General features: G+C 43.3%; 1 protein-coding gene and 2 long non-coding RNA genes across 4 annotated transcripts; 1 reads left to right on the forward strand and 2 right to left on the reverse strand.

Moving 5' to 3' along the window:
* Positions 1-10967: 10967 nt before the first annotated feature.
* Positions 10968-21173, reverse strand: LOC125631557 (uncharacterized). 2 transcript variants are annotated; one of them, XR_007354986.2, is made up of 4 exons: positions 21085-21173; positions 17383-17473; positions 16220-16315; positions 10968-15605 (listed from the first exon to the last, which is right to left on the reverse strand). It is a non-coding gene; the product is annotated as an uncharacterized LOC125631557 (long non-coding RNA). The 2 variants fall into 2 exon arrangements; XR_007354985.2 differs by having other exon boundaries at positions 17383-17415; positions 21085-21149.
* On the forward strand, positions 21144-30269 carry LOC125631556 (uncharacterized). Its single transcript, XR_007354984.2, has 2 exons — positions 21144-21263; positions 27192-30269. It is a non-coding gene; the product is annotated as an uncharacterized LOC125631556 (long non-coding RNA).
* On the reverse strand, positions 23235-86324 carry SNX10 (sorting nexin 10). Its single transcript, XM_048838438.2, has 7 exons — positions 86188-86324; positions 58659-58708; positions 42596-42682; positions 38981-39081; positions 37981-38079; positions 27134-27349; positions 23235-26707 (listed from the first exon to the last, which is right to left on the reverse strand). The coding sequence occupies exons 2-7, from the start codon at positions 58680-58682 to the stop codon at positions 26626-26628; spliced, it is 609 nt and encodes a 202-aa protein (XP_048694395.1). The 5' UTR covers positions 58683-58708; positions 86188-86324; the 3' UTR covers positions 23235-26625.
* Between the last annotated feature and the right edge of the window lie 45090 nt (positions 86325-131414).

Consider the following 131414-nt stretch of genomic DNA (forward strand, 5'->3'; position numbering starts at 1 on the left):
ATCAGAGTCAAAGAGGTTCTCTCTTTTTCAATTAAATGAATTCAAATTATTATGAGCTCTGTGGAGGTTGGTAAGCCTCAGATTGTATTTCTACATTTAAAATGTTACATTTCCTTTCCTGTTGACCTTCTGAAGCCTGCAATATAGTTTTTTTATTCAAAATAACTGAGCACTTTAGTGCATTTTTGAACTCAGAAGAACAATTCCAGCACTTCTGAGTGACCCTACAAAATTCAAAACATCCCGTGGTTCACTAAATGTGTATTAGTATGACAGAGGTATGCCCATGCTCATGCCACTTATTCTTAAGGGTCTGACTGCTCCACTCTTAGCAGTCACCAGTACACTCAAACTGTCCGAGGCCCCTCCTACTCTCACAAAAACAAAGTCATCAGGCACAGGGAGCTGAGCAAGCGTGTGTCAACATCTACAGTCCAAAACACAATGGGTGACTCACACTTTTGACCTACCAGCTTTGATAGCAGGCATTTAGGGCCCAATTTTAGAGATGCTGAACAGTAGGAGCTCCCATTGACTTCAGATGGCGTTGTGGCCAGGACTTCTAACATGTGAATGGCTTAATCTAAAAGCTGCATTCAGAAATGGATGGGAATCCAGTGAATGTTTGTTTGAAGATCAAATGAATTTTCATTACTCAGGAGAAACAAGATGCATTTTTCATAACAGGTTTCAGAGGAACAGCCATGTTAGTCTGTATTCGCAAAAAGAAAAGGAGTACTTGTGGCACCTTAGAGACTAACCAATTTATTTGAGCATGAGCTTTCGTGAGCTACAGCTCACTTCATCAGATGCATACCGTGGAAACTGCAGCAGACTTTATATATACACAGAGACTATGAAACAATACCTCCTCCCACCCCACTGTCCTGCTGGTAATAGCTTATCTAAAGTGATCACTCTCCTTACAATGTGTATGATATTCAAGAATACTTCAATCTCTCTGGTCACGCGATTACAGACATGAAAGTTGCGATATTACAACAAAAAAACTTCAAAACCAGACTCCAGCGAGAGACTGTTGAATTGGAATTCATTTGCAAATTGGATACAATTAATTTAGGCTTGAATAGAGACTGGGAGTGGCTAAGTCATTATACAAGGTAACCTATTTCCCCTTGTTTTTTCCTTACCCCCCCTCAGACGTTCTTGTTAAACCCTGGATTTGTGCTGGAAATGGCCCACCTTGATTATCACACACATTGTAAGGAGAGTGATCACTTTAGATAAGCTATTACCAACAGGAGAGTGGGTTTGTATGGGGGGGGAGGGTAGAAAACCTGGATTTGTGCTGGAATGGCCCAACTTGATTATCATACACATTCTAAGGAGAGTGATCATTTTAGATAAGCTATTACCAGCAGGAGAGTGGGGTGGGGGGAGGTATTTTTTCATGCTTTGTGTGTATAAAAGATCTTCTGTACTTTCCACAGTATGCATCCGATGAAGTGAGCTGTAGCTCATGAAAGCTTATGCTCAAATAAATTGGTTAGTCTCTAAGGTGCCACAAGTACTCCTTTTCTTTTTGCAAATAGGGACTAACATGGCTGTTACTCTGAAACCTATCATTCTACCCTGTGCCAACTTAATTCCATGCACTTTTGTACTGTATCCCGCACATCACTCTGCTATATAAATCAGCTCAGGTTTCACATACTGGAGTCTAGAGTCAGAGACAGAGAGATGATGGTACAAACCAGAGCACTAGGACTGCAGAAGCTGCTTTTTTAGTGGGAAAACCCAGGTTCTCTCCGCAATCACCAGTGAAGGTAAAGGTGACTACAGTGTCTGTGTCAGCTCTTGATTTCCAGCCCTTGCTTCCTGCCCATTTCTACCCTTCCCCTCAACACATACACTTTTTCTTCCATCCCTGTCTTTAATGAACAATGTGAGCAGTTTGCTACTTTCTTTCTTTTGAAGAAGAAAAATGTATACAACTGAAAGTCTGCTTTCAACACAGGAATCTCATTTTCCTCGTAACCTTCTAATTGAGCAGCACCAAAAGACAGACTCCGAACACAGAGGCTGGTTTAAAAATGGGGTCACCAAAATCTTCAGGAGTCCCGATGCTTGGAAGAAACCTTAGGGCTCTGGACACCAATCCTATCAGGCTAATAGATAATCTGACCCTAAACTTCCTTATCTCTACTTCCAGAACATTGTTAGAAATCATCCTCACTTTGACTCTGCCTCTGCTGAAATCCTATTTATACCTTTATCTCTTCTGATCCACCCTGACTACTAAATTTCTTTATTTTCTGGGCTTTTAAATCCCTATTGACTAAACTTCAGGAGGTATCTAGATCCTGACAACAGCAGACTACTTTCTTGCTGGAGGAAGAACACTATTGACCATTGACTTCTTTTCCATCTCCAAATCCAGTTCCGTGTTGTCCTGCTAGTTTTCAAAACGCTCTATGCACATGTCAACCTTGGCTCATATAATCTACTTCCCAGCCTGTTTAAGCCTGGTCTAGAGGTGAAGGCCAGTAATTTCTGCATTCAAGCTTCGGATGTGCCACTGGCCTTGACAAGCCATTTAACCTCTCTACATTTTAGTTTCCCCATCGGTAAAATGGGAATATAATTTACTTAGCACCTTCTTAGGGTGTTGTAAGGATTAGTTAGTTATTGTTGAGGAAGCAGTTTGAAGATGAACAGCACTGTATAACTGTAAAATATTATTGTTATTTATCTTAACTCATTCACCTTCCCATTATTCTCTGCACCAGGGATGGAGGGGAGTTTTCTCTGACGCTAGTGCTACTCATCTGCTTGACATTCACTTTGAATGTCACTTCCTCACTAAATTTTCCCTAAAAACCCAACTCTCCTCTTTAAATTACGATAGACTTTCTGTATAAAAACATTGATATTCTGTGGTAATCTAGCTGAAGAAAGCTATATGCATCTCAGTAGCATTACTCTAAACATATACCCAAGCGTAGAAGGCAGGCAGTGCAGTAACAGTGTTGTATACGCACCTTGGATGTGTTATGAAGTATGGGAACATACACCAAGCTTCTAGGGCACCCAAGAAGGGCAATATGACTAGAGTTGAACAATTTTGTTTCTTCCATAACCACTCCAGTCTCAATGGATATGCACAAGACACTGTCATTATCCCTGGATAATTGATACGATAGACTGGAGTTGTTTTGGTCTATCATGTCAGTGTGTACTTAGGGAGTCCTCAGTCCATGGATCATTGGCATGCTATACTGTAAAATCTCAGTAGGAGCTGCTATGGTGTAGCAAGTCAATGCACACTTAGGGACTCCACCATTTGTGGATCATTTACAGTGCATCATGTCAAAGTATATTTGGGGAGCCTTTAACCGACAGGTCCGTGCATACAGAGTAACTCTGTATCCTAAAAATACAGATGGAATAGTTGTTTTAGTGTATAAGCTCACTTCATCGGATGCATCCGATGAAGTGAACTGTAGCTCACGAAAGCTTATGCGCTAATAAATTTGTTAGTCTCTAAGGTGCTATAAGTCCTCCTTTTCTTTTTACGGATACAGACTAACACGGCTGCTACTCTGAAACTTGTTTTAGTGTATATACATTTCCAAATTAATTTCAAGTTGTGAAAAAAGAAAATCCTAAAGGCATAAACACTGCTAGTTTCACTACTATGTACCATGCACTGTAAATCCATGGACCTCCCAAATTTCTAGGGATCTGCAAAATCTCATTGTAAAAACAAAGGCAGAACAAAACAGCAGCTAACTGAATTTTTTTTAGCCTTCTGTACCTTTTAAAATGCTTGAAACCACTGTTTTAAAAATACTGCTTACAAAATAAATTACTCCCATGAGTCTTCTGTGCTAAAGGATCATTGATCATTTTCATAAGGGCACAGAAAATACTCTTTCCTGAAAATAATGAATAAATTGGTGATCCAAAAATGAGAATATGATGGCAGATAAATACTTATCAGTGGGTTCAATTTTTATTAGCCCCTAATTTTGCACCCTCTATCAATTACAGGCCCAAAGTAAAGAATGTAGATTTCTAACACCCTGACTGAATCTGCAAACCAATCAGTTTGTTGTCTAAATGTGATCATTTACACCTGCAATTTTGTAATCACAACAGATGCCAACTACAAAACTGGAAGACAGACTGAGCTCCCTTTAAAACTGTGTCCCTCAGTGGCCTCAAAATCAAGCACCTGATCCTCATCTGGTGTCAATCAGCGTCATTCCATTGACTTCAAGGGAGCTATGCCACCGACACCAGCTGAAGATCTGGCTTCAGATTTGGAGTAACGGGTTTCCAATGCTAGCAGGGCTGCCACCCCCTTCATGCGGATGTCAATATATAGAATTCCAGGGCCATCTGATCAGGAGGGAGTTTTTCCAACTATGATCTTAAAAAACAAAACCCCACCAGCGCCCAGTCTGATCTGCCTTGGCAACACGTCTCAGCCCTCACATGGCACTGGCTGCGCGTAGGGGAGCAGCCAAAACACCCACCCTTTTACCACCCTCAACACAACAGCCGGCTGCCCCCGCCGGGCGTCACGTGGCTGCTGCCTTCCCGCGGCCGGCGGTTTGTGGGAGCCGGCCAAACCACCCGGAGAGCGCGGCTGCGCCCAGCCCCGGCTCCGGCGGGAAGCCGACGGCTCCTCCCACTGCCCCGAGTAAAACCGCCCCGCCCCGGGCCCGTCATAAAACACCGCCCAGTTTCTGCCCGGCGCTCACGGGTTGCCCCACTGACACCCGCTGCCCCGCTCCCACCGAGCCCGGCGCACTCAGCGGGCTCCCCAACGACAGCCCCGGCCCGGCCGGCAGCAGCGCCCGCCGCCAAACAGAGCCGCCCGCGGCCCCCTGCCCGAGCGGGGCGGGGGCGCGAGTGCGCGCGCAGCAGGAGCCCGGGCGGCGGGGCGCGGTGGCGGTGGCGGGAGGGGAGAGGACGGCGGGAGGGGAGAGGACGCCGGCAGGGTCGACTTGACTCGCGTGGAAAACGGACTGCAGGGGACGCAAATGGCTTTTGCGCCGCGCCCTCGCCTGCTTGCCCGGGGCGCGCGGGCTGCGGCAGGGACCCCGAGGCAGCCGAGCTTTTGTCCCGTGTAATGAGCTCATACGCCTCCGCCTCCACTCTCCCCGGGGCCCGGCTCTTCCGGCCCGGCTCGGGGGGGAGACCTGGCTCGGGCTTGACCTCATCTGTCAATCAAAGCCGAAAGACAGGGGAGGAAAGCGGGGAGATGCCTATCTCTCGCTGTAAGAAATTCCTAATGAATGTTAAGCAAATTCCCTCCAGCCTGACAAGGTGGATCTAATTAATATCCTAGAAATGTCAGCAGCATATCATTCTGCAGCTAGGATTTATCACCTTGAACCGCTGCATAAGGGATGGGCACCCCCATCAATAGGTTACTTATTGCAGACAGAAATGTCAGGCTATGGCTCCTCGGTTGGCTCTCAGGCTCCCACTTCTGCCTGTCTGATAACACAGGGGAAGGGTAGTGACAACAGGACACTGGGGGGAGGGGTAAAACAAAAATCCAGCCCAAGGCGGCAGAGGGGGCACAGAACAAACTAGGGAGGGTTTAGCTTAGGCATTCTGGTTCTGCCGCTCCTGCTGAAAGTTTAAAACAACTAAGGAGAACTTAAAGAGCTTTGCCAATTAATGCTGCAAGGGATTAGGGTAACTGTCATTACATTTTGGAATGGTGAAACTACCAAGGAAAAAGGGGAGTTTAAGGTTGTCCAAGAAGGTGTAACTAGGAGTGACGGGATGAAAGAGCACAGGAAAGTGTTGGCAGAATAACAGGAAAGATTTCCTACCAGTGAGACCTGAGACTGTAATAGTTCCCCCAAGGGAGGTGATAGAAGCCCTTGCACTTGAGTAATTTAAAATTAGATTGCGTAAAGCACTAGGGAATATTCTGTTGGGAGCAGTCCTGGACTGGTAGTGGAATAGAGACAGGATAATCTAATTGGTCTTTTTCAGGCAGAACTGGGAGTCTGATATGAGTGATCTGCCCCTCAGGTATTAGGTCTTAGCACGACCATTTTGTATCACTAAATGCCTGTTCCTGATTTTATGGATGGACAAGTCAATGAACTTCTAGGTTTGGTTAGCGGACATCAATATTGTAGTATCTGATGTGAGACAAAGAAACATTAGTCCTGGAAGTAGCCCTGATGACAGATAACAGGATTTGTGATTCTGAAGCATAAAGTTGGAGTTGCAAACTAACTTTTTGCTACAGAGTTGAATGTGTGGCTACCAGTTTTCTTTTGGTGGTCTTGATATTTTGATGCCTTGAAAAAGAAAGCGTATGCTCTTAGCTAGGGTCATTTAGATAGGCTGAAATATTTATCTCTTATGGCCATCCTGAGATGATTTTCATTCGAGGTTCATATGATATATTGTGTATTAAAATACAACAGAATGCCACTGATGTGTTAGCATCTCATGTGTAGATAATTGTCTTATTATTTGCCTGTGCTAATTATGTGCTTCAGACATCATATTGAAAGACGTTTTAAACATAAATTTAGCAGTTAAGCTCAGAATATCATTTGGGGATTGACAAATGTTCATTCTGAGTCCCACAATTACAGGTGTTTGTCTCCAAAAGGTATTTCTCTCACTTTTTGTGGTACCCCAATATACATGAACTCATAGCTTTTTTTTGTTATTGTTAAATAGAACCATTTTTTGTTTTCCCACACAAAAGGTATAGGCAGCTAGACATCAAGTTGAAAGCATGCTAATAAAGTGATACATTAAATTTTTTGATTATGTGGACACAACTACCCAATGGCCTAATACTTATATCCAGATGCTCCAGTCTTCATTCAGCTAAACATAGCTTGTGGAGTCAGGTTATAACTGGCTACAGACTCGGACTGTGAGCTAAAGGAGGATTTTCATTGCTCCACAATTAAGAGGTATTTTAAATGAACTACACACGTCACACAGACACACACTCCTATGTGTGACGTATTCTGTCTAGTGCACAGAACACAATGCAAGCAAGTACATAACATGGCAAGCATCACTCCACTCATGAGTCTGTGTGCAGTATTGTTCCTGTTGTTGTTTTTGAAATATGAGAATTTATTGCACATTTCTGATCCTAACATTCTAACACCCAAATGTTGGTTTGCTTTATTTTAGTGTTTATTGGAACTTCAGTCTCGTAAGAAATAAAACATGCAGTAGTCTATTGAATTTTAAGTGCTGGGTGGATGCAGAAAATCTCTACCTATACATTACTATAGTCAGATAGCAGTACATTTATTTGCAAAGTGAAATTAAAATATGCATTCTCAACACCCTTCTTAGAGGATGCTCCTGTTACAAGTTCAAAGCAGGGAAAAGCAAAATGGACAGCAGTTTACCAACGTTTTTAAACTATGAACTGCAGCTAAAGAGGATCAATGGTCACTTTCTTTTTCAGCAACTTCTCAAACCTACGCTAATGAGTAGACTTAGAGATTTTCTTCATTTAGCATTTCTCATTATTAATAAATTTTGCACTGACAACTACAAAGTGAACACTTTGGATTTATGCACCTAACCTAATTACATATGCTGCATGTACGCATTTCATTATTTACTTGACAGATTCATTCCTTGGCATCATAAATAATTAAAGAAGGATCAAATATTAACAATCAGACACATGTTAATTCTCCTCAAATCTGTGGAAACAAACACATTTTATTTTCTGTTCAACAAATACTGAATAAAATGTTTGCATTTTGAAGGGTTGATGCTTTTTGTTACTAAATAAAATTCTTGATTTTCATTTTTATTTTACTTACAATGAAAAATTAAAATGTACAACTGTTCCATGGTTCCTGGAAAACTTGTAACTATTTTTAATAATCATAAAATGTTAGTAATTCCTTCCTGACAGCTAATAAATTAAACATTTTGGTTTGGTATTTGTCAGGCAATTTCAAAGTTAGGGAATTTAAAAGATAAGGTCTGACCCTACTCCCATTAAAGTCGATGGCAAACTCCTCAGCTGGCACAGGATTGGTCCCATAGTTTTCATTATTAGCCAATAGCAATAATTTGTGCCTCTCTCAAAAATGAATAAATAAATGTGTAGGCAAATGATCTGGTGTTTTCTTTCATCAGAACAAAGACCTGATTCTGTGCTGAATGCCCACAACTCGCAGTGAAGTCAATAGGAGTCACAGGTGCTTAGCACCTCTCAGGTTCAGACCCCAGTATTAATAAAGGGCCAGATTCTCCCTCCGTCCCCTTATTCACTCTGATTAGTATCTTACTCTGCAAGGAGTTCCACTGAAACCAGTGGGGCTTTCCGTGAAGTAAGGTACTACATAGTGGGAGTCAGGGTAGCACCGTCTGGCCCAACAGCCTATATGGTACAGCCTTCCTCCTGTGAATTGCTAGCGCCCTTAACTCCCAGTCATGGGAGGCACTCAACACCTTACAGGATTTAGTTTGTTACCTTTTACTGCTTTAGCTTTACATTATAATTAAATATTCAAGTGAATTATTTGTGACCAGAACTTCTTCCTAGTAACAAACCTGTCTGAACTCTCTTGCTTGCTGTGTGAGCTAAATTGATGTTTAAATATTTTTCTACACATTATTCAATCTCTCCATTTGATCAGAAATATTCTCGGATTTGATCAAATTTACTTTTGGATATCACCTCCCACAATTTCATCATTTTAAAGGTGTTAAAAATTCATAAATTGCCACATTATTCATCATGCAAGATTAATGCCAACCTGACAGGTTTTGTAAAGATACGATTTTTTTTTCTGAGTGCACATAACCATATCTGTGTGAGATATACCTCGGTTGTTGAATATTGATTATTCCTATCTCCTTTCTTATTTCTGATGCGAAAGAGAGAATCTTAGGGTGTGATTGTCAGGGTTAGTGTCTCTCTGACCTACACTTGTATGATTAATAATTTATGAGTTGATTTGAAATAGATCTCTGTGAAATGAGCAGGCAATAAGCAGAGCTGTCTGAGATGACAAAGATTCAGAACAGGGCAACTCATATACATCAGCTTCTCAGGTTCAATTTAAAAGCAAAATGAAACAAAAACTCAATGTGCCTAATTTAGTAGTTAGGAGTTTGTTATCTGAATGCACAAAAAATATCACTGTTCCCTATTAAAAGTTAAATCTGGAAAACAGTTGATTTATCAGCTTTTGGTCAAACTTTCTAAAGCATTCAGTTTCTTACAATATATATTTTAGTGGAGAATGAATGAGCACTGCAATGTGAGAAAGAAGAGAATTTGTTGGTTAACCCTATAGCTGCTGACTATAATTGAGGTGTGAAGCAATATTAGTTCAGGAACACAAACCCACTCTGCAAACCCATATTCACATGCGCAGTTCTTATGTGAGTAATCTCCTTGACTTCAAAAGATAACTCGGAGGCAAGTAAGGATCAGGCCCCAAAAATGAGACCCTACTCTGTTGTGCACATTTGGTACAAGCCAAAGAGGTGCTGAAGCACACCTGCTAACTGTCTACACTACCATTTATGTCAATATAACTTATGTCACTCAGGGGTGTGCACCAGTTCTAAGTCAGCTGCTAGGCACCAGCCAAGGCAGAACGCCATCCCCCACTCCATCTCCGTGGAGGGGGAGAGGGTACTTTCATCTCAACGAAGCCACTCCTTGCAGCATTCGGCCCTTTAATTTTAAAAGCTCATTGCATTTGTTTTGCAAACAAGGTTCATCACTTAGGGTAGGATCAGATCCTGCAAACATGTACTCACAACAGTCTCTCTGAATTAAACAGAGCCAGGTCCTGATACCTTTATTCATGTCCAATACTTTACTCCACATATAGACCCCTTGATGTCAATAGGATTATTTGTGAAATCATGTGCTATTGAGCAAGTAAAGGTATCAGACTAGGACCCATAAGGACCACCCACATGCATGTTTATAGGAGGGGCCTCAATGGGATTGCTTCTCTGAGTAAGGTCCAGGTTATTGATTACCAACTCTCAGAATGATCCACTTCTCCTGTAACAGTGTTAAGTCCAAAACAAAACAAACAACATTTAGAATGATACAAACATGATGTACTCACCGTATACACAGGCAAAAATAAGAGAAACACTTGGATGAGCTGCCCATTGCTTTTCAAAGGATATTCTCAGTAATTTTGCACTAAGAAATGGACTAGCTGGTGGTTTACCAATGAGAGAGAATAATATTACTGTAGAACTCTGATGGCCTAAATGTATAGTATTTGGCGTCACTGCATGGACAATGTTCTTTTACCAGTTATTTGTAACTCATTGAAATAGTGTTGTCTAGTTTGCCCGTCAAACACATTTATGTGATCCTAAAATGCTTAATCTGGATGGAGACATCACAGAGCTTTTCCTTCTGTGATGTGCTACAAAAAATGTGGATCAAGGAAATGAGCGGTTTACCTTATATGAAGGAGAAAGGAGAATGTTATTCAAAGCAACATACAGCCAACATGCGGAAACCTAGAAACTAGTTAATGCCTTGTAACAAGTCTGAAATGAAGATGTTCAACCAAGAAAATGACATTAAGCAGCACTAGCTAAGGCAGAAAAGAACAGCTTGTCAGAATCATGTTAGTGTTGTAGTGACATATAGACAATAAAATGGGATGACACAGGCTCTTCTCAGTGGGAGTGTTTTCTCCTGCTGTCTCTTGGGAACTTCAGTGCACTTTCTTTGTAGGAAACCTTTCCACTAAAAAATGGCAGCAAGCCCCTTGGAGGTCTTATTAAAATTCTTCTTCTGTGCTGTAAAATATGTTGTATATGGCAGATGACAGTACCCCAACAGTTAATGCTGTATAGTGTAAAAGAAAGTAGCAGAGGCCGTCATACCAGCTACTGACATATTCCAGGAAAACCGCACAGTTGGCATCTTGGAAAGGGAAATTAATCAGGAGGGAGAATCAGTTCATAATCCCATGTGCAGCAGGTGTCTAAAGTCATTATTTATTATTTACCATACATAGCATCAAATGAGTGTTTCACAGACAAGGGCAAGGGCAAGGTCCGTGCCCAGAAGAACTTACAATGTATACACCTAATCCTGAAAGATGCTGAGGGCCTCCTGGAAGGAAATGAGTACCTTCACCTCTAACAGAAGATAATTTTTGCACATCTCAGGACGTCCTGCTTGCCTTTCTCACTTGAACAGTCATACTGACCCCTAGGGTTTTCTAAATCTTGTAAGTAAAGGGAGGATTTGTCTCTTGCCATGTGATCTTAGGTAAGTCAAACCCTTGAACTCTCTGTACTTCAAGTTTCTACATTCATATACTATTGGTACCTTCCTACATGACAGGAGAGCTCTGAGACTTCAGCCTGGGAGAGACTGTGAAACATCATGGACTCACAGGCCAGAAACATGCAGACAACACCCAGATCTTAGACATCGCTCCCATCAGGGATCCCAAAATTAGCATGCGGTTGAAGAACAGCCAGTGAAAACTACACCAAAGCAACACAGACATGAGTTTAGTGAAACAGGGAAAGAGTTCAGAGAACTGGCCAAAATGATAATAACTGAGGGTGTTGCTCCTCCAATCATTCAGAGAATGAACAGTCTCTGGGTCATTCTAAACCAGGAACATCTTCCTCCTGCTAGCCAGAAGGCTAAACCTCATCTAAACAGACATAGACCAAGCCACAATGATCCACACATTTGTGACCTCCTGCCTGTTACTGCACTGCACTGTAGCTGGGAATTAATCCAATGTCTTTGAGGAAACTTCAGCTGGTGCACAATATGACAACTACCCTGTTAAGTAACACAGGTGAATGCAAACACAGCCCCTCAATGCTTTCTGCATACTGCACCGACTTCCCAAAGAATTTTGGATAGAACTCCAAGTTTTGGCCTTGATCTTTATGGTTTCAATCCTGCAAATGTTGAACTCTCTGACCCTGAGCCAGCAAAGCACTTAAGCAAGTGAATCTTCAGAAGGAAATGTAAGACCCATATCTTTCCCACCAGAACCAACCCCACCCAGGGAGATGGGAAACAAAGAGGGGAAGACTAATATGAAAATCATACTAAGCGAATGGATGTTACTCAAGGGAAAGAAGAGAAAGAGCCTCTTACTACAGGCTCATGGAATAGAGGGAGAGAACAAGAGTCCAATTATTTAAGATTCCGGCCTTTATTAAATTTATTGTAATGCATTCAGAGGCCACTGTGATTAGATAGGGAGACAGACAGACATATGGCAAAGCATCTGAAGTCCTCAGATGCAGCCCCTGACACCAATGGGCACAGCAGAGGGTGGGCGGGAGTAAAGGAGTCAATTGTGGTTCCTTCAGTCTCAGGCTGTCTTTATGCCAGCCCCGGCATAGTTTAATGCTAATGAAAAGAAGCTGTATTGTTTTATGTGAAGAATACAAAATCAGGGCCAATCCTGTAAAATCCTATTCAAGGGTGTCTTAGTCATAGGCATAAGGACTCTTTCTGTCAGTCAAAGTTGCAGAAATGTGTCTTAAGTATGAACAAGAAAATATGTTTCTCTGTAATTGCTTGATGGCCTCTCTGTTAGCAATGGAAGACAAAAATCTTACTCTGTAAGTGCATGTGATTTCTGGTAACATGCAACACATACCTGTGAAATAAGAAACAAGATTTTGTTTTGTTTTTATATACAAGCTGTTTGCATAATTCTTCCTGGCCAGAAACCTGTACAAATGGCATTAAGGGGAAAAGACCTTTTCAGAAAAGAAAATATATATCTCAATACATTTTCAATATATTTGGTTAAATTGATTGTCATATGCTACCAAGTTTTATATCTCTAAAATGATAAGTTGTAAAATAAGATCAATTTTCAAGAACTAATTTTATTATAACATGAGGAAATAATAATGGAGGGCCATATGATAGCATAATTTGAACAACAGAACTCCCACTTATGGGGAGTTCTGCTTGAAATTAACAGCCCAGTGTGGCCCAGATTTATTATAAGATATATTTAAGACACTTACTCAATGAGTAGTCCTTACTTATGCTAGTAGTCCCAATAACGTTATTAGGGGCTACTAATGACTGCAGGATTGGCCCAAAATCAATATCTTTCCTGCAATTTCTAATCAACACCAATCCTGCTTTCTCAGGCACCAATTCCAATTGATATTAACAAGACTACAACATTGCTACTAGTTTCCCTAAATGGAAATTCTGTTGATGCTGCCCATTTAACCAATATGTAGAAGCATACACTAATTACCTCCGTCTTCTCTCCCCTTCTCTGACTCTGTAATCAGCAAGGTGCGTACGCTGCTTCTCGCTTCCCCAAAATAAACACAGAACTCTACTATGGGTGCTGTAGCCTGAAAAATACTTTGGCCAATGTTATCAAATGTGACTAGTGATTTTGGATGCCCTGGTGTTTGAGTACCCAACCTGAAATGCACCAAAAGGGACCTGATTTTGAGTGGATGGGTGCTCATTGCCCTCTGAAAATTAGGTGTTTTTGAGATGTCTTGAGTTGGGCATTCAAAAATTGAGGCCCCAGAAATCATATTTTTAAAAGTACTCTGCATCCACAATTGTGGCCAGATTCTCAAAAGAGCTTGTTACCTAGCATCTCCCATTGGGAAGTCCTTTATAACACAGAAATAGGCAACGGACAATTGCTATTCCTTTCCAAGATCGCAACAGACTTTCTGTGCAACCATGGGCAAGTCACTTAACTGCTCTATGGCTCAGTTTTCCCATCTGTAAAACAATAGTACCTACCTCCTGAGGTGTTTTGAGACTTGATTAATTGTTTGCAAAGTGCTTTGAGATCTTTGGATGGAAAGCATTAGAGGAAATATAAAGTATTTTTATTAATTGCCCTGTATCCCTCCTTCAGCATCACATGTCAGTGATGTGAAGATACTCAAACAAAAAGGTGTTTTAGATCTGCCGTCAAAACTCAATCACCAAGATCAACTGATAGTATACAGTGGTCAAGGTTTTTTTAACAACAGTTCTGTATTTTATGGGCCAAGAATGATTTTCCTGTTCTGGATAGATGAAGTCATATTCTGCTTCTTTCCCCATTTCCTTAGCCTTTACAAAGCAGCAATAACAAAGGACACTGAAGTGCGATCTTTTATATCACCAAGAAGTAGCAATTATTGGGAAGCTTAACATGAACAGCGTGTCTAATGCATTTTCCAGCCCTATACTATGAAACTATCCAACCAGCTGCTATACATAAGGTACACGGTATGGATGAAGCTGTATCTTGATGCTTGGTGAAATGAATGTAGCAAAATTCCCATTGTCTTCCATGGAGTTAGGATTTCACTCTGAGAGTGCGGGCGAAAGTACCGCTGTGTTACTTTACAACCCATCTAGACTTATACTAAATTCCCCAGGGAGAAGAAATGGGTCCCAAATATTGCTAAATACCACAAAAAGCAAAATATAGTCCTGTGTCTACAAAAAACACTGAGGGCTTGTCTACATGGGGAATTCACAGGTTAGTTAGTGTGAAACAGCTAGCGTATGCATTAAAACTGCAATAGCCATTCCATACTATCCCCTGGGCGGGGGGGGGGGAGGAAACACTCTGATTCCACATTAGGGCTCCATCTACACTGCACACTACTGGCATAGTGTGTAGTGTATGGGGTGCAATCCAAACCAGTGAGGGGTTGAGTCACAACCTGCCCTGTAACCCTGGGTCCATGAAATGCCCCACTACTGTAGCTCACAGCCTAGACACTAGCAGCCAGCAGAAAAACATGCAGGTCACACCCAAGTGTCTGTGTGCTGTACATCCCTGGATCAGCAACTCCGGCTCCAGCATCCTGTCTATAGCACAACAGCCCCACCCTGGCCACCACCAGCCTTAGTTACTTCTTACAGGGTGACCTCAACACACTTCCAGTCCCAAGTTTTCCCAAACCGTGTGCTCTGCAAGTGACAAAAGCACATTACAGCTTATTAACTTGACTGAGGTAAATAAACTTTTCCCTTCAAACAACACAGAGTTGGTTTATAGTAAAAATAAAACAGATTTGTTAACAATAGGACATGGTTAAGTGATGCCAAGTGAAAGAAATAAAAATAGAGATAGTTACAAGCAAATAAAAGTGAAAACGCATAGTCTAAAACTTAAAATCTAGCACAGAACAGGCTTTCTTCAAGATGGTTCCTCCTGACAGTCATTCTTCTTCCCAGCCATGGCTGACTTTCCTTCAATCAGGACCTTCCACAGAAGCACAAGGTGCTGGGTTCCCTTGTCTTCCAAGGTGAAAAATCTTTGCCAATGCAGGTTTTTCACCTATATTCAGTTCTCAGAGACTGCAATCCCTCCTTAGTTGAAGGACCCATCTTTCTCAGCTTGCAAGAGCTCTGGCCTCTTGTGTCTGTCCAGTGATGGATGACAAAATGGCTTTCTATCTCTGCTTAAATCTCTCACAGTTTAGTGACCTTGTTTCAAGAGGCAGGTTGACCTCATGCTGGTCTTCCCTTCCTGTGGGCTTCCCATTCCTTTGCTGATTTAATGTAAATGAAGCTTCCATTGTTGTTGTCACACCTTACTTAATTTCATTGGTGACATATAGATTGCTGTGATGGTCCCTTCTGTCTGGGAGAGACATGTTTGTTTGGTCACAGAGTGTAAAGCATAACAGAAAGAAGTATTCATAATTCTTTATGTAGTATTAATACATAGAATTAACAATTATATGAATCATCAGTGGGTTTTAAACTTTCAGAAAACACTTCACTCGTTAAACTTTTATTGTACAGTAATATGTACATAATCAGTTGAGTCAGTTGCTTGTCACTTGAGGTTCAGACCCCTCTCTTGATAGCTCAGATAAAATTTCTCTCTACTGCTGGTGTGTAGACATCTTGCCAAGCCGACTCCTTCCCCTCTTGTTAGCTTTGTTTACCTTTTATGTAAATGGTGTCTGCCTGAAGACCAGACTGGTCAGAGAAGCAAACACTTTCCTTTGTCTAAAATAGACCTGTTTACCAACTCCCCATGACATGCCTGGTTTAAACACACTTTAGTCATAATTTCAGCATATGTCCATAACTCTTAATACACACCACAACATACACTACACAAGAATATTAATGATCAGTGAGTTATTAGATTTCCAATGACATATTACATTATACCTTTTAGATATAGTTTATAACCATAATGAGTTGGGGTACACTGAACTGGTCAGGCCAGCTGAAACTCATTACCTGATACCAGTGAGGTCCTTGCCCTCTGGCACTGGATTGATCTTAGGGTAACAATGGGTAGCTATACGCTGCAGTGAAGAGCATAGATAGATGTAACTTGAGAGGAGAAATATGAGAAACAGAAATGAGAATGGTGTTTACAGCCTTACTCATCATCATTACTATTTATTATTCAACATTCAAGAACCAGGACCAAGAGAAAAAGTAGACATCTAAAAACGTTTACTGCATGAAATCAATTGCATTACAATACAGATTAGAAAACAAAATAATCAAAAGTTTGTCTACCATGTTTTGCATAAATAAAAATACATCCTGATAGTATTTGAAAATATACCTAAACTCGAATCAGACTTTCATCGGTTTTACAGGCAAAAATTAACTACATTCAAAAAGGCCACCTGTTGGTTCAAAGAGGACATAATTTTAACCTAAGCTGCATGTAGGAAAGGGCACTTTTTCAATTTGAGCATAAGCAGCAAACAAGGTGGTACTAAAATAATGGTAAAAATCCACCATTTGAATGAAATCCTGGCCCCACAGAAATCAATGGAAGTTTGGCCATTGACTTCAATGGGGCCACCATTTCATCCTTCATTGGGTCTAGGTAGAAATTTGTATTTACCCTCTATAAATAAACTAAACTTTTAATGAGCCATATATGTTTGTATTCTTCAGGTACGAAATATCTGAAGCAAAAACGAATTAGTCTGGAAGGTTTGACTATACTGAATTATAATATACATAGTTTTTGCCTTGCATTGTATGTTAATCATCTCAAAACAAAATAAAAATCTGATCTCAAAGTTTCTATGACATGATGTTTGTTTTTTTTAATCAACATATATCTTGCAAAAACCTTCACTATTACTAATAATAACCACTAACTTTCATTTTGCAAGCATCCAAAATATAAGGTAATATTAAGAAAAGAATGTAAATGATTCATACTTTGAATTTGGTCACCTGAAAGAATCAAAGAGGATGAAAATACTTAAAAATACAGGACCTACAAATAAACAAAACCTTAAACATGCTTTGTTTCGTTGTTTTTAAATAACGTTAAGCTTCACCATATGCTAGCGCATTTAATTTAACAAGGAAATTAGTTACGCTTGATCAACACTTAATGAGAGTAAAAATTTGGTAAAATGTATACTTACAGTGTAAACTGAGCCGTTTGCTGTTCTTGATCACTTAAGAAAAGCAAGTACAGAATCGATTAAGCAACTATTAGGACAGATTCATGTAAATCTGTAAAAGATAAATGTTATCTTACCTGTGGATAAATAAAAATCTCCATGGCATATGTTAAGATTAATTTATCAGGAAGCAATAAAAAGATACACTTTAAAGGGGCATGATCAACTTGCAATCTGGTCTTTTTTAAATAAAATGAGTTAAACCTATGATCACTATTATTTTCTAACATTTATATGGGCAGGCTAAAGGCCACCATTGTGCTAAGCACTATCCAAATGCATAATAAATGATAGGTCTGCTTAAAGAGCACAAATCTAACTGTATTTTTGGCACCACATTTGCCCCCTGTCAAATGTTGTGGTTTCACAGCCATATTTGCCTATTTTTAATGCTGTTCTCTCTCTTTTGCTATTGTGCAGAAGACCCACACAAATAAAAGAGAGACCTAGTGCACTGACTATGCTGGGGAAACACTGAAAGTGACTAGATACAAAACTTGCTGTCAAATGCACAAAGTAGAGAAATCAGAAAAAAGGGAGAAATGTTTTTTCTTTAACGTCTTTCAGTAAATTGTATTAGTAACAATAGTAGGTAAAAACTTTATAGACAGAAATGTGATTTTTAAGTAGATGGGATCTGGTTCAGTGCATTTAGTGTTCCTTCTAAGAACTTTATTGGTTTTCTGCGCAATAATTTATGACTTGCCACTGAAAGATAAAAGGTTTAAGACTGTTTTCTTCCAGATATAAGCCGGAGTCTGGATACCTTATTATTACATTAGTGCCCAGAGACCACAATGGAGATTGGGGCCTCTTTATGCTAGACACTGCGCAAACACATAGTCAGAGACAGTCCCTAAATAGGGAAAACAGACAAAGGGTGGGAAAGGCAGTATTATTATCCTCCGTTTTACAAATAGGAAACTGAGGCACAGACGAATTAAAAGCTTTGCTAAGGTCACACCAGTAGTCTGTGGACACGCCAGAAATTTAACCTCGATCTCTTGATCCAATCCCTTAACCATTAAACTACCTTTTCACACTGCTTAAGAGATGACTCATAAATTCTGCACAGAGGGACTAAGGCACATATTAAAGTACAGAAACCTCAACAGATTCATTATTTTTGCACAAGACTGTGTGTAGCCCACTGTCTAGGAGACAGTAAGTGTGCTCCAGGGAAGGCCAGCCTGCATTTATGAGTTGCCCTGGTGTGCTCACTTACAATTAAAGCATTGCACCAACTCCCTTTTGGCCTAAACCTAGAATCTCCTGGCTTCTGCAGCCTTTGACTCTCAGGCTCTGCGCTACAGGCAGAGAATGTTTTGCAGAAACGCCTGCCTCCTCACATTTTAAACCTTAAACTTCCCCCAGAACATCTTCAGCCTGTGGCCTTGTCCTCTCCTTTTAGCTCCGGGTAGCTGCACTCTCGTTGTGATGGGTATTAAGGTTTTCATTCAGCTGCAAATGCTTGGGACCTATATAAATATTAGCAGAGTGAGCAAAAGGGCCACTCTTCCCTACACCACCAGGGTAATATCTTCTCTCCCTCCCCACACACGCACACACACACTTTTTTTGTCTCCCCTATCACCCATTATCCCTTTAACGCAGAGCAGGGCTGCTGATTACAAAAGAGGCAGTTTGACTCCAGCAATAGGTCTTCTTCACTAATCCTCACTGTCATGGAAATTCCAGCTGCTGCAAGAATAAGAGGTTCAATCCATATTTGCCAGCTCTAATATGAAATCTGTCAGCGCCCAAATTAATGAGTTCCAAATTCCTTACATCACGATAACAGGTTAAGACTGGTCAATTAATTACATAAATCCTTCCCGATTCATTGTGCCTTTGCAGGCAAGATTGTGTCTTACATTACTCCACGACACAGGGCCTTTTGGCTCTTGTTGTTCCGCAGAAAGGCCCCCATTTAAAGGCAGCCTGCCTGCCACAGCGAAGTGTTAAATGTCACGCGTTAGATTTTCACTTTTCTGTAATTGCTTTTGTTAAAAAAAATAAATTAATTAAAGGGCTTAGAGCTGCTGTGTGTGTATGGGGGGGAGGATTAAGGAGTGGGCCCCTCAGAAAGCCATTGTCTCTGCTCACACACAATCTAACACCCCAGCACACTGCCACTGCACATGGGGAAGGTGGATCTATATGTATTTTGTAGCAATGGATCTTTTTCCTTGGCTAAAGAGATGCCCAGGTTTGGGAACTGGCTGGGTTGTGTGTGTGTGCCTGTGTGTTTTAAATGCAATGAACTCATTAAGCTCTCTGTGTCTGGTGCATACTCGTAATCTCCACCTCTTGGGAGGGTCCCATACAAACCAGAAGGGCCCTGTCACCCACCACAGAGATTTAATGCATTGTTAAGAGGGGCTGGGGAACAGATTGCTGGAGTGGAATGTCCCAGGGAAGGGCAGGTGGCGGCGGCTCAGCTCTGGGCTCTGCTCCCAGCCCCTTCAATCTCCCCGCGGGGGCTCTCCGCCTGGCAGCGCCTCCCTCCGGCCGGTAGGTGCATTACACACAGAGGTACCAAGAGGTCCCTCGGCCCAATGGGGTCAGGCAAACTTGGTGGTGGGAAGCAGTGCCTGCCTCGTGCCCAGGCAGGATAGAGTCTCCCCATCATCATGCACAGAGGCGACGCTCTCTTCGCAGCAGAGTCTCTGCACTCCCATTGCAGGCACTAGGTTTTCTAATCTAATGTAAAGGAAGGACTGACCAAATTGCATTGGCTTGTGGTCATGTGAGCAATGCACAGAGGTTATTTTGCTAGTCTTTTACTTAAAAATAAAAAACCCACCTCACAAAGCATCAGTTCCTTCCAGTCCCGGGGGGAAAGAATTCGTGGGGGCACAAGTGTCGCTGCAACTAGATAAAGCCGTAAAGATTTGATGGAAGGTGGGGATATTGAGGGCAGCAAACAGGAAAGTGTTGGCCACGCTCTGGTAATTGCGTTGATTGGGATTTGAAATGTAACTGCAGAGAGGAGCGGGCTACCCCAAAACGAAGGGACCGGCACACTCCTTTCGGATCCCGCACTCCTGTACACACACACACACACACCCCAAAAAAAAACAACACCAACACGGTTTCCTCTGGCTCGGAGCCTCCTCCAGCCTGCCCCGAGGAGCCCAGCCCCCTGGGCTTCTGCCTAACAAAGAATCCCACCGGCCCAGGGACTGGCACTAGAGGCAGCCTCCCATTCTCCCAGCCTGGCTCGCACGCACGCGCCCCCCTCCCAGCCTTTTGTTTTACATTCGGGGCGGGGGGAGGAAGATACATTTAAGAATAAATCAGCAGCGCCCTGAAAATGTTCGATCCCTGCAGAGCTCCCCAGGCACCCCCCCCCCCACGCTCCTCCAAACTCTGCTTCCTTGGGTGTTGAGGGGGATGCTGCTGGCTCCCCCCTCTCCCCCCCCCCCCCCCAGGCGGCAGCATCTCCTGGTGCTTTTGTATTTTTCAAGTGGGGGCGGGTGGGTGTGGAGACCCAGATCTCACGCACGAGACTCCGGGGTTCTGGCTCTGGGGGCGGAGGAGCGGCAACTTGCTGCGTCTCCCTCCCCTCCCTTTTCCATCCCGCCCCCCCTCCTTCCCCCACTGTTGCTATGGGTTGCGGTTGCTACGAGTTACCGGATCAAGGCCGGCGAGCTTCTTTACCTGACAAACAGCCCCCGGCAGAGGCCGGGCGCATGGAGGCGCCTGGAACACACACTCACGGGCGGGGAGGGAGCGAGCTGCCGCGCGAGCCCCCTGCACACACAGTCAGTCTGGGCTTGCAGCTGCAGGAAAAGCGACAGCAAGTGGGGTGGGGGGGAAGAGAGGATGAAGGCCCTGAGGTAAGAAACTAGCAAAACTCAACTGAAAGGGCTGCCAATGCTGCCTCCAGGAGGAAAGGCAGGAGGCGATTGGGGGGCGGGGGGGAGGCTGCTGATGACTCGGCACTTGTTGGAGGAACTGTTTGCCTCTTAGCATGGAGCCAGATGGCTAGTGAGGGGAATTTATAAAGTTAGGAATTCATGGCAGGAAAAGGTAGCTTGAAAGCTTCACGGCGGCCTTGCGGGAGAGCACAGGCAAGGAGAGGAAAGGAGCAGGCGCTGGAAGAGTTTGTGCTGCTAGATCAATTGGTGGCAAATGTAAAAAAAAAACTGGGGGAACTGTGTTCCTAACAATTAGGAAAAGGTTTAGTTACAGGATCAGTTAGTGAAAGGTTTGCCATTCTGTAGGCAAGGGGAACTGCTTACTAACATACAGCTACCAAGAGAGAGCAAGGTTTTGGAAAGTATATTTGGGTTGGGAAAGTTTCTGATTTGCAGGTTTTTAAATACGATTTCCAGTAGATGTGCTCAGCTTTGCCTTAGTACTTGCAGAGATTTCCTCATGGAACTGGAACAGTTTTGTATTTGCCAAACTGTAGATGATGATTTTAAGTAGTATATATTGTAATTGCAAACTTAGATTGTAGAGTTATCATATCAACCAGGTATTATTATTTAACTTTCCACCAGCAATCCTACAATAAAATAGCAAAACTGCAAAACATAATATTGTATAATTGCTCATGGAAAATTGATAGGATTAGGAATACTTAGAAATATATACATATACGTTATGGGTATCTCACAATTCAAGAACTCTAAATGTTCCAAACCAAAAGGAGTATTTTTGGTTCCTGTTATAAAAGATAATTCAGTTATCTTCTAAATATGGTTTATTCAAATAGGCAAAAAAGCAGTTTAACCTACAATGGAATATTTTTAATTTTAAGAGGGAAAGTCTATCTTTAAGTATTGAAGGCCTTTCATGCGCAGAATCAGTCTTGACAGTGGAAGTACTGAATTACATTTTTGTGTTTAAAAGAAAGAGTGCAGCATTGTAAAAGTAGTTTAACAACAACAAAAACCCCACCTTTTTGGGATAAACATTGATCATCATTATTGATCCTACTACTGTTGTTATAACTACTTAGAAACGTATGGTTTTATTTTACCCAGCCCTTAAAAGGGTTGCTAACTTTACACGCTTCTTGTATTACAAACAGATAATGTCACAAATATAATTGGATACTTTTTAATATAGTTCTGAAAACCTATCTTCAACAAATCACAAAAATATTTCTAGAAACAAAAATGCACAGAATTTGGAAAAGGGGGGTACAGAATTTAGAAATGTGTGTTGAGAAAATAACTGTCAAGTTTCTTACTCTTAATGTTTATAAAAACTGAGCTGTCTGTTATTGAATGAATTGTTTTCTTTTAAAAGAGGATTTTTGTTACCTTGTTTATAGAAACGTTTCAGTTGCATTATGAGTAACAGGTTGTTGGAATGCTGATTTAGAATATCCTTAAGTTAAATATGCATTACAATTCAAAAATGTAAATGACTGGAGCTATTTATGTTTGTTTAACAACATAGCAAACACAAAAATATGTGAGAAACAGAAAACTGTGGAGAGTTACTAAAAGTCATGACAAAAATAAATTAGGAAATGGATTTTAAAACTAAAATAAATCTCATTTACAAGTTAAAACAGAGCAATTTATTTTTGTCATTTAATTACTTAAAGTTCTGTTTCTACTAAACTTTCTTATAAAAGTGTAAGTGTAGCAAAGCAGCAAAAGAGGAACAATTAAAGTGATGTAAGGTTTTGGATGCAGGAGTGGCACATTAAAAACCCTGACTGAAAAACTAGACAGAAATGTCACTTATAGTCAAAAACAACAAAAACCAAGAATCAAAACCTCAAAAAGATGTTTCTTGTAGAAAAACAATATTTGATGTAGTGCTAAAATCACAACACACACGAATCAAAAATTTTAAGAAGTTTTATATTTAAATTTCACAAAATAAACATATCCTAAAACATTTACAATGTTTACAATTTTTTCTTGCTACATAACAAACCCTAGAACAGAATATTCTTCATTATCATTTAACATGAACGTTTCCACTAATAATAGGTATACAGAGAACTCAAAAGAGTAACATTTTAAATTAATTTCCATGCAGGATAGGAAGAAGGTAATGCAATAGATTTTAGAGCACAGATATAACTTGTGAAGAGTGTGATAAAGTTAATAACAATACAATTATTATGAATCCCAAGTATTTATCACTGAAACAGGCTGCTTTGCAAAATCTCTTTAATACACAAAAGACAAGATCCCTGAATTATAGAAAGTAGTCACAAAGATTCTCCAACTCTTACATTTGTTTTACTTTCAAACAGACAGTCAGAATGTGTGTTAGCAGGCCACAAAGCGTAAAGTGCATTCAATGATCTAGCTCAACATTAAAAAAAAAAAAAAAACCCAACCCCCAATAGTATGGTAAACAAAGTGATAATTAGTTTCCTTCTCTAAAAATTATTCCAGTTCTCAGTTTTTGTTCATTTCAAGATTTTTTCACTGATGTTTTGGGCATCTTTGCTAAATAATAAGTCTATCAATGAGGCAACATATTCCAAAAAAAGTCCGCACTTTGCAATAGCAGCTATCTTGCCATGATAACTTGTTGCTTTAATTAATGCTAGTGCTGTGATATGAAAATATTTTGTTGACTCTTCTACACACAAGCAGAGATGGCAACTAGATATATTTGTGCAATTCAACAAAACTGAGCAAAAGAAACAGATATTTATCTTATGAAAGTGCTACCATGAAGAGAAAACTGGGTCAGAGTAACTACCTAAGAGATGAGATGTTATCCTCAAGATCTTAAGATACACCTTTCTAAAACTATACAGATTCCCAGCTGGATGATTTAAAAACACATCCACACTAACTTTTATTAGCTGGCCAATTAATTATATATTGTTTCTGTAATTTACAGGTTAAAAGATACTAACTACCGCATCTTTGTCAGAGACAAAATCCATACTGAACCTGAACTTGCAGCACTGAAATCCAGGGGAGTTTTGCCATTATTTCAATGGGAACAGGATCAGACCCACTGCGTTGTTTTTAATAACAGTTAAACATCAAATATAAACAAACATTGAAACATCTTTAATTTTTTTTTAGCAGTTCTTTTAATGGGTTTCAGAGTAGCAGCCGTGTTAGTCTGTATCCGCAAAAAGAACAGGACTACTTGCGGCACCTTAGAGACTAACAAATTTAGTGGGTGACACACAGGAGACCATTCTATTCTTGCATCTTTTCAATGGTTTCTTCCTTGTATTGACAGGCTCTGAGACAAGCCAACTCATAGTTGCTGCTATAAAGAGCAAAGTAGATTATAACAAATGTTTGTGGTTAAAAAGTTGTGTCATAGAATCATAGAATATAAGGGTTGGAAGGGACCCCAGAAGGTCATCTAGTCCAACCCCCTGCTCGAAGCAGGACCAAATCCCAGTTAAATCATCCCAGCCAGGGCTTTGTCAAGCCTGACCTTAAAAACCTCTAAGGAAGGAGATTCTTCCACCTCCCTAGGTAACGCATTCCAGTGTTTCACCACCCTCTTAGTGAAAAAGTTTTTCCTAATATCCAATCTAAACCTCCCTCACTGCAACTTGAGACCATTACTCCTCGTTCTGTCATCTGCTACCATTGAGAACAGTCTAGAGCCATCCTCTTTGGAACCCCCTTTCAGGTAGTTGAAAGCAGCTATCAAATCCCCCCTCATTCTTCTCTTCTGCAGGCTAAACAATCCCAGCTCCCTCAGCCTCTCCTCATAACTCATGTGTTCCAGACCCCTAATCATTTTTGTTGCCCTTCGCTGGACTCTCTCCAATTTATCCACATCCTTCTTGAAGTGTGGGGCCCAAAACTGGACACAGTACTCCAGATGAGGCCTCACCAATGTCGAATAGAGGGGAACGATCACGTCCCTCGATCTGCTCGCTATGCCCCTACTTATACATCCCAAAATGCCATTGGCCTTCTTGGCAACAAGGGCACACTGCTGACTCATATCCAGCTTCTCGTCCACTGTCACCCCTAGGTCCTTTTCCGCAGAACTGCTGCCTAGCCATGACGTGTCCAGGCCTGCCATTTGTGAAAAAGTCAATATTTCAATGTGTTGACTACAGTAAAAGTGAAATAAAAAACTCCAGTTATTTCAGTTTGTACCCAACAGCTTAGCGTTCTATATTTGAACAATGTGTTATAGCTATGTGACTATCAGCCTTTTGGAACAGGGCCATCCAGAGGATTCAGGGGGCCTGGGGTCTTCGGGGCACTTCGCCAAAGACATGGAACGGCAGGACCATTGCCGCCGAAGACCCAGAGCGGAAGAAGCAGCGGCAGGTCTGCGGCAGCGGGTCCTTCACTCCGCGTGTGTTCGGCGGCACTGAAGGACCCGCCGCCAAAGTGCCGCTGAAAACTCTCTTGGGGGCCCCTCTGGGGCCCAGGGCAAATTGCCCCACTTGCCGCCCTCCCCCCGCCGGGCAGCCCTGTTTTGGAAAGACAGTTTCACTTCCTTTAAAATGTTAATCTAGAACAACTTAGCTAACATTTTCAGACATAGGTCCCTCTGTTTGATACCGAGAGTGAAATGTTGGCTCCGTTGAAGTCAGTGCAAAATGCCCCATTGACTTCAGTGGGGCCAGATTTTCACAGGGAGGGAGCAATCATAACTCCTGCTACCTTCCATGAGAGCTGAAGGTTTTCAGCACCCCTGGAAATCATTTCACATTTATGTGCCTAACTTTAGGCATCTATGTTTGAAAATGTTGGCCTCTGGCTCTTGTGCATGATAAGAGCAAGTTTTCCATAAATATTGGAGAAAGTCTATATCTTCAATGGTCAGCAACAAATACAGTACAGATTCTGTTTTCCTTAAGTCACCATGCTGTTTTAAAAAGTTAATACTGTGGTCTATATAACTTCATTACCAATGTTACACAACTGTTTAGAATGAAACTTCTCTGGTATAAAGTACACAAAGTTGCTTTGAGTATATTTTAATTTAATACACAACTTTTAAACTAATGTAAAATACCTTTACTTTTTTAAGATCTAAAATACAGCGTCACCCAGGGAAATATTTTATCAGCCATACTTGGCAATAAAGCAACAATAGCCCAATATTTGTCAAGATTTTAATGGCTGCATAAACCTAAATACAGTAGGCGACATGTAAATATAAATCAGTGCAATTTAATAAAAGCAACAAACAAAGAAACAGTTTCAAAGCTGTTTGAAAATTGAGAGAGAACACATTATTTTGCTGGTCTTAAGATGGCAATATACAAATGATTTTTCAGGATTCTTCGGGGACTGTGCTTGCTTTACATCTATGTGAAATGCTGTCATCACTGGTGTGTCCAAGCCCGGAGGATGAACTACAGAGAAGGGGACAAAAAAAATAAAAAATAAAGAAAGGAAATTGGTTTTCACAACACACTCGAAGCCTGAGTAACAGAGGAGAACTTTAATTATCTCCAGTCACAAAGAGAGACAGGAAATTTGGACTTTTAATTAGCCATTTGGAGTGCAGTTGGATATTTTTTTTAGCAAGATAATTTAAACGCGAATAATTCAAGTCTGACTAAATGAAATTCACATAATCAGAATGCAGATAATTGAATTTCTACTGCATTCATTAATTCAGTGTGGAGGTGTGTGTGAAGACTTCTATGATGAGCTGTCACAGCTCAATAAAATCTCAGTCAATTAATTTTTTCATTATCTTAGTATTACATCAACAAAAAAGTGAAGTCTGTGTATGTATATATGTATGTATATCGGAATGTAAGGAAGAAAATAACCTCTCTGAATCAGAATCTGCATCATTTTTTCCTCTTTTTCTCTCTTCCTCTTCAATAGGAAAACGTCGTTTCAAAGAGGCAAACTTATGAATCGCATCAGCAACGGAATATTTTGTCTGTCCAGATACACAAGCCTCAATATCTTCTGGACTTAGCTGAGTCTGTAAGAAGAGGTGAAGTCTACTGTCCGAAAGCAATAATGCATTTTGTAGGATCCTTTAAAAAAAGAAAAACACACAATGACTAGAACAATTTCTCAAAGGTGTCCTGCTTTTAAATGAATCCCAAATTAGCTTCAGAATGCACTGCACATAATAAAATGATTAGGCATGTGTTACCTTTTTATTACATTATCTGGAATTTTAGGCGAGTAAAAACATGAAGTTAATAGTTAAGAACATCTGTTTTAAGAATAACTTCAAGGGCATTTCTTCCATTTAACCATCTGTTATTACCATGTGGATCAATTAATGATTGTAAGGGGGGGCAAAGGCACATGCACTTATGGAAATTTGGTCTACATTCAAGAATTGTCTATATTTAAAAATACTAAACTACTTTAAAATTTCAATTGCCTGATTTCTCTTGGGGGAGTGGAAGAAGGTAAAGGAGGTTAGAAGCATGAAAAGTCAGGACTTTGACATACTTGTGAAATAGAATGCATGTGCACCAACAAAAACTAGAAGTACATATTTACACTTTTACAAATTTATATATATTTAAGGGATAGTAAAAATGCCATTGATGTACATTGATGTAAATCTGCTTATAAAATGTTTTCAGTAAGTTCTGACAATACTCTTCATTTTAGCTGTTTTTTGAAAAAGTCTGTCTTCAACTGCAGTTTATGTTTGTGAAAATAAGCCTTCAAATGCATTTAGCATAACCTGTTTAATCATGTGAACTGTGTAATCCAAGTACAATGCATTCAAAAAAAACTGGAAAATTAAGAGTTTCTCTACAAGGACTGAAATCTGAGTATTAGCATTGCTACTCTGAAAATGCAACGCTCCTGCAATATTTGTATAAGGAACGAATTACACAATAGATCTATTCTAACATGATCAGCAGACGACAATAAGGGTCTATATCTACAAAATGCTGATGTGCATGCATAACTTTACTCATGGGAGTAGTCTTTTTGAGCTCAATGGGAATACTCAGCATTTGCAATATAAGGCCTATGACACTAACAACTAACATTGCGTGCAAATTTACTGCAGTATATTTAAGCAAGCCAGAACCGTTCAGAATTAATGTTCGCCTACTTACAAATATTTAAGTTAGTTTTTAGTTATCAATATCTTTTCCATTTATTTGGCAACATTACTGAATATAATCGGATACAAGACAATAACATAAGAACTGGTGAAAGCAAAAATAAATAAAAATCAACTGTATTATAAATACCCTAATTAACATGAAGGGTATAACAGACTGGTTCTTCCAATTTTAACCATGTGTTTGGACTGTAATATTTTAAACATAAATGAACTCTGAAAATTGTTCTCTATTGTGACCAATATACTAATAATTTTTAATTATGGTAATATACTTAAGGATTTCTGTCTTTCTGTTAAAGGAAAGCAAAATGAAAATAGACCTATAATATTAAACTTTAATTTTTGGGGTATTGTGTGTGTTTGCACACACACTTGAAATTGATAAGTTTGCAGTAATGAAAAATATTTGCAGTGGCCCATAATGATCTATCACATTCCATGTGAAATTATATATATCTGAGAGAGTGGGGCTGCAACAGAGATCACTTTTGGCTACTGTCCAAGATAAGGACATTTTTAAACATTGATAAAACTCAGCTTTTATTCTGATAATTTTCTTAAAAATAGACATCGCAAATATAGTCTTTCTTAAAATCCATGCCTACAAAGTATTAATGCACAGTACATTTAAAAATATCTTCTCAGTAACCCAAAAGAAACCACCTAATAGTGTACAAAAATGAATCAAGCCACAGAACCTACAAACCCACACACCTCCCTCCTCGACAGCAACAACTTCATGAATACAGTTTGAAAAGCCATCATTCATTGGCCACTCCTGGTCAACGTGAAATCCCAAACAAGAAATGACACAAACATCATGAAACAAAAAGGAAAAAAAAAAAACCCCAACCATACCACACAATTAATACAGATTCATAGCGTAAGCACTGGAGGCGTAAACTCATTCCTTTTGTTTCCTTAAAGTAAATCTTACTGGGCTTTATGTTCCAGGTTTAAAAACAGATAACAGTGAGGAGATTCACATTTTTGCAATACTAATGTCTGCATTTCTAATTCAGAGTAATATAGTAAAAAGCCAGCCCATTAAATTCAACGTGCATAAGCTTTAGTCTCCCTAAAGATTTTCCTGTATTGTACCTTTAGTAGCTTCCTGCCACCCAGGCTAAAGCGCAAGTAACTAACTGTTCATGAGATTACGCTATACTTGCAGCTTTGTTGCTGCTTGAAATGTATTTTCTTTTCTTTATAAAATAATGGATAATCTTTAAAATTGATTTTAGATGGTTTGAGGCTTTACACCACAGAAGTAATGAGCACTAATGTCAATGATATTGGACACAAATTCATTTTAGCTTTATTTCATGTCCACAGCAATTCTACTAAGCCTTGAACTGCTGAAGCACTATTATTAACTTGCTGGTAACCTAACACATGGCAACAGCAAACAAAACTGATAAGGGTACAGGTTGATCAGAACCTCAAGGCTACTGTCCTTTTTCAGCAGCTATAATTCAATTTCCAATTTTACTGTACATTGGACTCATTATTTCACAGTTATTTTCTCTTCTGCTTAATAGTGCCATCTGGAGGTTAAATGAGTGAAGACACACAGAGAGGAAGAATTAGAGAAAAATGTTCATTGAACCAATCACACACACCACATCTGTAAGGGAAAACATTTAGAGTTCTTTACCAACCACTGTAAGCCAACATGTGAGCAGTCATATACGCACTCTTCACCTAGGTATGCCCTTGGAATGCCTGGTCTACTCTTTAATTGAGAAATGACAACTTCTGCTTTTTTTCCTTCTGCACCAGCCGTTTATATTGCTTGAAGGATGTAATTAAAAAGCAATCAAAATGAAAAATAAAGTGTCTGCACTATCCAAGTTCTAACTTTTTGTTTTTATGTTCAAAATATTCATACCTCCAAACAAGGACATGCAAGCTTCGTCACCTGTTGTTGTTAGTATTGGTGAATATTATTACAGTAGCCCTCAGGGGCCCCAACTAGGTTGGGGCCCCATTGTGCTAGGTCCTGTACAAGCACATAAAAAATGACAGTCCCTGCCCCAAAGAGCGTCCAGTCTAAACGACAAGACATGACATGTAGATGAGACAAACAACTAGGCAGGAAGAAGTGGAGGAGGCAGGGGGAGGTAACATACAATTAGGATGCGGCAGCACTGACTAACCATGTGTGCAATTTTTAGCCAATCAGCAATTATCACAATGTTCAATGAACATCAGCCTGTTCATTATTTCAAGTACCAATACAGGAACAGATTCTGACCTCGGCAGCTCTGGTATAAATCTACAGTAATGAGATCAAAATCTGGCCCACACAGTTAGTCTATTTTAAAAAAAAAAAAAAAATCACAGCTCACACTGATGATTCTAGTATCACCCGAAAAAAACTGAGTAGGCAGATTTAAAGGAAAGTCAAACTTTTCCTATGCCTACCTAGGATAGAAATTAATGTCCTAATCCTGCAAACCTTTCCCCATGTGAGTAGTCATTACTCTCACATAAGAACTCCCTTACATGAGTAAGGGTTTGTGGAACCAGGCCCTATGTTTGAATTAGAGATAATAAAATCTTTTTTATTTGTTGTCACAAGGATCTTGGTTTGTAAGCAGTCTTGGTAAAAATTTATAATATCTCGACCTTTACAGAAAGAGGGCATAAAATACGGAGTCTTGCAACCCGACCGAAACCCAATGGGACCTAACTATAGGTGTTGGGTTCAGGTCAGTTTGAAGACGAAAATGAGTTGACATGCTTAGATTGGGTTCGGGTCAGGCTTTAAAATTAGGCCAGAGCAGACTGGGGGCAGGCGCAGGGTCACAGGCAGCCGTAGGGATGGCTTGGTTGGGTGGTGGTAAACAGTCCTTTGTCTACATGGGTCAGTGACTGGTGGAGGTGCTGCCACCAGGAGAGGTGGTGCTGTATTCACATCAGCTGCCTTAAGACACACATGGGTGCGGTTCAGGTGTGAACAGAGAGAAACAACAGGCTGGCTGGGACCCCACACCAGGCACTGCCTGCCCTGCACCTCACCCCTCCTGCACAGCAGGAGGCTTTCATTGGGGTCTGCAGATGGGTACCCTCCCTGCATCACCCCTGGGCCCATGCCCCCACCCACCCTGCAATAGGGCCAGGCAGGAGGTGGCAGTGGAGGAGAGAAGGGGAGCTGCCCTGTGCCTGGCAATGGGTCTGTCCTGCCGTGTGGCTGCCCTGGCTGGGAGTTTGGGGGACTGAGGCTCCACTGAGGTATGGGCAACCCTGGGCTTCTTGGCACAGCTGCAGGGGAGAGAAGGGGTGTGGGCCAGGTTTCTGAATGGCAGAAACACCTGGGTCTCTTTGCAGCATCCTGGACATGCTGCTATGCTAGCTCTGGTTCCTGCCACTCCATCCCTGACCTTGCAACCTGACATGGCCTGACTATAAGGGTCAGGTCAATTATGAAAATGACTTGAGACTCTCAGATTCGGAGTGGATTCAGGTCAGCTGTGGTCTAGATGGCCTTTAAAATTAGACCCGAGCAGACCGCTAATAAAATTCCAATTGATACACAAAAGAAAGCACATAGCTTTTGAGGAGATGCTGTATGCTACATGGGGACTGTTCCCTCGCCCAAGCTAAAGAGAGAACATTTACAAAAGGCAAAACATGTGGTATGTCTTATTTGGACAAAGGCCAAAATCTGGTTTTCTTCAATGTGATTTTATTAGGTATATTATACATTGTTCTGCTGGAGGAGAACAGCATATGGCTGAACAGTACAACTTAATCCTAACTAAAGATTTCCTGTATCTACTGTAACCTAATACAATGACAGATGCCCACTTGAATGTGTGTGGAAGGTTAACACTCTGATTTCGTTTTCAGCAAATTTACTCTGCCCACTTACATCAGATCACGAGAGGGGGAAAAATAAAACTTACCAGAAACAACTGATCACAGCCTGTGTTCTGGTGCCCTCTATTGAACACACACACATATTCAAACACAGAGAATGGGGAAATACAGGCCACAGTCAAAAAAGCTCTGTTTCCTCATTTGCAAAATGTCCTATATTTCTTCATACTTTTTATAAAAGAGGAAACAGTACTGAAAATAGGCCAGTGTGAAAGGCAGCAGGTGCTAGTTGGGAATATGAAAGAGAATTTAACTAAATAGAGCAGCTACGAGGGGCTGCTGGATCCCATACTAAGTGTTACTCATTTCAGCACAACTCATCAAATTTGAAATATTTGGAGCATTCTATTAAGAATAATGCTAATAGAAAGATGGGGCCCAATTCTGCACCCCTTATTAGCCTGCGTAAACCTTACAGGTAGTCAATGGACCTGGTTCACTATTTTCCTGTACCTTGTGTAGTCATTTATACAGTGCAAAGTGAGAGTAAAGTACAACCAGATCAGAATATTAGTGTTTAATATCCACTTTGCAGTGATGCAAATGACTACACAAGGTACAGGGCAAAAGTGAACCAGGCCCATTGGGACTACACACATAATATTTACGCATGCAAGGTAGGGAGGCAGGATTAGGAACTGGTTTGGCGAATCAGAAGTGGACTTTTAAAAACATTATTTAAATCTATTTCCATATTAATCTCTTGTCAGGAGATGTAATATTAAAGCATGTTTCCCAGTTGTAATTTCCAGGAATAGCCACTCTCAAGAGATTACTAATAGATATTTACCTTTTTTTCTAAACCACACATTGGTATGAGCAAATAACTCCAGTTTCATTCAATTAAAGCAAAATAATGGAATGCAACTTAAATACAATAAATTGCTTTTAGTAAATACATATTGGAGTTATTATAAACAGGAATGCAAATAATCATTTTAGGTAATTTTAGGCCCCAAAATTAAGTTTTGTGCAGAACAAATGGGTGAAAAGGAAGAGGGTCTAACAAAACTTAGTATTAGTAAAGATAATTTTTGATTTTTTTTCAATTCAGTAATAAGCTTTCTTGTTTGAATTTAAAGGAGAATTCATCAGCATCACAATATGTCTTCAGGAATATTTCCAATGGGAAATGTGTAGTTTTCCTCATTCCCAAAAAGCAATTGATGCCTGAAAATTAGCAATCTGACGTCTAGCTAATGGAGGCAGAGTTCTCAAACACTGAACTTGACAGTAACAAGGACTGAGTTATACAGTTCTTTTGTCAATCAAAATGATAATCCCCTATAAAACAAATGGGATCAGTGCTGGAAATATATGATAAAGCCAGATTCATCCAACCTCATCTTCCAACATGAATTATAATGCTTTACTTCTGTTTCAAACTAAGGGTCAAATCCTGGCCCTGATTTATGCATCAGGAAGAGCTGCAGAAACCCTGTATGTCTAAGTAACTAGCTGTTCAGAGCTAACTAATCCAGAGGATGGTGTGTGGAGGTGGGGAACAACAAAGATCCACATCCACTCTCCAGCTGGGTAGTACAGAGTGCTTCAACGGTGCAGGGTAGGAACCTCATGCAAATGAGCCTCCTCTCCCCACCAGCCCTCCATAAATTCTCGCCCCTCTGTCTTCCGTGGGTGCCCTGGGAGCTGCTGCAGTAACCTTCCCACACAGAGAGGTGGATGGAGGAGAGGAAAAAAAAGAAAAGAGCTAGGGATGGTGCATTACATTTTCAAAAGCAAATAAGTGATTTAGGAGCATAGGTCACATTTTCAGAAGAGACTTAGAAGCCTAAGATTCAAGGAGGGTTTTTGAAAATTTTACCATGGCCCCATCTTCCTCAAGCTGGTTAGCACGTGTGGCTTGTGATCCCTGTTCTGCTCGCTCCCAGAAAAAATTGCCAGGCCCGGGGGGGAGGCGCGCTTTGTGTCATTCTGCCTGACAGGCACCTGTCTCCTTGCCCTGGCTAATAGCTCACTTTTGCTGTTTTGGCCTGTAGGGTCCCATTCAGTTTCTCCATGACTGATTTCCCCTATTGCTCCCCCTGGAACACTGGAGGCACCAAACTGCTGTGTGGGGGTGTATAAAAGCGCAGAGCATCTGTATAAGTGCTACCTTGCTGTCTCAAAGGATGTTCCGTCTCCCACAGGAAGTGGTTGTTTACAGATGCACAGCCTGGCGGCCCTAGGGAGCTGCTGAGGGCTCTGTGCTATAGGCACTGTGGGGCACAGAATTTAGACCTAAAGTACTAAGCAATGTCAAAAAAAAAAAAAAAAGTCCATAAATGTACATAAAATCAAGACAGAGGAATCTGAAAGGCCCCAGACTAACCATATGTCAGTGCCACTATTTTAAATTGTTGGAGCATGTGTCATACAAAAAAAAAATCTGCAGTGATCCAGTGCTGGAATTATGCAGATCTCATGCTTGTCAACGAGTCACATAAATACAGCTTCAGGGAAAGAATTCATGACATTATGTTCCAAAAAAAGAAAAAACTCACAATCTCCAAAATAGAGGCGTCCGGAGCAGCATTCTAGTTCAGCTAATGGAGAGAACTTTTCTGCAAACTGGGACGTCTGACATTCCATCCAGCAGAGGGCAGCGCCACAGGAAGTCAATGCCAAGCCAATTTATCCTAACACAACCATATTTTTAAAAACTCCTTTCAAGTCTAGTTTTCCCCTGTGGCTGAGAATGTCTGGGAGAACGATGCTACCTTTCATGCAGCACTGAAGCACAAACATTTAAATCATTACTATAAGAGGAAAAACCCAGTTTAAAAACTTTGATGCACCGAACACTAATCATTTTAATGTTCATGGAGCAATATGCTTGAAATGCTCAACATTCTCCTATCCCAGTACTCAGTTTAACTACAAGTATCCAAAAAGCTGAAAGAAAGTACATTTCTGTTTTAATGTCATTTCTGGAAACACAGCCACTGGATGGAAATACTGTGTGTCCTGTAATAAAAGTCACTTTGGAGCAGTTTGGGCTGATCACCATTCCTGCAAGTTTCATTTTAAAATTAGAGTATTTTTAAAAAATAACAATTATCCACATCATGGCACAGAGAAAGCTGAGAGCTCACACATGGATACCTGAACAACCACAGGCTTTGTCCAAACCATCAGTATTCCCAACTCTTGAGTTGTTTTTAATCAGTGAGGTTGAGGGGCAATCCCTAAATCCTCCTCCACTCTCTGTATTAGTGTCATGTACCCTCAAGCAGTGTCATGACTAAAGTCCTGGCCAATGAAGATTAGATATGACTCTATGCAGGAACAGACAAGACTGTTCCTGAAATGACTAATGGGGTCACTGTAGACACACACCCTCTTGCCAGTTATTGAGCACACTGCTAACACAGATCTTCCCTTGCTCTTCCCAAACTAGGAGCAAAGGACTCCGCTTAAAGCTACGTGACACTGGCCAGGAAGAGCATGCACCAAAAAGCATAGTAACTTGCTTAAAAATTCCTGCCTTTGCTACTACTAGTAGAGGTCCACACTGGTAAGTTCTACGGAGACTAGCATTGTAACTCTCATGTCATCTACCCATGCTCAGAGTAGCTCTAAACAAAACAATGGATAAAAAGCTGGTGGCTGGTAGCAGCCTGACTTACTAGTGCTCCTACCACTGCAGCCACAAATGGAGCTGCACCAGTGACAGCAATGGTAGGACATTTTACAAATGGTAGAAAAAGCCACAAGATGGTACAAACATGGTTGGTCTAGTGCAGAGGTGGGCAAACTATGGGTCCGTGAGCCGTTTTAAGCTGGCCCGTGAGCTCCCACTGGGGAACAGGGTCAGGGCTGCACCACATGGCTTGGCCTCGCTCCAGCCGGGGTGCTGGGTCAGGAGCCGGATCACGCGGCTCGGCCCTGCTCCAGCGCTCTGGCCATGGTGCAGGGTCAGGGCCACACTATGCAGCTCAGCCCCGCTCCAGCCAGGGCACTGGGTCAGGGGCTTCTCCAGCGCTCCAGCCAGGGCGCTGGGTCATGGGCCGCACCACGCAGGTTCTGGAAGCCACAGCATGGCCCCGCTCCGGCTCCTACGTGCTCCAATAACCCCTCCGGCATGCCTGCAGATGGGCAGCTTGCAGAGCCACATGGCCACCCCTCTGCATAGGAGCCGGAGAAGGGAGATGCCACTGCTTCCGGGAGTCACTTTAGGTGAGGTAAGCGCCGCTTGGAGCCTGTGCTCCTGAGCCTCTCCCCATGCCCCAACTCTCTGCCCCAGCCCTGATCCCCGTCCTGCTCTCCAAACCCCTCAATTCCAGCCTGGAGCACCCTCCTGAACCCCAAACCTCTCATCCCCAGCCGCACCCCAGAATGCACACCCTCCAGCTGGAACCTGCACCCCTTCCCACACCCCTGCCCCAGCCCTGATCTCCCTCCTGTCCTCCGAACCCCTCGGTCCCAGCCCAGAGCACCCTGCTACACCCCAAACTCCTCACCCCCGCCCCACACCAGAGCCTGCACCCCCAACCAGAGCCCTCACCCCCTCCCGCACTGCAACCCCAATTTTGTGAGCATTCATGGCCTGCCATACAATTTCTATTCCCCGATGTGGCCCTCGGGCCAAAAAGTTTGCCCACCCTGATCTAGTGGCTAGAATGCTAGGCTTGGACTCAGGGGACCTGGGTCCCAGCTCTGCAGCTAGCTGCTGGATGATTTTGAACAGGTCTCTGTGCCTCAGTTTCCCCATCTGCAAAACACAGATAATGATACTAACCTGCTTTGTAAAGTGCTTGAGATCTACAGATGAAAAGTGTTGTATAAGAGCTAGGTATTATTAAACAGCCAGAGTGTTGAGCTAAATGCCATGTTAAAACCGTTCTTAAAACCTTTTTCTAGCTCAGGTTGGACCCTAGCCTAGGAGACTATTTTAAAAAATTCTTTTGCTCCATCCCTTTAAACAATGTTTTCACAAACCATGTCCTTTGCAAGAAGAGACAGGGCCTGGTTCTACTGTCCAAGTCTACACTGGAGAAATTTACCAAAAAATTTCCACTGGTGGTATCACCAGTTCGGGCGAAGGAGTGTTGGTGCTGCTGGGAGATTATTGTGATCACTGTTTTAGTTATGCTTGCTGGAATAAAACTTATTTGGCAAAGTGGTAAAAATGGTGCCAATTGTGAGATTGCCTTATCTACACTAGGGGACCCAAATATAGGTATTAACCCCAGCTCAGCTAAACCAGCTGTAGTATGAGAGGGATATTTTTTTTAAATGATTCCTTATTACAGAGTGTTTCCCAAAGCCCATTGTGTTTAAGCAGAGTTTGCTAGAGAGGTGTTAACACTAGTTTCCTCACCACTGTAAACCTGTTTCTTTGTTTTAACAGTTATCTCATTCTTGAAAGATAACAGATTTTACCAGAAGAGCATTTTTAACCAAAATAAGGCCATGAAATAATTTAAACACTGTGATGCTTCACAAAAATGCCAATTTCTAATCAATACACTGAAATGTGCAGAACTTCAGCTGAAATTTGGTAGCAACAGTTCAGCTGAAGTGGTATATACAAAAATGTGTCCATGAGAGACAGAGGAAATCTAAAAGAGCAATATATAATGCTCACCACAAGATGGCTCTCCCGTACAAGAGATGAGCTGTCTAATACAGCAAATTAGTGACTTCAATAAAAACACACTAAGATGCAGTACTTACTTCTCAAGAAATTCTTGTAGGCCCTGTCGACGATGGTCCACATGATGGGGATTATTCATATTAAAAAAGGGAGTTTTAGATGGAAGTTCAGGTAATTGGCTTTAAAAAATAAAATACAGAGTTAAAACCAAAAATGAAGTGGCTGAGAAAAATAGTTTATGCGAGTGATCTAATTTTAGGAGGATAAATTACAACATCAGGCCAAAGGAAAAAATATCTTGGACAAATATAAAGCAAAGCCAGTCTCTGATGAATGGAGGGAAGAGAGAGAGAGAGAAATGTATCTTTGTGTACACATTTTATCATTTTGGGAGGTGCTCAGATACCACAGTGATAAGGACCATATGAGAACCTTGGTATATAGACACCTAGACTCCAAGGATGAACAGTTGGGTCAGGAAAATGTAGAACAGTGTAATTTACATTTTTGTTATCTTTAATGGTTCATCAAGAGCACTAGCTGTTCAAACTTGTATACAACAAAATATAAGATTAAATACGTTAAGCCTTACTAGTTTGCGTAATAGTTACCAAAAGGTAATAGTGGAAGCCCCACTACTTGAGATGTTTAACTCCAGGCAAGGCAGGGGTACGTCTACACAGTGATAAAAAACTGTCAGCTGGCTTGGGTTCTTGGCTGAAAAACTGCTGTGTAGACATTCAGGCTTAGGCTAAAACCCAAGCTCTGGGACCTTGCAATGGTTACAGCCTGAGCCCGAACAGCTACATAGCAGTTTTTCAGTCCTAGAGGCCAGGTCAGCCGCAAAATTTTTATTACTGTGTAGAAGTACCCGCAAACCACTAGAAAATATATTGTGGAAAACAACCTTGCACTGGTAGGGTACAGAGTATATGGGCTAAAGTCTTGCCCAACTCTAACTTATATGATTCTTTAGTAATAGTTCCGAACAGATAAAAACCCTACCTGCGTGTCATCTTCAGAGTATTAAATTTGTATTTGATGGAAGAAGGTAAATTTAAAAAAAAAAAAGTCACTCACAGTAGCACAGCATTCTTCTGAAGTCTCTGCCGCAGCCATACAAATTCTCGAAAGCGTCGTCTAACACAAGATGTTTTCCTTGTAAAGCACATGCTATTTGTCTGTTGGGAAATAAGACTCACTTTACCTGTAAATCCTTTAGACTTAAGAAAACAGCATAGATATTTCATACTAAAAAAAGGCACTGAGAATTCTCTCTCTGAAAGCTGAAGGACTGACTTCTATTCAGTTCAGTATAATAGCTATGTAAACAGTTGCATCTTGAACCAGATCAGGATCAGTTTCTAACTTCTCAGGGAAATATGTTTTTCTTCACTTTGTTTTAAAAGCAAAGATGATCAGAATGAAGACATCAATTACATCAGGTGAAAAAGTTTGTCAGAAAATGACTTCCAACAGAAAACTCCAATTTTTGCATTTAAAAAAGGGTGTTTTTTTTAAAATAGCTCTGGTCATTACCTTGCAAACACTTACTCCTTCCAAGCATGCATAGTCCCAGTTAAATCAATAGGAAGAGCCCTGCAAATCCATGGGTATCCACTTTGTATCCATGGACTATATCTGCAGATACCATTGCAGATGCGGAAAGGCTCTGACAGTATCTGCAATGTGGCGCGGATCCTCCACCTGCCTTGGGAGTAGGGACAGGATTCGTGGGCTGCTCGGGTCCCACGCCCAATGCAGGTGGAGGGTCCACCGCAGCTCCCCACAGCTGCCTGCCCAGCTGTTATTGTGGCTGGTCTGCGGCTCCGAGCTACCCCCCTTCCTGGCCGGAGCCCGGCTGGGGAGAGCTGCGCTGGCAGCTGTGGAGACCTTGGGTCCCTCCACATGTCCTGGGTGGGGGGCTGCTTGGGCCCCTGGCTAAGTTCGCTGTAAGCTGTGTCTCCGTCCAGCAGCCTTCTTTGCACAGCGCAGGCGCTCAGGGAACCCACCCAGGGACCTGCCGCAGCCGGGGAAGGCCACAACCTAGCCCGGCACCCAACTTGCTGCGGCCGGGGCGCCCTTCCCCCGGCCCCAACTCTGCCACAGCAGCCCTCCCATGGCCTGAACCCAGCCCCAGCCTGGACCTGCTGGGGAAGGAGCACCTATACTGCCGCCCTAGCCCCAAAGCTGCCGCAGAGGGAAGAAGCGCCTCTTCTTCCCCAGCCCAGATGCTGCTGTGGGGAGAGAGAGCTCAGGGGAGTCCTCTCTCCCCATCATAGCCCCAGAGCACCCTTCTGCACCCCCTCACATCACCTCCATATTGCTTTACGTAACAAAATTCATTCCGCACATGGGTGGGAAAAATTTGAGGGAACACTGCTCCCTACCCAGGATAGATGGACGGTCCATCATGGCCCCCCACTGCTGCCAGCGCATCTCTCCCCGACCGGGCTCCAGACGGGGGGTGCCTCGGAGCCTCAGTTCAGCCCCCAATGTAGAGCTCTGCAAATCTGCGGATATCCGCATCCGCAGATAATTTTTGTGGATCGCATGCGCAGGGCTCTATCAATAGGACTAGCATGAATACTTGCTACACAGGGAAAAGCAGATGTAATGATTGGGCCCTTAGTTACCAGTCACTTGATTGTTTGCCCTTACTAAGATGACTGCTTTCCTCCCACACACAAGTAATAAGTGCTGACAGACTTGTGGCTTTATTTAGCAATCATATGACTTCATGCTCTCAAACTCTCACCTCAATATTTGAGTAATTATGCAAGATTTTTTTAATTTATATTTTCCACCCAAAAAATAAGAAAAGAAAAAAAGGGAGGGAAAAGAAAGGAAGGGAGTGGAGCAGGGAAGGAGAGGAGAGTATTATCTCAGTTTCCATCCACTATGAGTTAATCAAAGACTTCTAAAAAGTCGGACCAAATCTGTTCAAATCTGTTTGAGGTCCTTCTTCTCAGAAATGTTACCTGCTCTTTAGCTGCTAGGTCAGCCCAGTTGCTGAGCCAAGCTTCTAGCCCTGAAGGCAGTCTGCCCTGCCACCTAAGCAGTATGAGACGTTTGGCTACCAGCACTGCTCTAGAGAACAAGTTTTCCATGAGGTGGAAAGTTTCCAAGATGATGCGATATATCCCAAAACACAGTTCTGGGAAGTAATTTATAAAGAGATATCCATTATCATATTAATCCTCCTGCCCACTTCTAGCCAAAAGGATTGTATCCTGGGACAGTCCCAAAACATCTGAGCTCTGGGAGACCCACATCTCCAACAGCAGTTTGTTTTGGCAAAGCATTGTAAGCTGTGCAGTGACCAGTGTGAATGAAATATAAATTTTCTGTTGAATCAGCCTCAACTGTAGATACATACAGTTTTTAATGCTTTGCAAGGTATTTCTCCATTGGCTAGTTTTCAAGAATATATACAAATCTTTGTTCAATGCTTGTTGCTAGCAATCTAAATTAAGGAGGGGGTTTTGGGCCACAAAGTCGTAAGAAGCTATAACTGGTCAGGTGAACCTATGGAGTACTCTCCATATCTGCAACAATTCTGGAGTCTCTAGTGCTTCCAGTATAACAGGATCAAATAAATCCTTCAAGAGAGGCTTAAGCCGAAGGTAATGGCAGACAGCTGGACAAGGTATGGTGTACTGCTGTTGGAGTGCTTGGAATGGCAGAAACCGAACCTCTGAGAGACCCAAATTATCCTCTTATGCATTCACTCTGTCCACATTACCAGTTTCTTGTCAATTTTCCAACAATGGGCTTCCCCAAAGTACAGCATCAATGTGTGACAAAAGATGTAATTTCACTTTTCTCTAACGTGATCCATGTTTGTCTGATAGCCAATATTGTAGGGGACACTTTACACTCAAAACAGTTATAGGCTGAACCCAGTAATCCTGCCAACATGAGGGGATGGACGAAATTTTTCATACATCATATTTTTCAATCTCAGGATCTAGATTGAGGAAATTATTATAATCCCTTCAATGTTTCATCCAGCAAAGTGTGGTAATGGAAGAATAATCAGCAATATTTAATTAAATGAAATGTATGGCAGATTTAGGATATGATAGAATCACAGTTTCAAATGTATCCTTATTAGAATGCAGTACACTAAAATTATAAGCATTAAGAAAAACACTTGAAGTACCCTGATACCACAGAACTGGGCACAATATAAATGTCTAGCCACATTGAACATTTACACAGTTATGACAATCAAATAGCTTGACAGATAAAACAGCTTCAGGAATTTTGATTATGAAGCAAATAACTGGATTATTCATTGAAAAGAGAGTTGTATAAACACGGATGCTTGAAATCCAATGGTTTTTCTTACTATGATAAAACCAGTGACTATGAAAAGTCTGCCACATTGGTCGTCTTGCTAAGAATTTGAACCATGAACAGTATCTGTCAGAGAACAGAGCATACTAGAGTACACAAATGTGAGCCAGTGTGTATCATGATTAAATTCCCAGCTCTGTCACTGATTTGTTGCATGACTTTGGCCAAGCCACTTTATCCGTTGCTTTGTTTCTCCATCTGCATAAAAATACCTGCTAATGTCCCAGTGGTGCTGTATGGCTTAAATCATTAATATTTCTGAAGTGATCACAGCCTTGAATAGTTGTGCTACATAAGTGCAAAGTATTTTTACTATGTTATTTTCATACTTACATGAATGAATATCTCATAGTTTATATGTGAATGCCAAGAGTCTTCCTTCTGTATCCTAGGGTCCCGTACCAGGACAGTTACAAATTCCTGTAAGTGCATAATAAATCAAGCAATTAGTTTTAGAATAAGAACGGAGCCTGAAAGATTCTTTGACTGTTTTGCTTTTCTGTGTTCAGACTAAAAGCTAAACTGCTGCTTTATAGAAAGTTGCAATCCTTTAAAAGGAGAAGCAAAAACCAATGAATCATCTGAACTACAGTACATGTCCGGAAAACTCCTTGCCACACAGCTAGCTAAAAAGGGAATTTTTAAAATTAAATAATATTGTAGATTTTTTAACTGTCAAACACACTATATTCATGGGGACCCAGTGATCTGAGTGGCGACAAACTGATTATCTAACTTGTAAATCACCGACTAAAAATAGTTGTGCAGAAGTTTTTTCAAATGCCAATCATTTCATTAAATAAAAGAGGCTTTACAAAAAATACTCCATGGTATAGAATGATTACTACATTTTATTAGCATGCTGCTGAATCTATGTTTCCTCACCACTCTGTACAATTTTTCTTAAATCAAAATATCTGAAATTAAGTTATATAAATGCTTAACACCAGCCCAAGGAGGCAGGAATTGTCTTTTTCCTATGGTCTAGAAGATCATCTCTTTGTGATCCACACCAGAGTAAGGGGAGCACATCACAGGCTACTCCAGGAGCAACACAAGTGGAGAGATTTTGCCTTGCAAAGTCACAATCTCTCTCCTAGCTGCTCTGTGGAGGGAGGCCTACACCTGTCACAGCATATGCTCCCTGATGCACCAGTGAAACTACATAATTGGGCACACTGGAGGGGAGCCGAGTCAAGGCTCTTTCCCACCTACCTGAATGTAGCAGCTCTTCAGAGCCCACTTCTCCCTACACACAGGAAGCGGTGGTACAGTGTATTGGTCCAAGGGAATAAGGGACACATGCCCCGTCAACTCCCTGGGCTGGCTTGTGGAATGGACCATGATGTGGCCCAGTATTTATCCAGTGCCCAGCAGAATGGAGTTCCAGTCAGGACTGAGGCCTTTGGGCAATTCTACACTATAAACATGTACTGCTAATAACAGCCGTATGAGATTGAAGAAATGCAGACACTTTCAGCTAACATCTCTGGAAGATCCTACATCATGTTAAGGAAATTGGCATAGCAAGCCCTAAATTCATATGTGAATATTAAAGTATCCTTTAAAATATAAATATTTGGCAGTGTGTCTAATTAATGTGTTTGTATGGTAATTTAATAACCTGTTCAACTTTTGGAGGATAGTTACTGAACCAAATCATTCCCCCAGAAAAGAGCCCAAAATAGAGAGGAAAAACTGGACAGGATGCTCAAAGACATATGAATACATTAAGAGCTTGTCTACACATAGTTGTTGCAACGATTTAGTCTCTAGTATGGATAGTTATACTGGTATAAATGTGTTTATATTAGTGTTTGAGCCAAAACAAGCTATACTGATATAAATACCTCTGTAAATACCACTGTAATTTCATCCACACTAAAGGGTTGCACTGATTTAACTATATCATTTTTTCCTATCAGTTTAGTAAAATCAGAGAAAATACCGTGTTAGACAAGCCTCCAACATGGAGAACTGACTATGTCCCATGACTGCATGTGTGGTGATAATACACTTTAGAAATGCTCTAAATTACATATAGAAACAAAAGAAAATCACTTTAAGCTATACTTTTTGAGTGGCAGGGGAAGAACAGGAAGGGGAGAATTGCATCAGCTCTGTTGGTAAGTGAAACAATTCTGGGAAAAGGGGCAGAGTTACTGACAAACAAACTTATTTTAGAAGAAGATGGTGTTAAAAATGCAATGATCTATTTAAAAAAAATGTTGCATAGAGAAAACTAGACTGTCAGCTGATGTAATTTTTACTTCAATCGAGAGCCACCCTGATTGACATCTGCTATGGGTCTGGCCCTGAATTCTGAACTCAGTGTTATTTATAGACTAATTTATACTTTTCTTTTCAGAAACCAAAAGTACTGACACAGAGCGCTCCCAAGAATACTTCTACCACCAACCCACAGATACCAGAAAAGACAGCTTTGTTCTTCAACTGAATTCTTCTCTGCCTCCAACCCATCCAACCCATATACTCCCACCTGTAAACTGCTAACTAGATAAACAAGTGGATGTTTTAAGAATTGTGACATCTGTGACAGGAAAGGGTGTGTTCAGATTGAAAGAACATTTGTGCATCACATGTGCAAAAAGACATTTGTGGTCTGGATTAAATAATTCATCAGATTGAACAACTGTTTTCATGGTGATTCCATTTCCTCTTCAGCACCATAGAAACATTCAGGACCTAATTCTCCATTGCCTTGCACCTTGTGTAGCTTTTAACGCTAGTGCCATCTGGATTCTGATCTGGTGGCATTTTACACACATGTCAATGGCACAGTGCAGAGCCATCAGAGACCATAACCTTTAGGGCCAGATTCTCAGCAATGTAAACTGGCACAGCTCCACTGAAGTCAACAGCGCTATGACGATTATTTCAACCAGCTGAGGACCTGGCTCTTAGTTTGCAGATCTATCACCTCTAGGATAACCACAGGTTTAAACTGAAAGAAAAACACACAGCTGGAACATGCAATGGGAGAGTTGGATGGGAATAAGCACTCCCTCTCCAAAACAGAAGAACTCAACATATCAAGTAAAAACCAGGGCAGGAGAAAAATTAATCTCCCAGTCTCAAATGTCTATACTGCATTTTCACTCTCCCAGTCTAATCCTATTTTACTGTCTGCATATCTTGCTCCCCATGCTTACATTTTGCTCTTCTCCTTCTAGATTTTCTGTTTCTTAATCTTGTTTTGTCTTCTCTTGTTTGAGTTTTTCCTCTGCTCCTTACCCTTATCTCCCTGCTCCATTTTAGTGCCATGTACTCTTTTACTCTTCTCCTACATGCTGTTCCCTTTCTTTCCCCACCCCCAAATACATAGCTTCAGCTAGCTGAAAGAAGAGGTCTCCATCAGGAACTGGGTCACTGTTCTTACCTTCCACAAAAGGCTTCCACCCCGGGGGGCAAAGTGGGTTGACGTCTTCTTGCAATCTGACCTTTGATTCCTTTCCCTTCACCATTCTTCATATAACCTGCCCATAATACCTTCTTATACATAGGTCCCCCAAATTATATTATTTCCCAATAAACTTTAACTCCCCCGCCAGCCCCTTTGCAACAGATCAAAAAAGCCATGTAAGTAAAATGTTGCTTTCAAAATCTGTTATTCCAAAGTATTGACCATTTAGGGTAAATACCTCCAAATACCCCCAAACCAACACCCCAAACATTTTATGCCCAAAGTTTGATTCAGCCCTAACCTCTATGATCCCATAGTAGGGCAGTAATAGGCCAGCTAACATCTTTCACATTCTATTTGTATAACTAACAAAACAAGAACTGGCTTCTGTAGTTACTATGTACATTAGTAGCTACTGGGTTCATCATAAACTGTACCATTTTCCGATGAGGAAGTGTGGCAACGAGCTAACTCAAAGCTCATCTAATTATATCATTTTAATGAACACAGTGTGACTTTCACTAATGAACACCACAATCTCAAGCTAACAACATGTAGCAGGGTTTTTAAAAAAAAAAAAAAAAACACAACAACAACAAAAATACCAAGGCTAAAAGGAAAGAAGGAAGCAAGACAAATATTAACTAATGTGTGGGAAGAAAAGAAAATGGACAGCATTTCCCAAGATCTATGAAATTTTCAATATTAGTGACTTGACTCCAACAAGCGGTGAGCAACCACAGCTATTGTTGCAGTCAGTGCTCCTTTGAGCCAGGAACTGAATGCTTAGAATGCCCCCACCCCTCTCAACTCGTAGGCATTGTCTACACTAGAAAGTTGTACTGATTTATGTATACCAGTCTAATTAAAAGTTTCAGAGGGGTAGCCATGTTAGTCTGTATCAGCAAAAACAATGAGGGGTCCTTGTGGCACCTTAGAAACTAACAAATTTATTTGGGCATAAGCTTTCGTGGGCTATAACCCACTTCATCAGATGCATTGAGTGAAAAATACAGTAGGTAGGTATAAATATACAGCACATGAAAAGATGGGAGTAGCCTTACCAAGTGGTAGGTCAGTGCTAAGGAGGCCAATTCAATCAGGGTGGGTGTGGCTCATTCCCAACAGTAAACAAGAAGGTGTGAGTATCAGAGGGAAAATTACTTTTTGTAGTGACCTAGCCACACCCAGTCTTTATTTAGGCCTAATCTGATGGTGTGAAGTTTGCAAATTAATTCCAGTTCTGCAGTTTCTCACTGAAGTCTGTTTCTAAAGTTTTTTTTGTTGAAGAATGGCCACTTTTAAATGTGATATATGCCATCATGTTCCAGCAATGCCCGTCTGCCATGTACATTGGCCAAACTGGACAGTCTCTACGTAAAAGAATAAATATACACAAACCAGACATCAAGAATTGTAACATTCAAAAACGAGTAGGAGAACACTTTAACCTCCCTGGACACTCAACAACAGACTTAAAAATGGCCAATCTTCAACAAAAAATATTGGTGCTGTAAATTGAGGTTGCCTTATGATTATTACATCACAAATGTTTCACAGAATATATGCTTAAGGTGCTGTTATATTCTTAAAAGTATAATTATTTGTGATGCAGTAGCACCTGAAAGCCATATTCAGGGATGAGAGGCCCCAACGTGCTAGGAACTGGTCAAACATAACAAAAAGACAATGGGAAAAATGGCATCATGAGGTTCTCATTTATTCTCTTTGAGTAACTTTATAACAAATAGCTAAGTTAACAAATAAAACATTTTTTTCCCCTAACTGCCAGTCCCGTAACCTTCACCTGGGATCCAACAGTCATGCTTGGTGTTTTCTGGCTCAGATACCATGGCCAGCAGTACAAATTCTGCAATTAGAATTTAGGACTCGTCTACACAGGGAAATTAAGTGGCAAAATTACACCGGTACAACTATACTGATATAGTTACACTTGCATAACTCCCTAATTCCAGCATAAAAATGGCTTTTTCTGGTATTGCTTAAGCCACTTCCAAAGTGACATAAGCTGACCCAGAAAAAGTCACTCTTATTCAATGTAGGGAACTGCCAGTATAACTATAGAGGTATAAATTCATACCTTACCTTACACCAGCAAAGAGTACTGTGGTACCTTATAGACTAACAGACATATTGGAGCATAAGCTTTCGTGGGTGAATGCCCACTTTGTCGGATGCATCCCACGAAAGCTTATGCTCCAATACGTCTGTTCGTCTATAAGGTGCCACAGGATTCTTTGCCACTTTTACAGATCCAGACTAACACGGCTACCCTTCTGATACTTGATACCTTATACCAGTATAACTTTCCTGTGTAGACAAGGCCTTAGTTAAGAATATTGTTGATTATGAGGAAGAATGCAACCTCAGCTTACTTTCCTATATCTGAAATAGCTACAGAAGGCTAACATATCTTTCAGAACAGCAAGCAGACAGGGCCTGGAATACTAAGAAGTCCTAGCTATTTAATAAGCAGGTACCAGCATACCCTCTCTTCTGACCATAAATGCACTTCAATGCCTCTCTGCCTTTGTCTATACCACCCTTTTCATCCAAATATTTCTCTCCATTGCAAAGATTGGTGCAGCTCCACTGATAAGTGTAAACAAGGCACCAGTGACGTTATTACTAACATGTTGTCTGGAATGGGGGCATTCCAGACATGTAGGGATACATGTGCATGACACAGCGATCAAGACGATGCAGGTGGCTTTTCTACACTAGCACTCTCACTGCTGCTTCCCCTGGTGGAGCTGCATTGGTGTTGGCAACGGTGGGAAATATGTAGGGGGAAAAGGCTAATGTAGACACAACCACTGAAAGCTGAAGGTATCAGGAGTCTTCTTGTTACGATTAGCCATAAACAGGAGAATACGTTGCAAAAGGAACTGAAGCAAATGCAAGAAATATTCTTAAGGTTTGCTTCTGCTGCCAATTTCATTTGTTCACAATAAAGCATGTTGCTTCGCAATAACTGGCAAACCAGGTGCTCTGTACAAAGTTTGAGAGCAAAAGCACTAGGTCTCTGAGAAAGCATAAATAATATGAAGAATTGTGGTGGGTTTTTATACTTTTAATTGTAAAATAGGATGTCTGCCATGGAAATAGCTATCTTTAAAATAGTAAAAATTACTATGAAGGATAAAAGAAACCCTCTCATTGTTTAGCTATTTACTTCATCTACTCAGTTGTGATTTCAGTCAAATCACTGTAATGAGGGAAATATCAGGTGATAACCTCATGTTTTAGAGTGTCTGAAACCACAACTGGTACTCATCTACTTATTCACTAACTCCAGTCCAGTCATTTTCCATGAAGCTCCCTTAAAAAAAAAAAGTTCTTCTAATCAGTCTGCCTATTATTAGCAAACCAATGACATAACTTCAAGGATGAAAATGGCTACGTAGCCATCACATTTCTCCAATGCATCCCAGCACTCCTGTTATTGTTATATTACACGTTCAATTCTCTTTAGTGAGTCTCTCACCTAACAGATCTAATTCATACTTTAAAAATTCAAATGTCTCATATTGCCCTCCAAATTAGCCAATGGAACTACTTTGACATACATAGTCGAATCTGCTATTTCACCATCTCAAACACAACAAAACAATGGGTGAAAAAGGAGGATCGGTTCCAAAAGAATTTGGTCTTGTATTGCATACAGGTCCTAACTGTGTTTTAATTGTTTTCCAAATTGTGCCGAAGTCCTGGACAAAGAATCACAGAAATTTAGAGCTGGAAGAGACCTTGAGAGGTCATCTAGTCCACACCCCCATGCTAAGCTAGACTAAGTATACCTAGACAATCCATAACAGATGTCTATCTAACCTCTTCTTCAAAACCTCCAGTGATGGGGATTCTACAACCTCCTTAGGTAATCTATTCTAGCACTTAACTGTCCTCATAGTTAGAGAAGTTTTCCTAATAACTTAAATTTCCCTTGCTGCAGATCAGGCTGATTACATCTTGTCCTACATTCAGTGGACATGGAGAACAATTGATTACTATCCTCTTTATCACAGCCCTTAACATATTTGAAGACTGTTATTATGTCCATCTTCATTCTTCTTTTCTGAAGACTAAACACGCCCAGTTTTTTTAGCCTTTCCTCATAGGTCATACCTTTCTAAACCTTTTATCATTTTTGTTGCTCTCTTCTGGACTCCGCAGTTTGTCCATATCTTCCTTAAAGTGTGGTACACAAAACTTGACACAATACTCCAGCTGAGGCCTCACCAGTTCAGAGTAGAGCAGAACAATTACCTCTAGTCTTGCATACAACATTCCTGCTAGTAGACCCTAGCAGAATATTAGTCTTTTTTGAAACTGCATCACATTGTAGACTCATATCCAATTTCGGATCCCCTATAAATCCCAGATCCTTTATGCAATACTACTGCCTAGGCAGTCATTCCCCATTTTTGTACTTATGCATTTGCTTTTTCTTTCCTGATTGTAGTACTTTTCACTTGTTTTTATTCATGTTCATCTTGAGTTTCAGACCAATTCTTCAACTTAACAAGATCATTTTGAATTCCAGTCCTGTCCTCTAAAGTGCTTGCCACCCCTCCTAGCTTGGTGTCATCCACAAATTTTATAAGTATGCTTTCCACTCCATTATCTAAATCATTAATGAAAATATTGAATAGTACCAGACCAAAGAAAGATCTCTGTAGGACCTCTCTGGATACATCCTCCCAGTCAGAGGGTGAACCACCGATAACTACTCTATGAGTATGGTCTTCCAACCAGTTGTGCACTCACTTTATAGTAATTATATCTGATCATACTTCCTTAGTTTGCTTATGAGAATGTGATGTGGGACTGTATCAAAAACCTTACTAAAAATCAAGATATATCATATTTACTGCTTCCCCATCAAGTAGGCCAGTAACCCTGTCAAAGAAGAAAATTAGGTTGGTTTGGCATGATTTGTTCTTGACAAATCAATGTTGGCCTATTATTCTCTAGGTGATCACAAACGTATTGTTATAATTTGTTGCAGTATCTTTCTGGGTATAGAAGTTAGGCTGCCTGACCTATAATTCCCTGGTCCTTTTTGTTTCCCTTTTTAAAGACAGAATCTACTGTGACAGACTGTACCCCTGTATTCACCCCTTGCACACTATTGTAAGTCTTTGTACAAGGTATGCCTTCTGAGGTATCATTTGAAAATTTACAGTTTTGGTCATTATGGTCAATAATGCTGGTCATTATTGTTCTGGTAAAATATGTGTGGCAACACTGTTTAATGTAAAATTATAAAATTCCACTGTATGGTGTTTCTAACACATGTTCCAAGTCTGGGTAGTGGCCAAACCAGTTCCTCAGAGACAAAGTCAAGCTGGCACCTCAGCCAGGTGTAAACAAGGCCAATGGGCCATTACCTGCTAAATGGCCTTTCTTTGATAGGAAACAGGGCACAAAAAAATTTACATCTTAGCAAAGAAACAGCATAGGGTTCCCATCCACACAGACTGCCTGTCACCATGCTCCCAGCTGGAGAGGCTTCTCAAAGTGGGGAAGAGGACTATAGAGAGAAAGGGGAGATACCCCAAGAGTGCCCCCCTCTCTCTCGTTCTCTGCCCACAGAACCTGAAGGACAAAGGAAGCAGCACTGGACAGGGAGAGAAGTCCTGACCTAAGAGTATGGCCAGTAATCTACTAAAGCATGTGGTGAGAAAACCTTGCTTTGAATTTAATATAGTTTGTTAAGTTAGGCACCAATTGTGTTTTATCTTTATTTTGCTTGTAACCATTTTTGACTTTTATGCCTCATTACTTGTACTCACTTAAAATCTCTCTCTCTCCGTAGTTAATGAACTTGTTTTATTGTTTTATCTAATCCAGCGTGTTTGAATTGAAGTGTCCGGGAAACTCCATTTCTTTTAATTAAATGACAGACATTTTATAAGCTTGTACTGTTCAGGTGAGGGCAGGGCAGTACAGGACATACATTTCTGTGGGGAAATCTAAGACTCGGAGTGTGTTGGAGTCACCCTGCAGTATAAACAAAATGGGTAAGAGTCAATGTGTGGCTGGCTGCAGCACACACACACACACACACAAAACTGGGAGTGACTTACATGCTGGAGGCCTATTTGTGAGCAGTCCAGACTGGAGGCTACAACAGCAAAGCAGTGTAAAGGGCACCCCACGTTAGAGGGCAGGGGGACATAGCTACTCATTAGTCTGGATTGTACCCTGGATATGTCACAACTATGTTTGTTCTTCTCCAGTCCTTGGGACCTTAACCATCCTCCAGGAGTTCTCGAAGGTAATCATTAATGGTTCCAAGATTGCTTCAGCTAGGTCTTTAAATACCCTAGAGTGAATTTCATAGATTTCAAGGCCAAAAGGAAGCATTGTGATCATCTAGACTGAACTCCTGTATAATACAGTCCATAAAACTTCCCCAAAATTATTCCTGGAACATATATTTTAGAAAAACTTCAAATCTTAATTTTTAAATTTCCAATAATGGAGAATCCACCACAATCCTCGGTAAATTGTTCCATTGGTGGTTTTTTTGTTTTTGTTTTTTACTTTTACCATTAAAACTGTATACCTTATTCCCAGTCTGAATTTGTCTAGCTTGAACTTCCAGCCATTGGATCATGTTATACCTTTCTCTGATAGACTGAAAAGCCCATTATCAAACATTTGTTCCCCATGTAGGTACTTACAGACTAATCAAGTCACCCCTTAACCTTCTCTGTTAAGCTAAATAGACTGAGCTCCCTGAGTCTATCACTATAAGGCATTGTTTCTAATCCTTTACTCATTCTCATGGCTCTTCTCCGAACCCTCTCCAATTTATCAACATCTTTCTTGAATTGTGGGCACCAGAACTGGACACAGTATTCCAGCAGTGCTTGCACCAGTATCAAATACAGAGGTAAAATAATCTCTCTACTCCTACTCAAGATTCCCCTGTTTATGTATCCTAGGATCACATTAGCTCTTTTGGCCATAAATTCACACTGGGAGTTCATGTTCAGCTGATTATCCACCATGACCCCCAAATTATCAGATCCTGCCCACCTGAATACATCTAACTTATCTAAATATTCTTTAACCTGTTCTTTCCCTATTCTGGCTTGTGTTCCTTCCACATTGTTGTTAGTATTAATTGTGTAAGCATCTGTCACCGTTAACCTTTTTAGTGAAGACTGAAGCAAAATAGGCATTAAACTCCTCAGCCTTCTCGGTCATCTGTTATTAGCTCCACTAAAGAGGGGATCTACACTCTCCTACATCTTTCTCTCACTCCTAATTATAAAACCTTTTCTTACTGCCTTTGTTAGGTGCAACTCAATTTGTCCTTACATGCTTGTGCTATTCTTTTGTACTCCTCCTTAGCAATTTGTTCATGTTTCCACCCTTTGTAAGATTCCTTTTTGATTCTGAGGTCATTAAAGAGCTCTTGTGGAAGCCATATTAGCCTCTTCTTATTCTTCCTATCTTTCCTTCGCATTAGGATAGTTTGTTGTCCTGTCTGTAATATTGTCCCTTTGAGGAACTGCCAGCTCTCCTGAACTACTTTTTCCCTTAGTTCTTCTTCCCATTGGACCTTATCTACCAGTTGTCTGAGTTTGTTAAAGTACGCTTTTTTTGAAGTCCATTGTCCTTATGCAGAGGCGCCGAATTTCCAATATGCCAGGGCATCCTTGACCCCACCAGCTCTGTCCCAACCCCCACCCTACCTCTTCCACCCCATCTCTTCCTGTCCCGTTCTGCCCCCTCCCCCAAGTACACCATGCCCTCGTTCCTCCCCACTCCCTCCAAGCGCCTCCTGCATGCCACGAAATAGCTGATCGCAGCAGGCAGGAGGCACTGGGAAGGAAGGGGGAGCTGTTGATCAGCGGGGGCCAACAGCAAATAGGAGGGGCTGGGGAAAGTGAGGTAATGGGGGGCTACGGGTGAGTGCTCAGTACCCACCATTTTTCCCCTGTGGGTGCTCCAGTCCCAAGGCATCCACAGAGTTGGTTCCTATGTCCTTATGCTCTCATTTCTTCCTTGCCTTAAAATCTTGAACTCAGACATTTCATGATCACTCTCACTCATGTTGCCTTTCACCTTCAGATCTGCAAACAATTCCTCTCTGTTGATCAGAATCTATGACTGCCTCACTTGTTACTTCCTCCATCTTCTGAAACAAGAAGAAAAACAATGAGGAGTCCTTGTGGCACCTTAGAAATTAACAAATTTATCTGGGCATAAGCTTTCGTGGGCTAGAACCCACTTCATCAGATGCACAGATGAAGTGAGTTTTAGCCCACAAAAGCTTATGCCCCAAAAATTTGTTAGTCTCTAAGGTGCCACAAGGACTCCTCGTTGTTTTTGCTGATACAGACTAACACGACTACCACTCTGAAACCTGAAACAAGAAGTTGTCCCCAGCTGTGATGGAGATGTGCTCCCCACACTCACCCTGAAGGGATTAACATAGGCCAGAGGGTGCAATTAACCTAATAGACTGCAAACCGTGAGACATTTACCTTGAGAGGAGAGCCCTAATTAATGGCCACTCACCTGTGTGGGAACAGACGTGGCTTCTATAAGACCACGGAGCTGGTAGCCAGAGCCGCCCCTTGGGTACAGCGAATAGGGGCGACTGCTCTGGGCCCCGCGTTTCAGTGTGTGTGGGGGGGGGGGGGGCGCTAGGCCGGCCTGGGTCAGGTGAGGTTAGGGGTGCCTGGGGGGCCAGACCAGCCTGGGAGGTGGGATTAGGAGTTCGGGGAGGCCAGGCCGGCTGGCAGCAGGGGGCCTGGCGCTGGAAGCAAGGGTCGGGCCTGCACTCACCGGCAGGGAGCACCCTCCAGCACATTGTATTTCTTTTTCTTGCTTGGCATCGCAGGGCTCAGTCTCCAGCAGTGACCCCAGCCCAGCCCCGCTGGCTCCCAGCATCAACCGCCGCTGCACCAGGCGCCAGCATCCTAGCGCCGCTGGAACACACCAGCGCCAGGCTGACCCCATCCATTGCCCTTCCACCCCGGATCCCTCCCTTTTCTGGGACCCCCCCACCAGAATAGGGGGCCCCCTGGCTCCTAGCACATGTGCCACCCTGCAACTCTCCATCATCCCTCGCCCCCTGGCACTGGTGTCCCCGCCCCACACCAGATTTAACCTGTATAAAAAATGTTAAGGGGAGCCCATACAGGCTGATTTGTCCTGGGCCCTGCACCCCTCTAAGGACAGCCCTGCAGGTAGCAGAAAGGGGGCTGCAGGGAGGAGAGCTGCAGTCACTTCCCTGGGACAAGGAAGAGTTTGTCTAGCAGACTCAGAGACAGGGGTTTAGCTAGTCGGGCAGACAATGCAAGCTTGGGATAGGCAACATAGGAACTAGTTCTGGGGCATGACAGGAAGGTTTGTGGTAGTATTGACCTTAGCTGCTGGAGACAGGGCCCCTGGGCTGGAACCAGTATAGGGGATGAGCCTGGGTTCCCCTACCAGCCACTGAGTGAGTGGCACAATCTGGTCAATGAATTTGACGACTGTCTAGGACCGTTCATTCTAGTCACTGAGGGAGTGGCTCAGCTAAGGCAGTGGAGTTAAGGACTGCCTGGGGCAGTGTGGAAGACTGACAGTACTCCAGATGTGGAGGACTGCTGTGACTTGGCTGGAGGGCTAAGGCACGAAGATGAGGTGTAGCAGCTCCTGAGGAGCAAGAGAGAGGCCACAGAGCGAGAGCGTGAGATGACGGGCCTAACAACTGCAAGAAGAGACTCTCAGGCTGGCAGAGCTACTCCCCAGACATGGCCAGAAGGAGGTTCTCCGGTGATGAGTACAGGTCCCCATGACACCAACACATTCCAAGAACTCATTGGACATTTTGAGTTTTGCTTTATTACTTTTGCAGCACATATCTGGTAGTTAAATTCCCCAATTATCACCAAGTCTTGTGTTTTCGATATTTGTTATTCTAGAAAACCCTCATCCATCTCCTGGTTTGGTGGTCTATAGTAGACTCCTACCATTACATCACCCCTATTTTCCCCCCCTTATATCTTCACCCAGACACTTTCAACTGGTCTGACTCTCACCTCTTTCTGAACCTCAGAACAAGAGTATATATTCTTGATGTACAAAGCAACACCTCCTCCCTTTTTTCTCCTACATGTCCTTCCTGAGCAAGCCATACCCCTTTATATCAATATTCCAGGCATGAGATTTATAGCTCTTCAAACATAGCTTCCCAATTTTGTTCTAGGCCAATGCAGTGGAGCATAAGGGCTGCCTACACAGCAAACATTATCATTTTTGGGGATTCTTCTATAACACAAAAGTCCCCTGATTATGATGAAACAGTTTGGTCTTGGCTTGTCTAAGCAAAATGCCAGTGCACCCATCCCAGCAGCAAATTACAAGTGCCCCAGACCAGTTCACCTGCACAGCATTGGAAATAGAGCCAAGACTCCACCCAATCCCCACCTACCTGCTCTGAGTGCAGGGAGCAGCAGGCATGAGCACTGGCTTACTCTTGTGTGCCTCAATCCAAGACCTGGGTAGTCCTGATTCTTACTCTCTGATCCCCCCTGTGTGAGCTTATAGTTGAAGTCACTAGCCATTAGCGGGAACATGCAATTTGCAGCGTTCATCAGTTTAAAAGGGAAATATTTCAATAATGTACCTCTAAAAATACACTCATTAGGCAAGCCACTCAACAGAAAAAAATACCAGCATGGTACTTCATGGCAGGAGCCACAATAATGGAAGCAATATAAATCTCCAAGGAATCATACAGCAAAACTGCCTGCTATGTTTATTTTTCAGTTATAGCAACTCAACTTTCTCATGGTTTGTGTTTTTGTTCTGTCACATTAAACAGAAATGTTGATTTAGTTTGGGCCAATAGATTAGTTGTCATTCAAACCCATAACCATAGATATATATTTTAATTGTAAATTAAAGCTGTGTGCATGAATGAATCTATGAATTCATTTTAATGTCTAATAATAAATAAGAAAAACACCCGTACATAGGGGTCTATCAAATTCATGACCATGAAAATCACGTCACGGACTGTAAAATCTGGCCTTTTGTGTACTCTTACACAAAAAAAGTAGGGTAAAAGTATACAGAAGTACACAGCATTTCTCAAAGTGGGGATCCTGACCCAAAAGTGGGCCCCAAGCCTATTGGGGTGAGGGTTGCAATATTATCAACCTTACTTCCACACTGCCTTCAGAGCATAGCAGCTGCTGGCCAGGTGCCCAGCTCTGAAGGCATCATCACTGCCAGCAGAAGCAGAGAAAGGTGGCAATACCATACTACGCCACCCTTCCTTCTGTGCTGCTACTGGCAGCGGCACTGCCTTCAGAGCTGGGCACCCGGCCAGCAGCTGCCACTCTCCACTCTGCCTTCAGAGCTGGGCACCCGGCCAGCAGCTGCCACTCTCCACTCTGCCTTCAGAGCTGGGCACCCGGCCAGCAGCTGCCACTCTCCACTCTGCCTTCAGAGCTGGGCAACTGGAGAGCAGTGGCTGCTGGCCGGGCACCTGGGGGTGTAAATTATTACAGACACATGGAAGAGGGGTGCAAACAAATAACTATTAGAACCACTGCCGTCGAACAGTTTCCCCGTGTACCTGTAGCTATAAGAGGGATCCAGAGTTCCTGGACAGCCTCCCACCTCTTTTTCACCAAGATCTGGATACCCTTCAGTTCAAACACCTTCCATTTCAAAAGCGTTTGCAGGGATTTTTTCTTCAGTCACTATAGATATTTAAAGTGGGGAAAGCTCCATCCTATCTTAATTTTTGAAGACTGAAGTTTTCTTTTCAGTTTTAAGCTGTTCCCATTTGCTCTGATGGTTCCTCATTGTTTTTTCCTGGGCTAACATTAGCTAGGTGCTTGAAGCCAGTTGTATCTTTTTGGGGAGGTTGCCCCTCTCCAACTGATAACTTCACTGCCCTGTTATAAGGTGATGCTGAAGAAGTTACACCACAGTTGCAATTACAATTTTCTTCATCATATTATATGTATAAAAATACGCACACATACGTTCATCACCGTAACCTGTATTCACATCTCATCGTGACTATTGAGCTCAGTGCATTACAAGCTTTCATAAAAGAGCTTACTCAATATACTCTGACAGTTAAATATCACAGTATGCAAATAGTTGGTTTAACTGCTTATTTGGGGTGGGGGATTAAACCTTCGTTTTTTATTCTTGAGGTGCCTGGACTTTCACAGATGTATCCCCCTCTTCCTCCACTACCATATACCCCTTTTCTATTGTCAGTTTTCCATTGGTCACTCAGCTCTAATGGTCCCCAAACTGTGGGACATGCCCCCTAGAGGGTCACAGAGGAATGTTCAGGGTGCCATGTGGCCAGACCCAGGCCAGCCCTCACAGGGGGTGGGGCGGGAGCACCACACTTCCATCCCTTCTCCACCCCAGCCTCGCTCCTCCCCCAACCCCGTTCAGCCCCCAGTCCTGCTCTGCCTCCAGGCCCAGGAGAGCCCCCATGGGGGCTGGGAAGGGAGCGCCATGCCCCAAACCCAGCTTTGCCACCACCCCCATTCAGCCCCTAGTCCTGCTCTCCCTCTGGCCCAGCTTCACCTTCAGGCCAGATCCACCCCCTGACCCATTCCACCCCCAACCCAGCTCTGCCTTCATTCCCTCTCTGCCCCAGACCAACTCCATCTCTAGGCCCAGCTTCTCCCCCATTCCCAGCTCTGCCTTCAGCCCAGGCTCTACTGCTGAGGAAGCCTTGGTTGTGTAGTAATGGAGGGGGGACACAGACAGATTCCGTTGATGGTGGGGCGGAGTGGGGGCACAACTGGAAAAGTTTGCACACCACTGCTCTAATGGTTACCCAACAAGTTAGCTTGCCCCTATGATCTTCCAAGCTCCAGTCTACAGGGCTTTGTACAGTAAAATTCTATCAATACTCACCATCAAACTTGGCATTTATTTATTATCGTTAAAGTCACGTACCTGTTTTTCATGTTTTGGGGTCATCCTCAAAACAGAAGCTAAAAATCAACCTGTAAAACAAAATGGGAAAACTAGTTAGCCCTTAACTTACTGTAAAATAGGGCTATGTAATCCTTCTGCCACAAGAGAACAGGCCAGATCAGGTTCTATATAATATGGTGCCTAGGGTTATAGCTAGGGGGTCTCTGAGAGAATAAACAAGTGGCTTGAACCCCTACCTAAAACTATACACTTCAGATGGAAAACGTCAACAAATGGAGTGGAGGCACAGTGCAAGTTCCCTCATGGGCATTTCTCTGGCACGCAGGAGTCCTTTGTAGACAGAGATGGAGTGGGTGCTGCCTATGCCTTTCTCCCTGCAGCCTCTGCACAGTCCTGTGTGCCTGGGTTGGGGGAGTGGAGGACACGATACACTCCATCCAGCTACAGATGGTCCTTTGAGGAACTACAGCAAAAACTGGGGTCTAAACTGCAACCTTGGAGCTGGGGCCAAGCAGAAACTCGAGGAGCTGCAAATGGCTTCCTGACACTCTCTTCTGCTGTGTCCAGCATGATCTGGATTAAGCAGATTACCTGACCCATTAACTTTCTTTGCACAATAATTTATAAGTATTCATAGAATATCAGAGTTGGAAGGGACCTCAGGAGATCATCTGGTCCAACCCCCTGCTCAAAGCAGGCACAATTCCCAATTTTTTCCCCCCAAAGAGATTGAACTCACAACCCTGGGTTTAGCAGGCCAATGCTCAAACCACTGAGCTATCCCTCCCCCTGCTCTGAAACAGGAACTGGAAAAGCATTTTGCAAAATGTATTGTGATATCTTATTTCATAACTGCCTACAGCCTTACTTGGTGAATCACATAATATGCTCAGTCCAATTATACCAGAATATTACCAAGATCTTGTCCACACTAAAACTGGAACCATGCCAGCAAGAACCATGACATAGGGTTGTTGTTATCTGGATTCCAGCACAGCTTCCCTAAGGAGGGTAGAAAGGGGTCCTTCCCTCCCCACCTGCCCCCCAGCCACAGTATAAAATCACTAGAGTAACTTTTTGAGACAGATTAAATGTTAATAAATAGTGTGCAAAACAGATAGTATGAAAAGTAATGTGGGACTTTCCCTGCTTCTCACAAAATTATAAAACTGTGCTATAAATTACATAATCCATTCTCATGATTCATAAGGTCATACCTATAGGCACAATATGGATCATAAAGAAGAACACCGATATGAATTAGAGTGCAGAACTATTTTTGGAATCATATTATACATTAGGGAATAAGACAAAGAACATCTGCATTAGGATTGATATAGGGATTTTTTTCATAAATATGTCTTAAAACATGCTATAGATAACCTAGTCTAGAACATGGTTGTAAAGAAAAATCTTCCCACACTATGAGCGACCTTCCAGAATACAAGCTTTAGGTGTGGGTAAATTTCATGGAGTCAGAGTTATGTTGTGTGTGGGGGGGGGAGGGGGGGGTTAAGTTCTTCTCTAAAATTAGTGAATGTGTTCAGGATAGATGAATACCGCTGAAAAGCTAAACTGGGTTGTATGCAGTTTATATAGCTACACACAAACCCCTATGTGGAAGTGGTGCCCATGTCCAAAATTAAGTTATAATGCATATGGCTCTACAATGTTGCATGCACCTCTGACCATTGCACCTACACTCTACCCACTAACCTAGTCTCTTCCGGGAATACATTCCAAATCTCTGAGTAGTTTCAAAACAACTTTTTCTTTCCAAATCTACCTGAGAGAGAGTGCTATTTCTCCCTCAGGATTACCCACAGCCCACAATGGACAATATTTATCTGTGCACCAGTGAAAGGTTTCAGTTTCAATTTCACATACTTAAAGACCAAAACCAGGAGCTTATACCATTAGAAAGGGTAGACCACCACATCATTGGTACCTTCCAAAGGATATGGACAGCACTTACATCTCGCTCTGGAATCTCCTGAGCTATCAGACTTTCCAGTCACTGCACGTTATATCTAGAAAATACACTACTAGTAATTTTAGAAGAGAGTCTTACACGTTTATTAAATTGAACCTTATCCATATGGAAACTAGAACCAAAATAACTAAATTGTACCTAATTCACACCTCTAATTATTTAGGTACAAGTCTGTATGTGGACATTCTTAGGTCCCGATCCTGCTTACACACATACTTAACTTTACTACACTGAGTAGTTCCATTGATTTCAATGCAATCACTCATAATAGCAAGATTAAGTATAAGTGTAAGTCATTTCAGGGTCAGGGCCTTATTTTGGAATAAGAGTGTCCAGACTCAAGCCTTCACTGAAATAGCAAAAGTGAATTACAACAAATTTAGTTATTTCAGTTCCAATTTCCGTGTAAATAAGGCCTTAGTTTTATTTTCCCTGCCCCGAAAGTCCGTATAGTTGAATTCACAGCAGAGAGATACAAAAATGTAGTCCCAATATATTTTAAAAACCTCTACAATATTCCAAAAATACTTTTTCTGCAACATATGGCATATACATAGTATATGATGATGTTGTTTAACATAAAGGTTTTATTAACATGCCTGCGGGCGGAACTGATTAGCATATTGTGTTTTGATACTCTGAAGGTGAAAGTTGTCCTTCAAAGCAGACATAAGATAACATGTTTCACCCATTACCAACATGTCCAAACCAGTGTGGAGGAAAAATTATTTTATTACATCATTAAGATGAGGTGACCCCATCGTTTATGATGAGAACTAGGGCTGAACAAAAAAATTTCAAAAATAAGAGTGGCAGTGGGGAATTCTGTGAAAATGTTTACAATATGTATTTCAAGCTGCTCTATTTGTGAAGTCAGTAGGTTCTATTCTATAGGTTCTTATACCACTTGTGACGCTGTATGATTGAAATATAACCATTTATGTCATTAATATTGCCAGTTAGACAAGTACAACAAAACTTGTACAAAGTATATCATGTAAGGAGTCAATGGAAAAGTTATGATTCATTAAAGATGATTATCTTCTTTAAATCCATGTATCACCACTTTATCTGAAGTTATAAATATTGGCTATAGATCTATATCCCAAATGTGTTTGTTCCTGAGCTAACACCCTCCTGGTAAAATCTACATTGAAGCCAGACAGCTTTGTGTTGATGGCCCATCAAAAGGCAATTTAACTCTCACAATGGGCCATTGAAGAAACTCATTCTGCCCAGATGGATCTTCCTGTAGATTCCAAATGGCCAGTGGCTGCACCTGTGAGTCAGCAAGCCATGTAAGGGCATGTGACATAATCAGGTGACCCTGGACTCCATCTTGTGCCAGTATCTTTCCATAAACTAGGCTATGAGCTTTGTTTGAGATAGTAAAATTCCATCCACATGGGAGAGGATATAAAAGACGCCTGGAACATCTCCATGTTGCCTCTTTCCTGTTCTAATACTCTGGACATATAACTAAAAGGAGCACTCTGACTATGGACTGAAGATCTTCCAATCTTTTGGAAGCTACCAGAGACTTTTCAAGCCAACAGTCTGTAACACCACTGCTACAAACCTGATCCAAAGGAATGATTGTGTGAGTATACCATTTTAACCTCTCTTCTTTTCTCTTAAACCTTTAGATTTTAGTTATGAAAGGATTGGAAGCAGCATGATTATTGGGTAAGATCTGAGTTATATATTGACTTGGCAATGTGGCTGATCTCTTGAGATCAGAAGAACTGGTTTAAACTGGTTTTCAATAACCACTTAAAGTCTAGTGTCTGGGTGGTGAAATAAGTGCTGGAATGCCTAAGGAGACTGCTTTTAGAACAGGAGTACTTGTGGCACCTTAGATACGAACAAATTTATTAGAGCATAAGCTTTTGTGGGCTACAGCTCACTTCATCGGATGCACAGAATGGAACATATAGTGTGCGTGTGTGTGTATATATATACACACACACACACACATTCAGAGAAGGTGGAAGTTGCCATACAAACTGTAAGATACTAATTTATTAAGATAAGCTATTATAGGCGGGAGGAAAAAAAACTTTTGTAGTGATAATCAAGATGACCCATTTAGACAGTTGACAAGGTGTGAGGATACTTAACATAGGGAAATAGATTCAATATGTATAATGACCCAGCCACTCCCAGTCTCTATTCAAACCCAAGTTAATGGTATCTAGTTTGCATATTAATTCAAACTTAGCAGTTTCTTGCTGGAGTCTGTTATTGAAGCTTTTCTGTTGCAAAATTGCCACCCTTAAGTCTTTTACTGAGTGGCCAGAGAGGTTGAAGTGTTCTCCTATTGGTTTTTGAATGTTATGATTCCTGATGTCAGATTTGTGTCCATTTATTCTTTTGCATAGAGACTGTCCAGTTTGGCCAATGTACGTGGCAGAGGGGCATTGCTGGCACATGATGGCATATATCATATTGATAGATGTGCAGGTGAACGAGCCCGATGGCGTGGCTGTGATTAGGTCCTATGATGGTGTCACTTGAATAAATACGTGGACACATTTGGCATCGGGCTTTGCTGCAAGGATAGGTTCCTGGGTTAGTGTTTTTGTTGTGTGGCGTGTGGTTGCTGGAGAGTATTTGCTTCAGGTTGGGGGGCTGTCTGTAAGCGAGGACTGGTCTGTCTCCCAAGATCTGTGAGAGTGACAGATCATTTGTCAGGATAAGTTGTAAATCTTTGATGATGTGCTGGAGAGGTTTTAGTTGGGGGCTGAAGGTGACGGCGAGTGGCATTCTGCTATTTTCTTTGTTGGGCCTGTCCTGTAGTAGGTGACTTCTGGGTACTCTTCTGGCTCTGTCAATTTGTTTTTTCATTTCAGCAGGTGGGTATTGTAGTTTTAAGAATGCTTGATAGAGATCTTGTAGGTGTTTGTCTCTGTCTGAGGGATAGGAGCAAATGCAGTTTTATCTTAGAGCTTGGCTGTAGACAATGGATTGTGTGGTGTGTTCTGGATGGAAGCTGGAGGCATGCAGGTAAGTATAGTGGTCAGTAGGTTTCCGGTATAGAGTGGTGTTTGTGTGACCATCGCTTATTAGCACAGTAGTGTCCCGGAAATGGACTGCTTATGTGGATTGATCTAGGCTGAGGTTGATGGTGGGATGGAAATTGTTGAAATCATAGTGAAATCCCTCTAGGGCTTCTTTTCCATTTTTGACTTCTTGTTAACCAGTGTGGTGAGACAGAAGCTTACTTTTGTTTCTGGCTTGGTATATCTAATGGTAGAATAACCACCAGTTTGCGGGTGAGTCTGCCTTATTTCTCAGCAGTTTAACCTGAATCTGGTATTCTCAGCTGTGACCCACTGAGGCACGGTGACACCACCCTCATCACCACAGCATCTGAACAACTTTCAATAGTGCATTAAGCAACAGGACTAACATCCGTGGTTCATTTTTCTCTCTCATCCTCTCCTCATGGGGGAAGCTGTGTGCACAATGTAGCATTTTGGTAATTTTGATTAGGTTTTTATATGTATAAATATGTACAGGCTGTTAAGTGCCTTAGTGAAGGCAAGGATGAGGAAGTGGACCAGAAGGTAGTAAGGTTTGCATTGGGCCTTACTTCCTGTGGCAGTCAGTTCCACAGTCTGGGACCAGACGCTTGTGCAAGTTGGGTTACACAAGCAATTCATACAAACCTGAATCTCTAGAGAGAACTTCTGTCTTCAGCAGCCAGTGTTTGAACTCAGGTTTCAATAAATAGTCTGAGAGGACTAGAATGAAGCCAAATATTTGTTTCTAAGACCAGGAAGCTGCAATGCCATCTCCTCCATCACCTGTACTTTAACACTGACTATATCTGTGGCTAGTACCTTTCAAACCAGCTGGCTCTCTATGTGCCCATTTGCCACCTTCACCAACCCTATTGTAGCAGTATATCAGGGAGAAAAGCTGCACCTTTCTGCCTCCCCAGGACTTGTACCCAGGCAATTCTATCTGCTTCCTTCATCCCTTTTGGGAGGCCAGAGACTGTTCACTCTGTGTCAGATGCTGGCTATCCCCAGATAAGCAGCTCAGACCCCATTTCAGTTTTCAACAATAATATTTTATTGGCAATTGTAAAGATAAGAGAGACTGATTAAAAATAACTGCAATATTCAAATGCCTTTAAAAACCCAGGGTCTGATTCTGCTTTCCCTTCCGTCAGTTTTTTACCAATGTAATTGCCTTGACTTCAGGGGAGTTACTCCATATACGCTAGTATAAATTAGTGCAGAATCAGACCTAGTATCCCATTTTAAAAAAATTTGCTTTATGATGAAGTATCTACTCCATGACTCCTACTGTCTATTACAGTAAGCCTACCATAAAGCTAACCTGAAAGTTCAGCAGAAAATGAGAGGTATTACTGCTTGCTCATTCCAGCAAGTGTGGGCTACAGTGGGATCCCCTTTCTTTGGGGCAGCTGATTTTTTTTTAATTGAAAAATTCAGATAAGTTAACAGCAGGAATTGTATGAAGAGCAAGTATGTCATATATGCTTGGTACGTCACTAAATCTATTGAGCATAGAGGTAGTCTACAGGTGGACCACGAGCCAAATCCAGACTGCCAGATGCTTTTGAACAGTCCCCGAAATCATTTTATTTACTAACTTTTTTTTATTATTATTTTCTCCGAAGTCTGGACCTTGACTGTACCTTGACCAAAACATTTAGACCTTGACAAAAAATAGTTGACTACCCTGGCATAGACCAAAAAAGTAGTCGGAAACAAGGAAAATCCTACAAAGTTGTAAATCAGCCAAAGCTCTTGGCATTTGAATGCATGAGAAAAGGAAGAAGCCTTCCAAACTTTTGTAATGCAATTACTATTACTACTAGTATTATGACGGGACCTTTTGTATTAGAAACTTTAAACACTAAAACTTGCAACAATTTTTAACAATTTCTTGCATTCAAATAGCAAATTGCATTTCCCATTTCACAAATTACATAGTCATGCCAGCAAGACAGCAACATTGATTTGACTTAAATGGGGCCAAGATTTCATTCATAAAATTTTAAACATTTTGAAAAAGATATTGTGATTTTTCTTCTTCTGTAATTCGATAAAGGCATTTGATATATACTGCAGTTTTCTAGCAAGTGCAAGACTCACTGAAGCACTGAGTGCAGGAGTCAACAGTTCAAATGTTTGCTTAAGCCAAGATCCTGTCTTAAAAAACCACAGTTGTGATGGATATGGCCTACATAAACAAAGCAGAAAGCTGCTAGTTCTCTCAGCCCTGGTCTACACTAGGAGTTGAAGTCGAATTTAGCAGCCTTAAATCGATTTAACCCTGCACCTGTCCACACGATGAAGCTCTTTTTTTCGACTTAAAGAGCTCTTAAAATCGATTTTCCTTACTCCACCCCCGACAAGGGGATTAGCGCTTAAATAGGCCTTGCCGGGTCAAATTTGGGGTACTGTGGACACAATTAGACGGTATTGGCCTCCGGGAGCTATCCCAGAGTGCTCTATTGTGACCGCTCTGGACAGCACTCTCAACTCAGATGCACTGGCCAGGTAGATGGGAAAAGGCCCGCAAACTTTTGAATTTCAATTTCCTGTTTGCATGGTCACCTGCAGCTTGCCATGCTGGCCAGAGCTCATCAGCAGAGGTGACAATGATGGAGTCCCAGAATCACAAAAGAGCTCCAGCATGGACCGAACGGGAGGTACGGGATCTGATCGCTGTATGGGGAGAGGAATCCGTGCTATCAGAACTCCGTTCCAGTTTTCAAAATGCCAAAACATTTGTCAAAATCTCCCAGGGCATGAAGGACAGAGGTCATAACAGGGACCCGAAGCAGGGCCGCATGAAACTTAAGGAGCTGAGGCAAGCCAACCAGAAAACCAGAGAGGCGAACGGCCGCTCTGGGTCAGAGCCCCAAACATGCCGCTTCTATGATGAGCTGCATGCTATTTTAGGGGGTTCAGCCACCACTACCCCAGCCGTGTTGTTTGACTCCTTCAATGGAGATGGAGGCAACACAGAAGCAGGTTTTGGGGACGAGGAAGATGATAGCTCACAGCAAGCAAGCGGAGAAACCGGTTTTCCTGACAGCCAGGAACTGTTTCTCATCCTAGACCTGGAGCCAGTACCCCCCGAACCCACCCAAGGCTGCCTCCCGGACCCGCCAGGTGGAGAAGGGACCTCTGGTGAGTGTACCTTTTAAAATAGTATATACATGGTTTAAAAGCAAGCATGTTTAATGATTAATTTGCCCTGGCATTTGGGGCTCTCCTGGATGTACTCCCAAAGCCTTTGCAAAAGGTTTCTGGGGAGGGCAGCCTTATTCTGTCCACCATGGTAGGACACTTTACCACACCAGGCCAGTAGCACGTACTCAGGAATCATTGTAGAACAAAGCATTGCAGTGTATGTTTGTTGGCATTCAAGCAACATCCATTCTTTATCTCTCTATGTTATCCTGAGGAGAGTGATATCATTCATGGTCACCTGGTTGAAATAGGGTGCTTTTTTAAGGGGACATTCAGAGGTGCCCATTCCTGCTGGGCTGTTTGCCTGTGGCTGAACAGAAATGTTCCCTGCTGTTAGCCACGGGGAGGGGGAAGGGGCTAGCCACGCGCTGAGGGGAGGCAAAATGCGACCTTGGAACGAAAGCACATGTGCTGTGTATGTAACGTTAACAGCAAGGTTTACCGTGAACGAGTGTACCCATTGTTCTATAAAATGTGTCTTTTTAAATACCACTGTCCCTTTCTTTTTTCCTCTACCAGCTGCATGTGTTTCAAGGATCACAGGATCTTCTCCTTCCCAGAGGCTCCCCTCCCACACTGTGAACCCCCTCCTGCACCCCAATCCCCTTCTGAGCCCCCTTGTACACCCTGCACCCTCCTCTGCCCCAATCCCTTGCCCTGAGCCCCTTTCTGCACACCACACCCACTCCCACACCCTGCACTCCCTCCAGCACCCCAAACCCTTGCCCCAGCCCTACATTCATGGCCCTGCATGCAATTTCCCCACCCAGACATGGCCCTCGGACCAAAAAGTTTGCTGACCCCTGCAATAGAACATTCCCAGGAATATCACTATCTTGAAAACTAAGTTTTGCTATTAGATGAATAGCTATGACACTGGCAAACCAGGTGCCAGCTTATGCCAAGGTTCCCATGCCTCACTTGAATACTGACAAACACATAGCTGGAATCAGTCTGGTTCACCTGTGTGTTAGTATTGTTAAAATGGGTATAAGAATTATAAAAACATGTTTAGCTTTTACTGAATGTTTGTAAGTTGTTGCATGCATTAATCTCACTTATAACCTCTGTATTATATATTGTAAGGTAATGTGTGAGCATTTGCTTTGTAAGCCTCTGAAACTGCGTAAATCACCAGACAGGAAACAGATACTAACTACTGTGAAATGCTGGCATCCAAAAGAAGGTGTCAGGTCAGGGGTAGGCAAACTCCGGCCCATCAGACCTTTGGATCCAGCCCTGAAGCTCCATTGCCTCGCTTCGGCCGGGGAACGGGGTCAGGGGCTTGCCCCGCTGCGTGAGCCCAGCGCTCCAGCGTGTTCAGGACCTGCATGATGGGCGTGAGGGGACACGTTACTCCAACTGCATAACCCAGACGCACCTCATGCACCGTCAGAGCCTGGAACATGCAAGCCCACATGGCTGCTACTTGTTGGCTTAGGTGACGCTTATGTTTTAGTAGTGTTAATTTTCCATTATTGAGGATAAAACAAAGAGTAGTTGGCCAGGGAGTGCTCTGTGGCTGTTTCAAAGTTATGGGCTGTCAGAACCTACGTGGAGGAGGAGGAGATTTCTGAGGGCAGGGGGCTGGTGAATCTCAATGAGTTCCAATGACTGGAAGCTGATGCCCAACAAATCCAGGCTAGAGAGAGAGGGCGTGGAAAGGGGGTAAGTTTGGTTTAATTATTGTAATACATTGTTACGATGGTATATTTATAATAAGGTTTTTGTTTTTTTCACACTAGAATGTATCTTTATTTAATAAAGTTTGTTTGACTATCTCTGAATTGTTAATTTTGTGAGCATTGATGGCCCACCATACAATTTCCATACCAATAGCCAGATGTGGCCCTCGGGCCAAAAAGTTTGCCCACCCCTGTGTTAGGTCCTGCCAGAGAAAGCCCATCAACACCAGATAAATTACTGTGGAACATCAGAGAACAAAAGACTTTGTTGATTGCACTCCGTCCCCCATCGCACCCCTCCATGAAAAGGAGACATGCAAGTGAATTCCTCCCATCAGCTAAGTTTGCAACTCAAAGCAAAAGGGGGAAAGGAATAAAAAGTCCTAGAAAGGAGGAACAGCATCTCTATGCTGCTTGGACTCCAGAGAGCAAGGTTTTCTCGGCATAAACAAGAGATCCCCAGTGTTAAGTCTGGGTTAGCCCCAGGGAACATATAGAGCTTGCTTATTATAGAAGCTTCTATTACCTTTTGAAACTTAAAACTAACTCATTTGTGTGTATGTTTACCTGCTTTAACCTTACAAATAACTCATTTCCTTTTCCTAGTTAATACATCTTCAGATAGTTTATTGTAGGATTGACTACAAGTGTTGTCTTTGGTGTGAGACCCCAGGTCAGTTGCACCTAAGATAAGTGACTGGTCCTTTGGGACTGGATGTAGCCTAAATATTGTTAAGTATCAGAAGGGTAACTGTGTTAGTCTGGATCTGTAAAAGCGGCAAAGAGTCCTGTGGCATCTTACATACTAAGACGTATCGGAGCATAAGCTTTCATGGGTGAATACCCACTTTGTCGGATTCATGTAGTGGAAATTTCCAGAGGCAGATATAAATATGCAAGGAATCAGGGAGGATGAGGCCCTCTTCTAGCAGTTGAGGTGTGAACACCAAGGGAGGAGAAACTGCTTTTGTAGTTGGCTAGCCATTCACAGTCTTTGTTTAATCCTGAGCTGATGGTGTCAAATTTGCAAATAAACTGAAGCTCAGCAGTTTCTCTTTGAAGTATACTGTTGTGATTTTTGGTGTAAGGGACCATCTATCACAAAGGCAAGCTTGTTTAGATGGTGAGAAACATCAGGTTCCCAAGAGGACTGTCTGACTTCAGGGTTAGGCTGTTACAGTGCTTGAAGAGTTTACACTTGATAACTGGCTGGTGAAATCTAAGCACAGAACTCTCAACCAATTTGGTGTTTGTACCCTGCTTCTTAACAGTCTCCCCTGAGATTGATACACTCTTGAGCCACTGCAGGACAGGCTGACAGTAACAATTTCCCTACACTCCCAAACCTAACTAATAGCCAAACTTAAAGCAATACTATATAGGCACAAAAAATTGCCAGTGTGAGTACTCAGGGATGGCCTGAGCAAATAAAGCAAATAAACATGATCAAAAGAACCAATTGCTTTCTGCCCCAGCATCCTATTCAAGTTCTGCAACTCACTCAGGGATTGGCAGCCTCTAAATCACTGGCAGCAGAATATGGAATAAAGGAGAGAGAAATCTCTCACCTCTCCCAACAGCTTAGGTTGTATTTATATTCGATTATATGGCAATTGTATGATCAGCCTTTTGTTATTTGGTGGCATCTGCTGGTTCTTTTAAGTGTTCTGATATTATTCACAAACCTCTAGTCCATTCCACAAATCCTCTTGTTATGCTTCCCGTAAACAAGAAACACTGATCCCCTATTCAATATACATCCATCCATCTTATGTTGGCTCCTTTAGAGATATCCAAACAACCAACTTCAGTTGTTGCTACGGAAGAGTAATTTTGTTTTCAGACCTGGGTAACAGTTGACCATTCACTACCAAAATCTACCACATACAACCAAAGCCCTCACACGCATTTTCTGGTAGTTATTTCACAGAATTTTCCTTCTAGGGTTCCCTGTGACAGATCATAATTAAATCTCTAACAATACTTAACGCTCACTGTATTCTCCTTTCTCCCTGACTTTGAAAAATGGCAAGGATGACAAGTTATTTTGAGTATCTCTACAAATATAAAATGATCCTTGCCATTTTACTGTAGTCATGATGAGGGAACAACTAATGTTTAAATTTTATCTTCATGTGGATTCCATTCCAAATAACCTATAAAACTCAAACGCACACTGAATTTACTATGTTCCAGAATGAAGGATCTTCCATGGGGATTTGTAAAGAAAATGCAGATACTGAGAGAAAAAGTGAGCAAACAGGAGGGGAGGAGCTTAATTTTAAAATAAAAAAGGGATAATAGAGCTGGCTATTTCACAGGTGATTGTGTTACTGGGACATTTTTTGTGAGGAGTCAGAAGTCCTATACACGGAACACAGGACATCCAGGGCCTCCTTCTGGGAGTGACTGACTATTGCTTTTGCTTAAGGCCCAGGCTCAGGGCTATTTCTAAGGGTATGTCGACACTGCAATTAAACACTCACAGCTGGCTCATGCCAGCTGACTCAGGCTCGTGGGATTCAGGCTAAGGGGCTGTTTAATTGCAGTATAGATGTTCAGTATTGGGCTGCACCCCGAGCTCTGTGAGCCTCCCACCTTGCAGAGCCCTAGAGCCTGGGCTCCAACCCAAGAGTCTACACTTGGATTTTTAATTGCAGCATAAACATATCCTCAAAGACCACATGTCAGGCAGGGGTATGCACTGGATGTTCTTCCAGCTCACTGTTAATAGATCAGAAGAAATGGGAAGCAATATCTTACCCGGTTATTGAACACAGTTGTTCAATGGCCAAGTATTTTCAAAATTTAGACATCTAAATGTAATTAGATTTATAAAATGCACATTCTATAAAGTGAGACAAGGTGGGTGAGGTAATATCTTATTGGACCAACTTCTGTTGGTGAAAGACAAACTTTTGAACTTCTATAAAGGAGTAAATGGATCATACCACCATTAAATCTTTTATAGAACTGGGATATGTGCCTATTGCAGAACTATTGTCTATCTTCAGAGGGAATATATGTTTTGTTTGGATCATCTCAGGACCACATTAGGGGTATAAAAGACATTTCAGGAAGAATGAGTTCCACTTTTTACAGAGGCTTACCTACAGGTGGAAGCTAATTGTCCTATGTGAAGTGAGTTGGTAGTATCTGTTCAGGTCACTGTAGCCACCACTGCTAATTTCAGCAGAGGCAAAGGGTGTGGCACTGGGACTACCCTCTCACCCCTAGAGTAGTCCTTTCAGAATAACAGAGTTTGCAGCACAATGGAGAGAAGAGGTGGGAAATGACTTGGCACTGCCCAAAGCAGGACTATTTCTGTTTATTAAAGAGCTTTGGTTTCCAATGTTACCAGTCTGGCACCTTTTACAGGTACTAGACATTTAGGCTAGGCAGGATTCGATATAAATCAATAGATATTAGCAAACATGGGTTTCAGCTGACACACTGAAATCAACAACAAAAAATATCCATTGGTAACAAGCAAGTTCAGCCTCACCCCCCACCCCACACACACGCCTTCAGGGATTGGTTGTCACCAGTCCTGTGGCAATGCAGAGCCCTCCGCAATCCTGCTGCCCTATGGTGAGTGAGTGGAGCTGTGCGGAGCTGCAGAGGGCTCCCTGTGCTCCAACAAGGCTGGCAATACCCAGGCCGGCAGGTACAAGGAAGGTTGTTGTCGTCCTGGGGCACAGCGGAGACCCCCATAACAGCAGGGCTGCAGAAAGTTCCCTGCAGTGACACCTGATCCCTGCAGGCACAAGGTCCAGGCAGGCTGAGGATGCTCCTTCCAGGGCAGAGACCTCTGGACAGTAGTGCAAGGAGCCACCGCCGCTAGGGTGGCAGGAGGCCACTCTGAGGCTGAATGGCTCAGTCCCTGGGTAGGAGTCATTCATCAGCCAGGTAGCCTCCCCCAAATGGGGGCTTGTCCTCCACCTCTGGCTAGGTCCTGCCCTGCCAGGACTGTAGTCTTCCTTACACTTGCAGGGATCCAGTGTCACTGACCTCTCTATATTCAACATAAAATTCACACACACACAAGAAATACACTGCATTAACCAGCAACTCCTCACATCACAATAAGCTCTCCTGTTTCAATTTCACTTCCTCTTATGTTTCATTCACATGTGCTTCCATTACTCCACATGCAGATCTCTCTAGACAATTTTGAATCAATTCAGCTCTGGTGTAAGCTATTGACTTCCACCAGTGTTATACCAGCAATGAATATGACCCTCAGTGTATTAATAAGTAGGGTTGCTAGTTCCCTTTTGGCTATAGCCTATGACACTCAAGTGGGATTGTGAAAATACTCACTTCAAGCTGCCAGCTGAAGTCAAGCTATTCTTTCATAGAGTATAAAATCAGAAGCGACCACTGTAATCATATAGTCTGACCTCCTGCCTAACATAGTCCATAGGATTTCCCTGGATTAATTCCTGTTTGAACTACAGCATCTCTTTTAGAAAAACATCCAATCTTGATTTAAAAATTTCTAGTGATGGAGAATCCATCCCAACCTCCTGAGTTGTTCCAATAGTTAATTATCCCTCACTTAAATTTTTTTGCCTTATTTCTACTCTGAACTTGTCTAGCTTCAACTCTCAGCCACTGGATCTTGTTATAGCTTTGTCTGCGAGACTGAAGAGCCCTCTATTATCAAATTTCCATAGGAAGGTACTTATTGACTACGATCAAGTCACCTCTTTACCTTGTTAAGGTGAACAGAATGAGCTCCTTGAAACTTTCACTATAAGGCATGTTTTCCAAATCTTGGATCATTCCCGTGGCCTTAGAGAATCAGCTGGGATAGATGCAGATGGACCCCATCACTAATATGTTAAAAGACACAAGACTACTTACATAAAAACATACAATAAGTTACTTCCTGAAACAAGGAAACAACTTAGTATTAAAATTTTTAACAGAGACATATGGGGCATTTGTGCCTAGGTCTGAATCGTTCTTCCCACAGACAAAGGATTTTGTCCATTACTCTAGGCCATGGACATGTCTATTTCTGTTTGTCCAAACAGGATCTCTGCTTCTCTCTCATACCTCAGTTTGGCATTCACAGCATCAACTTGTCCTTTTGCTGCCAAGCTGCAGTGGAGCTGTGGTTACTAGAGCACTGCCCCATTGAAAATATGAGGAAATAATCAAAGGAAAATAAATGTATCTTAATTCTATGCAGTATTCAGATATTAATTTAACCAAATTAAAGATCCATGAGGACCAGCTGTCCTTGTGCCTCAGGTTGCCAATACACATTCCAGTCATGGTCTTCCACACCAGCAGCAAAAGCACTTCGTTGACGTGGCTATTAAAAGGAAACAAGGACAGTTTCAAACGAAACTGGGCACTTTTCCATAAGGGACTCCATATTATCTGCAGGATTTCGGCAGCCACAACCAGTGTTTAATTTGTGCTGGGGCTCAGCCCCAGCATCTCTAGGCTTGGCAGTTCATAGCCCCAGCACCTCTGGGTTTGCTGCGTTGGTTATGAATGTAAAAAAAATGGCTTGAGCCCCGGCACCTCTTTCATTGCAATTTAAGCACTGGCCATAAGCCAGCAATGAGGGACAATTTCAAAAACAGCCCTTTGGTAAAGCATGCTGAAGCAAGTTACAGAGTTCCTCCTGAAATTTGGACTTTGAGCAGCCACTGCCAAGAGGCCGAGGTGAAACTGCTCACATTCATGCAGGACTTCAGCTCAATGGCTGATGAAATGCTCATCTTATACAAAGATTTCTCTTTAACGTCATGATGCCTACTTCCAATCAAGCATGCTCACCATTCTACTATGTGGCAAGCATCCTTGCTATCAAGAACTGCTCTATCAGAAAATGAATTGAAATCACCTAAAAAACATTTATCTAGGAGAATGTCATGCATTACTCAGGAACCTGGGAATCAAAGAGCCATTAATTTAATTAATCAAACTTGATCATCATCAGCCCTCCCCCAAAAAATAATTATACACACACCAGCACGTGGCAGTGACAGACAGGTGATATTACATGACTCTGCAAATGAAATTTATTAAGCAAGTCTGACTGTGTCACCTGCACTCTGTCTAATAATCCCTCTCTAGCTGCAGAATGACTCACATTCCAAACCTCTGAGAAGCTTCAAGATGGCCATAATTTAAAAAACAAGACATTCATACACAGCCTACAATGTATTTTCTTTTTCTCCCATCTTCCCATTGTAGAGTCCTCAGATAACAGACATAAGCTCCATCAAGGGATCTCATACACTTTCTGCTATTTCATCTGGTTGCTTACCCATTACGTCAGTCTAATCTTGGTTAGAGAACACTCAAAAGGCCAGAGCTATGCCAATTATTAGGCAACTATTGGAGATGGTAGGCATGGGTGGTGGGACTGATTTTGTGATGTGTGTCAGTTTTCATCATGACAACTGGTTATTCACTGGGGAAGGATGTGAGTTTGTTGCAGTCATTCTGGAAGCCTTCAAAATTCTTCTTCTATAGCTCCAGCTCTCCAACAGTGCTCCATGCAGAACGTACTACTGGTCCACAGAGAGATGGATTGTCACATAATGTGGGCTCTGCTACTTGTTTGCAACAGCCACTAACTACATTAAATAAATTTCCTAAAGTTACTTTTCTGTGTAAGCAATTGCTGTAGTTGTCAGAAGGGTATTAGACAATGGTCTATGAGAGGAGAGTGATCTCCACAAACAGAAGGGCTGGTAGCTCACAAGACGATTTCTCTGTTAATATGTATTCTTGCCTTATGAAAATGTTTGTGATTCCCTTTTCTGTACCCTGAGAGAAAATGCTGTTTTTAATCTTATCTTACAGCTTTATCCTGGCACCTATTGCTTCAGTATCTGAGCATCTTCCACGTAAAATCAAAAGTTTAGTGTAGGGAGTCAAACGTGTGTTGATTATTTATATTCAGTTACAAAATACAAATACATAGATGTGCATATATACACTTATAAATACAAATATGCATAAATAAATTATATATAGATATATACACACACACACACACACACACACACAGAGATCAGGTGCTCAAATGCTATGGGTGATGGGCAGCAGTATAAGACCCTAAGGCAGACATTTTTGTATGATGCAGTTACAAACAACTAAACTGGAGCTTTGTCACTTACACACTTTGTCACTTATACTTATAGTTGGAAAGAGAGGCAGCAGCAAGGATCCCATGCAGATAAATAGAGACTGAGACCTGGATCCTCAAAAGAAGTCAGTTAGTTACACAAATATATTAGGGGATGTGGGCGTGACCTATCAGCATCCTGGAGCCTTGGCCAAAATCCTTGGTTAGAAGGAAGATCTTGAACCTATGTCAGAAACAATATGGGCATGTCTAAGGAGTTATTATTACATATTATAAATGTAAATTAAGTCTATTCTGAAAAGTATTACTTTCTCAAAGTATGTCTCTAGAATAACAACCCTCCTTGTAAGGGAGGACCAAATGCTGTCCTTTTAATGCTAACTGAGCAGAGCAGAAGCTAGTGAACACAGTGCATGATTACTGCAACACTACTTTTTCAAATAGACTCACACATGCAAAGGCTGCCGCCATCTCATCCTTCCCCTCCACACTTTCTCCTTTTAACGTTCTGAACCTTTTGCATACTTTGTGATCTGAGGTCCCAGCTCGGGCCTAGCTCCAATCATTTCTTAAACTTCTCATCTAATTTATGTTTTCTGTATTTAAGATTTCTGCTACTTTGAATTGCCTTTCCAAAGAGTTACATAATCTTTTTTTTTTTTAAACAACCTTCCTTGTTCTGTTTTGCATGGTGTGTCAAAACTGGTATTTTTGAGAAGCAGGGTCTAGTCACCTGTAGGAAGTGTGCTACAATCTGGTCTGTTTCCTGAGACCAACGAAGTAAAATGAAAAGGAGAAGCCTGCTCTGAAGTCCAGAACTAGAACTGCCAGCCCAATATCAGTGGTCTGAGGAGACAGGGTATATATATTGTAAAGTAAAATAACCATAATAAATGCAAAGGTTCTCATTTCTTGAATGACAGCATCCACTACACTTCCCTGAGACTGACCAATCCCAAACAGCTTACACAATTGCACCACAAAGTCTGAGGAAAGATAAGAAAAAGAGTTTAGTGAGTGAAGTCAGCTCTCTGTGCATTTTGATCAGCTCTACTTCAAGTCGCTGTGCTTCTAGGATAAACTTAATTTACCAATTCTTATGCTTTAAGGCCAGAAGGAACCATTATAATGATCTACTCTGAGCTCCTGTATGACACAGACCTTAGAATTTCACCCAGCTAAAAGAACAATGAAGATACAGTACCACAGATCCTGGCATGGGTTAGTAACACATGGACATACCAGGGTTCTGGGCAGGCTTATATGGTACATGCTGCTGCATCTTCATTGCTATTTTTAGTTGAACTAGCTACATTAAAACTGCTGAGGGTATACCTATCTGAGCGGCAGTCACACTGCCAATCCCAGTGAGACATACCCTTTGACCTCCGAGGAGATATTAGTTAAATAATACGAGGTGGTAAAAGGCTAGTTGAGAATATCTTATAATTTTAAAAAGAACAAAGAGAGATGTGAAGACTTGGCTAATCATTACTTTGACCACTTTACTGGTACGTACCAACTCTTTCCTACACCGTTCATCAGTCTGTCATTTTAGACTGAAAGCTCACTGAGTTGGACTATGCCTTCCTATATTTGTTAGCACAGCACTTAACACACTTTTAGGCACCTCTGAATATCAATAATAAAGTACAGCATCCAAGGCGTCAGACAAGTAGCTTCCCTGCAAACTGGGGGCACATCTCATACCTGCGTTGTTCCAGAGTTCTCAAGTTTACTCCTGTATGTTTGGGAGAGGTAGCAAATTGGGCCTCGTCTATACAATAAACTTCACTAGTTTAAATCAGTTTTTAAAAATTATTTAAACAGGTGCAAACCCCTGTGTGAACATTATTTCCGTTTGAGTGGCTTATTTTACTTTATTTTAAGCATCAACTTTAAGCTAAACCCAAATTAGTAACTCTCAAACACCACCTGTTCCAGCCAGCCTCCTCCAGGTACCTCCTCAGTGGGTGGCACTGGTCAGCTTTGGCCTGTGCCCAAAGCCACTACAGGGAAGGTTTCAGAGTAGCAGCCGTATTAGTCTGTTTTCGCAAAAAGAAAAGGAGTACTTGTGGCACCTTAGAGACTAACAAATTTATTTGAGCATAAGCTTTCGTGAGCTACAGCTCACTTCATCGGATGCAGTGAGCTGTAGCTCACAAAAGCTTATGCTCAAATAAATTGGTTAGTCTCTAAGGTTCCACAAGTACTCCTTTTCTTTTTGCAAATACAAGGAAGGGAGACCAAGGCAGGCTAGACCCATCCCTATCTGAAGGGGGCAAGGAAGTGCAAGGAGCTGTGCAAGATGACACTCTGCAGCCAAGGTGAGAGCGCTTCAGGTCACCCTGGGTGGAAAAAGGAGGAGGCTTGGGACTGGTTACCTGCCCTAGAGGCTACGGGCTGCTGTGATATCAGACCTTTGGTCATTGCCTATCCACCACAAATTGGGACCCACCCAAATTTCCATTCCTAGCTACACCACTAGTGTGGACAAAGTTAGAGAATTTAGCCTTGCTGAAAGCAAGTTCAGTCACAATGGCAGTTGTGAACACTTGTGCACGGTTGCAAATTCTTGTGAGTGGGGATGTCATAGGCACGTTAGACATGTTGACACTGCCAAAATGCTCTTTTATCAACAAGGCATATGCCTACATATGTTACTTAGCTATTGCCCTTCCCCCTGTAAAGTACTGTCTTCCGTTCAGCTTTTGAATTTACCCTTTAATTCTGGATTTTTAGAACCTCTTTCTCCCCCGGTCTGAGTAAAACATCTTGGGTGAAATAAAAATTCCCATTCCCAGAACGTGACCAAGATCTCATTACAACAGATACCAAAATTATGACTAATCCAAAACTTACATTCCGACTACACAAGTGATTAAAAATGACAAGTTTATTAATAGACACCCAATTATATTATAATTATTGTGTGTATACAAAGAATTGGCTAGGAGTTAGGACCTTGAGGGAAAGGAGCAGCAGGAAGCTGGAATTAAGATTCCGATAATTTGTTGGCTGCACATACGCGGAAAGGTCACAGTGTTTCTCCCCTAAATGAAACACTGTTCACATTCCAGTAAAGCGGATGTTTTGTTATAAAAATATAGTGTTTCTCTTCCATCTGTCCACTCTGGTAGGGAAAAAAAAGTATTTTCTTACGCCAGAAAACCCCCAAAATACTAAAGGACAGACACTTCAAGACACATGATACAAGACAACAGCAAGGAAAAAATCATCATCATGCTCACAAGACATGTTTTCATTTCACACTCAGAATTCCCCAAGACATCTTATGGAAGATCTTATGGTACAGAACCCTTATGTTTCAGTGTTCGTTTGTTCTTAGACAATGGAAATACACCAGCACACATCCTGCTAGACCTCTCTGTGGCATTGTATGCCACTGAACACAAATAAATCCTGTCTCTAAGATGATGCAGGAGCAAACAGAAACTCATTTGAAATGGCTTAAGTCCTTTCTTTCAGGCCAAGACTATAGGGTTGTTATGAGCCCTCTCCTGCAAAGTTCAATCCTCTTGCTCTTACTATTTAATATCTAGTCGTTGAAGCTACTGAGGGAGAGAGTCTGACGTGCCAGCAGGATGCTGACAGTACCCTACAATGCACCTCTTTTACAGCAAATGTAAACAGCTCTGTAACAAGGTGGTCTGTCCACTTTATGAGCAATGGAGCCTGGGGGCCAGCCAACCCCTGTTCCATGATGTGCCCTCTTTATGAAAACCAGTGTTCTAGGGATCAGCAGCCAAGCTGGGAAAGGGGCCAGGTGTTAATCAGATGCCTCTTGACATGATAAAACCCAGTACTGAGCTGCGGAAGAGAAGCAGAAGCATAGGTTAGGGCCTGTGGAAAGGGTTCCTGGATGGGAACCAGCATCTGCATGTTGGTGGGCTGAGGATATCTGCCATAAGTAAGCCCTTTTGTTTTCAGTTTAAACCAATTTTTACAGAAAAATTCCTGGGTTTTACAAAAAGTATTATTCAGTTTTTTCTGATTTTCACCCTGCTTTTGTATCATTCAAATATATTTAAAAAACCAACTTGCTTTATTAGGAAAATAAATACCTTATATTATCGTAATACATGTATCTCACACGCATTAGTCTGTGTCTTTATGCAAAGCTGCCTGTTGAAGTAAGGCTATGTATTGGTTTAGAAGATACACACTATAAACAAACAGGTATGCACACAAGCTCTGAAGTGTGTGTGCATCTGAATGTGCCGATGACTCACATGCCCAACATGTACACATTTCAAGCTGTTCACAGATAACAATTTAAAGATTTGACACACTAAAATGGGAAAACAAAAATCTGTATCAGAATATGTTTCAGAACATAAGAAAGTATTCAAAAGCTTTAAAAAAACAAAAACAGGAGAAAAGGATAAAGTTGAGTGTATTCGCTGCAAATGGTGCGGCCCAATTATTAAATATTTATGGGCTAATAGTTCTAAGTAAATGGTTTATTCAAATGAAAAGTTTTATTTGGAAATTAGAGATATATTGTTTTCTTAAACTCAGAGGTGGCATTGTGTTTTGAGTTCTGTTTTAGTTCTGCAGCAAACCACATTGGTGAATGGAATTCAAAGCTACTGAATACTTTTACCCCCAGTCTTTCCATTCATCAAGATAAACCCCAATATTTACTCAGAAAAATTAATAGTTTTTTGCACTGCTTTTCACCTGTTTTTATTGTTGTGGTAATGAACTGATAAATTCCCAGGAAATATTAAAATGAAAACTGAAAACAGAAAACAAAGGGCCCTAGCCATAAGTTATAGTACAGCCCCAGAACCAAGGAGAAATAGAGCGTGAGTCCAGAGACCAAGGGAAGCTTCTTGGAGCAGGATCAGAACTCAGATGCTGGTGGGATGAGGAAGCTTGACTGAATCACAGCCCAGCCCCAGGAAGGAGGGCTGTGGAGCCCCTGAACCAGGGGTAAGCAGTTTGAGAGTCTAAAGACCAGGGTACAAGGAAACTGTGGGAAAGACTCCCCAGAGAGGTCAGGAGCTGGAGCATGACAGTCAGCTCTCCAGGGTCAGAGGAACTGGGACCTGAAGCCCTGGAACAAGAGTGAACTGGAAGCCCAGAGAAGGAAGGATAATGGCTCAGAAGGGCCAAAGAGGACTGTAATATGTAAGGACTTAACAAATTAGGTCCCAAGAGGGAACATGTAGTTTTAGTATTCTACACTGCGAATGAATTATTGGGGAAAAACCTGAGGGAATTGAAGGCAGGGTGCCTGTAGTGCCTTACCATGCCCTAAGGGGATGCGCTCTGGGACTGAATCCTGCTACAAAAGCCATCTTCCAGTTATCTTTATGTCAGGAAGAAATCAGGACCTGGATGAAGAGCAACTGGCTAAAGCTGAGCTCAGGTAAGATTCAGACAATGCTGGTAAGAAGAGGAGAAGGCTTCAAAGAACTTGCTTCTTCTGTAACATTCCTCACTGATGAGGGCCTGATCTGTCCTTGGATTGTCAAACTGGTTTTCAGGGTTTGGGATCTTTTTGCAATTCTTAGGGCCAATGGGTGCCCTAATAGCCATGGGGGTAAACAGTGTCTGCTTCCATCTGCAAATGGACAGAAGATTGTGTCCCATCCCAGTGGATGTAGGCTGCCCATAGAGATCCATGAATTCATTACCATTTGGCTTGATCACTTCATCTCATATATAAGAATAAAGCTCCAGCTCATATAAAAAGCAGCAGCCAGTTTCCTTAGCATCACAAGTCACTGTTAATAAGTCATTGCAATGCTCCACGCTCTGCAATGATTTCCCATTGAATACAGAATTTGGTTCAAGATCCTGTCTTGATGTTCAGAGTGGTCAGTTAGGACTGTTCATAGCTGACCAAATTACCTCCTCTCTTTCTCTCTCCACACTAGTTTCAATGGAACATTCATCCTGATGACCAGCAGAGGAAGGTTTTCATATGAGATATGCACCTAATTAATAGATCTAACTCAGTGACAGGAGTGGCCACAGGCCTACCCATTTCTGAAAGCTAAATGCCAAACTCATTTCCTTGATATAGCTCGGCTTCAATAAATTCTTCACCCACACAAACAAATACATGTTTCAAAACCATATACATTAACCAATCTATTTTTACAGGCTGGGAAAGGAGAAAGAGAGATTAATTGTTTCTATTTTTAAATAGTGGGCAGAATTTAGATATTATATTGAATGGACAATATAAATACCTAGATAGACAGATTTGCGGCTAAATTCTTACACATAGCCCCTTTGGCTTCATTAGGGCCTTTTGAGTGAATGAGTAAGATGAGCAGGATTTAACACTCAATATCAAGATTTATTTTGTCTGGAGCCTGGAATTCCTGTACGATACAGCTACAGTTTTCTCCTAGGCTCAGATCCTCAAAGAAATACAGGCTCCTAACTTCCACTGGTTTTTATGGAAGTTAGGCGCCTAAATACCTTTGAGGATCTGGGCCCATTTACTTTTAGTATCAGAAAAAATAAGCTGCAGAGTTATTTTCCTGTGATTAAATAGGTTTTAGCAGAATATTTAACTAGGAAAAAGATCACCTGATCTTAAATTATCCAGATGCAGCACCTTTCCTTGATTCCAAAACCAAGAGCCTATGCATGCTATAGATCACATATGAGGAAGTGATATCAATATATTGCAGAAACATGCCACATTGAATTAGTCACCTGCCCTCTGTCAACTTCTCCATTTGGGCCAGGATTACTTAAAACATTCCACACCTCTGATCAACTTCTAACAAGTTGTTGCGTTTTTTTGTTTTGTTTTTAAATCAACCAGCCAGAGAAATGTTTCCTTCTTTTCTTCCAAATGTCAAGAAATTACAAAAGAGATATGACAAACATGTAGGAGTTTGTGGTGTCCCACACGAAGGTCATCAGGGATAGAATTAAGAGGAGTTTCATTAAAAGAAGTTATAAAAAGGAGCCGGTACTTCTTGATAGCAGCACATACCTCCAGGACAATAGCTCCACAGTTGATCTACCAATACCAAACTGGTTAACTAAAGACCACTCGCAATCGTGATGGCAAGCTTCCAGACAGCAATAGCCACATGCGTCTCCATGCTGAAGGGAGCTGTCATGTATGTGTTCCACTACTATAGCATTGAGTGAGCTCTGCACAGATTTCTAGTAGAGTGGGCTTTCTCATCCTTAAGTACCAGTACCATTGCTAGTCTTCCCAGGTCTGCAGCACTATCCTGTTCACTAGGAAGTGCTGGTTGCCTGAGTCCAGAAGTGGGCAGCTCACTAAGAGAAGCCCTTGCTCCTAGAAAAGATTGTACAGAGGTCACTGCTCAATTTCATCCTCCTCCTGTGCTCATATTGCCACAGCACCACCGTGGCTGTCTCTCAAGTTACCCAAAGCATGACTGCCAATACATGTGCATCTGCCAGTTTGTATTAACTACCATCAGGATCACAGCACTCAGCCATGTCTCCCCGCATGCTGCCTGACAGCAGTCTGACAATGGCACTGGCTTCCAAAACCCAGATGAATAATAGGATAAAAGGAGAGGAATCATGGGAATTTTTTCATTTGACCCCCAAGTCCCAGAATTCCAGTGGCTTCTAGTAGGTATCCTATTACGTGCCACAAGAAAAATCCCCAAATGCATTGAGCCTAGCGGCAGAACATTGCACCATGGGATTTCTGCCCTGAATGCTGTGTACGTATTTCAGTAAAACACAGCACCATATGGACAAGATGATTCAAAAAGCAACCAGCTTTAACGGGCATAAAGCAGTGAGGACAAGCTGCTTTTGGAACAATTGTTCCTAATCAGTTAACACACACAAACAATCTGAAACAACTTTCAAGTGTCGACAAGCCCTGAGAGAGACCATGAAGGATAAAGATAATATTTAGCCAGCCACATCACAAAATCGGGAGCAAGGAGAAACCAGAAAACTGAAAGTTTATAGGGGATCAGACTTAAGCATAATATTTCATGTACCACAAGGACAAAAAAGAAGTGATGTTTTTCCATTGGGATGGTAACAGATTGTGGGCAAAATGCACCTTAAAAATCACATAATTCTAATTACTATCTTTGTCAAACGTGCACTTTAAAGAAGATAGTATTTCAGCCATCACAATCTCAAAACAGCTAGATCTAGGAAGTAATACTTGTAACTTTATAATGTGAAAGCTGGGAACTACTTCTTTCAGGTAGTATAAAAGCATTAATCTCTAACTCTAGCAGTTCATGTTGCAGCCAAAGAGGAAGAAAATGGGGATTTTAGAATACACAAGCAAAATTTCACTGGTGGTTATCAATTAACTGCCATATCTGGAACTTTGGACCTCTCCTTATGAACTCACCTAGAATTAGTATAAATACATTCAAGTAATACAGCTGTATTTTTTATTTAGGTATATAAATTCAAAATGTATTAAAATGCTGGTAGAATTTCTTAATGAATTTTCAGTGTTATGAACAGTTGTGGATACACTATATGCCATATTAAAACAAACTAATACTAGTGTCCAGTATTGGATTTATAAGAAAATGCTAGAAAAGTGAACAACTTTGTATGAATTTGTGAAAACTAACATGGCTGTTTTAAAAAAATCAAGATGGGAAAGAAGAGAGCAGAAATGTGTGGGTGGAGGCAAAATTAAATATAGGGGAAGTTAAAAAGTTACGTTGTAAGTAATGAATATATTTGTCTGTCTATCCATCAGATGTCTCTTACATTAGATTGTGAGCTCTTTGAGCCAGGAACTGTCTTTTTGTTCTGTTTGTACAGTGCCTAGCACAATGGTTCTGGTCCATAAGTGGGGATTCCAGATACTACACTAATTATTATTATTATATTTTAAGGGGCCTGATTCTGATCTCACTTATGCTCTAAGTTTACTATTTACTGCTTTACACTGAAGGATGAGAGAGCAGAATAAGGCTCAAGCTTTATAAACCCATCTGGTGCCTTGGTGACGTGAACATACCACTTACAATGTTTTTAGAAAAGCTCAGTGGAATTAAAGCCTTATTAGATAATGCTGGGCATAGTACAGGACTTCTTATTTATAGTCAACAGCAGCAGTTTATCAAAGAAAAAAACCCTATGAAATCACAGTAACAGTGTTCTGTGTGATATAATTTTGCTTAACAGTCTAGGACAGGGAGAAATTATTTCTCTGTTGTTCCAATTAGTACTTTATACTATACTGGAGAAGCAAGTCCTGTGATAGCTAACAAATTTGCAAGAAAGGCATATTCTGAAAGGGAATCAGTAATAGTTTTATACCAAATGTGGGATCTCAAATGGAAAGAGTCCCCAGTATACATATAACAATCACACCCTTGGGCACATACTGCTATAGCCAGCGTCCCCAAAGGTGGCAATAGCTCAGATCTAATTCATTCACCTAAATTTCATTAAAAACTGCATCCCTTCACTCCAGTAAGCCCAAACCAGCGGCCCATTCTGCAGGAACTGGGTCTGGCAATAACCACTATGTACTGATCTATACTACTACTATACAGTAGTGTCTTGATTGTGTTACAGTACGGTTTGGTTTTCCTGCATGCACAAGACCAAATCCTGTTGCAACTATGGTACTTGTAGTACAATTATTGTATCATTTGCCCCAATCCATAGTCCAGACTGGGTCTGCACTAAGATTTTCTTAAAATCTCCCATTCATTACACTAGCACTGGTATTGCTGGTGAGAGTACTAGCCTAGACCTGTGGCTAGCTGGGCTCAGGGGATCCCCCCTCACCTGACTTAGTGGTATGAATACAAATAACCAACGTACACGTTTTCCCTCACCCTTGCTACTGCAACAGGGGGAGAGCTACCTAAAATTGCCACGGTAGGCATGGACTCGAAGAGCGAATACCAGACTATATAGCCCGTGGCATCTCCTATGACCGTCCCCATTAAGCGGCAGTGTTGGGGCAGCGGTGCATTAACATCCACTCGAACACATATCAAGAAACTCATTATCCCTTTTGGCGCTTCCAAGACAACTCAAGACAGTAACGGCTGGTCGAGGGGGGACGCGCTAAATCTCACCGGCCGCCCCTCCCGCTTGAGCAGGGGAGCCAATGACTCCCCTCCTAGGCCACCCGAAAGCAAAGGCGGCTCCCTTGGACCCAGAGGGTTGTGACCGAGGATCCCCCGTCTCCACACCCCAACATCCCCATGCCCGGCTGGCGCGGAGCCCCAGACTCAGGCTACCCGGTGCGTCTGCCTCCTCCCCACGGGCACCCGAGCGCCGCAGGGTGACAGAGCCGCCAAGCGCCGGCCCGGGCAGAGCAGAGAGCGAAATGACGCCCCGCCGCTCCCGCCCCCGGTCCTCCTCCCCCGCGGGGCCAGGGAGCCCGCCCGCCGGACAGCGCGGCTGGGGCCCCCGCGTGCCCCGCTTGTCCTGTCCACTCGGAGCGGCAGCTCCTAGCCTCCGCTCGGGAACAAACCCCAGCCGGGCCCCGCTCTCGGCCAGCAGCCGCGCCTGCCCTACTCACACCAACAGCGGCGGCTCCCGCGCTCCCCAGCCGCGGCGTCGGCACAGGCTCGGCAGGCTCAGCAGCCCGGCCACAGTCCGAGCCAGCCACGGGCGGGGACTCGGCGCTCACGTGTCCCGCCGCGGGAGGAGCTGCGGCTGCCGCCAGGGCCGGCTTGGCGGGCGGGCGGGCGAGCGCGGGAGTGCCCCGCTGGGTGGGTGAGGCGGGAAGGAGGACACTCGTCCGCGCTGGAGGCGGATGGGGTCTGCTGGGCGCCGGCGTCTGCGGCTGCACAGTCAGTCACGCCATCCTGCGGCTGCTGCAGCTGTGCTTCCGCGGGGGGATGACAGCAGGTGCCTCTGGCTGGGTGTCCTGTGTGAATCAGGCTGAGGATGACCTCACCACATCCGGATATTAGGGGCTTTGGTTTAGACAAGCAACTATACCCCCCTCCCTCTGAACAAAAAAAAAAAAAAAAAAAAAGTGTCCTGATTTTTCTCACTTGCTATCTGGTCACCTGATCTGATTTCGCATAAAGCAAAGTTCAGTAATAAAATATTCTGGGAACTTAAAGGGCTCTCTGCAAGCCAAAGCTTGTCTCTCTCACCAACAGAAGTTGGGCCACGAACAGATATTACCTCACCCACCTTCTCTTTAAAACATCCCTTTGATATTCTGCAAAAAGAAAAGGAGGACTTGTGGCACCTTAGAGACTAACCAATTTATTTGAGCATGAGCTTTCGTGAGCTACCTCACGAAAGCTCATGCACAAATAAATTGGTTAGTCTCTAAGGTGCCACAAGTACTCCTTTTCTTTTTGCGAATACAGACTAACACGGCTGTTACTCTGAAACCTTTGATATTCTGCACTCCACTCTGGTTGCCTAACCACCCATTTCAGGATCCCGCTTCTTGTCTTCAACGTTTTCAAGGGGGCAATAAGGCAGATGAACCCCAGATTGGGGACAGGTACTCTCAGCTGTGGAATTTATTGCCTCCATGAAATTTACAACCTCTAGAGCCTGAGTTTTGTCACCTTAAGTGCAGCATGCAAGGCTTATCCCGTTCAGCTAGCCTTTTGCTAAGCACATAGTTGTGAAATGGCCAGTTACGTGCCCTGGGATAGAGGTCACATATTTTATTTCTGGTGAGTTAGGCCCATTTGGGGGCTTAGAAGTACATGGGACCACAACAGACTGGGGACCATACAGTGTACCAGACTGTACGAGGTCAGGTTGTGACAAACAGAATTAAGGAACAAAAGACTTTCTATCTTAGATATAAAATAAATGACCCAAGACTGCAGATGCCTTCATACGTAGAGATTTCACTCAGGCATACTAGCACTCTGAATCTCTCAAATGTATCAAGGCAGAACATCTTTTCTTCTAGGAGTCTAGCAAATCAAACTTCCCTTTATTCCCTCTTCAAGAAAAGCTGGGTTTTTAAGTCTTTTATTTAAGAAAAAAGAAAAGTGAATTTAAGAGAGACACCTCCAGCTCATTTTAATTTAAAAATAGATTTTGGGGAGGAATCCATTATGAACTCAGGATGGCAACAGTAGTAGCTGTCAGTGAAGAAAGGCAGAGGCAAGCCACAAAAACCACATTTCAGGAATCTACCCCAGTTGTTACCCTAGATGTTGTAATCTAGCAACTTCTGCAAATGAAGGAAGAGCAGTAAGCAAGGAATTCAGATGGGCCCATAAGCCAGTGATCAGCTAAGGGGTGGGACGTATAGTGTAGAGTCCAGGGACTTGGGACTTGTCTACACTGGCAAGTTTTTTTGATTAAACTAATGTCACCAAGGAAAAATCGACAAAAGCAAAGTCACCAAAGTGTGTCTACATTTTCTCCCTCTGTCGACAGATTGTATCCACATTCTGGGCACCTTTGTTGACAGTGAGAACAATGGACTATGGGTATGTATCCCACAATGCCTGGCGGCACCATTCGTCACTAGGTGTTGTGGGAATGCGGAAACGGAGCGTGGCGCATCCTGGGATGTGCAAAATGTACCGTCATGCACCGCTTTGTGTCCCAGCCCTCCACAGGTCTTTGGATTCCTTTTGCACTGTTTTTCCAACTGTCATTCTTTTGTAGTGTGCGCCAGCATCTGCAGTGAGAGAGGATGAATCCCGCACTTCTCTCCTATGTGCTGTTAGCTGTCAGCTGTCGTGAGGACATCGCGCATGGCAGCACAGTTACTCGCAAAGTTAGCAGAAGATGAATCGCAGGCACCCGAGTGTGATATGGACAGCAGCAACTTATCAGTGCTTTGTGCATTCACAGAGCAGCTGAGTATGGTAGACCGTCGCTTTTGGGCTAGGGAAACAAGCACTGATTGGTGGGATCACATTGTCATGCAGGTGTGGGATGATGATCAATGGGTACAGAACTTTAGGATGCATAAAGCAACCTTCCTGGAGTTACGTGCTGAGCTATCCTCCAACCTGCGGCACAAGGACACCAGATTGAGAGCTGCCCTTCCGGTAGAGAAGCATGTTGCAATCGCTGTGTAGAAGCTGGTGAATCCAGACTGCTACCGGTCAGTCGCAAATCAGTTTGGAGTAGGAAAGTCCACTGTTGGGGCTGTACTACTCCCAGTGTGCAGAGCAATAAATCACATCCTGCTGCATAGGACCATGACTCTGGGAAATGTGCATGAAATAGTGGATGGCTCTGCAGAGATGGGTTTCCCTAACTGTGGCGGGGCGATTGATGGCACACACATTCCAATTTTAGCGCCAGACCACCTTGCCTCTGAATACATCAATAGGAAGGGATACTTCTCCATAGTGTTGCAGGTGCTTGTGGATCACCGGGGGTGTTTCACGGACATCAGTGCAGGCTGGTCTGGAAAGACACATGATGCATGCATCTTCAGGAACAGTGGCCTGTACAGAAAGCTGCAGGCGGGGACTTTCTTACCAGTTCACAAGTTCACAGTGCGGGATGTGGAAATGCCCATGGTAATCCTGGGAGACCGGTCTTACCCCTTACAGCCCTGGCTCATGAAACCTTACACAGGGCACCTGGACAGCAGCAAGGAGCATTTTAACAACAGGCTGAGCAGGTGCTGCATGGTAGTCAAATGTGCCTTTGGCCGTTTGAAAGCTCGCTGGAGGTGTTTAAATGGCGGGCTAGACCTTACCAAGGATAAAAATATTCCCGTGGTCGTAGCTGCATGCTGCACTTTGCATAATCTGTGTGAATCTAAGAGTGAAATGTTTGCTCAGGTGTGGAGCACTGAGGCAAAGCGCTTGGCTGCACAGTTTGAACAGCCAGATGCTAGGGCTGTCAGAGGAACCCAGAGGGTTGCTATTAACATCAGAGAGGTTTTGAGGAACCACTTTGACAATGAGGGGCAGTAACACGTCTGCTTTGGAGTTGCTTCCCTGTTGCATCAATGTACAATTTTGGGGCTCAAGATCCATGCAACACAATGCTTTAGAAACCTGTTCCCAAGAGTAAATTGATTGCTATATGCTTTTGTAGAACACAGAATAAAAACGCAGTACCATTAAATACCTTAGCCTTTATTTATTGTTAAAAAGGGTAAAACCTCACAACTGTGTGTAGCTCCAGCTATCATTGTGCAAGCTGTGAGAGGGGGTAGAGTGAAAAGGAACGTGTGTGCATAGAGGGGGGTGGGTTTAGCAAAGAATTGTGTATCTGCTGCAGTGGTGCTTGAACTTGGATCTGCTCAGTCTGCAGCTGTTTCAATGACTTGAGCATCTCTGTCTGATCCTCCATAACTTTTATCATCTGCTCTGCCGCTTGCCTAGAAAAAGCAGCATTCTCTTTTCTGTCCTGCCTTTCGGCTTCCCAGCACTCTTCCCATTCCCTGGTCTGTCTCTCATCGTGCTGTAGAACCTCACGGAACATCTCTTCTTTGCTGCACCTAGGTTTTTTTCTTATCTGCCGCAGCCAGTCCACGGGGGTACGTGATGTGCTCTTCAAGGTCTGTGCTGAACAGAAGAGGGATTGTTACATTCCAGCAAATGATTGAAACATTTTAGTAAAAAGGGCATTTTGCTAGTAGAAATTACTTTCTCTCTGAGACTTTAGGAAGGCACACAGCTCCGCAGGCACCCCAATCATGGTGAGTTTCAGGAGTGGGCAGAAGGCGGTTGTGCGTGCAGACAAAAAGGTCACAGCTTGCAGGGAACTCATTCTAAAATTATCCCACACTTTTTCACAGGTGGCCAACCTGCTGGCTGACATCTCCCTGCTGAGGGTGACCAGAGAAACCAGGACTCAGCTGCTAAATGGTTGAGGCTTTCACCCCTGTCTATATGCAGCTCAGCTATGTGCCGCTTTGGTCCCAGCTCCAGTGTTTGCTAAATGGCATGGTACAGTTTCCTACAATGGGGGAACTAACAAGGCTACAATCCCTTGGAATCTGCGGCAGAGGATTAACAAATAAGAAACTTTCCAGAGCCTTTCTCTGGAGGATTCCCTGCAGGTCTCGATGTCCATCGACACCCTGGTTGGCCATGCAGATTAGCTACACAGGGCAATGTCCAGCTCACAGAAAACACTACCTGCCTCCCACTTTTCAATTCCATACACAAGACACAGCAACTTATCCGGAGTCTCATCTGCTTCCTGCTCTCCGCTGAGCACTTCTGGAGTGAAGAAAAGGTCCTGGCTGCCAGACCCATCCGGCGACCCCATGGGAGCACCACATCCTCTTCTACCTCAACTTCTTCATCCACAATTTCAGACTCTGGGTTACCCTCTCTTTCAGTTGCATATGAAGTATCCACGGGGCAATCGGTAATGGAGGTGGGGTCATCTCTGAGGATAGCATTCAGCTCCTTATAGAAGCAGCAGGTTTTAGGTGCACCACCAGAGTGATGGTTTACCTCCTGTGCCTTATGGTATGCCTGCCTCAGCTCCTTTATCTTCATTCTGCACTGCTGTGTCCCCCGATCATAGCCCTTTTCACACAAGCCTCGAGACATTTGCCTATATGTGTCCCAATTCCTACGGGTCACTTGCAGCTGTGACTGAACAGACTCCTCTCCCCATTTACTGATCAGATCCAACAACTCAGTGGTGGTCCAAGTACGAGTGTGTTTGGTGCGATAGCCAGCCATGCTCACCTGGAAAGCAACCTGGGAAGCTCCTCTGGGAAGCTAGCAAGCAGGAAATGAGATTTAAAAGTCCCGGAGATCGCAAAGGGGAGGGGCGGATTGGCTGCAGGGCAGCATAGTTCAACCTGCTGACCAGAGCGGCAGCTTGGGAATTGTAGGATACTTTCTGGAGGCCAATAAAAAATTTTAAAAACCCTGTGGTGTCTACACTGGCTGTTTGTCAACAATAAAGGGAGGGGAAAAGACAAAAGTCTGGAAGTTTTTTGTCGCCAAACTAGGCTTTTTTTTTTTTTTTTTTTGAAAAAAGTGACCTTGCAGTGTGTACGCTATCGCTGTTTTGTCACCAAAAGCCAGTTTTTGGGAACAAAACTTGCAAGTGAGGACAAGCCCTTGGTAAATCATGTCTTGCTGTTCTCATGTTCTTTTGGAATGTTTTTCTTGTAAGGATATTAAAATAGCAACTTCTTTCATCTTTAGTATTATTTACCTAAATCACACACTTGATTGCTGTCTATTAAAGTTTACAGTAGTTTATTGAAACATACATGTAATATTGTGTGAAAATGCTGGGGGGTGGGGGGAAGGAGTTCTCAGGTGCAGTGCAGCAGCTTTGCACCACATCTCTAGTGCAGTGTAATCTCTCCCTAAAACCATCTGAAGCACAGAGATCACCCAAGTGTAAGGGTAATCTTCCAGTGCTGAAAAAACAATGTAGGGACTCTTACTCCACTCTCTTTCCCTACTACTATAGCAGGGAATGCAGGACATGGCCTGAGAACACCCCTGTGCTGTGCTGATCCTCGGCTGTGTTCTCAGAGCACTGTTGCTGTTGCAGTCAGCATAAACTAGAGTAGTCCTAAGACTGCTCTAACATGCTCCTGGGGGTGGAAAGGCAGTCCTACAGAGGGGCTGCATCAGCATAAGCTGAGTGCAAAGGTGACCTTTATGTCATCATTGCACACACCCCTGACCTATGCTCTGTAGTTTATCTACACCACATTACACTGACTGTGAGGTGCTTACATTTGGGCATATATGTGTTAGTGATGCTGTTTTAATATTATGATATGAAATGTTGTTGTAGCCGTATCAGTCCAGGATATTGGTGGGACAAGGTGGGGGAGGTAATATTTTTATTGGACCAACTTCTGTTGGTGAGAGAGACAGGCTTTTGAGCCTTACACAGAGCTCTTCTGGTCTGGGAAATGTACTCAGAGTGTACAGCTAAATACAAGGTGGAACAGGTTGTTTAGCATAAGGAGTTAGCACATATCTAAGCCCCTTCGTTTTCAGCTTAAACCAATTTTTACCAAAAAGTCCCCGGGTTTTACAAAAAGTATTATTCAGTTTTTTCTGATTTTCACCCTACTTTTGTATCATTCAAATATATAAAAATAACTTGTTTTATTAAGAAAATACAATACATTGCATGAGATATCGTCTATATCAGTAACACATTAGTCTGTGTGTATATGCAAAGCTGCCTGTTGAAGTAAGTCTATGTATTAGTCTAGAAGGTACACACAATAAACAAACAGGCAGGCATGCGAGCTCTGAAGTGCGTGTGCATCTGAATGTACTGATGAATCTCACGCCCACCACGTACACATTTCAAGCTGTTCGCAGATAACAAAGATTTGACACACTAAAATGGGAAGAAAACAAAAATCTGTATCAGAATACATTTCAGAACATAAGGAAGTATTCAAAAGTTTAAAAAAAACAAAAATAGGAGAAAAGGATGAAGTTGAGTGTATGCGCTGCAAATGGTGTGGCCCAATTATTAAATGTAAATAGTTATAGGCTAATAGTTCTAAATCTACCACAATAAACTGTTTATTCAAATGAAAAGTTTTATTTGGGGATTAGAGGTATATTGTTTTTTTAAACTCAGAATTGGCATTGTGTTTTGAGTTCTGTTTTAGTTCTGCAGCAAACCACATTGATGATCAGAATTCAAAGCATTAATCTACTGAACACTTCCCCCCCCCCATCTTTCCACCCACTAAAATAAATCCCAATATTTACCCAGGAAAATTATTAATAGTTTTTTGCCCTGATTTTCACCTGTTTTTGTTTTTGCAGTAATAAACACCGATAAATTCCCAAGAAAAATTAAATAAAATAAAAACTGAAATTGAAGGGCCCTGCGCATATCTCATGGGACCATTCAAGGTGAAGTGGTCCGTTAACACCTCTCCAGTCACAGGGGACAGAGGGGAAAAAAGGCTGGTGGGCTTGTTAGTGATTCTGCTTCAGTTTGCAGTAGCGTTAGCAAGCAAGCTTCGGCACTGCTGCACAGCCCAGGCACTGGGATGTGGTGTGGGCACCTTGGCCTTCAATGGGTTCTACTTGCTATTGCCTTTATTGTCTCACTAGCAATGCACAAAAGTGCTGCATCTTTGTCTGCCAACTCATTACAACCTTTTGCTCCAGTGGACAAAATGGCCAACAAGGATGAGAGAGTGTGACTAGTTGTGCATGACCTAGTATCATTTTAAACAACTCTCTGTGCAAGTCTATCAAACTCAACAGAGACTCCATCACTGAAGGCAAGAGATGAGTTGTGAATTTAGTTCTGAATATAGGGAGGCCTGGGATCCTTTGTTTTCTTACTTAGTGCTTATATCAAATATGATCTGATCTTTCCTGTAAGACATTGAATTGAATCAAGTTCTAGGGGGAAACTATGTTGTGTGGCCTCAGACAATAGAAAGAAGATGGTTATTATTAATTTGAATGACAGTAGTACGCAGAAGTTTCAATCAGATCAAGGTACCATTAGGTCAGGCACTGTGCAAACCCTTAGGGACAAATGTGAACAAAGGTGACTTCATTGTGATTACTTATGAAGCAACATGCTATCCAGAATGAGTAAAGGTATGAGAATCTGGGCCCTAGCAAGAGATACTCCCTGCCCCAAAGACCTTGCAGTGGATGTAAACAGTGCAACACCCAGCTTGTGTTTACATCAGTCTCTTTTTCTGAAAAATTTGCCGTTATTGCTAAAGCTGATGCAGTGTTAGCAATGATGGGAACACTAGGCAGGGTTCTAGGTGACTTCTGGGATTTTAAATCACTGCATCCTGTAACCCTGCTCAGTGCAGGTTTATATAATATGATGGTAAAAGCACTGATGTTCACCTGCACCTTGTCTGCATGAGGGCTCCCAACTTTGCCACATACTAGGGAATTTTTAGGGCAGGCCAGTAGCAGAGTCTACCTGGGTCAGTTAGTGCACAACACCTTAATGTGGACTAAAATTTACATCCCTCTGGTACAGACTAAAGCACTGTGTAGATAAGCCCTAACACTGACAGGGACACAGAGTTACGTACACTAGCTATGTGCATAATTTTCAGGTTTCAAGTCAATTTTTTAATATGGTTTAAATAAACCAGAAATCTCCTTGAGACCGGTAATCCCCCACTGGCCACCTGTGAGTCATTTGGTCCCATTTTCTGCCCTTGCAGTGGATTATTCTGGCAATGGTAGTTTCAGTTTGGTGATTCAGGCCTGGTCTACACTTAAAAAGTTCTGTCGGCATAGCTATGTCAGTTAAAAGTATGAAAAAAATCACACCCCTAACCGGCATCGCTGTGCCAGCAAAAGCCCGAGGTTGATGCAGTTATATTGGCAAAAAAGTCTTTTGCCAGTTTAGCTTATTTCATTCAGGGAACTGGTAAAAGCTATACTGGTAAATGAACCTGGAATTAGCTGCATCTCTGCTAAGCAGTTCTGCTGGTATAGCCTAAGGCATGGTCTACACTTAAAAGTTTTACCAGTATAACTATGTTGGTTGGCAGCGTGATTTTTTTTTTTTTAACTGATACAGTTATACTGAAAACACACTAATGTGGATGCAGATATACTGGTATAAAGGTAACTTATCAATATAGTTATTCCCCCATTCCCATACAAGAATAGCTACACTGGTATAAAGTGTCTATATACTGCTATATCTTTATCCACACTAGGGGTTTCAGAGTAACAGCCATGTTAGTCTTTATTCGCAAAGAGAAAAGGAGGACTTGGGGCACCTTAGAGACTAACCAATTTATTTGAGCATAAGCTTTCGTGAGCTACAGCTTACTTCATCGGATGCATTCGGTGGAAAAAACAGTCATGGGCGGGGAGGGTGGGGTATTCTGGGTCCTGTCCCAATGCCCCATGATGCATCGCTTCGCATCCCAGTAGTCCCTGTGCTTCCGTCCACATTTGGCACCATCTTTCAACGTTTTTTGTACTGCGTGTGCTGTCTTCCCTTTTGGTCTGCAGGAATGGATCCCGAAGTGCTGAGGAATATGCTGATGGGTCTTGCCAGCACGTCACGTTTGGCAGTCGAGTTACTCCTTAAGCTACAAACTGACAGTGAGGAGTCCGACGACAATGTCGACTCGCATAACGCATATGACATGAGATTGCTTGTGGCATTCACGGACATGCTCACCACCGTGGAACACTGCTTTTGGGCTCGGGAAATGAGTGGTGGGAGCACATCGTCACACAAGTCTGGGATGACGAGCAGTGTCTGCAGAACTTTCGGATGAGAAAAGTCACTTTCATGGGACTGTGTGATGAGCTCGCCCCTACCCTGCAGCGCAAGGACATGAGATTGAGAGTTGCCCTGACGGTGGAGAAGTGGGTGGCTATTGCAATCTGGAAGCTGGCAACTCCAGACAGCTACCAATCGGTCACTAACCAGTTTGGAGTGGGAAAGTCGACCACTGGAATCGTGTTGACGCAAGTTTGCAGGACCATTAATCGCATGCTGCTCAGAAGAACCATGACTCTGGGTAACGTGAATGACATTGTGGCTGTCTTTGCATAAATGGGTTTCCCTAACTGCGGAGGGGCGATAGATGGGACACATATTCCAATTCTGGCACCAGCCCACTTAGCCTCTGAGTACGTTAATTGGAAGGGGTATTTCTCTATGGTTCTCCAGGTGCTTGTGGATCACTGTGGACGTTTCATTGACATTAACGCAGGCTGTCCCGGAAAGGTGCATGACACATGCATCTTTCAGAACACTGGCCTGTTCAGGAAGCTGCAAGCTGCGATTTTTGTCCCAGACCAGACGATCACCATAGGGGAAGTCAAATGCCCATTGTGATCCTTGGAGACCCTGCTTACCCTTTAATGCCATGGCTCATGAAACCCTACACAGGGAGCCTTGACAACAGCAAGGAGTGGTTCAACAACAGGCTGAGTCGGTGCAAAATGACTGTGGAGTGTGCTTTTGGCTGTTTAAAGGGCCACTGGCACTATCTGTATGGGAAGCTGGACCTGGCCGATGACAACATCCCCACAGTTATATCCGCGTGCTGTATCCTCCATAACATTTGTGAAGGGAAGGGTGAAAGATTCACTTAGGCATGGACCGTTGAGGTTCAACACCTGGAGGCTGAATTTGAACAGCCAGAGAGCAGGGCTATTAGAGGGGCCCAGCGTGGGGCTGCAAGGATTAGAGATGCCTCGAGGGAGCAATTTGAGGCTGAAAGTCACCAGTAATGTCTGGTGCCCTGCACGGGAGTGAAGTGCAGTGGTTCCAATGTTAGTAGGAATCGGTGTTTGCCACATTGACTTGCAGTGCCTGTAGCTTTCCTGGGCTAAGGTATCTTTAACTTAATGCAATAATAAAGAATGTTTTCAAAGCCAAAAATCCATTTATTGAAAAGAAACACAACTGCTTGGGAAACAGAAAGGGCCAGGGGGTGGGGTGGGGAACGGTTCAATCACAGATTTGTGTATGTCCTGTTATAATACTCAGCCTTCCTGTCTGGAGTGCTGTGCAATGAGTGCTGCACTTCAGGCTGGCTAAAATGCATAGTGATGGGAGTTGCAGTGGGTAAGGGTCATAGTTTGCAGGGCTGGGTGGTGAAACTACAGGTATTGGAGGCAGCTGGTGGCGATAAGAAAGTGGGTTGGAGGTGACATGGGGACACAAGGGAAAGAGTTTTGGGACAAGGGCTGTGAGGGGGGGGGGGGGCGGGCAGGCATGGTAGTTCTCAGCCTGCATTTCTACAGCGCTCCATAATGCTTTGCAGCTGCTCCGTGCTTTGGTGCCGGCGATCCGCATTCTGCTGGCGGACCCTCTTTCCACTCTCCCACCACTCCTGCATTTTCTGATTTTCATTAAGGGACTGCTGCATTACTTCATGCAGCATGTCCTCTTTGCTTCTATGTGGCTGCTTCCTAATTCTTTGGAGTTTTTCAGCTGGTGATAACAAGGACAGCTGAGATCTCAGAGTTGCATCTGTAAAGCCAAAATGCAACACTTAACAGAGGCAGCATTGTTCACAGCCCCCAGAGCAATGATTCCCCCGTACTTAAAGACAAGCACAGTCTACACAATAGCAGAATTTGCCCATCCCAAAGCGAGTGCACATAACCCACAGGATCCCCAAAATGGTGAGTAAGCACAGGGGCAAGGGGGACTGATTGTTTCACAGCTGTACTGTCCTCTGGGGTTCTGTGCCTTGGGGAGAACTAACAGCTGCAGGGGGCCCCTATACTGAACACTGTCCCCACATTTTCCACAGGAGTTTGTCCTGGAAGATATCTTGCTGCTGAGGGTGACCTGGGAAGCAAGGGATGGTCTTCTACTACAATGTGGCTTCCACCCTGGCCCATATGCAGCTTGCCTGTGTGCAGCAGTGGTCCCCCCGCCCCTCATGACACAGTGGCGCAGACATGTTAGCCTGACTGGGACAAGGAGCACAGTAGCTCTGGAAAGGAACCTGCACAAGTTCATTTCCCAGCTTCTGCATGAGACCTTTGAAGAGATCACTGAGGCCGATTACCGGGATATGAGAGAGCACCTCAACGCCCTATTCTGCATCTAGGCATACATGCAGCCCTAACTCTCCTTGCCCCAAGAGCCCACACTGAACAACTTCCTTCCCAAACTAAAAGCCGCTTACTGGGAACCTCCTCTGGTGTTTGTCCTTCCCCACGCACCATCTGCTGCGACTGGCTACCTTCCTCCTGGCTTGAGAACAGCTCCTGGCTGCATGCATCTAGGGAGGCTGGGCTGTCTCCCTCCTCCTCAGCACCCTCGCTCCCGCTTTCCTCCTCCTCCTCCTGCCTTATTGAACTGGGCTCTGACATGTCCATGGTGGTCCTCGGAGTGGAGGTGGTGTCGCCCCCAAGTATTGCGTCCAGATCTTTGTGGAAATGGCAGGTCGTGGGGGCAGCACCGGAGCGGCAGTTTGCCTCATGGGCTTTGTGGTAGGCATTCTGCAGCTCCTTCACTTTAACCCTGCACTGCAGTGCGTCCCAGTCATGGCCCCTTTCCATCATGTCCCTTGGTATCTGCCTGAAGGTATCATAATTCCTACAGCTGGAACGCAGCTGGGACTGGACAGCTTCCTCCCCACAAACACTGATGAGGTCCAGCACCTCGCCATTGCTCCATACTGGGGATCGCCTGGTGTGTGGAGGCATGGTCACCGGGAAAGATTCGCTGACAGCACTCCATGCCTGGCTGAGCAAACAGGAAGGGGATTTTCAAAATTCCCAGAGAATTTAAAGGGCGGGTCTGACAGTTGGTCACATGAGGGCAGGGCAGTAGAGTTCAGAGTGACGACCAGAGTGGCTAGAACAGGCATTGTGGGACACCTCTGGAGGCCGATCAGAGCGCATTAATAGACTAGGGCGTCCACACTGGCGCCGCGGCGCTCCAGCTGGTGCTCAGCAAGTGTTATGCTTCTCGTTGAGGTGGATTACCAGGAGTGCTCCAGCCGTGGAGTCTGGGCGTTCTACGTGCCTTGCCAGTGCAGATGCGTCGGGAGTTAGGGCGCCCAGGGCTGCTTTAATGCACTCTAACTCGCAAGTGTAGCCATGCCCGTAGGAAGAACTTATGACACTTAAAGAAAAGTATTTTTCACTTGCAGCAATTGTCCTTCAAGTACCACTTCCAGTATTTACTTGTTTTTAATGTAATTTATTTTATTCCTGTTTCAGATTTTTATATTCTGTCTCTCTTGCACATCATTTTGAATTGGAACTGTGCACTACATTTTGCTATAAGGATAGGGATTGCAGACATTTTCCAGATGGAACAGAGGTTGGAAAACATCAGGACTCAGATGACTGTATGAAGTGAGCTACAGAATGTACTTGTGAACTATACAAACTTTCCTATAGGACTATTTTGCTCTTTCATACTCCTATGCTATAAAAGGACCTGGGCCAAATCATTCCCTCATTACAAAATACAGGGTCCATGGAGGGTACAGTGTTCATGGAGTGGAAGACCGCACCAGGATCTCCTTGATGAGTTTCCTCAACAAGAGGAGGAAGGGTAGGGTTTGGACAGCATTCTGCTTCCAAACCTCATGGATTCCGAGGGATCTACAGTAAACACACATGACCCTACTGCTTTTGCCATTGCTATTATCCTGCACTGGTGGTGAATTATGCATCCTGTTTTTGCCAGTGTAGACCACACATGCCTATCTCCAGCTTTTGGCTGGTGGCTCCAACTTTATATTCTGTTCTTCAGCCACCACCATCTCAGGCTTTTAGCTAGCTGCGGATGGGTTGGGGCCATTGGCTCAACCTGCATTCCTTCCTTCTCCTGCCAGCCAGTCAGGCTGCCTTCAACTCTTTCATGATCTCCAGTGAGAGACTCAGAGGATGTTGCGGGGAAGAACTCAGAGTAGGAACCACTGACCTGTACCAAGGAAGGGAGCCAGGAGCAAAACTGCAAAAGTAGGAGGAGCTCCTGCAGCTGCTAAGTAAGGGGCCCCACCTAGCCCATGTGGATTCACGTGGGGGAAATGGTGGGAAGGGCTGAGGGGGCTGGAGGAAAAAAACTGAGGGTCTGGGGGAAGGACTAAGGCCCAGATGCTCAGTGGTATTTAGTCACCTAACTCCCATTAATGTGAGGTAGGTGCTTAAATATCTTTATGGATTTAGGCCTAATAGAGTGGAAGAAGAGGGGGAATTAATGGATTGTAGGGAGGGATAGAAGTGGTGGAGGAGGGAAAATTAATTCAGTTGGGGTTAAGCAGAAGACGACTGTGTTTGTGGACAAGTTTTGCATGGGGAATATTTACAGCAATATTTAAAGTTTGCAAAAAGGAAACAACTGTTCTTCAGATATCACTATTTTTGTCAGACTTTTTGTACCTGACAGATTTTGCATAGACACAGCTGCCTAAAACTGTGTCTACACCAAAATTTTTGTGACGTTCTGTCACAAGTGCAGCTCCAGCTGTCATAGAAATGATGTAGACGAGCTGTTGGTGTTTTTAACCACCCCTTTTCCAACCCACTGTGTGAAGGGCTTGTCTACATGGGGAAACTGACCAGCAAAACTATAGCAGAATAATTGTAATTACTCTACTCAGAGTGACCTGAAGAAGAGCTCTGTGTAAGCTCAAAAGCTTGTCTCTTTCACTAGCTGAAGTTGGTTCAATAAAATATTTTACCTCACCCACCTTGTGTCTCTACTATACTGGGACCAGCACAGTTACACCAATACTGCATCCACTCAGAGTAGTTATTCTGGAAAAGGTCACTTTGATTCAGGAATAAAATAATATTGGCAAAGATATCACTATGCCGGTCATATTCCCCATGTAGAAAAGCCCTAAGTATCACAGTGGTTGAAATGCCACTGTTGTCAGGTGTGATGGGTGGGCACTGAGTGGTGTTGGTGGAGGTCAGACTTGATGATCTGGTGGTCCCTTCTAGCCTTCAACTCTATGACTCATTAGCACCTTGCCTGAACTGTCAATTGTCCCTTCAATTGTGTTCTATCAGTGTCGATCCCATGCACCCGAAAAATGCCACATTGGTGCCTGGTTGATCACTTTACAGGATCCATCTCATATGCACCAGTTCATATATGGGCAAGCTGTACTTCTTTGACCTTGCCTTCAATAACAAACACACACAGCATAATACATATTAAATAAAAACAAAATGAAAAAACTCTCTCTCTTGCCCTTGAAGAGAGAAAGAGGGAATCATACATGACAAATATTAATCTTTTGTTCTGTTTTTGTACAGTGCCTAGCACAATAGGGTCTTGGTCTGAGACTGTGGCTCCTAGGCACTACTGTAATTCAAAAAATATAATAGTCACACTGCTTAATGCATTTCTGGAAGGCCTGTAGATATGGTCATCCGTGGTATAAGAATCTGAATAGAAAAGAATGTAGCAGTTTGTTTAATTCAAAGGGAACCTTGTCAAATGCTTTATATTTATTATTGTTCAATAGCTGAAAACGCTTTCCCTCAACAATTTTGCCCTTTGCATTTGGCGAATAGTGATTTACATTGTTTGTTTTCATTTAAACAAGCACGAAACAAGCAGGACACGTTCGGTTTATTCCGTGTGTCTGACTCATATATATATTTTTATCCTATTTTCAGAAATATACAAAAATAGAAGAAAGGAACTGAAAGCAGTTGGATAATATAACCACAAAATAACTCATTCCATCGAACTGTTTTGACAGATAATCTTGTATCTAAAATTGCTAGAGGCATAAAGCTATTGGCCTTGTTTTGTCTTTGTGTGCGTTTGTGACTGGGGGAGGGTTTTGAATAGGACAGAGGACAAACAAGTTTTTTAAGATACACAGTTACTAGAAAGTCTAATGACACAAATGCACCTGACTCAAATTACTTTTTCAAGTGAAACACCATGTATGTTTAAACAGTAACCCCAAACTTGCAGTCTTAAAGGTGCCCTGCATTAGAAATAAAAGAGTTTGTGTGTTTGTGGTCTGTTTTGTTTGCCTTATTTTTTTAAGAGCATGAAAAGGGGTTGTTTTGGTTTTTAAAATCTGCTTGGTTTTTTTACATTAGGAATTCCAATCTTATGTACCCTATTATTCTTGGATTACTCCATGGAAGACTTGATAACTAGTAGAAATATGACACCACTAGTCTGAAGAGAAGAAACTGAGCAATGGAGAAAGGAAAAATTGTTTAATGAAAACTTAATTTTGTGATCACCCATTTAATTCAAACAGCAGACTAACACTTTAGGAAAGATTCAATATCCCTACCTCCTTCCCTGAGAGCTATGAAAGCTCTAACTCCAGCTCTCAGGTACTCCACAGAGTTCTCCAGCAAAGAGGGAAGACGAGCAATGATATTCTCTCCGTTTGTTTTTGCACATCACTTTTAACAAACCCACACACATAAATACTGAGTTGAATTGTACAGATTTCTTGGTTCAAAAGTTGTGGCCATAGTTTGTTAAAGTGGTGGGTTCAGTGTGGTCAATTCAGTTCCATAAAAGGTGGTGTGGAGGTGCAGGTCCTCCTTCCACCGGACTTTTAGACGTGTTGGTGGCTTGGAGGATGCAGAACATAAACCCATGTTGTAACTGACTGGCTGTTGAGTTGGCAGCAGCGTCCTTAATCCTCCAACAGGGACTGGATGCTCCCCTATTCCTTCAGTCCCCAGGGTGGGGGGGCATGACCGCAAGCCCTAGAGCCAGCCCCACCTCAGAGACCCCTGGAGGCCCTGTGCAGTTCTAGCACTGTCAGGGCTGCCCTATCCCAGTCCTGCATCCAGCAGGAAGCACAAGCCCCAGCCTCTGCCCAGCCCCATTCACCGTGGCCTTCCCTTTATTGGGGAATGGGGCTTAGGGAAATGGTAGGCAGCAGCAGGGGAGGGTTTGGGGGTGGGAATGTGGGGCTTTGGGGAGTGGAGAAAAGGGGTGGGGGAGGGTTTTGGCCCGGCGATGTTTTACTGGGGGCATTTACTGGGAGGGTTGTGCAACAGGAGACTGTGGCAGGAGGAGGGTTTGGGACATGGGCGGCACGTAGCTTAGGCTGGGGATGGCTGTGCCTCCCCAAACAGCCCCACGTGGCTCCGCCCATGTTCCACCCCAAGGCCCCCTCCTGCTGGCCACTAGTTGCCCCACACCCCAGCCCAGGCAGGCTGCCTCCTCTTCTGGGAAGCCTTCTGGGTGGGGCTGGGGCTGAGACTGGGAGTTGGGGTAGCACTGGGGCAACACCGCCTCGTGCTCTTTCAGGGGGTGGGGTGCATCACCCACCCACACGGCACTCCAGGGTTGGAGGCGCTCGTGTGGCCCAGGGCTGGGGGGGATGGCCTGGTGGCCGTGGGGGGGAACTCTCTGGGCTTTGGCAGGGGAAGGGGGGTGGGAGGAGCAGGGCCTCAGGTGGAACGGGCGAGCGGGGGCAGGGACTAGCCCTCCCCGCACCCATGGTTCACCCACCGCCCATGGTTTGGGTTTATCTGGGGCCTGGGAGGGAGTTGGGGTGTGTAGGATAAATATGAAATTAAAGAATTAGAGTTAGCTTAAGTTTGGTTAAGGAAATATATATGTGTTGTAAAGAAAGGCCCTGACTAGCAAGTAGAAGGAAGGCCTTGAAAATAATAAGTGGAAGGCCAGATGGAATAAAGTAGGGAGGATATCTGGTTCAAAGAATAACTAATGAGATAAGGAGAAGTTTCTAAAAAGAAGGCCTCTGACCAACAGGGGTAACTGCAGATGATTTTAAATAAACAAAGAGAACCGGTCTTAAAATGAGCCAACGTGCATAGGCGCCAACTAGGAGGGTGCTTTGGGGCTGGAACACCTATGGGGAAAAAATGGTGGGTGCTGAGCACCCACTAGCAGCACCATATCAGCTCCCCCCCAGCCAGTGCCTTCCGCCTGCCGGCAGCCCTGCTGATCAGTGCCTTCCCCTCCCTCCCCGTGCCTCCTGCCCACCGAGATTAGCTGTTTTGCAGTATGCAAGAGGCTCTGGGGGGAAGAGGGGAGGAGCAAGGATGTAGTGTGCTTGGGGGAGGGGGCGGAATGGGGTGGGAAGGGGTGCACACACACCCCCGGCTGATTGGAAAATCAGCGCCTGTGCCAACATGGACCTTCTCAACCCCCACACCAGTGTTAAAGCCGATGTGAACCCACCTGCAATGGAAAAACGAACAGCAAGAAGGAGGGGAGGAAAGGCCTTGGGAAGAATGGAGGTTGTAAATCTTATCTGGATTAAGACTGGAAATAAAGGTGAACTCAAATTGGTTTTTAGATGAGGTCAGAATGACATACCTTGTTTGCTGAAGGGGGTAAAAAAGTAAACTCTTAAAGGCTTCATTGCTAGTATCTGCCTGATCACACTGGGGCCAATATGGCTCTAAGCACCCCTGGAATTAGCCCATGTGTAAGTATCTTGATAAAATGCTTATGAATGTTTTGTTACTTTTCGGATGTAGTAAATTGCTTATTGTTTAGGCTTTTTAGGCACATTTAGAACAATTGTATAAGTCCTTTACATTAGTGTTTGGTGGTTTCCCATATTAATAATTTCAAATATTAATAATTCCAACTGGGTGTGTTTATTTGGGGATGGGGTAGCAGGGGGCTGAATGGGTTTAAACAGGAGCTGGGGGTTGTGTGGGGCTGTGGGAACGGGGTTGAGACAAGGTGGGTGGGAGCTGTGGAAAGTGTGGGTTGGGGGTTTATAGCAGGGTGGAGGGGTTGGGTGGGAAGCTGTTGGAGGGGCTGGGAGCCACAGGGAGCTGTGTGATGGTACCGGTGGCCACAGCTAGCTATGTCCGTGCCTGGCTCCCTCATCCACAGACATTCCCCCTCTCCTCTCCTCCATCTGTCTCATTTACTCGCTCCATGGCCCTGACCCCAACCCCAGACTTCACTTGAAAGCACCTGGGAAGGACGGATTGCTGGCCCGCTGCACCAGGGACAGGGCTGGCTTGCTGGGAGCTGTCTTCACTCAGGACAGCCTCTGTCCACAGCACCATATTGTGCTGCAGACTCATCTCGCTGCCCGTCACCAGGCTCGAGTAACTCTCCCTTGTCTTGCTGCTGCGCAGCCAGGAGGCTCAGCGCCAAGCAGGCCCTGATGCTGCAAGTGGCAGGGCTTTGCCTCCCAAGCTGGCCTGTGTGTGGGGGTAGTAGGGTAACTCAGATTGGCATGGGACTGAGTCCCTTCTAGCCCTAGCTATCTGCCACCTCTGAGGAGCTCCCTGGAGAGTCAGGTCTCACCCCATATGGGTCCCCGGCCCTGTCTTCCTCCTCATCCACCACTGTCCCCATCCCATGCATAGGTCACAACACCACTTACTAAAATTTGGCCCAGCTGCCTCTCCATTATGATGGAGGCGCACTCGGGCCAAATTTGAGTGAGTGCTGTTGCAAAAAAGTTGCAGTGTGTGTTGAAAGTTGTGGTTTCCACAACAAGATTGTGGCCAGTGATTTTCTTACAGCCTTACTTATCTATTAGTCACAAACATAAGTAAACAAACAGCAAGTGAAAATGATAAAATATATATGCTTCAATTCAATTTTCACTTTTGTGACAATAACAAATCAGACTATTATCATATAAAATAATGTCTGTTAATCAAATTTGTGTGGTTTAGGTGCTATTTAATTTATCCAGAAGTTTCTTATTACATCCCAAATAAATAGTTTCTGTGTTTGTATTTTGCAGAACTTTAGATCAATGCTTTGGCTGTTTTTGTTCAAGAAAAAGGACAGGGGCTTCTCCTCTACCTCCCAGTCCCCCTTCCTCCCTAGTTCTCCTACCTCTGGTTCTGTGTAGTAGACATCCACTAGTCGAAGGACAGGAAGAATAGGCAGCTAGGCCTATTCCCTACTGCGCTCTTCATGGGTCATCTTCTTGGTGGGAGTGTTAGGAAAGATATGGTCCACTTCTGATCTCAGTCCATATTCCCTTACTAAACAAAACATTGAACAACAGGATTTCTTGAGGATACAGTTTCACATGGAGCAACTGAAAGTGGCATTCCAATGAGCTGGCATCTCAGCAGAGGAAAACATGCATGGGATTTGAAGATAATATGGGAGAGTGGTCCATCATTTGTCTCACACCACAGTCCTGATGTCTTCAGGGATAGTAAGAGTAAGAAAGAATAAGAACAAGCCACCAACAGTCTGATGGTCTGTCAGGGAGCCCAAAGGCCCAGGCTACCACATGTATTTGTCCTTTGTTTCCTTTAAGGCAGTGGAGCCAATGGAATTTGAAGAAACTTCTGCTGAGATGTTGCCCTCAATCTGCAGAATTTTGTGATTAATCGTACCTTACAAACCTTCAAAAAAGAGCTGCTTTTAAATCTGTTTTACAGATGCATTTCTAAATGAAGATCTCTTCAACATGGCAGGTTACTCTGATTTTCCACTACAGGGTTTCTTGAACTTTCCTCTGGAACTGGCTACTGCCAGAGACAGGATATTGGGCTAGATGGACAACTGATCTCATCCAATATGGCAGTTCTAACCACCCTATGTTAGCCACCTCACTAGTGCCTATCTAATTACTGTTGCTAAGACAAGCTTTCACTGTCCCAGGACAGAAAACTCAGCTGGGTGTCAGAGTCTACAGGATTATTATGGAGAGAGCACAGGGGGAGCCTATAGTGGGGAACAGACGGAGGGGGAAAATTTTTTTCTGAGGAGAGATAAAGGAAAACAGGAAGACTTGTTGAGGAAGGTGCTGAGTGATACACTGAGTCTGGGATGAGCGTGTTTCCTGGGAGGGGTGGAATTGAGAAGAACATGCAGGCTTACTGACCAGGTTGCTTTGGGAAGCTGTGATTAGGGCAGAGAGACAGGAAATGCTGGAGCTGGGAGAGCACCCAGGAAAGCAGAGATGTCAGTTATGGAGGGGAGTTTGGGGGAAGGCCAGAGCCTGGAACTATTGGGCAGAACCTCAACAAAGTTTGTCAGATAAAATGGCTGCATTACTACATGGATTGGGGAAAAGGCTGGTATCCATCACAACTTAGAAGAGTACAGTTGTTCTCCTGGTAAAAAGGAAAACAATTCCATGGGTGCATTGGCAGGGAAACTGTCCCTTTCCCACACCAGCATGGAGACACAGAACATTTCTAATTTAGGGAACACAAGGATGAAGAGTCCATTCTAACAAAATTATAGGGCGAGGGCATAAAGCAAACCACCTTTAAATGTGCCCTTAATGTTGATTTTTATTATTAGTTTATTCATTATATCAAACTGGAGGGGTCACGAGGTTATTACGTGGGGGGGGGAGGGTCGCAAGCTGTCAGCCTTCACCACCAAACCCTGCTGTGCCTCCAGCATTTATAATAGTGTTAAATATAAAAAAAGTGTTTTTAATTTATAAGGGGGTTCACACACATAGGCTTGCGGTGTGTAAGGGGTCACCAATACGAAAGTTTGAGAACCACTGATACATAGCTCCATATGATTGTTTTTATCTTGACTTAATGGATTGTCAAGTAACTTGAGTACATAACAAAGTTTGTAAAGCTAGAGTGGATATTCCCCACACAGTCCAGGCTATTGTTCTTTAGACTGGGGTAAAGGTGTGTTTACCCTACATGTGTATAATGATTTACAATACAAATAAGAACAGATCACCTGCTCTGAGGAGCATGTTTGTTTCTACACTCAATTTTTGTACTGCTATAACTATTTTAGTTACAGGTGTGACGTTTTTACCCAAATAGTTGCACTGGTACAACCCCAAATATGGATGGAGCTATACTAGAAAAAGGTACCTTGGACTGGTACAGTTTATTTTCTTTCCCTGATGGACAGAATATACACAAACATAAGACCCTTCTACACCAATATAATTGCCTCCACATTAGAGGAGTTTCAGAGTAGCAGCCGTGTTAGTCTGTATCCGTAAAAAGAACAGGAGTACTTGTGGCACCTTAGAGACTAATAAATTTATTTGAGCATGAGCTTTCGTGAGCTACAGCTCACTTCGTCGGAAGTTGTACCACATTACCTATACACATATAGTTAAAGTGTTACAACTTGTATATGTAGACAAGCTTTTTGGCTGCTGAATTTAACATGAACATTTAAATGGCTGTAGTTAAATGATGGTATTAACATCTCAGTTACAATATTAACACCTCAAGGGGGTAAGTATGAAGGGGAATAGGTGCCACAAGTACTCCTGTTCTTTTTGCGGATACAGACTAACATGGCTGCTACTCTGAAACCTGAAAATAGTGCATTCTGATTCAGCTGGCTTGTTTTAGCAGGGAGGAGGAGGCAAGCTGAAATGCTCTAAGTTGTTATTGGGAACTACCTCTTTTTAGAATCCTCTCAGCAGCACGTTTCAAGTTCCCTTCACAGAGGTCTTGGCTTCATAACAGGTCATCTGCATCAGAAACAGTACAGTGCCACAAGCCTGCTATTGTCAGATAAACTGCGCTATCAGTACTGTCCATGTATCACGTACATCTTAGGAGAATGACTCCATATTCTCCTGTCCCACAGAGGCTATTGCAGAGAATTAGGACTGTACTTAAAGAATAATTTTAGTAATTAGTTTTTACTTAACCTCTGGCTTTTATGGCACAAGGCCACACACCATTTATGAAAATATGTAATAGGATTTTTCCTCACGTAAATGTTTGCCTGGCCATTTTATAAGTGCAATAACAGTTTAGGGCATGTGTGATGCTGGACTATTGCCTCTTTTTGGTAGTGATGGGACTAAACTTTCTGAGCCGAATTGCCTAAGGTGCAGCAATATCTCATCACCACATGAATCATTACAAAGCCAGGAATTCTATTGCCTGATATCCTCTGATATGAAGAGTCACATCAAAGGAGGTGGTGTACTTTGCATTGCTACGATAACACAGACTGTTGCTTTGTCTGCTCTAAATTACTTGCTTAGAGGTTTGTTTGATATTGTCTTAGCTGGCCAAAGACTTTCAGGCCAAGGAATATTTTAGGTGTGTAAATATTCCTTAGCTATCCATTCTTTCAGACAGTTCATTGATTCATCACTTTCAAAATATGGTTTGATTTACCTATCTCAGATTACAAATCCCAAAACTCTACAGCCATGTCTTCGTTAGGTCTTCTAGGAAAAAAAATATTTGGCAGCACTAATTAAATCCTTAGTATAAAAAGGCTCTGGCAGTTTGGGGGCATTTAAAATCATCTGATAACCACCAATGCCAATATTAGTGCAACCAAACCAGAGGGGGCGCTGGTGGGAATTTTTTTGAGTAGACAAAACCTATTGGATTCTCAGCCCAAAGAATTACTGGGGTCGTTTTGTTTTATTGGAGCCAGTGTTAAAATCCTAGTAGAGACAAGACACAGGTAGTTTTTACCTTGATGTAGCTAGGTGAGGTCAACTCTGGATAAGGGTTACAGTGTCAACCTCACTTAGCTACCTCAAAATAACAACTGTGTCTTGTTTCCACTAGGATTTTACAGGGAGACAGCTAACTCATGTCAGTTATAGCAAGGCTGCATACGTCCTGGTTTGCCCACTGCCTTCTTTAACAGGATCCTTTTCTGCCTCTTGGAGAGGCACCTCAGGGTAACATCCTCCAGGATAGCCTGCAGATGAGCATGTGCAATTACTAATCTGTCCCTTGGGAACCCGTATACACTTCTCGGGGCACCCAGGACTGAGAGTCACCTTGTTGGCACCTGCCTCCAGCAGGTGAGGAGGGAATCTTGCCTGTGCCCACTAGATGTTAGCTCCCTAAAACAATTAGCCTGTCAGCCACTCAAGGAAGCACTCTCCTCTGGACTATACCAGCCCTGTCTGTCTTTTCCTTGCAGGGTGACAACAGATGCGCCCTAGCCCCCTAATCCCTTAAAAGTGTTCCCCTGTGGTATCAAGCCCCTGATTACTGGATATCCCTTAGAAGTCCCAGATCCTCTGTTCCCAAAGGAATAGTATCCTCCAGTTTACAGTTTCATCTTAGCCCCCAGGTCCTGTATCCCACACAGCACTTGAGTTCAATTATAGTAAAACAAAATGAAATTTAAGAAAGAGTAGACATTCAGATAGAAACAAGTCTGAGTGCTTGGAAAACAACTATAAAACAAAACCATAAAACACAAACTAGGACCTTTACTTATTAATAGCTACCTTTCCTATCTAATAGCTTCTCACTCCAAAGTTCAGTCTTTTGCAGTACTTGCAAGCCCCAAGGAACTAGGAGGACCCACAAAAACAACATGGAGTCCCGTGGCACCTTAAAGACTAACAGATTTATTTGGGCATAAGCTTTTGTTGGTGACACTGGGCACTACTCTAGGTAACTCGGGAGGGCGGAAGACCACGAGTGTCGAGGAAGCCCTCTTGCTCTAGGCCCAGGCAAACTGAAGCCCCTCCACTCCTTGAACTTTTTGTGACCCTGTCCGACTATGAGGAAGCTAACACACAAACAGACAGGTTTGCACACGGCTCGCTAGCCAAGGCCAGCTTCGGCCTAAGAAACGTATAAATAAGACAAAAATGTGTAGCAAAAACCAGTAACAAATAGAACCAAATAAAGCAAGGCTCAGGCAATGCTACTAAGAAATAACATAACTGACTGCTTTAGCTGATTGGCTACGGTATTGTACGGGGCAACAAATAATTAGTTGCATAAGCTTATATAGTAAAATAAAAAAAGGTATAAAATGTATACTGGAATCTGCATGCGGGGCTGTAGGATTTAAGACAGTTCAGTCTCCCTGCGCCCTATCTGAAGCTTCAAATAAAACTTTCTGCTTCTCCACCCCGTTGTGGTCATTGGCGCGATGCACACCGGACAACAAACCCAACTGTTGCTTGCCTCGGGCACTCTGTGCTGGCAACAGTTCTGTGGATAAAGAACCACTTCTTCAGATGCATGGAGTGAAAATTACAGATGCAGGCATTATATAGGAGGACCCAGTTTTTCATGAAGCACCCCCACTCATCAGGGTATCTCAGAGAATGGATCCAGAACAGAGTGTCTTTCTCCACCCTCTGATATACTGAATCTTTTGTCTTTTGTCTTTATTCACAGATCCCCTCCCTGTCAAAGCTTTCCTGTTCTTTTCCAAATGGTTGTAATGTTTATCGTTTGTGTTTGATGGCTTTCCATTGACTTCTCCAGATTGGTGCAAAGGTAGACAATTGAGCAATACATTATATAATCAGCTAGCCAGGGAGGGCCCCAACAACTCCCTTCCGCTTGAATGGGCCATGACCAAGACATATTTCCTGCTGATGCACTTTCACTCCAAGATAAGAGCATAATTCTTAATATAATTGCATTATTCCTTAAATATTACCCATAAACACATCTCATAATGATTATGAATATCTTTAAGTTACAAGCTTTCAGTAGAGACCTCACATACTATCCTTTATGGATAAATACCGTAAAAACAGGGTATTAGGTGTAGTGAGTTTGTCAGGTCTGAGACAGGAGCAGCTTGCAAAGAACAATGAATTATTTTGTTGACCTAGCTACTACCTCCCAGAGAGGCGATTAACTACAGCAATGGAAAAGCCCCTTCTGTCAATGTAGCAGTGTAGCTGCAGTGCCGAAGCTATGCCTCTGTAGCCGCTGTGGTGTAGATATGGCCTGGGAAGAGCAGAAGGAAAAGGAATTCTAGCATGGAGAAAAAAAACAATATATTTTCATTCTTGCCCTGAACACTAGTATTGGGACAATAGCTAATAATGTAAGATTTTTCTCTTCTCCTGGCTCCTGATGCACCACAGACCTCACAGAGAGAGGCATTATCAGTTGCTGAACACCTGGCAAAGAGAGAGGATGAAGGACATGTTTACTGACCTTGTCACAGCATCCTAGCAGAGGGCCAAAAAGACAGAAGAGTGGAGGGAAGGTTTCATGCTCTGGAATAAGAATAGGGAGCCATCAAGGAAACGTATGGACAGAAAAAGGGTCATTCAGGAAAAGATGCTAGGCATGATGCAGAAGCAGACCAACCTCTGGAGAACACTGTTGCTCATTGCAACCTAGTAGTGTTCTGCAGATGGTTGAGAACACAGGATACTGAAAGCCCCTTTTAAATCCTCCAGCTACAAAGGGCAGGCCCTTTTAAATCCTCCAGCTACAAAGGGCAGGCCCTTCCCATGCTATTTTATCCCCCATAACAAGGAGAACAACCACAAGCCTACCTCTCTCCCCCCTACTCTCACAGATGTTGGGGAAAACATAGCAAGCAGCTATAACACAAGGCAGTTATTTCTCAGAAACATCCAGCCTTATCATTAGACACCTCCACCTTCAGAATACACACTCCACTGCGGTTCTGCAGCTACTCTGGGTACAATTAAACAGCTCCTTTCTCCTATCCAAGTGCTTTATTAAAGGGTTCATAAGCCAGAGAAGCAGAGGGTAAGCTGGCTATGTTTCCCAGAATGACAGGGGGGAATCACAATACTATTAATGTCTTGGCAGGAAAAATTCATTTTTTCATTGCATAAAATAAGAATAAGTGTCTAAGATCCTGGTGTCGTGGACCTTTCCAGACCAGCACACATTAACATTGGTGACCAACCAGACTTTGCATCATCATGGAGAAGTATCTCTTTCTGTGGACAAATTCTAAGGCCTGGTGGTGGGAAAATAATAGGCACATGGGTCCCATCAATGGATCCAATACAATTTGGGAACCTCCACCATGTTGTGATGCTCCCACAAGAGCATGAGGACCAATCTCAGGGCAGTCTGTTAAAAAAAAAACAGGGCACAAACCCCAAACTGGTCATAAGTTCGAAAACTTAGATTTCACCAACCAAGTCCACCAAGTGCAAACTCCTCAGGCATATTATCAGCCTTAAACAGAGCCACACACAGTCCCATTGTATACTCCGGTCTGTCTTGCCACTCAGGTGAGTGTATCTTTGTGATAGATGGCTCTTAAAACCAAGAATTGCAGCAATATTCAGGTTACTCCTAGTTCTAGGTTTGTTTGAAGCACTAGAAAATATACTGTAGGGAACAATTCTTCACTGGTGGTTGTGAGCATTTCAGATTACTTATTATTTCTACTTAATATTTACATCACTGTAGCTCTGAGAGGCCCGTCAGGACTGGGACCCTGCTGTGCTAGCTAATGCACAAATACATACAAAAACAGTCTCTGAGAGATCTTCTCCATCTCTAAATTATATACAACTTAATATGTATTCACATCTACTTCATAGCATAGCTCTTATCATCCAGATTTCTCAGAATGGTTCTTATCAAAATTGGCACTTGTGAGAAGATATTAGAAAAAAGTCTCGCATTGAGAATATGGTTTGGTTTTATTCCCACTTCCTCTCTCAGCAAGCCTTGTGGTAGTCTACTGATCAAGGACTAGTCACAGTTACACACAGCCAGTACCTGAACTCTTCTAAAAGGCCCAGATCACCCATTAGCAGGTATTATGGCCACAGTTGGATTTGATTATCCACTATGTGCTTGCTGAAGGATACTTTAGAGCAGCAATATGCAAACTGAGGCTCGGGAGCCGCAAGTGGCTCTTTAATGTGTCTCCTGCAGCTCTTTGCAGCACATGATACTAAGGGCTTGGCTACATTTGCACGTTATACCGCAATAAAGCCACCCAGAGCGCTCTTCCTCGCTCCCCGTCCACACTGGCAAGACACGTAGAGCGCTCTGACTCCCTGGCTAGAGCGCTCCTGGTAATCCACCTCAGTGAGAGGAATAATGTCTGTTGCGTACTGCCTGAGATGCCCCAGCGTGAATAAGGAGTTACATTACTGCGCTCTGATTGACCTCCAGAAACATCCCATAATCCCCTTAAGCCAAGAGGCCACTCTTCCCATTGCTGTGAAATCGGCTGCAGGAATGCAGAAGTGCCCTTTCAAAGCTCAGTTTCAGACAGCGGCTGCTTATCTGGACTGAGAAAAAAGCAAACATTTATATTTGCTTTGAGTGAGTGAGAGAGACAGAGGCGGGGGGGGGGGGTCTGAACTTATAAGACAGCATGCTGACACACTCTCAGCACCCCAAAAACCCACTCTCTCCCCCCACATACACACAACACACTCCCTGTCACACTCCACCCCCACCATTCGAAAAGCCCATTGCAGCCACCTGAACGCTGGGATAGCTGCCCATAATGCACCGCTCCCAATGCTGCTGCAAGTGCTGCAAGTGTGACCATGCCAGTACGGTTGTAGCTGTCAGTGTGGACAGACTGCAGTGCTTTCCCTACTGCGCTTTCCGAAGGCTGGTTTAACTCAAAGTGCTCTACATCTGCAAGTGTAGCCAAGCCCTTAAACACTGCAATTTAATTATTAACCAATCTAAGTCATTAACCAATCAGGATGCCTTTACTATGTTATTAACCAATTGTAGGTGGTTATAATAATACTTGGTCAGTTATTTTGCTGTTGAGAAAAAATAGATATAGTAAATGAAACCATGAATTCACACTACTGTGGCTCTTTTGGGTAATGTTCATAGATATTAAGGTCAGAAGGTACCATTATGATCATCTAGTCTGACCTCCTGCACAACGCAGGCCACAGAATCTCACCCACCCACTCCTGCGAAAAACCTCTCACCTATGTCTGAGCTATTGAAGTCCTCAAATCGTGTTGATGGCTAAGTTGGCTTCTGAGCCCCTGAAGTATGAGTATCACTGCTTTAGAGCAAATGTTGAACATAGCCAACTGGCAACTAGATGAATTTGAACTTTGACTACTGCAACCATGACTAAAGCCTGGTCTACACTAAATAGTTAGTTGCACCCAGCTACATCACCCAGGGGTGTGAAAAATCCATATCCCTGAGTGATGTAGTTAAGCCGACCTAACCCCTGGTGTAAACAGTGCTAGGTTGGTGATGTAGCATTGTAAGTGTAGACAAGCCATTACTATTAGTTCAGAACCACTGATGCTTTGCAGATAATTAAGAGATGTTCAGTCCTTCCCAAGAGAAGCTTACAGTGTAAACCAGATATCACCACAACAAGGGATGACAAAGGGGCAAGAAGTAGGGGCATAGGAGGTCAAGGGTTACAATAACTAAAGATTTATGTACAGTTATGTAATGCATTTTTTAAAAAAAATATTGAAATATGTGGGGACTCAGGGCAGAATGACATCAAAGTGGAGGTTAAGGATAGGACAGTAGGTGGAAAAAGTGCATTTGAGAAGGGACACCAAGGAGTCTGATATTGCTTGGTGCAATGTACAAATTATGCAGCACAATTAACCAAATTGTATTGGGCAAAAAGAGGAACATTTTCTTTTTTCCAGATCTTCTGTGCTAGTCTGCACAGCTCCTCCCTGCCAGAAGGTGGAGACAGTCCATTGAGACCTTTTGGTGATGTCAATCCCTGTATAGAAGGGGCTTACTGACTCCCATAGTTCAAAGCAATTCACAACTCTGACTTGAAATGTCAAAAACAAACAGAAATTTAATATACACAGTCACACTGCATAGACTTCTTGGGAAAAAAAATTTAACAAAGGCAAATTTCCCTCTCTTCAATTGTTTTGGCAAACCTAGATACTTCTGATCTCCCAAAAGAGTGCTGTGCCATACGTTAGAGAGAAGCACTTTCTTACTGAAAAATGCATGAATTGATGGTATTTAGAAAATGTAAACAAATATTCCTGGTGGCTGCCTCGCATATCTCCAGTAATGATGCACACAACTTTGCCACCCAGGACAGAGCCAACTTTCAACTTGGACTTTGAAAGCATCAGGACTTGTTTGCTTGAGCTGAAAAGTAGTTCCTTGACAAGGAGCTTTATCCAGTTGAAGAGAATGGACCTGAACTCTGTGCAGTCCTACAGCCCTTTCAAGAGATTCATAGCAGTCCTGTAAGAATCAGATAGTGGGGCCGAGTTTCAAAACGGTTACGGAGACTGGAGCAGGACAGCAATACGATATCCTGGTTTAGGTGAAAGGATGGCGTTGTCTTCTGTATAAAGCACAGAACCGTTCTAACAATGGCTTTGCCTTGGGGAAAAAATCAGGTGTAGTTCTTCACAGGCAGGGCTTGAAGCTCTTTACTCTCCTAGCAAAACACATAATGCTTGGCCCTCACCTTGTTGTTTTGCTTTGAAAAACCCTTCCATTCCTCTACACCTCCCCCCAGCTCCAACGCAGCCAGCAAGAGGAGGAAAACCACACTGGTGGGCTGCTTTCTGTGGAAGTCTGGCAGCATGGGCACTTCCTAGCTTTGGAGCTCCTAGAAGAGCCATGCATGTTACATAAGAACAACTGTACTGGGTCAAAAGAAAAGGAGTACTTGTAGCTCACGAAAGCTTATGCTCAAATAAATTGTTAGTCTCTAAGGTGCCACAAGTCCTCCTTTTCTTTTTGCGAATACAGACTAACACAGCTGTTACTCTGAAACCTGTACTGGGTCAGATCAAAAGTCCATCTAGCCCAGTGTCCTATCTTCTGACAGTGGCCAGTGCCAGGTGCCCCAGACAGAATGAACAGAACAGGTCATCATCAAGTGATCCATCCCATCACCCTTTCACAGCTTCTGGCAAACAGAGGCTAGGGCAGTGATCTCAATCTCAAATCACCACAAGGGCCACAAGAGGACTAGTACATTGGCCTGAGGGCGACATCACTGTCACCTTTTCATATAAAGATTCAAAAGCCTCCTGCTCTGCCCCTGCCCCCACTCCACCCCTTCCATGAGGCCCCACCCTGCCTCTTCCCACCCTTTCCCCGCTCCTATTCCAACCCCTTCCCCAAATCCCCACCACCGCCTCTTCTCTACCTCCACCCCTGAGCGTGCTCCATCCCCGCTCCTCCCCCCTGGAAAGTCCTAAGTGCCGCCAAACAGCTGTTGGGTGGCGGGAAGTGCTGGGAGGTAGGCAGAGGAGCGGGGACACAGCACTCGGGGGGGGGAGGGGGCGGAGGCAGGGGAGCTATGGCAGACCTCAGGAAATAACTCTGCGAGCTGCATGTTTGAGACCCCTGGGCTAGGGACACCATCCCTGCCCATCCTGGCTAATAGCCATTGATGGACCTATCCTATATGAGTTTAACTAGCTCTTTTTTGAACCATTGTTGCAGTTCTTGGAGGGCTGACACAAAGCAAGTGCGGGCTGTTGGTCTCTTGTGCAACAAAAGCAGATGCACATCCAGTGTAAGCTTCGAAATTCTGTGTGGCCTAGTCCATTTTCTCTTTTGCTCAGTCCAGTAAGGGCACTGATACTCCACCTACTGGTGACAGAAACAACTGAAGTCTGGGACTGGGAACAGGCAAGTATATGTCTCCCAGAGAAGAGAGCCATCTACTGCATACTCCCCATCATTGCCTGAAATGTTTTGGTTAGACTTTGTAATTGGATAGCATTTGTATCAAAAACAGCTGTCCTGGAGATACATTATCCTACTTGCTTAAATGCCCAAACCCAGCAACTACTGTATTTCAAACTATCCATGAATGACAACGTTCTTCAGAGGAGTAAAAAGGAGAGCGAGGGAAAGAGGTCGGCAAACAAACAATCATAAGTACTGGTTTAGATTTTCTTTTTTTAATTGAGATAGTATATGTGCTGTCAGCAGCCTCCCATGGAAGATCAATCCACATGGATGCTATCTTAAGATACATGACTATAAAAGGAAAAATTCAAAGGAAAGGAAAAAAAATCCATAAATTCTGAGAATTTGGGATCTCCCTAAGGTTTTCTATGGAATTGTAAGAGGTATACCAATATAGTCCTTTCAAGTAAGCAAACTGAACAACAGCACTAAGCACACCCATCTCACCTGAATGCTAATAATGAAGCCTATTACTATTAAAATAATGACATTTAAATATTTCTCAGCTGATTGCAATAGTGGAAGCATCCAGGTAATAGACTATTTTAGCATGGCTTTTTGGTGCACTAAAAATATCAGGCTTATCTCCCCTGGTTTTGCTGAACAACAGGATGATGACATGAAAGCTGAACTGAGACACAAAGATAGGTTTAGTTCAAAATTTTGTTTTTGTTAATTAACTCAACCCCCTTGCAAATATGTAAGGCAATGATTCAAGAGCCTGCTACTATGCACCTAAATTGAGAGTTGACAGAGCTCCAGGCTTCAGTTCTCTAATTTTTAAGCAAACATAGGGGAGACAGGTTTCAGAGGAACAGCCGTGTTAGTCTGTATTCGCAAAAAGAAAAGGAGTACTTGTGGCACCTTAGAGACTAACCAATTTATTTGAGCATGAGCTTTCGTGAGCTACAGCTCACTTCATCAGATGTGTACCGTGGAAACTGCAGCAGACTTTATATACACACAGAGAATATGAAACAATACCTCCTCCCACCCCACTGTCCTGCTGGTAATAGCTTATCTAAAGTGATCAACAGGTGGGCCATTTCCAGCACAAATCCAGGTTTTCTCACCCTCCACCCCCCCACACAAATTCACTCTCCTGCTGGTGCTAGCCCATCCAAAGTGACAACTCTTTACATAATCAAGTCGGGCTATTTCCTGCATAGATCCCACCACCAACCTCAGCCTGGTCCAGTCCACACAAGAGATCCACTTCCTGGACACTACAGTGCTAATAAACAATGGCCACATAAACACCACCCTATACTGGAAACCTACTGACCGCTATTCCTACCTGCATGCCTCCAGCTTTCACCCTGACCACACCACACGATCCATCGTCTACAGCCAAGCTCTGCGATACAACCGCATTTGCTCCAACCCCTCAGACAGAGACAAACACCTACAAGATCTCTGTCAAGCTTTCTTACAACTACAATACCCACCTGCAGAAGTAAAGAAACAGATTGATAGAGCCAGAAGAGTTCCCAGAAGTTACCTACTACAGGACAGGCCTAACAAAGAAAATAACAGAACGCCACTAGCGGTCACCTTCAGCCCCCAACTAAAACCCCTCCAACGCATTATTAAGGATCTACAACCTATCCTAAAGGATGACCCAACACTCTCACAAGTCTTGGGAGACAGGCCAGTCCTTGCCTACAGACAGCCCTGCAACCTGAAGCAAATACTCACCAACAACCACATACCACACAACAGAACCACTAACCCAGGAACTTATCCTTGCAACAAAGCCCGTTGCCAATTGTGCCCACATATCTATTCAGGGGACACCATCACAGGGCCTAATAACATCCGCCACACTATCAGAGGCTCGTTCACCTGCACATCCACCAATGTGATATATGCCATCATGTGCCAGCAATGCCCCTCTGCCATGTACATTGGTCAAACTGGACAGTCTCTACGTAAAAGAATAAATGGACACAAATCAGATGTCAAGAATTATAACATTCATAAACCAGTCGGAGAACACTTCAATCTCTCTGGTCACGCAATCACAGACATGAAGGTCGCTATCTTAAAACAAAAAAACTTCAAATCCAGACTCCAGCGAGAAACTGCTGAATTGGAATTCATTTGCAAATTGGATACTATTAATTTAGGCTTAAATAGAGACTGGGAGTGGCTAAGTCATTATGCAAGGTAGCCTGTTTCCTCCTGTTTTTTCCAAACCCCCCCCCCCCCCAGATGTTCTAGTTTAACTTGGATTTAAACTTGGAGAGTGGTCAGTTTAGATGAGCTATTACCAGCAGGAGAGTGAGTTTGTGTGTGTATGGGGGTGGGGGGGAAGTGAGAAAACCTGGATCTATGCAGGAAATAGCCCGACTTGATTATGTAAAGAGTTGTCACTTTGGATGGGCTAGCACCAGCAGGAGAGTGAATTTGTGTGGGGGGGTGGAGGGTGAGAAAACCTGGATTTGTGCTGGAAATGGCCCACCTGTTGATCACTTTAGATAAGCTATTACCAGCAGGACAGTGGGGTGGGAGGAGGTATTGTTTCATATTCTCTGTGTGTATATAAAGTCTGCTGCAGTTTCCACGGTACACATCTGATGAAGTGAGCTGTAGCTCACGAAAGCTCATGCTCAAATAAATTGGTTAGTCTCTAAGGTGCCACAAGTACTCCTTTTCTTTTTATATGGGAGACAAGATTTGATATTTGTAAAGAAAACCCAACAAAGCTACCATCCACCACCATCTCTTTTTATTATAATGGTGTGGGAATTTCAAGCATTCCTTATATGTTTCAGAGGAACAGCCGTGTTAGTCTGTATTCGCAAAAAGAAAAGGAGTACTTGTGGCACCTTAGAGACTAACCAATTTATTTGAGCATGAGCTTTCGTGAGCTACAGCTCACTTCATCAGATGTTTACCGTGGAAACTGCAGCAGACTTTATATACACACAGAAATCATGAAACAATACCTCCTCCCACCCCACTGTCCTGCTGGTAATAGCTTATCTAAAGTGATCAACAGGTGGGCCATTTCCAGCACAAATCCAGGTTTTCTCACCCTCCACCCCCCCCACACAAATTCACTCTCCTGCTGGTGCTAGCCCATCCAAAGTGACAACTCTTTACATAATCAAGTCGGGCTATTTCCTGCATAGATCAAGGTTTTCTCACATCCCCCCCACCCCCATACACACACAAACTCACTCTTCTGCTGGTAATAGCTCATCTAAACTGACCATTCTCCAGGTTTAAATCCAAGTTAAACCAGAACATCGGGGGGGGGGGGGGGTAGGAAAAAACAAGAGGAAACAGGCTACCTTGCATAATGACTTAGCCACTCCCAGTCTCTATTTAAGCCTAAATTAATAGTATCCAATTTGCAAATGAATTCCAATTCAGCAGTTTCTCGCTGGAGTCTGGATTTGAAGTTTTTTTGTTTTAAGATAGCGACCTTCATGTCAGTGATTGCGTGACCAGAGAGATTGAAGTGTTCTCCGACTGGTTTATGAATGTTATAATTCTTGACATCTGATTTGTGTCCATTTATTCTTTTACGTAGAGACTGTCCAGTTTGACCAATGTACATGGCAGAGGGGCATTGCTGGCACATGATGGCATATATCACATTGGTGGATGTGCAGGTGAACGAGCCTCTGATAGTGTGGCTGATGTTATTAGGCCCTGTGATGGTGTCCCCTGAATAGATATGTGGGCACAATTGGCAACGGGCTTTGTTGCAAGGATAAGTTCCTGGGTTAGTGGTTCTGTTGTGTGGTATGTGGTTGTTGGTGAGTATTTGCTTCAGGTTGCGGGGCTGTCTGTAGGCAAGGTCTGGCCTGTCTCCCAAGACTTGTGAGAGTGTTGGGTCATCCTTTAGGATGGGTTGTAGATCCTTAATAATGCGTTGGAGGGGTTTTAGTTGGGGGCTGAAGGTGACCGCTAGTGGCGTTCTGTTATTTTCTTTGTTAGGCCTGTCCTGTAGTAGGTAACTTCTGGGAACTCTTCTGGCTCTATCAATCTGTTTCTTTACTTCTGCAGGTGGGTATTGTAGTTGTAAGAAAGCTTGACAGAGATCTTGTAGGTGTTTGTCTCTGTCTGAGGGGTTGGAGCAAATGCGGTTGTATCGCAGAGCTTGGCTGTAGACGATGGATCGTGTGGTGTGGTCAGGGTGAAAGCTGGAGGCATGCAGGTAGGAATAGCGGTCAGTAGGTTTCCGGTATAGGGTGGTGTTTATGTGGCCATTGTTTATTAGCACTGTAGTGTCCAGGAAGTGGATCTCTTGTGTGGACTGGACCAGGCTGAGGTTGGTGGTGGGATGGAAATTGTTGAAATCATGGTGGAATTCCTCAAGGGCTTCTTTTCCATGGGTCCAGATGATGAAGATGTCATCAATATAGCGCAAGTAGAGTAGGGGCTTTAGGGGACGAGAGCTGAGGAAGCGTTGTTCTAAATCAGCCATAAAAATGTTGGCATACTGTGGGGCCATGCGGGTACCCATAGCAGTGCCGCTGATCTGAAGGTATACATTGTCCCCAAATGTGAAATAGTTATGGGTAAGGACAAAGTCACAAAGTTCAGCCACCAGGTTAGCCGTGACATTATCGGGGATAGTGTTCTTGACGGCTTGTAGTCCATCTTTGTGTGGAATGTTGGTGTAGAGGGCTTCTACATCCATAGTAGCCAGGATGGTGTTATCAGGAAGATCACCGATGGATTGAAGTTTCCTCAGGAAGTCAGTGGTGTCTCGAAGGTAGCTGGGAGTGCTGGTAGCGTAGGGCCTGAGGAGGGAGTCTACATAGCCAGACAATCCTGCTGTCAGGGTGCCAATGCCTGAGATGATGGGGCGCCCAGGATTTCCAGGTTTATGGATCTTGGGTAGTAGATAGAATATCCCAGGTCGGGGTTCCAGGGGTGTGTCTGTGCGGATTTGATCTTGTGCTTTTTCAGGAAGTTTCTTGAGCAAATGCTGTAGTTGCTTTTGGTAACTCTCAGTGGGATCATAGGGTAATGGCTTGTAGAAACTCGTGTTGGAGAGCTGCCGAGCAGCCTCTTGTTCATATTCCGACCTATTCATGATGACAACAGCACCTCCTTTGTCAGCCTTTTTGATTATGATGTCAGAGTTGTTTCTGAGGCTGTGGATGGCATTGCGTTCCGCATGGCTGAGGTTATGGGGCAAGTGATGCTGCTTTTCCACAATTTCAGCCCGTGCACGTCGGCGGAAGCACTCTATGTAGAAGTCCAGTCTGCTGTCACTTTGGATGGGCTAGCACCAGCAGGAGCACCAGCAGGAGAGTGAATTTGTGTGTGGGGGGTGGAGGGTGAGAAAACCTGGATTTGTGCTGGAAATGGCCCACCTGTTGATCACTTTAGATAAGCTATTACCAGCAGGACAGTGGGGTGGGAGGAGGTATTGTTTCATGATTTCTGTGTGTATATAAAGTCTGCTGCAGTTTCCACGGTAAACATCTGATGAAGTGAGCTGTAGCTCACGAAAGCTCATGCTCAAATAAATTGGTTAGTCTCTAAGGTGCCACAAGTACTCCATTCCTTATATGTTACACAGAAGGAAAAAAAAGTATGTTCTCCTCCTCTAAGTCACTTTGAAAATAAGTTTGGTGTTGTAGAACTGGGAAAGGAAGTTAGCGAGAGCTTTCAGCTTATGAGAAAGAGAATCAGGCAACAAAAAGCAGTAGCAGATGGGAACACTGTACCCCACTGGAAACTCCAATAAGGAAAGCTTTCTGAAGAAAGCAGTAGTCAAACACATGAGCCAGCAGGGTGCCCAGAGCATCTCCCCTAATCCACTAAACACATAATTTTTCCAGTTGTAAGATTATTTATAACTCCAGTGTAAATACCCAGAGTAAGGGCACCTCTACACTGACAAAGTTAGAGAGCCGCTCAGAGAGCGCAGAAGGAAAACCGCTGTTGCTGCCTGCGCAATAGCATGTTCACACCTGCAGCACTATTCGGAGCGGCGCACTCTGGACAGCTATCCCACAGAGCACCTCTTTCTCTTTTGCCACAAAGACTTGTGGGAGGGGGTTGCGGGGCATCGTGGGTCCTGTCCCAAGGCCCTGTGATGCACTGCTTTGCATCCCAGCAATCCTTGTGCTTCCGTCCGCATTTGGCACCATCTTTCCATGGTTTGTGTACTGCGTGTCCTGCCTCTTTCGGGATTCCGAACTGCTGACCAGTATGTTGCTCGCTCTGACCAACAAATCATGAGTGGCAGTGGAGTTATTCCTTAAACTACAAGGGCAAGAGAAGTGAGACATTGATCTCGCCACGCGTAGTAGCTACGACACGAGATTGCTTGTGGCATTTAAGGAGGTGCTGATCACAGTGGAACGCTGCTTTTGGGCTTGGGAAACAAGCACTGAGTGGTTTCAGAGTAACAGCCGTGTTAGTTTGTATTCACAAAAAGAAAAGGAGTACTTGTGGCACCTTAGAGACTAACCAATTTATTTGAGCATGAGCTTTCGTGAGCTACTTGAGCTGTAGCTCACGAAAGCTCATGCTCAAATAAATTGGTTAGTCTCTAAGGTGCCACAAGCACTGAGTGGTGAGATCACATTGTGATACACGTCCGGGATGATGAGCAGTGGCTGCAGAACTATCGCATGAGGAAAGCCACATTCATGGGACTGTGTGATGAGCTCACCCCAGCACTGCGGCGCCAGGACAGGAGAATGAGAGCTGCCCTGTCGCTGGAGAAGCGCGTGGCAATTGCATTGTAGAAGCTGGCTACTCCAGACTGCTACCGATCTGTCACTAACCAGTTGGAAAGTCAACCATTGGACTTGTGTTGATAGAAGTGTGCAGGGTCATTAATCGCATCCTGCTCCAAAAGGCTTGTGACTCCGGGCAACGTGCGTGACATTGTGGATGGCTTTGCACAAATGGGCTTTCCTAACTGCAGAGTGGTGATAGATGGCGCACACATTCCAATTCTGGCACCAGACCACCTACCTCCCGAGTACATTAATTGCAAGGGGTATTTCTCAATGGATCTCCAGGCACTTCTGGATCAGCTTGGGCATTTCACAGACATTAATGTAAGCTGGTCTGGAAAGGTGTATGATGCATGCATCTTTCGGAACACTGGCCTGTTCAAGAAGCTGCACGCAGGGACTTTCTTCCCAGACCAGAAAATCATTGTAGGGGAAGTTGAAATGCCCATTGTGATCCTGGGAGACCCCGCCTATCCCTTAATGCTGTGGCTTATGAAGCCATACACAGGGCAACTTGACAGCATCAAGGAGAGGTTCAACAACAGGCTGAGCACGTGCAGAGTTGAGTGTGCATTTCACCATTTAAAAGCCCACTGGCGATGCCTGTATGGGAAGCTAGACATGGCTCATGACAACATTCCTATGCTTATAGCCGCGTGCTGTATACACCCATAGTATTTGTGAAGAGAAGGGTGAAAGCTTCACTGAGGGCTGGACTGCAGAGGCGGAGTTTGAACAGCCAGAGACCAGGGCTATTAGAGGAGCACAGCATGAGGCCATAAGGATCAGGGATGCCTTAAGGCAGTAATTTGAAGCTGAAAGCCACGAATATTTGTTGCTATGCTCAGGATTGAGGTGCTTGTAATTCTAGGAGGTGATTGGTGCACATGATGCAAGAAGGGGCCTTAACCTAATTGAATGTTGCTTTGCATGCTCTTTTTGCTTTCACTTAATAGAATAGAAATTGCTTTCAAACAAAATTATTTTATTAAAAGACAACTGGAGGAAAGACTCAAACAAAAAAATTCATCAGCAGGGAGGGGGATAGGGAAGGGGAAGGGAAGGTCTCAAGGAGGGGTCCTGGGTCAGCTACAGATTTGTTTATGTCCAGGGATCACACCCAACCTTCTCCTTTGGAGTACAATGCAGCAGGTGCTGTACTTCAGCAGGGCCAAACTGCAGAAGGATGGGTGTTGGTGCAGTGAGTAGTGGGAGTCGTCAATCCTGGACTGTGAGGAGGGAGGATTGGAATGCTGTGGGTAGACAGTGGAGCCAGGAGGTTGATAATGTGTTGGGGGTGTGTGGGGGGGGGGGGCGGCACATGGGCAAAAGTTTTGCCACAGCGGCTGTAGGGGAGAGCAGGTACGGAGCTGCTTGGTTTGAAGAGCTAGTATCACCTGGAGCATGTCCACTTGGTGGCTCCATAAGGTTTAAGAGCCGCTCCATGGCTTCTTTCTGGTGTGCCGCGTTCTCCTTTCGATCCCTGTTTTCGCTGTCCCACCACTCCTTCAATTCCTGTTTCTCTGCAGTGGAGTGCATCATAACCTCATAGAGAAAGTCCTCCTTAGTTCTTCTTGGCCGTTTTCTAATTCTGCACAGCTGTTCTGCTGCCGATAACAAAGAGAGAGGCTGGGGCTCACAAAGTCATCTCTGTGAAGTTTAAATGCAACATTTTACAGAAGCAGTATTGTTTTCAACACAGACAACACTGATTCAGTGCTTTAAAACATAGCCAGTACTGACACCTGTCACTAACTGGCTGACCCCAAGCAAGCACACAAGCCACATGTCCCCCAAAATGGCGAGTAGCGACAGGGGCAGGGTAAATCTCTCTTCCTGGACCCTGCTGTACACTGGGCACATGGCTCTTGGGGAGAGCTAGCACTGTAGGAGGGGCCTGATAATCATTCCTGTCCCCACACTTTCCTCAGGAGGTGATCATTATGGGAGACATTCACCACTGAGGGTGAGCAGGGAATCAAGGGAGGGTCTTCTCCAAGCCTGTGGCTTCCGCCCTGGCCTCTATGTGGCTCGCCTGTGTGCAGCAATGATCCCCCCACCCATCACAGGAAAGTGGCCCGGGAAAGTTACCGTTAATGGGGCAAGAAACAAAGCACCTCTGCTCAGAAATCTGCAGCAGCGGATTGCCCAGTATCTCCATGAGAGTTTCCTGGAGATCATGGGAATCTCCCTCAGAGGAGCAAGGGAATCAACAGCCTGTTCCGCCGTTCAGACTAGGCATGCGGTGGGAGACGAGCCTGCTTTCTGCAACCCTCCTGCCCCCAACAACTTGCTTCAGCATTTCCCAAAATCAGATCCACTTACTAGGGTCTTCCTCTCCTGTTTGCGCTTTGCCAAGATCCGACTGCTGTGACTGGCTAGGCTCCTCTGGGGTAGAAAAGAGCTCCTGACTGCATGCATCTCTGGCCTCCGAGTCATCCTCTGCCTCTGGGTCCTCCGTCCCCTCTTTCTCCAAGGATTTCCTCCTCCTGGCTCGGTCCACTCTCAACTGACATGCAAGCCAACAAAGTATCCACAGGGGCCTTCGCAGTGGAGTTACCACCGAGTATTGTGTACAGCTTTTTGTAGAACTGGCAGCTCGTGGGCACAGCACTGGAGCATCAGTTTGCCTCCCGCGCCTTGTAGTAGGCATTCTGCAGCTCCTTCACTTTGACCCTACACTGCAATGTGTCCCGCTCATGGCCCCTTTCTAACATGCATCATGAAATCTGTCCGTAGGTATAATTCCTATGGCTGGAGTGCAGCTGGGACTACACAGACGCCTCTCCCCAAATGTAGATGAGGTCCAGCAGCTCGGCATTGCTCCAAGCGGGGGGATCGCCTGGTGCATGGAGCAGGCATGGCCACCTGGAAAGATGCGCACAGACCATTGCAAGGACCACCAAGCAAACAGGAAGGGGACTTTCAAATTTGCAAAGGAATGTATGGGCTGGGAATGACAATTGGTCACGTAAGGGCAAGGCAGTAGAGTTCAAACGGATGACCAGGAGGTGAGAACTGGCTTCCTAGAGGTGTCCCACAATGCCTACCACAGCGCTGTAAGTGCCACGGTGTCTATGCTGGCACCACAGGGCTGTAGCCCCAGCACAGAAAGCTCTATGCCTCTCGTCAGGGTAGTTTTTGTTTGTTTTTTTTAAAAACAAGAGTGCTACAGTGGCGCAGTTTCTGCGCACTGAGTGGCTTGGCAGTGTTGGGAGTTACTGCACAGAAAGCTGCTTTACTACGCAGAAACTTGCCAGTGTAGACAGGGCTTCAGTTGCACCAATACGGTGTAAGTCACAGTACATCTACACAGGGATTTGCACAACACCTACAAGATCTTCACCAAGCATTCTCAAAACTACGATACCCACACGAGGAAATAAGGAAACAGATCAACAGAGCCAGACGTGTACCCAGAAGCCTCCTGCTGCAAGACAAGCCCAAGAAAGAAACCAAGAAAACTCCACTGGCCATCACATACAGTCCTCAGCTAAAACCTCTCCAACGCATCATCAGTGATCGACAACCCATCCTGGACAACGATCCCTCACTTTCACAGGCCTTGGGAGGCAGACCAGTCCTTGCCCACAGACAACCTGCCAACCCTAAGCATAGTCTCACCAGCAACTACACACCGCACCATAGAAACTAACTCAGGAACCAATCCATGCAACAAACCTCTATGCCCACTCTGCCCACATATCTACACAGCGACACCATCACAGGACCTAACCAGATCAGCCACACCATCACCGGTTCATTCACCTGCATGTCCACCAATGTAATATACGCCATCATGTGCCCCTCTGTTATGTACATCGGCCAAACTGGACAGTCCCTACGTAAAAGGATAAATGGACACAAATCAGATATTAGGAATGGCAATATACAAAACCTGTAGAACACTTCAACCTCCCTGGACACACAATAGCAGATTTAAAGCTATTTAAAGATTTAATAGCCATCCTGCAGCAAAAAAACTTGGAGGACCAGACTTCAAAGAGAATAAGCTATTACCAGCAGGACAGTGGGGTGGGAGGAGGTATTGTTTCATATTCTCTGTGTGTATATAAAGTCTGCTGCAGTTTCCACGGTATGCATCTGATGAAGTGAGCTGTAGCTCACGAAAGCTCATGCTCAAATAAATTGGTTAGTCTCTAAGGTGCCACAAGTACTCCTTTTCTTTTTGCGAATACAGACTAACACGGCTGTTCCTCTGAAACCTGCTGAGCTTCAGTTCATTTGCAAATTTGACACCATCAGCTGAGGATTAAACAAAGACTGAATGGCTAGCCAACTACAAAAGCAGTTTCTCCTCCCTTGGTGTTCACACCTCAACTGCTAGAAGAGGGCCTCATCCTCCCTGATTGAGCTAACCTCATTATCTGTAGCCTGATTCTTGCATGCATATTTATACCTGCCTCTGGAAATTTCCACGACATGCATCCGACGAAGTGGGTATTCACCCACGAAAGCTTATGCTTCAATACATCTGTTAGTCTATAAGGTGCCACAGGACTCTTCGCCGCTTATGTCAATATAGTGGTGCAAAAATCCTTAAGGTAGGCAGGTCATCACAACTGATTCCTCCTCAAGGAATAAATTGTGAGAGGTTGGGGTGTGGAAGAAAATTCAGGATGTGCTGTGCCATTCAGTGGATAGTATTACCCTGCAGGAGACTATTTCAGAAAGTATCTTCAAAGCAGGCTAAAATATAACCTTCCAATAAGAAAGCCCTGGGGGACAGAAGTGCAGGACTGTAAATAAGATTAAGGTAAAATGGTCAAGAGTGCCTAAAGATCCTTAATCCCAAGTGATTTTCTATGAGATTTAGGTTCCTAGATGCCTAAATCCACTTTTAAAAATAGGACTGAGACACATTAGCAACTCCAGACAGGTTGCAAAGTGGCCAAGACAATGAAGGACAGTCTACCTTAGGCACAGAGTGAAGTTCAAAACCAGAGCAAGGAAATGCTGGAGTGCAAGAAGTATTCCAAAATGAAAGTCTCACTCACTCCCTGTCCAGGCACAGACAAGTGGATGAACTTCAGTGAAAGATGTCTGAATGAGTCCAATTTTATTAAGAATACATAGTCTCTAAAGGTACTTACATAGGTTATCCCTGATGCTCTCAGGAAAAGGATCAGATGTCCTTAAGGTAAAGATAAATACAACTCCCGTTCTGAAGGAGGGTGGCTATAATTAACACTAAGCTTTTGGCAAAATGCTGAAGCCAGGTTGGAAAGTGGGGGGTGGGAAGAAAGAGGAGGGGAAAAAATTTCAGAATCTGAAATGGACATACCTACATTTTGCCTTTTGGGGTAACACTAGCCCCGGGGTGGCTGACCTGTGGCTCCGGAGCTGTATGTAGCTCTTCAGAGGTTAATATGTGGCTCCTTACCTAGGCACTGATTCCGGGGCTGGAGCTATAGATGCTAACTTTCCGATGTGCTGGGGAGTGTTCACTGCTGAACCCCCTGCTCTGCCCCAAGCCCTGCCCCCACGGCCCCTGCCCCTGAGCCTTGCATGCCCTTGCTCCTCCCTCCCATAGCCTCCTGCACACGTGAAACACCTGATTGCAGTGGGTGGGGGAGTAGGAGCTGATTGGTGGGGGCTGCCAGCAGGCGGGAGGCACTGGGGAGCAGATGGGGGGCTGCTGACCTATTACTGTGGCTCTTTGGCAATGTACATTAGTAAATCATGGCTCCTTCTCAGGCTCAGGTTGGCCACCCCTGCACTAGCTGTTAGGAAAAAAAGAGAGAGAGATTGCAGATTTCAATGAATTTATGGATTTTGAAGTAGCTGTCCTAGACATTTGAAATTAAGTATGTACCATTAGTCTGCTTTATATAAAGTCAACTTCAAAAACACTCAACTAAATACTACTTCTAATCTGGAACTCTCTCACCCAAAATGTTTTACAGGACCATGAAAGGCATTTTGGGAGCTTAGGTTTCCCACTTTAGGAAACTTTAAAGCAGCCAGTGATAGTGAGATAGCTAATTCTTACCCATGTCAAAGTGTAGATTCAAAAGCTCCTGCCGCCCCTCCTCCATATTAATGGCGAATCCCAAGCCCAGTTGTGCTGTGCATCTGACTGCATTGATGCCTCTACTTCATTTGTTGCTCACTGTGAATTTGTAGGGTTTCAAATTCCAGAGCTCAACAACTAAATTGTTGTGATAACAGCGGACACTAGCAGGGCCAGCTGACAAAGCTATTTAACTTCACCGCAAACATTAAATTAAGGTAGAGTGAAAAATCTAGCACTCCTTCTAAACGTCCTCCATCATAACAGGCAGGAATTGCTCATCAGCCCTGTATCGTGAAGCCTAAATATTTTCTGCACTCCACAGCTGCTCCAAAGTAAACTGCATTCAGGGGATAGAAGACAAAGTATAGGAGAGGATGCAAAAGACAAAAGAAAGTGGTTAAGAAATAAAATGGCAGATGGAAGTATATTAGAGACAGTGGCGGGGAAAAAAAGAGACAGCTTTAAAGAATGAATACAATCACACCAACATTAAATTGGCAATTTTCAGTTTTGGCAGACTGACCTACTTGGTCTTCCATTCCCCACAGTTAGAATTCAAATGCTCATGTGAGTTTGTACTTTAATAGACGTCATCAAGGGAAACTCCTATTTTCTAATTCTCCCATTCCCAAGCATAAAGTTTTCTCCTTGTTTCACTAGAGCCTGGATTTGGTGACCTCTAGAACATCCTGGAAGACCTGTTTTTCCCCAGGCATCTCCAAAGGAACATGGTTGGGAAGATATTGTAGATTATCTCTATTCTTTTTAGGATTATGGGTCTTATTTGAGTGTTCTGTATTGCTATTTTCTGGAAGCTTAATATTATAGAAGCATTGGCAGCAACTCACAGCTAGGACTGGAATCTGAAACAGGTTTGAAATGGGGCATTAAGTAAATAGTTTCTATTCTATATGTAGCCTTTTGACAGCATTAGGGCATGAAAGCTATTTTTCTGTATAGTTACTTTCGTTTCTTTTCATAAATTTAATCAGTGTTTGAAATTGGTCTGTCTGAAACTTGTCTATGATAGACTGCTATCTACACAAGTTAGTAAAAAGGGAAAGTATGTTACGGAAAGTGAAAGTATCTGGTAAAACAGGTAGATTGGACTTAATAAAATAAAAAAGGTAGTTTTGAAAATGAACTATTCTCATAACTGAAAGGTTATCTTTCAGCAGAGGCTAGAGCAGGGGTGGGCAAACTTTTGGGCCTGAGGGGTTGCACATCGGGGGTTGCAAAACTGTCCGGAGGGCCGGGTACGGAAGGCTGTGCCTCCCCAAACAGCCTGGCTCCTGCCCCCCATCCACCCCCTGACTGCCCCCCTCAGAACCTCCAACCCATCCAA

Source organism: Caretta caretta, chromosome 2 (assembly GCF_965140235.1).
Source record: "Caretta caretta isolate rCarCar2 chromosome 2, rCarCar1.hap1, whole genome shotgun sequence".
Taxonomy (NCBI): domain Eukaryota; kingdom Metazoa; phylum Chordata; order Testudines; family Cheloniidae; genus Caretta; species Caretta caretta.

Bases quoted from the DNA above. Each gene is read 5' to 3' on its own strand.
- SNX10 (XM_048838438.2), bottom strand. From the start codon at position 58,682: ATGACCCCAAAACATGAAAAACAG. The intron at 42,683-58,658 runs GTACGTGACTTT...ATGCACTTACAG, and splicing joins CCCCAAAACATGAAAAACAG to GAATTTGTAACTGTCCTGGT. The intron at 38,080-38,980 runs GTGAGTGACTTT...TATTTTTTAAAG, and splicing joins CAGAAGAATGCTGTGCTACT to CCAATTACCTGAACTTCCAT.